Genomic DNA, 139,821 nt, shown 5'->3' with positions numbered 1-139,821 from the left:
GCCACCAAAAGTCCCTGGCTACCAGTTCCGCTGTCTTCTCCTTGCCGAAATGACCCGCGCTGGGTGCGTCGTGCAACTGGTGCAGAACCTTTGCGCGGAGCTCGTCCCCTGGCACGTAGAGGGCACCCTTGCGAGTTAACAGCCCGTCGTGTATCTGGAACTCGTCTCTCGTTGTACCTCTGCGCAGCTCTTCCATCTTGGATTGTGCAAACTGATCCGTCTGCAGCGCGCGTCGCACCGCGTCCAGGTCGACGGCGACTGAAGCGCACGCCCACGCCTGCGGTGCAAAAATGTGCTTGGCTGCTACTGTTGCCACTTCCTCAAGATATTGCGGTTTCCTTGAGAGCGCATCAGCTATGACATTGGAGTCCCCCGGGATGTACTCTATTCGGAAGTCGAAATCCGCGAAGAATTCCGCCCAGCGCATGTGCCTCTGGCTCTGGAGCTTCGCCGTGCGCCAATACTCTAAGTTCTTGTGGTCTGTGCGGACCTGCACGGTGTGCTTGGCTCCTATGAGGAAGTGCCGCCACACTTTGAAAGCGGCGTGAATGGCCAACAACTCCCTCTCCCAGATGGTGTAGTTCTGTTCCGCCTTGCTGAGCTTCCGGGAGTAGAAAGCACAGGGCCTCCAGTGCCCTTGCGGATCTTCCTGCAAAAGGACGGCCCCTACCGCTCTGTCTGATGCGTCCGTCTCGACCCGCATGGGTCTGCCGGGATTCACGTGCAGCAGCTGTTCCTCGGAGGCGAAGAGGCTTTTAAGCTTCTGAAAGGAGCGCTCCGCCTGGTCCGTCTAAGTGAACTTCTTCTTCTTGGAACTGAGAGTGTCCGTGATTGCTGCTGTCTCCTTCGCGAAACCCCTGATGAACTTGCGGTAAAAGTTGGCTAAACCGATGAACCTCTGGACCTCCTTCCGATTGCGCGGGCTCTTCCAGTCCAACACCGCGCGGACCTTGGCGCTGTCCATGGCCAGCCCCCTGTCGGACAGCTTGTAGCCCAGGAAATCCACCTCCGTCGCATCGAACTGGCACTTCTCCAACTTGGCATAGAGTCTGTGTTCCCGTAGTCTCTGCAGGACCTCCTTTACGTCTCTCTCGTGAGCCTCCGGCGATTCTGAGAATATCAGGATGTCGTCGAGGAAACACACTGTCAGAGACTGCCTCCAGGTCCCAGCTCACCGAAGACCAACGCTAGCCAGTAGAACTGTACAAAAGTCTTTATTGAAGCTTAGTTTCCATTTTCAAGCCCTAGCGTGCGTCTCTACGTCTAGACCCTAGACCAGCGAAGCCTCGTCTGAGTCTCCGCCCCCTGTACACCAGCTTAAGACTCTAGCCTTACTCCACCTTCTTCGTTTCTCCTTCCGCCTCTGGGTCCTACTACCCCCCGGGGTGCCTTCCTTCCTGGACGCCTCGGAGGCGGACCCCTCGGACTCCTCCCCCTCTCTTCGGCGGGCTTTGGGACCTGGCTCCCTCTCCGGGCTGCTCATTGCACCACCCTCTTGTACATTTGAACTTGGCGCGCGCGCGCTGCCTCTGACCTTCCTTTTGACCGTTTCCTCGCTCTCTGATGCAGGCGTGGCTAACCCTGACTCATGTCCTTCCGCTGACGGAAAGCTGCCTGCTGCCGATGCCTGGGGCTCCTCCCCCCTACTGCTCTCCGGTGGGGAAGCTGGTCCCGATTTCCAGCTGCTGCTCTCTGAGTCCCCTCTGGCCCCTCCTTCCTGAGGTGTTCCCTCTGGCAACCCCCTAGCTCTGACCACGGGAGCCCCTTTCTGTGAATCCTCTGATTCGCTGGAGAGACTTAGAGACCTCGGACGGCTATCATCGCTGACCTCTCCCTCGGATTCCTCTCCCTCGGTCTCTAATTCCTCCCTTTCCTGTCCCTCTGCTCCTGAACCCCTGACACACACGCACTTCTTGTAGAGGAGTCCCGCTAGCACGTGATGCATAAATGCTTGGAAGCAGTGGGATCCATTTTGGAGACCAAAAGGCATAACTCTGTATTCATACGTGCCCAGAGGCGTGAACATGGCCGTCTTCCACTCATCGCCCTCATGCATGCGTATGAGATTGTACGCTCCGCGCAAATCCAACTTGGTGAAGATCCTCCCCTTCCGCACGGTTGCTAGGAGGTCGTCAATCTTGGGCATGGGAAAGGCCTTGGGCTTTGTCATTGAGTTCACGGCCCTGTAATCCACAATGAGTCTCCGTTGGGGCGTGTCCTTTTTCTTCACAAAAAACACAGGACTGCCCCCCACTGCTTTGGATTCTCGGATGAATCCCTGCTTCAAATTGTGCTCTATGAACTCCCTGAGCTCTTGCCTCTCATCCTCAGACATGGAATACAGCTTTGCAGTCGGCAGCGTCGCTCCTGGTAAGAGATCAATTGCACAATCGTAGGGCCGGTGGGGTGGCAACTGGTCAGCTTCCTTCTCGCAGAAGACCTCCAAGAACTCCTTGTACTTGTGGGGGACCCCCTGCAGCATGCCCAAATGCAACTGCTGCACGTCTTCCTGGTCTTCCTCCTCCTGGCCGGTCTGCATGCAATGTTGTGCGCAGTAGGATGAGCCAAAAGTGAGCTGCCGCTGGTACCACGCTAAGGATGGGCTATGTCTATCCAGCCAACTCATGCCTAACACTATAGGCGTGTCTGACAGGCGGGTGACGTTGAAACTGATGACCTCGCGATGGTTCCCAATCTGCATCACCATGGGAGGTGTCTGTTGCACCACTTGCCCTCCCAGCAACTTCCTGCCATCCACCGTGACGACGTTCAGGGGTAGCGTGGCTGGTAGAAGCTCTATGCGATGCTGCTTGATGAACTGCACCCCCACGAAGTCTGCGTCGCTCCCTGAGTCAATTGTAATGGGAACTTCCAGGGTGAGTCCATTGGGCAGCTGGAGAGTTGCAGTGAGCTGCACCACTGGCTTGGGAGGCAAGGGGTCTGTAGGCTGCAAAAGCGCTGGGGACTGCTTCACTGACCCGCCTGGCTGAGCCCCAGCATTTCTGCTTGCAGCCAGGCATCTTCATTTCCCTGAAACTGCTCTCCTTGGAGCGCTGTTTGTTTTACTGTTGCTGAGGCTGAGGCTGCAATGTGCTGCTGGAGCCTCTGGGGACATTCTTTGGCCATGTGCTGCGGAGAGTCACAGATGTAACACTTCCTGGTCCCTCTAGGAGGCTTCGCCTTGACTGCTCCAGGCGCTGGGGCTCCGGCAGCTGTCTGAGCCTTTGCAACACCAAGTTCCATTGGTTCCTCCCCCTCCCTCAGCAGAGGCGAGGGATGCGTACGTCCCAGGTCTCTGGGAATAAAAGGAGGCGCTCTAGCTGGTGCACGCACTTGGCGCCCCTCCTCATTGTGCCAAGGACGTTCTTCGTGTCGTATTCCAATCGCCAGAGCCCTCTGCACTACGTCTGCTAGGGTTTGAGGTCTGTCACCCCTGGCCAATTCATCTTTTATGGAGCTGTGGAGTCCCTCCCAGAACAAATCTCTCACTGGTTTGGAGTCTTTCTCCCAGCCCAATACAGTCAGCAATGCAAAAAAAACACGAATGGTACTGACGCACAGTGGCTTTGCCTTGTCTGAGTCCGTGCATCTGTTGGCGCGCAATATCAACATCCACGGTGGACTGGAAACAAGCGTCCATCGCTTTAATAAATTCATTAGAATCGCAGCGGGCAGGACCATCTTCACGCCACAAATTGCGCAGCCACGCTCTGGCATCTCCATGCAAATGAGACACAATAAACCCCACTCTCTCCTCCTCATCTTTAAAGTCATTGAGAAGCAAATGCAGTGCATACATGACGTCTGCTCTGAAACTGGGGTAGTGCTTCAGGTTCCCATCGAAGGGGGCTACTAAATTTCCCCCCCGCCTTCCGAGTCCGATTCCCTCTGATCTGGACCCCGGGAACCCCTCCTTGCACGCACGTTCCCACCTGGTTTGCAGGTCGTGACATCTCGCCTCCGCTTCTTCACTCTTCTTCTGGGAGACCACTACCGCAGTGGACAGCTCGGAGACTGCATTCCGCAGTGCATTCAACTGTTCTTCTGCACTCATGGTTGCCACACTTCGTGAGCTTTGCAAAAAAAAAAAATTGCTGTCAGAGCTGGCTCCTGGTCCCAGCTCACAGAGGACCAACGCTACCCGGTAGTAATATCCAAAAGTCTTTATTGAAGTACAGTTTCCATTTCCAAACCGGAGCGCCCCAGCTCTACGTCTTAGAGGCTAGACCGGCGAAGCTCCATCTGAGTCTCCACCCCCGGTACACCAACTTAATACTTTAACCTTACTCCACCTCTTCCGTCTCTCCTTTCTCCTCTGGGTCCTTCTGCCCCCCGGGGTCTCCTCCTTTCTGGACTCTTCTGAGGCTGACCCCCCTGACTCCTCCCCCTCTTTTCGTCGGGCTTTGGGACCTGGCTCCCTATCCGGGCTGCCAACTGCGCCGCCCTCCTGTACATTTGAACTTGGCGCGCGCGCCCAGCCTTCAACCTTCCTCTTGACCGTTTCCTCGCTCCCCGATGGAGGCGTGGCCAATCCTGACTCATGTCCTCCCACCGGCGGTGAGCCGCCTGATCCCGATACCTGGGACTCCTCCCCCCTACTGTGCTCTGGTGGGGAAGCTGGTCCTGATTTCCAACTGCTGCTCTCTGAGTCCCCTCTGGCCCCTTCTTCCTGGGGTGTCCCCCTCGGCACCCCCCTTGCTCTGACCATGGGAGCCTCTTTCTGTGAATCTTCCGATTCGCTGGAAAGACTCAGAGACCTCGGACCGCTGTCATCGCTAACATTTCCTTCGGACTCCTCCCCCTCACTCTCTATTTCCTCCCTTTCCTATGCCTCTGCTCCTGAGCCCCTGACATTTGCGTTCTTTTTTTTTCAGAGGGGACTTACTGTCAGGGCTGCCCGAGGTCCCAGCTCACAAGAGACCAATGCCAAGTCCACTTTATTTACAAAAGTCTTTATTTGAAGTACATTGTTTCTTCCACAGCCGAGGCGCGCAGCCCCACGTCTGTAACCCTTAGACCGTTGAAGTCCCCTCTGAATCAGTCCCGCCTCTACACCAGTTTAAGAGGCTTGTGCTAGTCCACCTCTTCCTGTCCTTCCTTTTCCGCAGGGTCCTTCTGCCCTCTGGGGTTTCGTCCCTCCTGGATTCCTCTGACGCGGAATCCCCAGACAGCTCTTGCCCCCTCCTGCGGGCTTTGGGACCTGGCTCCTCCTCCGGATTCCCTGTTCTTCCGCGCGCCTCCACATTTGAACTTGGCGTGCGTTTGCAACTTCTAACCTTCCTCTTGACAGTTACACTACTCCCCCCACTGCTCTCCTCCCTTTCCGGGAGGATGCCTTGCTCCGACCTTCCCCCTTTCTCTGCTGACGGAGCTGCTTCCCCTGTCACGCTGGAATCTCCACCCCCTTCACTGCGCTCCGGCGGGGAAGCCGGTCCTGACTCCCAGCTCCCACCTTGGGATCCTCTGCTGGCCCCCTGCTCCTGATGGGTCCCCCCTGTTACTCCCCTTGGCCTGACCACAGGCGCCCCCTTCTGGGAATCCTCTGATTCACTTGAAAAACTCATGGAATCCCTCGAGTCATTGTCATCCTCCTCCTCACTGCCCTGGGATTCCCCCCCATCGCTCTCCGTCTCCTCCCTCACCTGTGCCTCTGTCCCTGAACCCCTGACACTAACCCTAACCCTAACCCTAACCCTAATCCTAACCCTAACCCTAACCCTAAAACCCTAACCCTAACCCTAACCCTAACCCTAACCCTAAACCCTAACCCTAACCCTAACCCCTAACCCCTAACCCTAACCCTAACCCTAACCCTAACCCTAACCACGAGGTAGTTGAGCACATGCAGATGCAAGACGCACATCCAGTTGCTACACCGATGGCTACTGACTTCCTGAAGAATCAGCAGGATTCAAAGCAGTTGCCAGACAACAATGACTACAGGTCGGCGATTGGTAAACTTTTGTATCTAGTTACCACATGTAGACCTGACTTAGCTAATGCTGTGGGGATTCTTAGCAGAAAAGTGAATTCTCCCACTGAGCATGATTGGGCAGGTGTAAAGAGGGTGGTGCGATATTTGAAGGGTACCATGAATTGTAAATTAAGGTTACCAGCCGTCAGAGACCCTAAGTTGGTTGGGTATACTGATGCGGATTGGGCTGGGGATAATGCTGATTATAAATCAACAAGTGGTCATGTTTTCATGTTTGGTGATGGACCTTGTCAGGGTTGCTTCAAGATCCTAGCTCACAGAGGATCACGCTAGCCAACGGTCATTAAGTAAAAGTCTTTATTGAGTTACAGTTTCCATTCTCAAGCTGCTGCGTGCAACCCTACGTCTAGTAGCTAGATCGGCGAAGCTCCGTCTGAATCTCCGCCCCTCGTACACCAACTTAATATCCTAGCCCTGCTCCACCTTTTCCGCCTGACTGTTCTTCTCTGGGTCCCTCTGCCCCCCTGGGTCTCTTCCTTCCGGGATTCTTCGGACGCTGACCCCCCGGACTCTCCTGTCTCCTTGCGCCGGGCTTTAGGACCCGGCTCTCTTTCCGGGCTGCCTACTGCGCCTCCTTCCTGTGCATTTGAACTTGGCGCGCGCGCCCAACCTTCCACCTTCCGTCTAACCGTTTCTTCGCTCCCAGATGGAGGTGTGGCCACCCCTGACTCGTGCCCTCCCTCCTGCTGTGAGCTGCCAGCGCTTGCCCCCTGGCTCCTTTCCTCTTCCCTGCTCTCTGGCGGTGACGCTGGACCCGATCTCCAACTGCTCTCCTCTGATTCCCCTCTGGCTCTATCTCCCTGGGGTGCCCCCCTAAACTCCCCCCTTGCCTTGGCCACTGGTGCTCCTTTCTGTGAATCCTCCGACTCACTGGAGAGACTCGGAGATCTCGGGTCGTCGTCATCGCTCATCCTTTCTTCTGCCTCCTCCCCTTCGCTCTCTGTTTCCTCCCTTGCCCTTGCCTCTGCTCCTGAACCCCTGACATCCATCCCCCCCTCGAAGCCCCCCACTCCCCCTTCCCCTCCTTCCGGTGCTGGAGCTGGGTGCTGCTGCGTCAAGGAGACGAATGTCGGGTACCGTTCGGTTCCCGTAGCGGGCCTCCCTCCGAAGTCTTCCGGTTCTTCCTCCCTTCTCTCGTCGACGACGGTCACCTCTGCTTCCATCTCTGTGCCGCCGTGCTCGAAACCTGGATCGTCCCCGAAAATGTCCATGTCCGTCTCTCCCTCGCTTCCTCCAGGCGGCGTTGCTCGGCCTGGACCTTCTTGCCACTTCCTGCGCCACTGTTCCTCTGGTTTGTCGTCCCACCAATACGAGGGTTCTGAGGCAGATCCCGAGGGCGACCCCTCCGGGGAACGGACGTCTCGTATCGGGTCCTCGTCAGAGTCGAACCCCCGGAACGTGCTGCCCGAAAGCGTGGGTGTGAAAAGCCAGTCGTCGAAAAAGTCTGCTGGCATCGGTCTATGTGGGAAGAGGGCATGAAACTCGTCTTTGAGCAGAGGTTCGTCCAAGGCGTAGTCCGGCACCCAACTGTTCGCACTGGCCGGGGTGCCCTCCCTGGCGAGAAGGTATTCTACCCCTTCTTCCCCCCATCTGGAATCCAAAATCTCTGTGACTTCGTTGATGCGCTCCTTCTGTGCCACTCCTGCGTGCCCTGTTCTGTCTCTGGCCGGACTCTGCGCCGTTCCGGGTTCCTGAAACCTGTGCGGTGCCTTGTAGGGCGTGAGCACCGATCTGTGGAATACCGGATGCATTCTGGAACCCTCCGGAAGCGCCAGCCTGAAGGCCACCGGGTTGACCTGCTCTTCGACTTGATAGGGCCCCAGTTGCTTATGCCCTAGTTTCTTCTTGGCCAACGACCTGGCCGGCACTGCGTGGGCTGCTAACCAGACCCAGTCCCCCACGTGTAGCTCTTCGCCAACCCTTCTGCGTTTGTCCGCTTGTACCTTGTATGCGTGCTTGGCCAGCTCCAGGTGGCGCCTCAGCTGATCGTGGACTTCCTGCAGTTCCGACGCGAACGCATCTGCCGTCTGCGGCTCCCCTTCCCCCAGCCTTTCCAGTCCCGGGAAGGTTCTGGGGTGCCTCCCGTTGTTGGCGAAGAACGGTGTGACCCCCGTGGACACGTGCTTCGTGTTGTTGTAAGCGAACTCGGCGAGCGGCAGGTAATCCACCCACGTCGCAGGCTGTTGATTTGCATAGCACCTCAAGTACTGCTGCATGATGGCATTGACCCGTTCTGCTTGCCCGTTGGTTTGCGGGTGTCTCGCCGACGCCAGGTTGATCTTGACGTTCAGGAAGCCCATCAGCCGCTGCCAGAAATTTGAGATGAACTGCCGCCCCCGGTCGGACAGAATAGACCGTGGCAGACCGTGAACCTTGAACACGTGGTCTATGAACAGTTTGGCGGTTTGTTCCGCCGTGGCCACCTTCGCACACGGAATGAAATGTGCCATCTTGGAGAACAAGTCCACCACCACCAGCACTGCCGTCTTGCCCCTCGAGCTGGGCAGATCCGTGACAAAGTCCAGGGCCACCCTCTCCCAAGGTTCGGCCGGAGTTTGCAGCGGTTCCAACAGTCCGGCCGGCGGTCTAAGCACTGGCTTCGCCCTCTGGCAGGTGTCACACCTCGCCACGTAGTCCGCGACCTCCCTTCTCATTCCAGGCCACCAGAAATCCCTGGCTACTAGTTCCACCGTCTTCTCCTTGCCGAAGTGCCCTGCAGTGGGCGCGTCGTGCAGCTGCTGCAGCACCTTGGCGCGAAGTTCGTCTCCCGGCACGTAGATGGCCCCTTTACGGATGAGCAATCCATCTCTTAGCTGGAAACCGTCGGCCGCTGCTTTGCCCCTTTGCACCTCTGAGATCTTTGCTTGCGCGAAGGAGTCCCCTTGCAACGCTCGTCGCACCGCCTCCAGATCCACGGTTGCCGCGGCGCACGCCCACACTGTTGGTGCGAAGATGTGCATGGCGGCCGCTGGCGTTGCTTCCTCCAGATACTGTGGCTTGCGGGAGAGAGCGTCCGCCATGATGTTGGTGTCCCCCGGGACATACTCTATTCGGAAGTCGAAGTTCGCAAAGAACTCAGCCCAACGTATCTGCCTCTGGTTCAGGAACTGTGCCGTGCGCCAGTGCTCTAGGTTCTTGTGGTCCGTGCAAACCTGCACCGTGTGCTTGGCGCCGATCAGAAAGTGCCTCCACGCCTTGAACGCTGCATGAATGGCCAGCAACTCCCTGTCCCATATGGTGTAGTTCTGCTCGGACTTGCTGAGCTTCCTGGAGTAAAACGCTCCCGGTCGCCACACCCCCTGCGGGTCTTTCTGCAGCAGGACCGCCCCCACGGCTCTGTCCGAGGCGTCAGTCTCCACCCTCATCGGCTTGCTGGGGTTGACATGAAGCAGCTGCTCTTCCGACGCGAAGAGACGCTTGAGTGCCTGAAAGGACTGTTCCGCCTGCTCTGTCCAAATGAACTTCTTTTTCTTGGAGCTAAGCGTGTCAGTGATGGCCGCCGTCTGCATAGCGAAGCCCTTGATAAACTTGCGATAGAAGTTCGCAAAGCCGACAAACCGTTGGACCTCCTTCCGGTTGCGCGGGCTCTTCCAATCCAACACCGCTCGAACCTTGGCGCTGTCCATGGCGAGCCCCTTGTCAGACAGCTTGTAGCCCAGAAAATCCACCTCCGTCACGTCAAATTGGCACTTCTCCAGCTTGGCGTAGAGCCTATGGTGCTTCAGCCTGTTCAGTACTTCCTTGACGTGTTTGTCATGCTCCTGTTGCGACTCCGAAAAGATCAGGATGTCATCTAAGAAACAGACGCACGTCTTGTAGAGAAGTCCCGCCAACACGTGATGCATGAATGCTTGAAAAACGTGGGAGCCATTTTGCAATCCAAAAGGCATAACTCTATATTCGTAGGTCCCCAGTGGCGTGAACATGGCTGTTTTCCACTCGTCTCCCTCCCGCATGCGAATGAGGTTGTACGCACCTCGCAGATCCAATTTGGTGAACACTCTGCCCTTCCGCACCTTTGCGAGGAGGTCGTCAATTCGGGGCATGGGGAAGTCCGACGGCTTAGTCACACTGTTCAAGGTCCTGTAATCCACTACGAGCCTCTTTTGGGGCGTATCCCGCTTCTTAACGAAGAACACCGGGCTGCCTCCCACCGCCTTGGACTCTCGGATGAAACCGCGCTCCAAATTATGATCTATGAACTCCTTGAGTTCTTGCAGCTCGTCCTCTGACATGGAATACAGTCTCCCCTTAGGCAGCGCCGCCCCTGGCAGCAGGTCAATCTTGCAGTCATATGGCCTGTGAGGGGGTAGCCTGTCTGCCTCCTTCTCGCAGAAAACTTCCAAAAATTCTGCGTACTTGTGGGGAATCGCTTGCAGCGTGCCTAGCAGTAGCTGTGACTCCTCTTCCTCTCCTTCCTGCCTGGGCACGATGCAGTGTTCAGCACAAAAGGAAGAGCCGAAGGTCAGCTGCCTCTGGTACCAAGCCAGCGTTGGGCTGTGTTTGTCCAGCCAACTCATGCCCAACACAATGGGCGTGTCCGACAATTGAGTGACGTTGAAGCTGATGACTTCTTGGTGATTCCCAAGTCGCATCACCATCGGTGGCGTCTGCTGCACCACTTGCCCTCCTAGCAGCTCCCTGCCATCCACCGTGACCACCTGCAGGGGCAGTGTGGCCGGCAGCAACTGTATAGCATGCTGGTTGACGAAGTCCTGCCCCATAAAGTCCGCATTGCTGCCTGAGTCAATGGTGATTGGCACGTCCATGGTGATGCCATTGGGCAGCTGGAGCGACGCGGTGAGCCTCACCACTGGTTTGGGCGGGAGGGGGTTCACGGGCTGTAAAATCTCTGGGGACTGCATCATTAATACGTCTGGCTGGGCCCCAGTGCCTCTTCCTCCAGCCAGACAGCGTCGTTTCCCTGCTGTGGTTCTCCTTGCTGCGTTGCTGCAGTCGCCATTGCTGAGGCTGCAGTGAGCTTGTGGAGCCTCTGGGGACACTCTTTCGCCATATGCCCTGGCTCCTCACAGACGTAACACTTCCTGTTCCCTCTAGGAGGCTTCGCTTTCACTGCTGCTGGTGCTAGGGCTCTGGTTGCTGACTGAGCCCTGGCACCTCCAACCTCCATCGGTTCAGCTCCTCCCCCTGGCGGAGGCGTGGATTGCGTACGTGCTGCTTCTCTGGGAAAGAAGGAGGAGCCCCTGGCTGGTTCGCGCCCTCCACGCCCTTCGTCCCTGCTCCACGGACGTCCTTCCAGCCGTACCCCCACTGCCAGCGCCCTCTGCACGACCTCCTGGGTGGTCCGGGGTCTCTCCCCCCTCGCAATCTCATCTTTTACAGAGCTGTTTAGTCCCTCCCAGAAAAGGTCTCTTACAGGGGTCGCATCTCTGTCCCATTCTAGGGCACTGGCCAAGGCGAAAAAGCGGGCATGGTACTGCCGTACGCTGGCCCTTCCCTGCTTCAGTCCATGAATCTGTTGCCGAGCAAGATCCACGTCAATGCTTGATAAAAAACACGCATCCATCGCTTTAATAAAGGCATTCGCATTTTGGAGCGCCGGATCGTTATCCCTCCATAAATTGCGCAGCCATGCTCTGGCATCCCCATGCAAATAAGACATGATGAACCCCACTTTCTCTTGCTCATCTCTAAAATCTTTACTCAGCAGTTGCAGTGCACACAGTACGTCTGCTTTAAAATTGGGATACTGTTGCAGGTTCCCATCGAAGTGAGAGACCAGACCGCCTGTGCGTCTCCCCAACCCAATCCCCTCTGGTTTGGGTGTCTGTTGCCCTTGCTTCGTAAGCACTTCCAACCTGACCTGGAGATCCCTGTAGGCGGCAGCTGCGTCCTCCTCTCTCTTCCTGGATGCGAGAGCCTCGGCATTCAGCTGTGACACTGCTTCTCTGAGTTCCGCTATCTGCTGTTCAGCCGTCATGTCGGCTGCCGTTCGTGAGCTCACTAGTAGGCACCTGCTTCTCTCCTCTCCTCGAGGCTGTAGATGCCCACAATACAGGAGACGGAGCTTACTGTCAGGGTTGCTTCAAGATCCTAGCTCACAGAGGATCACGCTAGCCAACGGTCATTAAGTAAAAGTCTTTATTGAGTTACAGTTTCCATTCTCAAGCTGCTGCGTGCAACCCTACGTCTAGTAGCTAGATCGGCGAAGCTCCGTCTGAATCTCCGCCCCTCGTACACCAACTTAATATCCTAGCCCTGCTCCACCTTTTCCGCCTGACTGTTCTTCTCTGGGTCCCTCTGCCCCCCTGGGTCTCTTCCTTCCGGGATTCTTCGGACGCTGACCCCCCGGACTCTCCTGTCTCCTTGCGCCGGGCTTTAGGACCCGGCTCTCTTTCCGGGCTGCCTACTGCGCCTCCTTCCTGTGCATTTGAACTTGGCGCGCGCGCCCAACCTTCCACCTTCCGTCTAACCGTTTCTTCGCTCCCAGATGGAGGTGTGGCCACCCCTGACTCGTGCCCTCCCTCCTGCTGTGAGCTGCCAGCGCTTGCCCCCTGGCTCCTTTCCTCTTCCCTGCTCTCTGGCGGTGACGCTGGACCCGATCTCCAACTGCTCTCCTCTGATTCCCCTCTGGCTCTATCTCCCTGGGGTGCCCCCCTAAACTCCCCCCTTGCCTTGGCCACTGGTGCTCCTTTCTGTGAATCCTCCGACTCACTGGAGAGACTCGGAGATCTCGGGTCGTCGTCATCGCTCATCCTTTCTTCTGCCTCCTCCCCTTCGCTCTCTGTTTCCTCCCTTGCCCTTGCCTCTGCTCCTGAACCCCTGACAGACCTGTTGCATGGGGCAGTTATAAACAGAGCTGTGTAGCATTATCTTCCACAGAATCAGAATACGTTGCAGCAACAGAAGCCTGCAGAGAGATCGCCTGGCTTGATCAACTCATAAAGGACTTTGGGTTGGTGAGAAAAGGGCCTGTCAGCTTGCTAGAGGACAATCAAAGTTGCCTGAAGCTGACGCAGAGTGAGAAGTTCCTGGCCAGAACAAAATACATTGGGGTTAAATACCACTACATATGCCAGATGATCCAGGATGGACTTGTGGAACTATCCTACTGCAGCACCCAAGAGATGACTGCTGACATCCTGACGAAACCCCTACCAAGAGAGAGTTTCCAGAATCTACGTGTCAAGCTGGGACTCTGGGTGGTTGAATAAAGTTGTTTATGTTTTGTATATGTTGTATTGCCTGAGAAGGGGTATGTGGGATGTAAACACAGGAGCAGTCAATGACAACATTCCTAGAGTGTACATGTTTAGAACATGGGGGGATGTCTGTCCAGCAAGCAGGTAAACTTCCTGGGGACGGACTTCCTCCGCATGTGACCAGAGGTGGGTGTGGCCTCACCTGTGCAGGTAATGACAAAAGCACAGGGCAGGCAGACCCTCTCTCTCTCTGCCATTTTCCTTCGATGAGGAAACATCTAAGGATGCTCTCTTGGCTCCCAGCCAAGAGAGGAGATAAGGCCTATCTTGCTATAAGATAGATCCTAAATGTATGTAACCTTTTTAAGCTGTGCCTTCTGGGATCACATTGTGAACAGGACGTGAGTAAACTCTTTTATACTTTTATGAAGACTGTGTCGTGTCTTGTATTTTAAGAGGGAACAAAAAGGGGAAATTACCAGGGTAATTATTATAGAGGTTCTAGCGAACCTGTGCACACGTTGCCATTGCGCACTTAAAGGGGAATGTTTATAAACTCTGCTGATATTTTGGGAACTTGTTAGCACAAGTTGGATAAGGATATAATTAGTCAATATATCCTCTCCTGCACCCCAGAACATTCCCACAGGGGGAAAGAGACAATAAGATGAAGAAAAATGGGAATTATTACCGGATGGAACCCCCCAGAAATCCACTCCCACAGAAACTAACAATTGACAAAGAACTGTGTAAGTACAAACAAGAACAGATTAGAGAACTGGGCCAAAACAAACAAGATGAACTTTAATAGGGAGAAATGTAAAGTATTGCACTTGGGCAAAAAATAATGAGAGGCACAAATACAAGATGGGGGACACCTGGCTTGAGAGCAGTACATGTGAAAAGGATCTAGGAGTCTTGGTTGACCACAAACTTGACATGAGCCAACAGTGTGACGCGGCAGCTAAAAAAGCCAATGCAATTCTGGGCTGCATCAATAGGAGTATAGCATCTAGATCAAGGGAAGTAATAGTGCCACTGTATTCTGCTCTGGTCAGACCTCACCTGTGTCCAGTTCTGGGCACCACAGTTCAAGAAGGACACTGACAAACTGGAATGTGTCCAGAGGAGGGCAACCAAAATGGTCAAAGGCCTGGAAACGATGCCTTATGAGGAACGGCTAAGGGAGCTGGGCATGTTTAGCCTGGAGAAGAGGAGGTTAAGGGGTGATATGATAGCCATGTTCAAATATATAAAAGGATGTCACATAGAGGAGGGAGAAAGGTTGTTTTCTGCTGCTCCAGAGAAGCAGACACGGAGCAATGGATCCAAACTACAAGAAAGAAGATTCCACCTAAACATTAGGAAGAACTGTTGGAGGGGGATTTCCAGCCGGTGGCAGAGGACAGAGTGACTCCAGGAGACGTAGGTGTAAAAACCCAAACTAAAACGAAGACTTTATTACTAAGCAAATAAACACAAACTCTGGTGGATGTTATTCCTGCAGGCAGGCAACAAAACTCAGCTTTTTTCCTTTATAGCAACGGTCACCTGCAGCCAATTAATCCCAGAAACTTCTTAAAGGTATACACACATGTTTCTGTGCCGAATGTCCTCTAACACCCCCTCTCATTCAAACAGAAACAATAGTATTTTAAACAGAACAGAACATATTTACATATCACACACAGCAACTCCCAACTTTGCTACCAGTCATGTATGTTTTTCAAAGGTTAACGCTTTTGTAAATACATCCGCCACATTTTGTGTACTTTCACAATACTTCAGCATTATTTGGTTCTGTTTTACATTTTCAGCTACATTTTGATATTTAATTTCTAAATGCTTTGATTTGTTTCTAAACTGGTCAGATCCAGACAAGGTTATTACGGCTTGATTATCTTCCATAATTTGAACGGGATAATTACACTGTACGTTTATATCCTTGAGGACCTGAACATAAAATTTTATTTCATTACATAATTCCGACAATGCACAGTATTCGGCCTCTGTTGATGATGTGGCCACGATACTTTGTTTTTTGGATTTCCAACCTATCAAAGAATCCCCAAATTGAAATACCATTCCAGAAATTGATTTTTTATCAGGCAGGTTGGCCCAATCACTGTCAACGTAACACTGCAATTTTGTGGAACCTGAAGATGGTAATCTTAAACAATAATCAAGTGTTTGCTTTAGATACCGGAAAATGCGTTTTAAACCTTTCCAGGCATTTTCTGTAGGACAGCTTACTAGTCTGCTTAGTATTCCAACTGCATAACTCAAATCTGGTCTGCTCCACAATGAAATGTATAATAAACTTCCAATTATTGAATGGTACATTTCAGGATTTACAGGTTCTGTGCATTCTCCGTTTTTGAAAAAACCTATTTCCATTGGGGTTTTTACTCCCTTGCAGTTTTGCATATTGTTTCTTTCAAGTAGCTCCATTATTTTGTCTTTTTGACTCAACAAAAAACTTCCATCGTTTGTTCTTTGAATTTCTAAACCGAGATAATTTTTTACTGGACCCAAATCTCTTACTTTAAATACCTTTCTTAGTTGTTCTGCAAATTTTTCCACTTGCTTGTCACTTTTTGTAGAGTAAAGCAAATCATCAACATAACACAAACACAATTCTTGTTTATCACCCTTTCCTTTAGTGTACAAGCAGTTATCAGCTAAGCTTCTTTTAAAACCAAGATTTTTTAAAGCATTATCAAGACACTCGTTCCAATTTCTAGCTGACTGTTTGAGCCCATAAATTGCTTTGTTCAGCCTATATACAGAATTCTGTTCTCCTGCCTCAAAACCTGGCGCTTGATTCATAAAAATTTCTTCTTGCAGATTTGCGTTAAGATAAGCTGTTTCAATATCAAAATGGTTTACCTTAAACCCACGTTGTGCTGCAAGAGCTAGCAATAAGCGTACACTTTCACTCCTTGCAGTAGGAGAAAAGGTTTCATCAAAGCTTTCACCTTTTCTTTGAGTAAAGCCTTGTGCTACCAGTCTGGCTTTGTACTTAACATCACCATCTGCCAAGTGTTTTATTTTATACACCCATCTACAGCCCACTGCCTTTTTTCCTTCTGGCAATGGCTCAATGGTAAAGACATTGTGTTCTGCTAAAGATTTCATTTCTGCTTTCATTGCATTTTTCCACCTTACTATTTCCTGGTGTGGTAACTTTAAAACTTCCTCATAATCACGAGGTTCCTTTTTCACATCAACAGTTTTAGCTTCTTGTATAGTAAACCTTTCTGGAGGTACCCCCTTATTGCTTCTTTGTGACCTTCTAACTTGAACACTCTCCCCCTCTGAACTATCTTCCCCTTCTGATTTATCCTGCTCAGGAGAAATTGGTTCAGCTTTAGGAGATTGTGTACTGGGATCCTTATCCCCCGAATCCTCATCACTGTCACTTTCAGAACTTTCTTTAATTTGTGGCTTTTCTTCCTCAGATTTCACAAATTTATCTGTATCATCAGAAGATAACACAACTTCTGAATTTCCATGTAAACGTATCCAACCATCTTGCTCACAAAACTCTGCATGTCTTGATATTACAACTCTGCCACGCCCTAGTGCAAAACGATACCCCTTTGACCAAGTTTGATAGCCAACAAACCTAAGTTTCTTTGCCTTGGGCTCTCCTTTCCTTCTCTGTCCTTTTGGGATGTGAACCCAAGCCCAGCAACCAAAAGTTTTAACATGGTCCAAAAAGGGTTTTTTTCCATAAAGCAAAAAATGAGGGGTGTTGTTTATGGTAGAATGAAACAATCTGTTCTGTATGTAGTTAGCACACAGAATTCCTTCTCCCCAATACTTCCTGGATAGGCCAGAATCACATAGCATTGAATCTAGCATTGTTTGTAAAGATCTTATCTTGCGTTCTGCAACTGAATTTTCTTCAGGCGAAAAAGGACACGATTTACGGTGACTAATACCACGCTTTTTCAACCAAACTTGGAGGGCTTCAGACATGAACTCGCCTCCACGGTCACTTTGCAACTGGGTAACTTTGTAAGGAAACTGCCTTTCTATATAGTTGACCCAATTCTTAATCAGTTGACCAGTTTCACTTTTGTGTTTTAACAAATATACCCAAGTATACCGGCTATAATCATCCACAAGAACCAAAAAAAACTTTGCTCCTCCTTCAGACTCTGCAAATGGCCCACAAAGGTCTGAATGTACTAAAGCAAATGGCCTCTTGCTAATTCTAGTACTTTCAGGATAAGACCCTCGCTTACTTTTAGACTCCTTGCAGGTATTGCAGTCTAGAAAAACTGAACATTTTTTCATTTTAATTCCCTTGCTTAATTCTGGCATTTTTGCAATACTGCGGAAATTGGCATGCCCCAAACGACGATGCCACAGATGCTGGCACTCATCATGCAAGGCTCTATTACAGGCTTTAACACATGCCCCAGACTCACTTACTAGCTGGTCTTTCAAAACAAACAAACCATTTTGTAGCGATGCTGTAACCACTTTTCCAGCTTTCTCTATTCTACAGCCTGAACCAGAAAAGGTTACTTTAAATCCCTGCTTAACAAGACTTGTAACTGAAAGCAAATTATTTTCTAAACTTGGTACACATAAAACATTGGTAAACTTGGTACTTAAACAGTTGATATTCACACTACCCTTTCCAGCTGACTCATGCACTGTTCCATCAGCTAGTACTACATTTACAGATTTACAAGGCTGCTTTTCTACAAGGGTTTGTGCAGACTTAACAAAAATGTTTGTCGCTGCTGAGTCTAAAATCCAGTCTTGTCCAACGTCGTGACTGGTGCCTCGAACTGCTGCAGAAACATACTGGACTTGACTCTTCCTGTCTCCTCGCTTCCCAGCAAACACAGGCCGCCCTTGTCTTGTATTTTCTCCCACAGACACAGTGCACTGTCGTACTAAATGCTTGGTTGACCCACAACGATAGCATCTTCTAACTGTGAAAGCTGCTTCCTCTCTGTGGTCTACAACCTCTTTAGGTTGCCGCTCCTCATCAGTTGCATATCTTTTACTGGACTGCCTCCCATTTCTGGAGTTACGGTGAGGGGTTGTGGCCTTCCTCTCATGGCGTCTTTCCTCATCATCAAGCAAACGCCCAGTTAAGAAATGCATTGTTAATTGGCTTTCTGGGATTGCTTCCAGAGTCATCACTAAATTGTCCCATGACTCAGGAAGTGAAGACAGCACAATATAAACCTTTCTCTGTTCAGAAAAATGTTCCCCAAGTTCATTTAACTGTGAAAATAAATCACACATTCTTTGAAGGTGTGTTGAAACACATTCACCCTCACTTAGTCTGGCTCGGTACAGAGCTCTCATTAGAGTAATTTTGCTGCCAGCAGTGTCTCTAATATGTATTGCTCTCAGTGCTTGCCAAATCTCACTTGCTGTTTCAAGGTCTCGCACATGAGATAACTGAGACTTCTCTAAACTCAAAATTAAATTGGCATAGGCTTTGTCCTCCAGCCTTTGGTCTGCTTCATCTACTTCTTCATCCTCCTCTTTTACAGGAGGGTTAACAATAACAGTCCAACATTGTTCTTTCTTTAAAAACGCCTGCATCTGTAAACTCCATGACATATAATTGGACTCTCCCAGTTTCTCTACTGGAAAATAGGAAGCTCCCCCTTGAGCTCCAGCTCCAAGTCCAGCCATGGCGCCACCCAGCTTTCAGCTTTCCACTCAGTTCTTACTCACACGTGGCTTGAAAAAATGTTCGGCTCCTGGTCCCAAACAGACACTCCCTGCCGATGCCTTCACACAGCCAGCTGCTTGAGAAACGCTGAGTTGCTTCCGGTCTCTGGGTTCTTTTCACGCTCTGTCTCTGCCCACTCAGGACTGGGGACTGGGCCCATAACCTGTTGGAGGGGGATTTCCAGCCGGTGGCAGAGGACAGAGTGACTCCAGGAGACGTAGGTGTAAAAACCCAAACTAAAACGAAGACTTTATTACTAAGCAAATAAACACAAACTCTGGTGGATGTTATTCCTGCAGGCAGGCAACAAAACTCAGCTTTTTTCCTTTATAGCAACGGTCACCTGCAGCCAATTAATCCCAGAAACTTCTTAAAGGTATACACACATGTTTCTGTGCCGAATGTCCTCTAACAAGAACTTCCTGACAGGAAGAGCTGTTCGACAGTGGAATTTGCTGCCAAGGAGTGTGGTGGAGTCTCCGTCTTTGGAGGTCTTTAAGCAGAGGCTTGACAACCATATGTCAGGAGTGCTCTGATGGTGTTTCCTGCTTGGCAGGGGGTTGGACTCGATGGCCCTTGTGGTCTCTTCCAACTCTATGATTCTATGATTCTATGATTGATCCAAGTAAAGCATGCTGCATCGTAATATAGTCTCAGGTCTGGGAGTCCAAAACCTCCCCGCTCTTTTATGTCGGTTAATAATTTATGTTTGATCTGTGGCTTTTTGCCTTGCCATATAAACTTTGTTAGGTCCTGTCAGGGGCTCAGGAGCAGAGGCACAGGGGAGAGAGGAAATGGAGAGCGAAGGGGAAGAATCCGAGGGCAGCGTAGGGGAGTATGAAAGTGGCCCGAGAGATTCCGTGAGTCTCTCCAGCGATTCAGAAGATTCCCAGAGGGGGGCGCCGATGGCCAGGGCAAGGGGGGTCCCAGGGGGGACGCACCAGAAGCAGGGGGCCAGCGGGGACTCCCAGGGCAGCAGCTGGAGATCGGGACCAGCTTCCCCACCAGAGCGTAGCGGGGGGGAAGAGTCCCATGTGTCAGGGCCAACGTCTGCTCCAGCAGGGAGAGAAGATGAGTCAGAGGTGGCCACGCCTCCATCGCAGAGTGAGGGAACGGAGGGAGAGTCAGGTGCAGCTAGCCTCCCCGAAGGGGGAAGCAGTGACAGGAGCAGTGTAACGGTCAGGAGGAAGGTGGCCGGCTGGGCGCGCGCGCCAAGTTTGAATGTACAGGCGCGCGGCACAGCGGGAAACCCGGATTGGGAACCAGGTCCTAAAGCCCGCCGGAGGGAGGAGGAGGAATCAGGAGATTCAGCGTCTGAAGAGTCTAGGAGAGGCGAGACCCCAGCGGACAGGCGGGCCCAGAGGAGAAGAGAGCAGAGGAAGAGGTGGAGCAAGGCTAGAGTCTTAAACTGGTGTCTGGGGGGGAGGAGATTCAGACGGAGCTTCGGCGGTCTAGAGTTTGAGACGTAGAGCTGCGCGCCACGGATGTGAAAGTGGAACTGAGCTTCAATAAAGACTGTTTTATATAACAACGAACTGGCGTTGGTCCTTTGTGAGCTGGGACCTAGGGCAGCTCTGACAGGTCCATTTTCCATTTTTTAAAACAATCGTCTTTACCTATTATGGGAATCATTTGAAAAAGGAACAGAAGTTTTGGTAAGTGTCAGAGCTGCCTCAGGTCCCAGCTCACAGAGGACCAACGCCAGTTGTTCTTTATATACAAAAGTCTTTATTGAAGTTCATTATTGGTTTAACAGCCGTGGCGCGCAGCTCTACGTCTGAATCCCTAGACCGGCGAAGCTCCGTCTGAATCTCCTCCCCCCATACACCAGTTTAAGACTCTCGCCTTGCTCCACCTTTTCCTCTGTTCCTTTCTCCTCTGGGTCCTCCTGCCCGCTGGGGTCTCGCCCTTCCTGGACTCTTCGGACGCGGATTCCTCTGACTCCTCCCCCTGCTTCTGGTGGGCTTTGGGACCTGGTTCCCAATCCGGATTTTCTGCTGTCCCGTGCGCCTGCACATTTGAACTTGGCGCGCGCGCCCAGCCGCCCACTTTCCTCCTAACGGCTACACTGCTCCTGTCACTGCTTCCCCCTTCGGGGGGCTGGCTGGAACTGACCTCCCCTCCGCTCCTCCACTCTCCGACGGAGGCGTGGTCAGTCCTGACTCACTCTCTCTCCCTGCCGGAGAAGATGCTGGTCCTGATCTGTGGGCTTCTTCCCCCCCGCTATGCTCTGGTGGCCCTGATCTCCAGCTGCCGCTTTGAGCTCCGCTGGCCCCCCTTGCCCTGACCCTGAGCGCCTCCTTCGGGGAATCTTCTGATTCACTGGAGAGGCTCATAGAATCTCCCGGGTCACTGTCATACCCTCCTATGCTTCCCTCAGATCCTTCCTATTCGCTCTCCATCTCCTCTTTCCCCTGTGGCTCTGTCCCTGAGCCCCTGACAGTAAGATATTCATTTTAATAGCCGAAATTCTACCCCAGAGTGTTCATTTCAATCTTGTCCAAGTTTCCATTTCTCTTTTTGTTTCTTCCCAAATTTTTTTATAATTATCTTCAAACAAATTTATATTTTTCATTGTTATTTGTATACCTAAATATTTCACTTTTTTTACAATTTGTAATCCAAATTTTTCTGCCAGTTCCTTTTTCTCTTGATCTCCTATGTTTTTTACCATTAGTTTCGGTTTTTCTTTATTCAAAGCAAAACCTGATACCCTTCCAAAGTTTTCCATTTTTTCTAGAGCCTTTGCTATGCTTTCCTTTGGATTTTCAACCATTAAAACTAAATCATCTGCAAATGCCCTTATTTTGTATATTTTCTCTCCTAGGGATATTCCATTTATTTCTTGATCCAATCTGATTTCTTGATTTAATATTTCCAAAACCAAAATGAATAACAAAGGTGAAAGTGGGCACCCTTGTCTGGTGCCCTTCTGTATTTTAAAATAATCGGTCGTGTCATTATTTATTATTATATTTGCTTCTTGTTGTTCATAAATTGCTTTTAACCCTCTTGTGATTTGGTCTCCCATGTCCATCTGGTCTAATAATATTTTTAGAAATTTCCATGATACTTTGTCAAACGCCTTTTCCACGTCCACAAAAACAAAGGCTACCTTCTTACTTGGTTTCATGTCTAAATACTCGATCATATCTGTCAGAGCTGGCTCCTGGTCCCAGCTCACAGAGGACCAACGCTACCCGGTAGTAATATACAAAAGTCTTTATTGAAGTACAGTTTCCATTTCCAAACCGGAGTGCCCCAGCTCTACGTCTTAGAGGCTAGACCGGCGAAGCTCCATCTGAGTCTCCACCCCCTGTACACCAACTTAATACTTTAACCTTACTCCACCTCTTCCGTCTCTCCTTTCTCCTCTGGGTCCTTCTGCCCCCCGGGGTCTCCTCCTTTCTGGACTCTTCTGACGCTGACCCCCCTGACTCCTCCCCCTCTTTTCGGCGGGCTTTGGGACCTGGCTCCCTATCCGGGCTGCCAACTGCGCCACCCTCCTGTACATTTGAACTTGGCGCTCGCGCCCAGCCTTCAACCTTCCTCTTGACCGTTTCCTCGCTCCCCGATGGAGGCGTGGCCAATCCTGACTCATGTCCTCCCACTGGCAGTGAGCCGCCTGATCCCGATACCTGGGACTCCTCCCCCCTACTGTGCTCTGGTGGGGAAGCTGGTCCTGATTTCCAACTGCTGCTCTCTGAGTCCCCTCTGGACCCTTCCTCCTGGGGTGTCCCCCTCGGCACCCCCCTTGCTCTGACCATGGGAGCCTCTTTCTGTGAATCTTCCGATTCGCTGGAAAGACTCAGAGACCTCGGACCGCTGTCATCGCTAACATTTCCTTCGGATTCCTCCCCCTCGCTCTCTATTTCCTCCCTTTCCTGTGCCTCTGCTCCTGAGCCCCTGACATCCATCCCCCCCTCGAAGCCCCCCTTCCCCCCTCCCCTCCTTCAGGTGTGGGTACAGGGTGCTCCGTCGTTGTGGGGGTGAGTGCCTGATACAGTTCGTCCCCCGTGGCGTGCATCCAGCCGGATAAGTCTGGCTCGTCCTCCGTGCTCTCGCCGACGTCGATCTCCTCCGCTTCCATCTCTTGGCCTCCGTGCTCGAACCCCAGGTCCTCCCCCAACACGTTCATGTCCGTCTCTCCCCCGGTCTCCTCTGGGGACGTTGCCTGCCAAGGACCCCCCAGCCACTTCTTGGGCCACTGCTCCTCTGGTCGATCGTCCCACCAATAAGAGCGGTCTGAGGCAGACCCCGAGGGTGATCCCTCCGGGGAACGTGCGTCTAGTGCCTGTTCCTCGTCCGAGGTGAACCCCTGGAATGTGCTGGCTGAAAGCGTGGGTGTGAAAAGCCAGTCGTCGAAATACTCGGCTGGCATGGGCCTGTGTGGGAAAAGGGCATGAAACTCGTCCTTGAGCAGCGGCTCGTCCAAAGCATAGTCCGGCACCCAACTGTTGGCGCTGGCCGGGGCACCTTCTCTGGCTAGCAGATATTCTACTCCTTCTTCCCCCCATCTCGAGTCTAAAATCTCTGTGACCTCGTTGATGGGTTCCCCCCTTGGCGACCCCCCCCTTGTGGGCATTTCCCTGAGCGGGTCTGGTGCCGTGCCTGGCTCCTGAAATCTGTGAGGTGCTTTGTAGGGCGTGAGCACTGATCTATGGAAAACTGGGTGCATTCTGGATCCCTCCGGAAGTGTCAACCGGAAAGCCACTGGATTAACCTGTGCCTCGACTTGGTAAGGCCCTAGCTGCTTATGTCCGAGCTTCTTCTTCGCTAACGATCTGGCCGGCACTGCCTGGGCTGCTAACCAAACCCAGTCTCCCACCCCTATGTTTTCCCCAACCCTTCTGTGTCTGTCAGCCTGCAGTTTGTATGCGTGCTTTGCTAGTTCTAACTGCCTCCGAAGCTGTTCGTGGACCTCCTGCAACTCTGATGCTAAGGCTTCCGCTGCCTGTGGCTCCCCCTCCCCCACTCTCTCTCTTCCCGGGAAGGTTCTGGGATGCCTCCCATTGTTGGCGAAGAACGGTGTCACCCCCGTGGACACGTGCTTCGTGTTGTTGTAGGCGAACTCGGCGAGCGGCAGGTAGTCCACCCATGTTGCAGGCTGCTGATTTGCGTAGCATCTCAGGTACTGCTGCATGACGCCGTTGACCCGCTCCGCTTGTCCGTTGGTTTGCGGGTGTCTCGCCGACGCTAGGTTGATCTTGACGTTCAGGATGCCCATCAGCTTCTGCCAGAAGTTTGAGATGAACTGTCGCCCCCGGTCGGACAGAATAGACCGTGGTAGACCATGAACTCTGAACACGTGGTCTATGAACAGTTTGGCGGTCTGTTCCGCCGTGGCCACCTTCGCACACGGAATGAAGTGGGCCATTTTGGTGAACATGTCCACCACCACTAGCACTGCTGTCTTGCCCCTCGAGCTGGACAGATCCGTGACAAAGTCCAGGGCCACCCTCTCCCATGGTTCGATCGGTGTCTGCAGTGGTTCCAGCAGTCCCGCCGGCGGATTGTGCACTGACTTGGCCCTTTGGCAGGTGTTGCACCTCGAGACGTAATCCGCGACTTCCCCCCGCATCTTGGGCCACCAAAAATCTCTGGCTACTAACTCTACAGTCTTCTCTTTGCCAAAGTGCCCGGCGGTGGGTGCGTCGTGCAACTGCTGCAGTACCTTCGCGCGGAGGTCGTCTCCCGGTACGTAGAGGGCCCCTTTGCGGATGAGCAATCCGTCGCGTATCTGGAACTCGTCGTCCTTCGCCGTGCCCCTGTGCACCTCCTCCATCTTTGCTTGCGCGAAGGAGTCCTCCTGCAGCGCGCGACGTACAGCATCCAGGTCCACGGTTGCCGAAGCGCACGCCCACGCTTTCGGTGCGAAAATGTGCTTGGCCGCCGCTGGTGCCGCCTCCTCGAGGTATTGCGGCTTCCTGGACAGTGCATCCGCCATGACGTTGTTGTCGCCTGGGATGTACTCTATCCTGAAGTCGAAGTCTGCAAAGAACTCCGCCCAGCGTATGTGCCTCTGGTTCAGGAACCTTGCCGTGCGCCAGTACTCCAGGTTCTTATGGTCTGTGCGGACCTGCACTGTGTGTTTGGCTCCGATAAGGAAGTGCCTCCACGCCTTGAATGCTGCATGAATGGCTAGCAACTCCCTGTCCCAGATGGTGTAGTTCTGCTCCGACTTGCTGAGCTTCCTGGAGTAGAAGGCGCACGGCCTCCAGTCCCCATGCGGGTCTTGCTGCAACAGGACTGCTCCCACGGCCCTGTCTGAAGCGTCTGTTTCAACCCTCATCGGTCTGCTGGGATTTACATGCAGTAGCTGCTCTTCGGACGAGAAGAGACGCTTGAGTTTCTGAAAGGACTGCTCCGCTTGCTCCGTCCAGATGAACTTCTTCTTCTTGGAGCTGAGCGTGTCGGTAATGGCCGCCGTCTGCATAGCGAACCCCTTGATGAACTTGCGATAGAAGTTTGCAAAGCCGACAAACCGCTGGACCTCCTTCCAATTGCGCGGGCTCTTCCAGTCCAACACTGAGCGAACCTTGGCGCTGTCCATGGCGAGCCCCTTGTCTGACAATTTGTAGCCCAGGAAATCCACCTCCGTCATGTCGAACTGGCACTTCTCCAGCTTGGCGTACAGTCTGTGCTCCTGTAGTCTCTGCAGAACTTCCTTGACGTCTCTCTCGTGAGCCTCCTGCGATTCTGAAAATATCAGGATGTCGTCCAGGAAGCAGACGCACTTCTTGTAGAGGAGTCCCGCTAACACGTGATGCATGAAGGCTTGAAAACAGTGGAAGCCATTTTGTAATCCAAAAGGCATAACTTTGTATTCATAGGTGCCCAGGGGCGTGAACATGGCCGTCTTCCACTCGTCGCCCTCCCGTATGCGAATAAGGTTGTACGCCCCTCGCAGATCCAACTTGGTGAACACGCGTCCTTTTCGCACCGTTGCGAGCAGGTCATCGATTTTGGGCATGGGGAAGGCCGTGGGCTTGGTTTTCGAGTTCAAAATCCTATAGTCCACCACAAGCCTTTTTTGGGGCGTGTCTTTTTTCTTCACAAAGAATACGGGACTGCCCCCCACTGCCCTGGACTCCCGGATGAAACCGCGCTTCAAGTTGTGATCTATGAACTCCCTGAGTTCCTGCAGTTCATCTTCAGACATGGAATACAGTTTCCCGGTCGGCAGCGTCGCCCCCGGCAGGAGGTCAATCTTGCAGTCATAGGACCTGTGGGGAGGTAGCTTGTCTGCTTCCTTCTCGCAGAAAACCTCCAAAAACGCTGCGTACTTGATGGGCACTGCTTGCAGCGTGCCTAATTGCAGCTGTGTGTCATCCTCTTCCCCTTCCGGGCTGGGCAGAATGCAGTGTTCTGCACAGTAGGAGGAGCCGAAAGTCAGTTGGCGCTGGTACCAAGCCAATGCTGGGCTGTGCCTGTGCAGCCAACTCATGCCCAATACTACAGGCGTGTCCGACAGTTGGGTGACATTGAAGCTGATGACTTCCCGGTGATTTCCAATTTGCATCACCATTGGCGGCGTTTGCTTCACGACCTGCCCCCCGAGCAATTCCCTGCCATCCACCGTGACAACCTTCAGGGGCAGCGTGGCTGGTAGTAGCGCTATGCTGTGTTGCTTAATGAAATCCAGTCCTATAAAGTCTGCGTTACTACCAGAGTCAATGGTAATTGGCACTTCCATTGTGAGTCCATTGGGTAGCTGGAGCGATGCGGTGAGCTGCACTACTGGTTTGGGCGGGAGGGGGTCTGTGGGCTGCAAAATCTCTGGGGACTGCTTCACTGACTCGCCTGGCTGGGCCCCAGTGCCTCTGCCTCCAGCCAGACTCCGTCGTTTCCCTGCTGTGGTTCTCTCTGCTGAGTTGCTTCTGTTACCGTCGCGGAGGCTGCAGTGTGCTTGTGGAGCCTCTGGGGACACTCTTTCGCCATGTGCTGAGCACTGTCACAGATGTAGCACTTCCTGTTCCCTCTAGGAGGCTTCGCTTTGACTGCTGCCGGTGTTAGGGCTCTGGTTGCTGACTGAGCCCTGGCACCTCCAATCTCCATCGGTTCCTCTCCCCCTCCCTGCGGAGGCGTGGATTGCGCACGCGCTGCATCCCTGGGAAAGAGGGAAGGCGCTCTCGCTGGCGCGCGTCCCCAACGCCCTTTGTCTTTGCTCCATGGACGTTCTTCCAGGCGCACCCCAATCGTCAGCGCCCTCTGAACGACTTCCTGAGTGCTCTGGGGTCTCTCCCCCCTCGCAATTTCGTCTTTTACAGCTCCATTCAACCCTTCCCAGAAAAGGTCTCTGACTGCAGCTGAATCTTTCTCCCATCCCAGGGCATTGATCAATGCAAAAAAAGCGGGAATGATACTGCCTCACAGTGGCCCTCCCTTGTTTCAGCCCATGTATCTCTTTCCTGGCGATATCAATGTCTATATTTGATAAAAAAACACGAATCCATCGCTTTAATGAAGGCATCCGCACTTCGGAGCGCCGGATCCTTATCTCTCCACAGATTGCGCAGCCACGCTTTCGCTTCTCCATGCAAATGAGATAAGATAAACCCCACCTTCTCTTGCTCATCTCTAAAGTCTTTATCCAGCAGTTGCAGCGCAAACAGCACGTCTGCTCGGAAGTTGGGGTACTGCTGTAAATTCCCATCGAAATGAGATACAAGGCTGCCTCCTCTTTTCCCCAGCCCAATTCCCTCTGATTTGGGTCCCGGTTGCCCCTGCTTAGTAAGCACTTCCAACCTGGCTTGGAGATCCTTGCAGGCTGCAGCCGCTTCGTCTTCCCTCTTCCTGGATGCGAGTATCTCGGCGTTGAGTTGTGTCACTGCATTTTGCAGGGCTGCTATTTGCTGTTCGGTAGTCATCTTGTCTGACTTTCGTGAGCTCGCGAAGCACCAATCTTCGCCCCTCGCTGCGCCCACTCACGCTGCGAGGTTTTTGGTGCAAAAAGGAGACGGAGCTTACTGTCAGAGCCGCCTCCAGGTCCCAGCTCACAGAGGACCAACGCTAGCCGGCAGTAATGTACAAAAGTCTTTATTGAAGTACAGTTTCCATTTTCAAGCCGCAGCGCGCAGCTCTACGTCTTAGAAGCTAGACCGGCGAAGCTCCGTCTGAGTCTCCACCCCATGTACACCAACTTAAGACTCTAACCTTACTCCACCTCTTCCGTCTCTCCTTTCTCCTCTGGGTCCTTCTGCCCCCCGTGGTCTCATCCTTTCTGGACTCTTCTGATGCTGACACTGACCCCCCTGACTCTTCTCCCTCCTTTCGGCGGGCTTTAGGACCTGGCTCCCTATCCGGGCTACTCACTGTGCCGCCCTCCTGTGCATTTGAACTTGGCGCGCACGCCCAGCCTTCAACCTTCCTCTTGACCGTTTCCTCGCTCCCCGATGGAGGCGTGGCCAATCCTGACTCATGTCCTCCCGCTGGCGGTGAGCCGCCTGCTCCCGATCCCTGGGACTCCTCCCCCCTACTGCGCTCTGGTGGGGAAGCTGGTCCTGATTTCCAACTGCTGCTCTCTGAGTCCCTTCTTCCTGGGGTGTCCCCCTAGGCACCCCCCTTGCTGGAAGCTGGTCCTGATTTCCAACTGCTGCTCTCTGGCCCCTTCTTCCTGGGGTGTCCCCCTAGGCACCCCCCTTGCTCTGACCATGGGCGCCCCTTTCTGTGAATCTTCCGATTCGCTGGAAAGACTCAGAGACCTCGGGCCGCTGTCATCGCTAACATTTCCTTCGGATTCCTCCCCCTCGCTCTCTATTTCCTCCCTTTCCTGTGCCTCTGCTCCTGAGCCCCTGACAGGGAAGAATTTGCTGAAATAACGAATTAAACTAGAATACAAAAGGGGAGGTGTGAGGACGTTCAAGAATTAAGCAAATGAAAAATTGTAATTGGAGATTTGTATTTTTTCTTTTCCTTTTAATTTTTATTTTTTATTTTTTGGGCTAGGGTTGGGGATTCTTTATGTATTGATGAAAATTTGAATAAATATTACTTTAAAAAAATAAATAAAATAATAATAATAATCATTTTTCATTCATAACATTCCAATTAATCACCTATCAAATCTTGCCACATCATAATACAAATAATAAAGACAATTATACATTCCAAATTAAAATTTTTGAGGGGACTTCCCATGTTCTGGCTGATCGGGAGAAATGTTTTTTTTACTTGTTCCTACTTTTTCCTCTCTTGTTTTTCCCCAATTTCATATTTCCGATCTTAACCCATTGCCTTATCACCCCAGTCACTGGTATCAACTTTCAATTGTGTTTAACAAATCCATATTCTCTATTTGGCCTCTTTTCTCTTACTGATAGAGAACCTACATAAGGAATTCTATACAGGCTCTTAGGTACCCCATAAGGGATAAAGGAGAAGTTTTTTTTCTTATAACAGGTAGGTAGCCGTGTTGGTCTCTTCAGATACCATGTGCATATCAGTGTGCATGCACACGAAAGCTCATACCAATAACAAACTTAGCTGGTTTCTAAGGTGCTACTGGAAGGAATTTTTTTATTTTGTTTCTTATAATAGTTGGCTTTGGCATTTTGGCCTGGAGAGTCAGAAATCACATCACACACCAGGTTCCTGTGGCTCAGGCAGGCCAAGGGGTGATATTCCTGAGGATTAAGCAAGTTTCACCTAGTTCCAGCCACAGTTTACACAAAACATTTGCAATGGGCAAACCACAACCATTAAGGCCGAGGAGAGGAATCCCTTCAGGAACTTCCCTGGATGGCTTTCTGCCTCCGTGGGGTCTTTCGGAGAGCCAAGATGGCTTTTGGATTTCTCTGCTGCACTGCTCTAGACATGTGGTTTCTATACTTATGTATGTGTGTTTGCCTTGTGCAATTATCAATGCGGGTGGCGCTGTGGATTAAACCACAGAGTCTAGGGCTTGCTGATCGGAAGGTCGGCGGTTTGAATCCCTGTGACGGGGTGAGCTCCCGTTGCTCGGTCCCTGCTCCTGCCAACCTAGCAGTTCAAAAGCACGTCAAAGTGCAAGTAGATAAATAGGTACCGCTCCGACGGGAAGGTAAACGCCGTTTCCGTGTGCTGCTCTGGTTCACCAGAAGCGGCTTAGTCATGCTGGCCACATGACCCAGAAGCTGTACGCTGCTTCCCTTGGCCAGTAAAGTGAGATGAGCGCCGTAACCCCAGAGTCAGCTACGACTGGACCTAACGGTCAGGGGTCCCTTTGCCTTTACCTATTCTATATTTGAGACCCTTGAATTTCTACACAGAGGATGAGCACGCTAAACACCAACTTTCTGACTGTTTGAGAGAGAATTACTGAATTTAAGACCGAAGCCTTATTAGGAGTCGGGTCGGGATAAGCCTGGAGAAAAGGAGACTGAGAGGCAGGACGAGAGCCAGTGTCTTCAAACACTTCAAGGACTGCCCCTTGGAAGGTTTTCTGCTGCCCCAGAAGGCAGGACCTGAACCCAGGGCTTCAAGTTACAAAAAGGGCGATTCCGACCCAACATCAGGATCAGGCTTCTGACAGTGATTGCTGTTTGACAGCGGAACGGATGACCTTGGGAGATGAAGGACTCTCCTTCCTTGGAAGCTTTTAAGCAGAGGTTGGACGGCCATCTCTCAGGGATTCTGTCACTGAGATTCCTGCCGTCCAGGGGGTTGGACTAGATGACCCTTGGGGTCCCTTCCAACCCGACAACTCAATGACGTTCATCTTAATGCCCGTGAAGTCTTCCCTCTCCTCCCCAAACCCCCCAAATCTTGTCCTGCCCTCCATATACACACAGATGCACCAACTCTGCGGCACATTTTTGCAAGTAGCAGAACTCAAAATAAATGGCTGGCAACGATCATAAAAGGGGGGGGGGAACCCACTTTATTCTCTTTGGGAAAACAAAAATACAGAGTTGTCTTTATTTTCCACACAGTGGATGGTGTTCCCTCGGGTGTCCCTTCCGCTGGAGCAGCCTGGATCCCTGTGGAAGAGCCTGAAATCTCTTGCGTGGGCACAGGGATCAAGCCCTAGATTTCTCCACTCAGGCAGAACCAACAGCAAAATGCCCCCCTGGCAAACCTCCTTGAGCTGGATGAGCAAAGGCAGGCTCTGTGCGCACCGTCAGAGGGGCTTCCTAGGAGCACGATCTCCCGTGGGTTTCCATCAGTCTCTCTGCACACAAAAAGTCCCTTTTGGCAAGTCCTCCTGGGCCAGCCTCCGGCCTCCCCAGCTAGTTCTCTCCCGCCTCATCATAGACGGGGTTGACGTAAGCGCCACTCTTGGGCTCTTCTGCAAAGTCCTTCTGACTGGTGGGCGGCCACTTTGCGTCCTCCTCCAGCTGCCACTGCAGCTTCCGGTACTGGCTGGAGGAGCGGAAGCGGAAGAGGGCCTTGATCAGAAGCCAGAGGCGGTGGTTCTGCAGGATGCCATCCTACAAATGATAATGATAATGATAATGATAATGATAATGATAATGATAAATAATAATAATTTATTTATACCCCGCCCATCTGGCGGAGTTTCCCCAGCCACACTGGGCAGCTTCCAGTGAAGAACATGGGAGCATGAGAAAGGGGCCCATCCATTCTTAAAAAAACCAGAAGCATTTTTACTTGGTATTATATGCCAAGGTATTAATAGACAAGATGTCAAACTGTTCTTATATGCAACAATAGCGGCAAGAGTATTGTTAGCCCGGAAATGGAAGTAAGAAGAAATTCCGACCAAAGAAGAATGGCAGACGAAATTAATGGACTACGCAGAACTGGACAACATGACAGGAAGGATTTGAAACTTGCCGGACCAGAGATTTACAGAAGATTGGAAGAAGTATATGAATTATTTGAAGAGCAACTGTAATCAACAAATTACGCTAGTAGGACTACAAGAAGTTTTGTAAGGAGAAATATACAAAGTCTTACAAAGTAGAAAAAGATAGAGATATTGGTTATGAGTTTGAAATGTAATAGGGAAAATAAGAAATTCATACTAAGAGATTAGATTGGAAAATTTTCAGGCAGGACTGATGGAAGTCAAAAAAATTGAAGAAGATGTAAAAGTACCGTATTTTTCGCCCTATAGGACGCACTGTCCGATAAGGCGCACCTAGTTTTTTGGGGGGGAAATAAAGGGGGGGAAATTATTATCCCCCCAGGCGCGGGGCTGGGGCGGGGGAAGCCCGAGCTTCCCCCGACCCCAGCCCCCAAACAGGCAGCTCTCTGCAAGCCGTGGGAGCCCAGCGCTGGCTCCCGCTGCTTGCTGAGAGGTCCGCGAAGCCTGGACGTGCTGAGCTCAGTGCGGGCAGGCTTCAGCATGCAGGCAACTCTCCACAAGCAGCAGGAGCCCAGCGCTGGGCTCCCGCTGTTTGCGGAGAGGTGCGCGAAGCCTGGAGAGTGCGCACCGACCCCTCTCGCTCTCCAGGCTTCAGCGAAAGCCTGCATTCGCCCCATAGGACACACACACATTTCCCCTTCATTTTTTGGAGGGGGAAAAGTGTGTCCTATAGGGCGAAAAATACGGTATGTTTAATTAAAATGACATGTTAAAAAACTAATAAAAATGTATATATATAAAAGAGAAAGGGGCCCATCCAGTCTAGCATCCTGTTCTCACCGTGGCTGACCAAATGCCCCTGAGAGAAACCCACAGGCAGGGTCCGAGCGCAAGAGCATCTTTCAAGCCTCCTGGCCTTCCAAAGCAGAGCTGCCTCTGATCCCAAAAGCATCTGGAGGCATCGAGGCTGCAGCGTTTTATGGGGGGAAAGTTGCCACTTTGGGAATTCAGTGGCTAGTTTAATCACTGGGCCAAGATGGTTTAAGGCTATTGCACCGATCCTGGCCCGACTGCACCGGCTGCCACTTAGTTTCCGGGCATCATTCAAAGCGCCGCTTTTGACCTCTAAAGCCTGAAATGGCTCAGGACCACCATATTCCCCACGTGAAGCAACCTGGATCCTAAGATCATCTTCTGAGGCCCGTTGTCGTGTGCCTGCTCCGCAAGAGGGGTGGCCCCATGAGAACAGGGCCTTTTCTGTGGTGGCTCCCCGCTTGTGGAATGCTCTCCCCAGGGAAGTTCACCTGGCACCTCCATTACACGTGTTTAGGCACCAGGCGAAAAGGATCCTCTTCAACCAGGCATTGGGATGAACAACATGCTATGCCCTTTAAAATGTGTTTGGGGTAGGGGGCTTATTGGGGTTATTATTAGGATTAGGATTTTGTGTCTTCATTTTGTATTGGTTATGTTGTAAACCGCCCTATGATTTTCAGATGAAGGGCAGTATATCAATTTAATTAATCATCATCATCATCTGTTGGTGAGCAGGAGGAGGATGCTGAGCCCGAGGGATCGCTTTCCCGACCCTCTTTAACCCCCCAAATCTCCTCCACATCCCCTGAACCACCACCAGCAGGTTCCCACAAGCACTGGGAGGAGGGAGCGCTCTGCTGGAAGGGAAAACTCTGAGCCAGTTCCTGGGGAAATGAAAAGCTGTAGCTCAGAGGCTGAGCGTTGGCCTTGCAAGCAGAAGCTCTCAGGTTCAATCCCCGCTGGGACCGAGAGACCCCTGCCTGAAACTGTGGACAGCTGCTGCCCGTCCGTGTAGACAGCGTTGGGCTAGATGGGCCAGCAGCCAGACTTGGCGCAAGGCAGCTTCCTGAAATCATGCTCGCCTGCTCACCTCCATGAAGAACGAGACGGAGAAGGCCACCAGCAGCATCAGCAGCACATAAACCCTCCAGATGGTTGGGGTGCAGTTGACGGTGACCAGTGGCCAGAGGGTGGTGTCCTCATAGCTCAGGACGGAGTGCTCCGGGGCCGGGGCGTTCCTGGCTGTCCCATTGCCCAGGGACACAGGGTGGTCTGCAGTAGGGCACCCCCTGGAAGGAAGACACACACCCCACCCGGAGTTACTTCCTCTGCCTCATTGTCCTGGTCAGATGCAGGTCACAATGAAGAGGCAGAGGCAGATGCTGGCCAAGTTAAATCTTCATTCAAGGAAATGGCAGGCAACTCAGCCTAGTGGTCTCAGCAACCCTTCCCAGCAGGTCTTGGCCCCATGGAGCAGTTGCCAGGCTGAAGGTCCCTGCCTTCCACCTAAGGCTCCTCCTCTCCTGGATGTTTCCCAAGCCGCCTCAAACTGCGCCTGAGAACCTCTGGTCTCTGTTCTGCTTCCCTCCTTATTCTGGGAGAACAGGGGAAGGGGAGCTTGTGGGAATGTTCAGGGTAGCAAGAGAGGATATATTGTTAATTAATGTCAGGGGTTCAGGAGCAGAGGCACAGGAAAGGGAGGAAATAGAGAGCGAGGGGGAGGAATCCGAAGGAAATGTTAGCGATGACAGCGGTCCGAGGTCTCTGAGTCTTTCCAGCGAATCGGAAGATTCACAGAAAGAGGCTCCCATGGTCAGAGCAAGGGGGGTGCCGAGGGGGACACCCCAGGAAGAAGGGGCCAGAGGGGACTCAGAGAGCAGCAGTTGGAAATCAGGACCAGCTTCCACACCAGAGCACAGTAGGGGGGAGGAGTCCCAGGTATCGGGATCAGGCGGCTCGCCGCCAGTGGGAGGACATGAGTCAGGATTGGCCACGCCTCCATCGGGGAGCGAGGAAACGGTCAAGAGGAAGGTTGAAGGCTGGGCGCGCGCGCCAAGTTCAAATATACAGGAGGGCGGCGCAGTTGGCAGCCCGGATAGGGAGCCAGGTCCCAAAGCCCGCCGAAAAGAGGGGGAGGAGTCAGGGGGGTCAGCGTCAGAAGAGTCCAGAAAGGAGGAGACCCCGGGGGGCAGAAGGACCCAGAGGAGAAAGGAGAGACGGAAGAGGTGGAGTAAGGTTAAAGTATTAAGTTGGTGTACAGGGGGTGGAGATGAGGCATCTGAATATAGACTGTATTTTTAATCAAGGTTTATATTGACTTATATTTTGATCAGGTTCATAAAGTCTAAAATGGGCTTAAATTCACAAATGTTTCATGCCAGGCAGAAGACCAGCTGCTTAGAGAACCTTGGCAATGTTTTCCTCCTAGACAAGGGGCCCCTTGATTTATAGCAGAAAACAATTCTCAAAGTCGTAAAAAGGGAATTACAGGCTAAGAGCAAGGTTACAGACCCTACATAATTAAGAGTTGGTAAATAGTAAAATAATACCAATGTGCCTCCCAGTAAAATGAGCCAGATCTTCTTCCTAAGGTTAAAAAGGCCAAGAGCAATGGAGAAGCATCTAGCTGGCAGAAAGAGAGCATTTTTGGGAAGTCTTTTCTAAAGCTGTTTCTTTCTTAAACTGAGAGAGTTAAAGGGCAATAAATGTTGGGAAGAGCTAATGGGAAAAGCCGCTGGCTGAAGGGGGGGTGTAAACTGAAGAGGCTCCTTTTGAAGCTGTTTTTTACTGAGTTCCTTTTTTACTTTACAAAGGCCTTATTCCTTTTAAAAGGCTACCTATGTTATGTATTAAATATATTGGCTTAAATGTAATTATGCAAAGGATTTAAGAAATGCTAGATTCTTATTTCATATAGTTGTAAGAGTTGTATTTATCCTGAAATTAAGTCAGCCACCAGCCTAGCCCCCCTGCCGGACAGGGGACGCCATCAAGCGCTCCTGATATATGGTTGTCAGGCATTTGTTTGGAAACCTTCAAATGAAGGAGATCTTTCAATGTTGATGTGAACTCAAGATCCTTGACATATGTTTAAGATAAAAATTTAAGATTAACCATTTGTTTTAGAAGGCAATAGGGCAAGGAGGGCAAGAGGTGAGCTGGTAATTAAGATTCCTTGTTGAGACACATGTAAGATATATTACTACTTATTTGTCATTTATAGATGTAACAATATATAGCTCTTTGTGTTCCATATAAGGACAGGAGGATATGGGTGTATCTTTTGTGATTGGATATAGCAGGCAGCCAATAGGAATTTCAACCAGGCTGATTGGACAGAGGCAGCCAAAGGAGGAGCAAGGGAGCTGGGCTGAGGGAATATAAGTGCTGGCCATAATGGCAGGAGGCCAGGCCAGAGCTTGGTAACCATATACCACTGAGCCTCTCATTTATTTGTCTGACAAATAAATTATTATTTTAATTTCTCTATTGCTGCGTTGAATATTTCATTCCAGCTAAGCGTTAACCACAAGCAGGGTGCTACAGAGACTCAGATGGAGCTTCGCCGGTCTAGCCTCTTAAGACGTAGAGCTGGGGCGCTCCGGTTTGGAAATGGAAACTGTACTTCAATAAAGACTTTTGTATATTACTACCGGGTAGCATTGGTCCTCTGTGAGCTGGGACCAGGAGCCAGCTCTGACAGTAAGCTCCATCTCTAGTTTTGCACCGAAAACCTCGCAGCGTGAGTGGACGCAGCGAGGGAAGAAGATTGGTGCTTCGCGAGCTCACAAAAGTCAGGCAAGATGACTACCGAACAGCAAATAGCAGCCCTGCAAAATGCAGTGACACAACTCAACGCGGAGATACTCGCATCCAGGAAGAGGGAAGATGAAGCGGCTGCAGCCTGCAAGGATCTCCAAGCCAGGTTGGAAGTGCTTACTAAGCAGGGACAACAGGGACCCAAATCAGAGGGGATTGGGCTGGGGAAGAGAGGAGGCAGCCTTGTATCTCATTTCGATGGGAATTTACAGCAGTACCCTAACTTCCGAGCAGACGTGCTGTTTGCGCTGCAACTGCTGGATAAAGACTTTAGAGATGAGCAAGAGAAGGTGGGGTTTATCCTATCCCATTTGCATGGAGAAGCTAAAGCGTGGCTGCGCAATCTGTGGAGAGATAAGGATCCGGCGCTCCGAAGTGCGGATGCATTCATTAAAGCGATGGATTCGTGTTTTTTATCAAATATAGACGTTGATATCGCCAGAAAAGACATACATGGGCTGAAACAGGGGAGAGCCAGTGTAAGGCAGTATCATTCCCGCTTTTTTGCCTTAGTCCATGCGCTGGGATGGGAGAAAGATTCCGTTCCAGTCAGAGACCTTTTTTGGGAAGGCTTGAATGCAAATGTGAAAGACGAAATGGCAAGGGGGGAGAGACCACAGACCACTCAGGAGGTGGTACAGAGGGCGCTGTCAATTGGGGTGCGCCTGGAAGAACGTCCATGGAGCAGAGAAGAAGGGCGTTGGGGACGCACGCCAGCGAGAGCACCTCCCCTCTTTCCCAAGGATGCAGCGCGTGCACAATCCACGCCTCCGCAGGGAGGGGGAGAGGAACCAATGGAGATTGGAGGCGCCAGGGCTCAGTCAGCTACCAGAGCCCTAGCACCGGGAGCAGTCAAAGCGAAGCCTCCTAGAGGGAACAGGAAGTGTTACATCTGTGACAATCCGCAGCACATGGCGAAAGAGTGTCCCCAGAGGCTCCACAGGCACACTGCAGCCTCCGCAGCAGTAACAGAAGCAACCCAGCAGAGAGAACCACAGCAGGGAAACGACGGAGTCTGGCTGGAGGAAGAGGCACTGGGGCCCAGCCAGACGAGTCAGTGAAGCAGTCCCCAGAGATTTTGCAGCCCACAGACCCCCTCCCGCCCAAACCAGTGGTGCAGCTCACCGCATCGCTCCAGCTACCCAATGGACTCACTATGGAAGTACCCATTACCATTGACTCTGGCAGTAATGCAGACTTTATAGGACTGGATTTCATTCAACAACACAGCATAGCGCTACTGCCAGCCACGCTGCCCCTGAAGGTTGTCACGGTGGATGGCAGGGAATTGCTAGGGGGGCAGGTGGTGAAGCAAACGCCTCCGATGGTGATGCAAATTGGGAATCACCGAGAAGTCATCAGCTTCAATGTCACCCAACTGTCGGACACGCCTGTAGTATTAGGCATGAGTTGGCTGCACAGGCAAAGCCCTACATTGGCGTGGTACCAGCGCCAACTGACTTTCGGTTCATCCTACTGTGTGGAACATTGCATTCTGCCTAGCACGGAAGGGGAAGAGGATGACCCGCAGCTACAATTAGGCACGCTGCAAGCAGTGCCCATCAAGTACGCAGCGTTTTTGGAGGTTTTCTGCGAGAAGGAGGCGGACAAGCTACCTCCCCACAGACCTTATGACTGCAAGATTGACCTCCTGCCGGGGGCGACGCTGCCGACAGGGAAACTGTATTCCATGTCTGAAGACGAACTGCAGGAACTCAGGGAGTTCATAGATCACAACTTGAAGCGCGGCTTCATCCGGGAATCCAGGGCAGTGGAGGGCAGTCCAGTATTCTTTGTGAAGAAAAAGGACACGCCCCAAAAAAGGCTTGTAGTGGACTATCGAATTTTGAACTCGAAAACAAAGCCCACAGCCTTCCCCATACCCAAGATCGACGACCTGCTCGCGACGGTGAGAAAAGGACGCGTTTTCACCAAGTTGGATCTGCGAGGGGCGTACAACCTGATTCGCATATGGGAAGGCGATGAGTGGAAGACGGCCATGTTCACGCCCCTGGGCACCTATGAATACAGGGTCATGCCCTTTGGATTACAAAAAGGCTCCCACTGTTTTCAAGCCTTCATGCATCACGTGTTAGCGGGACTCCTCTACAAGAAGTGCGTCTGCTTCCTGGACGACATCCTGATATTCTCAGAATCGCAGGAGGCTCACGAGAGAGACGTCAAGGAAGTCCTGCAGAGGCTGCAGGAGCACAGACTGTACGCCAAGCTGGAGAAGTGCCAGTTCGACATGACGGAGGTGGATTTCCTGGGCTACAAATTGTCGGACAAGGGGCTCGCCATGGACAGCGCCAAGGTTCGCTCAGTGTTGGACTGGAAGAGCCCGCGCAATCGGAAGGAGGTCCAGAGGTTTGTTGGCTTTGCTAACTTTTACCGCAAGTTCATCAAGGGGTTCGCGATGCAGACGGCGGCCATTACCGACACGCTCAGCTCCAAGAAGAAGAAGTTCATCTGGACGGAGCAAGCGGAGCAGTCCTTTCAGAAACTCAAGCGTCTCTTCTCGTCAGAAGAGCAGCTACTGCACGTGAATCCCAGCAGACCGATGAGGGTTGAAACGGACGCCTCAGACAGGGCCGTGGGAGCAGTACTGTTGCAGCAAGACCCGCAGGGGGACTGGTGACCGTGCGCCTTCTACTCCAGGAAGCTCAGCAAGTCAGAGCAGAACTACACCATCTGGGACAGGGAGTTGCTAGCCATTCATGCAGCATTCAAGGCGTGGCGGCACTTCCTTATCGGAGCCAAACACACAGTGCAGGTCCGCACAGACCATAAGAACCTGGAGTACTGGCGCACGGCGAGGTTCCTGAACCAGAGGCACATACGCTGGGCGGAGTTCTTTGCAGACTTCGACTTCAGGATAGAGTACATCCCAGGCGACAACAACGTCATGGCGGATGCACTGTCCAGGAAGCCGCAATACCTCGAGGAGGCGGCACCAGCGGCGGCCAAGCACATTTCGCACCGAAAGCGTGGGCGTGCGCTTCGGCAACCGTGGACCTGCATGCTGTAGGTCGCGCGCTGCAGGAAGACCCCTTCGCACAAGCCAAGATGAAGGAGGTGCACAGGGGCACGGCGAAGGATGCCGAGTTCCAGATACGCGACGGATTGCTCATCCGCAAAGGGGCCCTCTACGTACCGGGAGACCACCTCCGCGCGAAGGTACTGCAGCAGTTGCACGACGCACCCACCGCCGGGCACTTTGGCAAAGAGAAGACTGTAGAGTTAGTAGCCAGAGATTTTTGGTGGCCCAAGATGCGGGGGGAAGTCGCGGATTACGTCTCGAGGTGCGACACCTGCCAAAGGGCCAAGTCAGTGCACAAACCGCCAGCGGGACTGCTGGAACCGCTGCAGACACCGATCGAACCGTGGGAGAGGGTGGCCCTGGACTTTGTCACGGATCTGCCCAGCTCGAGGGGCAAGACAGCAGTGCTAGTGGTGGTGGACATGTTCACCAAAATGGCCCACTTCATTCCGTGTGCGAAGGTGGCCACGGCGGAACAGACCGCCAAACTGTTCATAGACCACGTGTTCAGGGTTCATGGTCTACCACGGTCTATTCTGTCCGACCGGGGGCGACAGTTCATCTCAAACTTCTGGCAGAAGCTGATGGGCATCCTGAACGTCAAGATCAACCTAGCGTCGGCGAGACACCCGCAAACCAACGGACAAGCGGAGCGGGTCAACGGCGTCATGCAGCAGTACCTGAGATGCTACGCAAATCAGCAGCCTGCAACATGGGTGGACTACCTGCCGCTCGCCGAGTTCGCCTACAACAACACGAAGCACGTGTCCACGGGGGTGACACCGTTCTTCGCCAACAACGGGAGGCATCCCAGAACCTTCCCGGGAAGAGAGTGGGGGAGGGGGAGCCACAGGCAGCGGAAGCCTTAGCATCAGAGCTGCAGGAGGTCCACGAACAGCTTCGGAGGCAGTTAGAACTAGCAAAGCACGCATACAAACTGCAGGCTGACAGACACAGAAGGGTTGGGGAAAACATAGGGGTGGGAGACTGGGTTTGGTTAGCAGCCCAGGCAGTGCCGGCCAGATCGTTAGCGAAGAAGAAGCTCGGACATAAGCAGCTAGGGCCTTACCAAGTCGAGGCACAGGTTAATCCAGTGGCTTTCCGGTTGACACTTCCGGAGGGATCCAGAATGCACCCAGTTTTCCATAGATCAGTGCTCACGCCCTACAAAGCACCTCACAGATTTCAGGAGCCAGGCACGGCACCAGACCCGCTCAGGGAAACGCCCACAAGGGGGGGTCGCCAAGGGGGGAACCCATCAACGAGGTCACAGAGATTTTAGACTCGAGATGGGGGGAAGAAGGAGTCGAATATCTGCTAGCCAGAGAAGGTACCCCGGCCAGCGCCAACAGTTGGGTGCCGGACTATGCTTTGGACGAGCCGCTGCTCAAGGACGAGTTTCATGCCCTTTTCCCACACAGGCCCATGCCAGCCGAGTATTTCGACGACTGGCTTTTCACACCCACACTTTCAGCCAGCACATTCCAGGGGTTCACCTCGGACGAGGAACAGGCACTAGGCACACGTTCCCCGGAGGGATCACCCTCGGGGTCTGCCTCAGACCGCTCTTATTGGTGGGACGATCGACCAGAGGAGCAGTGGCGCAAGAAGTGGCTGGGGGGTCCTTGGCAGGCAACGTCCCCAGAGGAGATCGGGGGAGAGACGGACATGGACGTGTTGGGGGAGGACCTGGGGTTCGAGCACGGAGGCCAAGAGATGGAAGCGGAGGAGATCGACGTCGGCGAGAGCACGGAGGACGAGCCGGACTTATCCGGCTGGATGCACGCCACGGGGGACGAACTGTATCCGGCACTCACCCCCACAACAACGGAGCACCCAGTACCCACACCTGAAGGAGGGGAGGGGGAAGGGTGGGCTTCAAGGGGGGATGGATGTTAGGGGTTCAGGAGCAGAGGCACAGGAAAGGGAGGAAATAGAGAGCGAGGGGGAGGAATCCGAAGGAAATGTTAGCGATGACAGCGGTCCGAGGTCTCTGAGTCTTTCCAGTGAATCGGAAGATTCACAGAAAGAGGCTCCCATGGTCAGAGCAAGGGGGTGCCGAGGGGGACACCCCAGGAAGAAGGGGCCAGAGGGGACTCAGAGAGCAGCAGTTGGGAATCAGGACCAGCTTCCCCACCAGAGTGCAGTAGGGGGGAGGAGTCCCAGGGATCGGGAGCAGGCGGCTCACCGCCAGCGGGAGGACATGAGTCAGGATTGGCCACGCCTCCATCGGGGAGCGAGGAAACGGTCAAGAGGAAGGTTGAAGGCTGGGCGCGAGCGCCAAGTTCAAATGTACAGGAAGGCGGCGCAGTTGGCAGCCCGGATAGGGAGCCAGGTCCCAAAGCCCGCCGAAAAGAGGGGGAGGAGTCAGGGGGGTCAGCGTCAGAAGAGTCCAGAAAGGAGGAGACCCCGGGGGGCAGAAGGACCCAGAGGAGAAAGGAGAGACGGAAGAGGTGGAGTAAGGTTAAAGTATTAAGTTGGTGTACAGGGGGTGGAGACTCAGATGGAGCTTCGCCGGTCTAGCCTCTAAGACGTAAAGCTGGGGCGCTCCGGTTTGGAAATGGAAACTGTACTTCAATAAAGACTTTTGTTTATTACTACCGGGTAGCGTTGGTCCTCTGTGAGCTGGGACCAGGAGCCAGCTCTGACAATTAATATCCTTCCTAACTTGTGCTAGCAAGATCCTTTACTTAGCAGAGTTTACATTCCCCTTCTTACACGCATAGCAGATAGCTGGTTGCAGGCTCGTGTGAGCCTCTCACTATTATACAATGTTAGGGTACATTCGGCACAGAAACATGTGTGTATACCTTTAAGAAGTTTCTGGGATTAATTGGCTGCAGCTGGCCATTGCTATATAGGAAAAAAGCTGAGTTTTGTAGCCTCCCTGCAGGAATAACACCCACCAGAGTTTGTGTTTATTATTTTGTAATAAAGTCTTCGTTTTAGTTTGGGTTTTTACACCTATGTGTCCTGGAGTCACTCTGTCCTCTGCCACTATCTGGAAATCTCCCCCTCCAACAGGTTATGGGGCCAGTCCCCAGTCCTGAGTGGGCAGAGACAGAGCATGAAAAGAACCCAGAGACTGGAAGCGACTCAGCGTTTCTCAAACGGCTGGCTATGTGAAGGCGTCGGCAGGGAGTGTCTGTTTGAGACCAGGAGCCGAACATTTCTTCAAGCCATGTGTGAGTAAGGACTGAGTGGAAAGCTGAAAGCTGGGTGGAGCCATGGCTGGACTTGGAGCTGGAGCTCAAGGGGGAGCTTCATATTTTCCAGTAGAGAAACTGGGAGAGTCCAATTATATGTCATGGAGTTTACAGATGCAGGCGTTTTTAAAGAAAGAACAATGATGGACTGTTATTGTTAACCCTCCTGTAAAAGAGGAGGATGAAGAAGTAGATGAAGCAGACCAAAGGCTGGAGGACAAAGCCTATGCCAATTTAATTTTGAGTTTAGAGAAATCTGAGTTATCTCATGTGCGAGACCTTGAAACAGCAAGTGAGATTTGGCAAGCACTGAGAACGATACACATTACAGACACTGCTGGCAGCAAAATTACTCTAATGAGAGCTCTGTACCGAGCCAGACTAAGTGAGGGTGAATGTGTTTCAACACACCTTCAAAGAATGCGTGATTTATTTTCACAGTTAAATAATAATGTCAGGGGCTCAGGAGCAGAGGCACAAGGGAGAGAGGAAATGGAGAGCGAAGGGGAAGAATCTGAGGGCAGCGTAGGGGAGTATGACAGTGACCCGAGAGATTCCATGAGCTTCTCCAGCGAATCAGAAGATTCCCAGAAGGAGGCGCCAATGGTCAGGGCAAGGGGGGTCCCAGGGGGGACGCACCAGAAACAAGGGGCCAGCGGGGACTCCCAAAGCAGCAGTGGGAGATCAGGACCAGCTTCCCCACCAGAGCGTAGTGAGGGGGAAGAGTCCCATGTGTCAGGGCCAGCGTCTCCTCCAGCAGGGAGAGAAGATGAGTCAGGGCTGACCACACCTCTATTGGAGAGTGGGGGAACGGAGGGGAGGTCAGGTCCAGCTAGCCTCCCCGAAGGGGGAAGCAGTGACAGGAGCAGTGTAACGGTCAGGAGGAAGGTTGCCGGCTGGGCGCGCGCACCAAGTTCGAATGTACAGGCGCGCGGGACAGCAGAAAACCCGGATTGGGAACCAGGTCCCAAAGCCCGCCGGAGGCAGGGGGAAGACTCAGGGGACTCAGCGTCAGAAGAGTCTAGGAAGGGCAAGACCCCAGCGGACAGGCGGAACCAGAGGAGGAAAGAGCAAAGGAAGAGGTGGAGCAAGGCTAGAGTCTTAAACTGGTGTCTGGGGGGAGGAGATTCAGACGGAGCTTCAGCGGTCTAGAGTTTGAGACGTAGAGCTGCGCGCTGCGGCTGTGAAAGCGAAACTGAACTTCAATAAAGACTTTTGTATATAACAACGAACTGGCGTTGGTCCTTTGTGAGCTGGGACCTCGGGCAGCTCTGACAAATAAAAATAATAATAATTTATTATTTATACCCCGCCCATCTGGCTGGGCCTCCCCAGCCACTCTGGGCGGCTTCCATAAAAACCAAAAATACAGTAAAATATCACACGTTAAAAACTTCCCTGAACAGGGCTGCCTTAAGATGTCTTCTGAATGTCAGGTAGTTGTTTATCGCTTTGACATCTGCTGGAAGGGCGTTCCACAGGGCGGGCGCCACCACCGAGAAGGCCCTCTGCCTGGTTCCCTGTAGCTTTGCTTCTCGCAATGAGGGAACCGCCAGAAGGCCCTCGGCGCTGGACCTCAGTGTCCGGGCAGAATGATGGGGGTGGAGACGCTCCTTCAGGTATACTGGACCGAGGCCGTTTGGGCCTTTAAAGGTCAGCACCAACACTTTGAATTGTGCTCGGAAACGTACTGGGAGCCAATGTAGGTCTTTCAAGACCGGTGTTATATGGTCTCGGTGGCCGCCCCCAGTCACCAGTCTAGCTGCCGCATTCTGGATTAGTTGTAGTTTCCGAGTCACCTTCAAAGGTAGCCCCACGTAGAGTGCATTGCTTTAGTCCAAGCGGGAGATAACCAGAGCATGCACCACTCTGGCGAGACAGTTCGCAGGCAGATAGGGTCTCAGCCTACGTACCAGATGGAGCTGGTAAACAGCTGCCCTGGACACAGATTTGACCTGTGCCTCCATGGACAGCTGTGAGTCCAAAATGACTCCCAGGCTGTGCACCTGGTCCTTCAGGGGCACAGTTACCCCATTCAGGACCAGGGAATCCTCCACACCTGCCCGCCTCCTGTCCCCCCAAAACAGTACTTCTGTCTTGTCAGGATTCAACCTCAATCTGTTAGCCGCCATCCATCCTCCAACCGCCTCCAGACACTCGCACAGGACCTTCACCGCCCTCACTGGTTCTGATTTAAAAGAGAGATAGAGCTGGGTATCATCCGCATACTGATGAACACCCAGCCCAAACCTCCTGATGATCTCTCCCAGCCGCTGCATGTAAATGTTGAAAAGCATAGGGGAGAGAACAGAACCCTGAGGCACCCCACAAGTGAGAGCCCAGGGGTCTGAACACTCATCCCCCCCCCCACTTTCTGAACACGGCCCAGGAGGAAGGAGCGGAACCACTGTAGGACAGTGCCTCCAGCTCCCAGCCCCTGAAGACGGTCCAGAAGGATGTTATGGTCGATGGTATGAAACGCCACTGAGAGATCCAGCAGAACTAGGAAACAGCTCTCACCTTTGTCCCTAGCCCGCCGGAGATCATCAACCAGTGCGACCAAGGCAGTTTCAGTCCCATGATGAGGCCTGAATCCCGACTGGAAGGGATCCAAATGGTCCGCTTCTTCCAGGCGTGCCTGGAGTTGTTCGGCAACCGCTCGCTCAATCACCTTGCCCAAGAATGGAAGATTTGAGACTGGGCGATAGTTGGCCATTGTGGCCGCATCTAAAGATGGTTTTTTAAGAAGCGGTTTAATAACTGCCTCTTTCAGCGGGTCTGGGAAGGCTCCCTCATGGAGGGAAGCATTCACCACCCCACGAAGCCCATCGCCCAGTCCTTCCCGGCTAGCTTTTATAAGCCAGGATGGGCAAGGATCCAGGAGACAGGTGGTTGGTTTCACTCATCCAAGCAGCCTGTCCACATCCTCAGAGGTAACAGATTGGAATTGATCCCACACAACTTGACTAGACAGGACTCTAGCACTCTCCCGCCCTGGCCCTGCTCCCACGGTGGAGTCTACTTCTTCCCGAATCTGAGCGATTTTATCTGCAAAAAACTTTGCAAAATCATTGCAGGAGAACATGTGGCCCGTACTGGGCCCCGATGTTGCAGGTGGTTCCGCTAAATTGTGAACCACCTGAAAAAGTCTCCTGCTGCTGTTTTCTGCAGATGCTATAGAGGCGGTGAAGAAATTCTTCGCCGTCGCTATCGCCACTTGGTAGGCTCGACGTTGAGCTCTAACCTGTGTCCGGTCAGATTCGGAATGAGTTATCTGCCACCGGCGCTCTAGCCGTCTCAACGATTGTTTCATTGCCCTCAGATCCGTGGAAAACCACGGGGCTCTCCGGGCTCCATGCAATCGGAGAGGGCGCTTCGGAGCCAAACAGTCAATAGCCCTGGTTAACTCCACATTCCAGCGGGCCACCAGGGAATTGGCTGAAAGGCCATCAACATGGGATAGAGCATCCCCTACTACTCTCTGGAAACCATTTGGATCCATTAAGTGGCAGGGGCAGACCATCCGAATCGGTCCCACCTCCCTGCAGAGGGGATGGGTCGCAGAGAAGTCCAGTTGCACCAGGAAGTGATCTGACCATGGCACTTCTTTCATTTCGCTTTTACTTAGTGTCAGATCACCAACATCCATAGAGGTAAACACCAGGTCCAAGGCATGTCCGTGGCTATGGGTTGGGCCAGATTTATTCAGGGACAGCCCCATGGAGGCCATGCTTTCCACGAAGTCCCGAGCGGCCCCTTGTAAGGTCGTGTCAGCATGGATGTTAAAATCCCCTAGGACCACCAAGCTAGGTGTCTCCAGGAGAACATCCGCTACGACCTGAAGCAGCTCGGGCAGGGAATCCTTGGTGCAGCGGGGAGGTCGGTACACCAAAAGGAATCCTGTACTGCCCCTATTGCCCAACTTCCAGAACATGCACTCGGAAAACTGGGTCTTCCCAATAGGACGCCTGGTGCAAACTAATGACTTCCTAAAAATCACTGCAACCCCCCCCCTCCCCGCCCACATGACCTGGGTTGCTGTGCGTAAGAGAAACCTGGTGGACAAGCAGCGGCAAGGACAGGCCCATCTGCTTCATCCAACCAAGTCTCTGTTACACATGCCAGGTCAAGTCCTCCATCCATGATCAAGTCATGGATGGCAGTGGTCTTATGAATCATTGACCTGGCATTGCACAGCAGCACCTTCAGGTCATGTGGGTATCCCTTGCTGATTCTAGTATCCATCCGGTCAGTACCAGACCCGGAGGAAGGGATAGTCCTCAGACAACGACTAAACCTGCCTCCTCTGTAATGACATGGTCTGGTCTTAGCGTAACTCCTCCTCCTACCTGTGATCACTGAGATCGGTTGCCCCAGTGCATCCCCCCCTGTGGAACATGCCCCAGCCATTTTGTGGGCTGGGGCCCACTCCCTGGCAGCCCTGACCCCTCCCCCTAAGAACAAAATAAGACCTTAAACAAACAAACAAAACCAATAAAACAATACAAACAAAAAATGTAAAAATTACAAAAACATCAAAATAAAAAATAATTCCCCAAGCCCAACCAAACATCCATCCCACCCCCACATACAGTCCATCTTTCTCTTTAGCGGTAAGAAACAGTTCTCCATCTTTGTAGATCTTGCATCTATTAGCATCATAGTACAGTTTTAGCCCTTTCTTTGCAATCTGCGAAGCACTCAGCAGACTAAATCTCAGTTCTGGAACTGAGGTAAACATCACTTATAGTCAAGTTCAGACTCTCAAGATACACAGTTCCAATTCCGGTCGCTTCCAGTTCTTGACCGTTGGCTTGTTTCACAGTGAAGCTTTGCTTCTTCAACGTCGAAAACAGTTGTCTGTGTGGGCAGAGATGCTTCGTTGCCCCCGTATCGATTATGAATGCGTTCCCAACATCTGGCGTGGTTCCTTTCGCCATCATAGCCTTTGCAGGTTTCACCTCGCACTTGGTACGGCTTTTGCTTGACGCCTCAGGCTTCGTAGAGCTGTTCTTGGCTCCTTTTGACTGTCGCGGCTTTCTACAGTTCCGTTGTAGATGCCCAGTCTGTCCACAATTGTAGCATCTGACGGCGCTCAATGCTACAGCATGCTCTCCAGTAGCATCAGCAGTGGGAAGATTTGAACTCTGTTCTTGCCTCCCCCTGTCCTTCACTTCCAGTGCAGCAAGTCTGTCGTGTTCGTTGAGGACCACCGCACACACTCTCTCCGAAGTCAGGTCTTGAGCCGGTAGCGAACCAAGCTGACTGGCAACGGATTTGTAAGTCCGGTTCAGGCTGTTTATCATCATGAAGCAAAACACTTCCTCCTGTAGACGGAAATTGCGTTCCACCATCTGTTGACGCAAAAACTTCATTTCTGTCAGGTGCGCTTGAACATCTCCATCAGGCGCTAATCTCAGATTGGTCAACTTCTCAAAATACAGCAACGCTGAAGAACCGGCATCTCTCTGATGCTTTGTACGCAGCGTATCCCAAACCTCTCGCGCATGTTCTAAATGCTGAATATGCACCGATTGATCATCTGAGACGCACAGAATTATAGCAGTCCTAGCCTTCACATTCTGTGTTTCCCAAGCACGCGTTGGTGCTGCAGGGATGGGGTTCTCAATCACCCCAAACAGTCTCTGATTCTGCAACAGGACCTTCATCTTTACAGACCAAGATGAATAATTGTCATTGGTCAGGAGGGGTGGAGAAGGCAAGCCTCCCCCCTTCTTAGCATCCATTTTGAGTCCTTGCATTGACTCTAAAACACAAGCCTCTAAAATCCAATAGCTGGCTTGTTTACACTCTTGACACCTGGCAGCTCTGACACTGGCTGTGTTGGAAAGTCCCTTCCAGCAGTTCGTGAGGACCTAGTCATAACAAAACTTTGTTTTCGCCTCTCTGAGGCATAGACTGACTGCCCAGCCCTCTCGATCAACTTTCCAGTCCTCCTTCACTGAAGGACGTTGCTTTAGCAACAGCGCATATCTTTCCTCGGACAGGAAACCACAAGAATGCTTGGAATGCGGGCCTCTTCTAAGGTGGAGCTGCTTTTCCCACACACGCTCTCCGTGAAGCAGAGAATGAATCAATCTGCATTCACTCTTTTAAGCCCTTAAAATCTCATACCTTGGGCATCGTGGCTTTGCTGTCAGCTTCTTCTTGTCAGCTTCTGGCTGCAGAGAATCAGCCTCTCACAACAGGCTTCCATGGAGCAATGGAGGACAATTCACCAGCCTCTCATCCAGATGTCCGATGAATCGCAACCATCCTCTGCTACCACTGTTGGAATTCTGCCTGGGTCAAAGGAATGTGCCATAGCGTAGGCACCGGCAGATATTCCTGTCGACCTCCCCGCGTCTCCACTCTCTGATAAGCAGGCGAGGTCCCGGCGATTCTTCTCAGATGTTTGAGAGGAACACACCGTTCTTCCTCTCTCCCCTTTGGTGTCCCCAGGGAGGGGAAAGAAGCAGACAGAAAACTATTTACATCCTTTATTTTCTGCCTCTCATATCAGTACAGAGAAACATGTCTGCACTTGGCAACAGTAAGAAGAAACTCCTCCCAAGTACATCCAGTACTGGTCATATGACACACACACTGAGCTAACATCCGGTGCTCAGTACAGAATGGACTGCCCCTTTGTTCCCATGGCAACAGTCACAAACATCCTGTCTGGCTTTCCAGCCACAATCAGCAGACTGAACTGCTGGAGCCTTTGCTTGCTGCAGCATTGGTGCTTTAGAATAACAGTTCTGACCCCTGCACAGTCAGACATCCGGAACTTCTCAAGCAACTGCTCAATCTTGCCTTTCTGACTGAGCAAGAAACTCCCATTCTCTGACCTGTCTATCCTAACGCCTAGATAAACCTGAATGGGACCAAGGTTTTTGAGCTTAAACTTCTTACCAAGCTCTTTGGCAAAACCTTGCACCTGTCTACCTGTCTGTGCCACGTACAGAATATCATCTACGAACACCAGAATCGCTTCCTGTGTCTCTCCTGACCCCTTCAGGAACAGGCAACTGTCTGCAAGACTCTTCTGGAAACCCAAACCTTCCAGAGCTTCATTCAGGCACATGTTCCAATTTCTGGCTGACTGTTTCAAACCATAAATTGACTTGTGCAGCTTCCACACAACACCTGGCTCATTGCCCTCAAACCCTGGAGGAGGTAGCATGTACAGATCCTCCTTCAGATCCGAGTTCAAATAAGCCACATCCACATCAAAGTGGTGCACTTGGTGCCCTCTTTGAGCAGCTACTGCTAAAAGCACGCGCAGTCTCACTCCAGGAAGTAGGAACATACACTTCGGTGTAATGCAGCCCCCTTCTCTGCGTGAACCCTCTGGCTACAAGCCTCGCCTTATACTGTGGTTCTCCAGACGCTGTGGGCTTAATCCTGTAAACCCAACGACAGCTCACGGCCTGCTTGCCCTCTGGCAGCTTCGTGGTGGAGAACACACCTAAGGACCTCATTGAGTTCAACTCCTTTCCCATTGCCTCTTGCCACTTCCTGGCTTCTGCTTCAGGCAACTGTTGAACCTCCTCAAAACTCTCTGGTTCGCACTGCGCTAAACCAACCCACACACTGGTGACCTCAAACCTCTCAGGTGGTACCCCCTTTGTGGTGCGTGTGGAACGTCTGAGCACTGTCTCAGGTGCTCCCTCTGACCCACTGGGGCCAGCAAGTGTGTCCTTGTTATCAGAAGACTCCCCCTCTGACTTACTGCGTCTTCTGGCCTTCTGCACTTGACTAACGGGAGATGAAGGCTCACTTTTGGGCTCTCTTTTAACAGCCTGTGGAGATGCCCCTCCCTGTTCTTGACCCTGGTCAGAGACCTGGTCCTCATCAACAGGTTCAGCTTCTAACTCTCCCTCCTCAGCAGAATCAGACAGACACTCTGAGAGAACGTCAGGATTTGCATGGATCCTTGACCAACCACTCTGCTCACAGAACTCAGCACTTCTGCTGACTAGAATCCTGGACTGATCGCCTTCTGGATAGGCAAACCTCCACCCTTTTGTCCCAGGCTCGTACCCGCAAAAGATCATTTTCCGGGACCTCGGGTCACCTTTCTTGCATTGAGCCTTTGGCACAAGCACCCAAGCTTCTCAACCAAACACACGGAAGAAATGCACCTTTGGCTTCTTCCGGTGCAGCAGAAAATAGGGCGTGTCTCCTACAACAGAGCTATAGGACCTGTTCAACGTGAAGCTGGCAGCTTTCCAAGCTTCAGCCCAAAAGCTCTGAGGCAAACCAGAGTCAAACAGTAGAGCGTCAGCTGCCTCAGCTAGCGTTCTGTTCCTACGTTCTGCTACGCCATTCTCCTGAGGAGAAAAAGCAACCGTCAACCTGTGACTTATCCCCTTCTGGCGGAAGAAACTCTGCAGAGCAGACCTGGTGAACTCTCCGCCTCAGTCGCTCTGAAAGCTCTGCACCTTGGTGGGAAACTGTAGTTCCACCGCCGCAACCCAGTCTTTGATCAGTTGTGCCACCTCGCTTTTCTGTTTCAGCGAGAAGATCCAGCCGTTCCTCGAAAAATCATCTGTCAGCGTGAGCGCATACCTGGTTCCGCCCAGACTCGGCACTGGCATGGGTCCACAAAGGTCTGTATGCACAAGCTCAAAAGGCCTTGTGGTTACCCTCTCTGATCTGGGATAACTGCACCTTTTTATCTTTGCTCTTTTGCATGCCCTACAATCCAAAAATTTATCACATGCTTTCATCTTGCAACCCTCAGTGCCACAGCCTTTAATGAGAAGAAAAACATCATAAATCAGCCAGGCGAGAGAGCGGACATTCTTTCGTCTCTCAGCCAAAAACGAAAGGAAACTCACACACAAAGAAAGATTCCCGTATGTGAACCAAACCATGCCTCAGAATGTGAGACGTCACACAGAACTGTTTAACCCTGTAAGTTCTGATTCTCCTCACAAAGACGCCATGAGAGGAAGGCCACAACCCATCACCATAACTCCAGAAATGGGAGGCAGTCCAGTAAAAGATATGCAACTGATGAGGAGCGGCAACCTAAAGAGGTTGTTGACCACAGAGAGGAAGCAGCTTTCACAGTCAGAAGATGCTATCGTTGTGGGTCAACTAAGCATTTAGTACGTCAGTGTGTCTGTGGGAGAAAACACAAGAAAAGGGCGGCCTGCATTTTCTGGGAAGCGAGGAGACAGGAAGAGTCGAGTCCAGTATGTTTCTGCAGCAGTTCGAGGCACCAGTCACGACGTTGGACAAGACTGGATTTTAGACTCAGCAGCGACAAACATTTTTGTTAAGTCTGCACAAACCCTTGTAAATCTGTAAATGTAGTACTAGCTGATGGAACAGTGCATGAGTCAGCTGGAAAGGGTAGTGTGAATATCAACTGTTTAAGTACCAAGTTTACCAATGTTTTATGTGTACCAAGTTTAGAAAATAATTTGTTTTCAGTTACAAGTATTGTTAAACAGGGATTTAAAGTAACCTTCTCTGGTTCAGGCTGCAAAATAGAGAAAGCTGGAAAAGTGGTTACAGCGTCACTAAAAAATGGTTTGTTTGTTTTGAAAGACCAGCTAGTAAGTGAGTCTGGGGCATGTGTTAAAGCCTGTAATAGAGCCTTGCATGATGAGTGCCAGCATCTGTGGCATCGTCGTTTGGGGCATGCCAATTTCTGCAGTATTGCAAAAATGCCAGAATTAAGTAAGGAAATTAAAATGAAAAAATGCTCAGTTTTTCTGGACTGCAATACCTGCAAGGAGTCTAAAAGTAAGTGGGGGTCCTATCCTGAAAGTACTAGAATTAGCAAGAGGCCATTTGCTTTAGTACACTCAGACCTTTGTGGGCCATTTGCAGAGTCTGAAGGAGGAGCAAAGTTTTTTTTTTGTTCTTGTGGATGATTATAGCCGGTATACTTGGGTATACTAGTTAAAACACAAAAGTGAAACTGGTCATCTGATTAAGAATTGGGTCAACTATATAGAAAGGCAGTTTCCCTACAAAGTTACCCAATTGCAGAGTGACCGTGGAGGCGAGTTCATGTCTGAAGCCCTCCAGGTCTGGTTAAAAAATGCGTGGTATTAGTCACCGTAAATCGTGTCCTTTTTCGCCTGAAGAAAATTCAGTTGCAGAACGCAAGATAAGGTCTTTACAAACAATGCTAGATTCTATGCTATGTGATTCTAGCTTATCTAGGAAGTATTGGGGAAAGGAATTCTGTGTGCTAACTACATACAGAACAGGTTGTTTCATTCTACCATAAATAATACCCCTCATTTTTTGCTTTATGGGGGGGGAAAACCCTTTTTAGACCATGTTAAAACTTTTGGTTGTTGGGCTTGGGTTCACATCCCAAAAGGACAGAGAAGGAAAGGAGAACCCAAGGCAAGGAAACTTAGGCTTGTTGGCTATCAAACTTGGTCAAAGGGGTATCGTTTTGCACTAGGGCATGGCAGAGTTGTGATATCAAGACATGCAGAGTTTTGTGAGCAAGATGGTTGGGCCCGTTTACATGGAAATTCAGAAGTTGTTTTATCTTCTGATGATACAGATAAATTTGTGAAATCTGAGGAAGAAAAGCCACAAATTAAAGAAAGTTCTAAAAGAGGCAGTGATGAGGATTCAAGGGATGAGGGTCCCAGTACACAATCTCCTAAAGCTGAACCAATTTCTCCTGAGCAGGATGAATCAGAAGGGGAAGATAGTTCAGAGGGGGAGAGTGTTCAAGTTAGAAGATCACAAAGAAGCAATAAGGGGGTACCTCCAGAAAGGTTTACTATACAAGAAGTTAAAACTGTTGCTGTGAAGAAAGAACCTTGTGATTATGAGGAGGTTTTAAAGTTACCACACCAGGAAATAGTAAGGTGGAAAAATGCAATGAAAGCAGAAATGAAATTTTTGGCAGAACACAATGTGTTCACCATTGAGCCATTGCCAGAAGGAAAAAAGGCAGTGGGCTGTAGATGGGTGTATAAAATAAAACACTTGGCAGATGGTGGTGTTAAGTACAAAGCTAAGCTGGTAGCATGAGGCTTTACTCAAATAAAAGGTGAAAGCTTTGATGAAACCTTTTCTCCTACTGCAAGGAAAGTGTGCGCTTATTGCTAGCTCTTGCAGCACAACGTGGGTTAAAGGTAAACCATTTTGATATTGAGACAGCTTATCTTAACGCAAATCTGCAAGAAGAAATTTTTATGAATCAAGTGCCAGGTTTTGAGACAGGCGAACAGAATTCTGTATATAGGCTGAACAAAGCAATTTATGGGCTCAAACAGGGGCCACCAGGTGGCGCGTTGGAAGATGGCCGACAATAACATCTCTCTGACCCATACGAGGTACTAAGGGGCTGATATGGGAAGTATGCAGCCTTCCTATTCTCCCCCAGGATGTGGAGGAGAACTGTCCTGCCAGCAGTGTTCACAATGCACCCCCTGAAACGAGTGATGGGGGTGCCGAACACTTGGCAAAAGGCCCTTGGTGAAGTCAGATCTTCCTGACGCCGATTCCAATTAGCGCGTGCTGGTTGCTGCAGCTTGGAATTATAATTGGAAACATACGTTTGGAAACGAAGCTGAAAGCACATACATCAAGTAAAGCTCGACTGATAAGGCTGCTGATTAATGGATCTCTGCGACCAGGAGTGACGGATGGATAAGTAAATCTTCTGATGAATCACCATAAGGAGACTGTATGTTTGGAATGAAGGGGGGGTGGAGGAAAAAACTCTTTTTTTTCTGCATGATGTGACATTAATAACCCTTCACCCCAGATAGAAACAAGATCGTTGCGGTTCTATGAATCACAGGCAGGATTTTAAGAACTATGTGGGACGGAGTATAGCAGGAAAGAAGACTGGAGAACGGTGAGAAAAGAAGAAAATTTTCATGACGCATTTAAAAAATTGCGTCTCGCCATGACAGGTTTGCCGAGGAAGAAGGACTGGGGGAGGAGAATCAGGATTGTTTGAAAGAGAAGGAATGCTGGAATGTAAGTTTGACCTGACAGAACCCCCAGACTCATTTGATTTATTTGGTAAGCCTGAGAAAAATAAAGGACAGACTGGAGATTAATTTTGTTTATGGAAGTGTTGTACAGAGGCTGTCCCGGATCGATATGATTTTTGGAAAAGTACAAAATCCACATAAAATGCCAGCTGTTAACCTGCTTGTGAAAATCATCAGAGATCGCAAAGGAAGGAGGGACTTCCAGTTTGGGATCGCAAGCAGCAGGGAGCGCGGAAAAGTCGCTGTGAGCTTTTCCGAACTTCACGGGGGTTTGGGGGCGACGCAAAGGCACTGCGACCCCCGAAAAGCTCAAGGCGGGAGTCCTTGAGGGATAAGCTACCAAGCAGCATCGGCGGAGTCCCGAAGTTTTTTCGGGTTTTTTTTTTTTTTTAAAGGGCTCGAAGACGACGGGACTGAGAAACGCGAATGGTAAGCTCTGCGGACCTCGTGAAGTGATGCCTCTAGCTCCTACTGATTAAAGCGACAAATCTCCGTAACTCCAGAGCCGAATCCCCTATGTTTGAGGATTATAAGAGCATAACAATTAAACTAAATAACTCCAACGGGGATTCGGGAGGTAAAAGAAGTTAAATAAGGAACCCGACCTGTCTCTCAGAGCAAAATGGCGCAGGACATTCAGTCGCAAGAGCGAGAGAGGAAATGAGCAATTACCTGCTGTAGAGAAGAGAAAAGAGAAAGACCTCGGTAATTGTTTTTTTCTCTTTTGAAAACGAGGCAAAGGAAAACTGAATAACAGAAGGGATTTTATTGACTTTTAGAGACTTTGTACCCTCTTTTGGGGAGGAAAAGACTTTGGCAACAAAGAAGGAAACAAAGTAGGAAACGGAACGGAGGGAATACGAAAGTAACTTCCTAGAAGCTAAAAGTAACAATAATGGAGTATTAAGGGGAAGAGAATAAAGAGGAAGAAACCTCATAATACAATACAGAAGCCCTCAATTGAGCTGTAACTATCAACTATTCAGCTCCTTTCCCCTGTCTTTTTTTTTTTTTTTTTTTTTGAATGAAGGCTGAAAAAGACACCTCTACAGAGTGCTTCATACTGAGAGAAGCTTCAATAATTATTAGACTGGAATGAAGTCATAATCCTACTCTAAGGGAAGCTTCTAGAGTACTAACCACTCCCTTCTCTTCTCTTGAATTAAGGAATGGAGAATTAAATTAAGATATGGACTGAATTTAGAAGGACACCCTGAGAAGTAACAAAGGACTTTCCGGATCAAACTGGACAGAACTGTCTAATTAATGCAGTAAGATAAGTGATGCTGTTTTGGACTCGAGCTGAGCTTGATGTATGGGTACCCCCAACAAAATTTAAAATTTGGCTGTATAATTTGGAATCAATGTGATGTGATTGGCCTGTTAAAAAAATTTATGGGCTCAAACAGTCAGCTAGAAATTGGAACGAGTGTCTTGATAATGCTTTAAAAAATCTTGGCTTTAAAAGAAGCTTAGCTGATAACTGCTTGTACACTAAAGGAAAGGGTATAAACAAGAATTATGTCTTTCTTATGTTGATGATTTGCTTTACTCTACAAAAGGTGACAAGCAAGTGGAAAAGTTTGCAGAACAACTAAGAAAGGAATTTAAAGTAAGAGATTTGGGTCCAGTAAAAAATTATCTCGGTCTAGAAATTCAAAGAACAAACGATGGAAGTTTTTTGTTGAGTCAAAAAGACAAAATAATGGAGTTACTTGAAAGAAACAATATGCAAAACTGCAAGGGAGTAAAAACCCCAATGGAAATAGGTTTTTTCAAGGATGAAGGAGAATGCACAGAACCTGTAAGTCCTGAAATGTACCATTCAATAGTTGGAAGTTTACTATACATTTCATTGTGGAGTAGACCAGATTTGAGTTATGCAATTGGAATACTGAGCAGACTAGTAAGCTGTCCCACAGAAAATGCCTGGAAAGGTTTAAAACGTATTTTCCGGTTGTCAGGGGCTCAGGAGCAGAGGCACAGGAAAGGGAGGAAACAGAGAGCGAGGGGGAGGAATCCGAAGGAAATGTTAGCGATGACAGCGGCCCAAGGTCTCTGAGTCTTTCCAGCGAATCGGAAGATTCACAGAAAGAGGCTCCCATGGTCAGGGCAAGGGGGGTGCCGAGGGGGACACCCCAGGAAGAAGGGGCCAGAGGGGACTCAGAGAGCAGCAGTTGGAAATCAGGACCAGCTTCCCCACCAGAGCGCAGTAGGGGGGAGGAGTCCCAGGGATCGGGAGCAGGCGGCTCACCGCCAGCGGGAGGACATGAGTCAGGATTGGCCACGCCTCCATCGGGGAGCGAGGAAACGGTCAAGAGGAAGGTTGAAGGCTGGGCGCGAGCGCCAAGTTCAAATGTACAGGAAGGCGGCGCAGTTGGCAGCCCGGATAGAGAGCCAGGTCCCAAAGCCCGCCAAAAAGAGGGGGAGGAGTCAGGGGGGTCAGCGTCAGCGTCAGAAGAGTCCAGAAAGGAGGAGACCCCGGGGGGCAGAAGGACCCAGAGGAGAAAGGAGAAACGGAAGAGGTGGAGTAAGGTTAGAGTCTTGAGTTGGTGTACAGGGGGTGGAGACTCAGATGGAGCTTCGCCGGTCTAGCCTCTAAGACGTAGAGCTGGGGCGCTCCGGTTTGAAAATGGAAACTGTACTTCAATAAAGACTTTTGTATACTACTACCGGCTAGCGTTGGTCCTCTGTGAGCTGGGACCAGGAGCCAGCTCTGACAGTAAGCTCCATCTCAAGTTTTGCACCGAAAACCTCGCAGCGTGAGTGGACGCAGCGAGGGGAGAAGATTGGTGCTTCGCGAGCTCACAAAAGTCAGGCAAGATGACTACAGAACAGCAAATAGCAGCCCTGCATAATGCAGTGACACAACTCAACGCGGAAATACTCGCATCCAGGAAGAGGGAAGATGAAGCGGCTGCAGCCTGCAAGGATCTCCAAGCCAGGTTGGAAGTGCTTACTAAGCAGGGACAACCGGGACCCAAATCAGAGGGGATTGGGCTGGGGAAGAGAGGAGGCAGCCTTGTATCTCATTTCGATGGGAATTTACAGCAGTACCCTAACTTCCGAGCAGACGTGCTGTTTGCGCTGCAACTGCTGGATAAAGACTTTAGAGATGAGCAAGAGAAGGTGGGGTTTATCCTATCCCATTTGCATGGAGAAGCTAAAGCGTGGCTGCGCAATCTGTGGAGAGATAAGGATCCGGCGCTCCGAAGTGCGGATGCATTCATTAAAGCGATGGATTCGTGTTTTTTATCAAATATAGACGTTGATATCGCCAGAAAAGACATACATGGGCTGAAACAGGGGAGAGCCAGTGTAAGGCAGTATCATTCCCGCTTTTTTGCCTTAGTCCATGCGCTGGGTTGGGAGACAGATTCTGCTCCAGTCAGAGACCTTTTTTGGGAAGGCTTGAATGCAAATGTTAAAGATGAAATTGCAAGGGGGGAGAGACCAAAGAGCACTCAGGAAATTGTCCAGCGGGCGCTGACAATTGGGGTGCGTCTGGAAGAACGTCCATGGAGCAAAGATGAAGGGCGTTGGGGACGCACGCCAGCGAGAGCACCTCCCCTCTTTCCCAGGGATGCAGCACGTGCGCAATCCACACCTCCACAGGGAGGGGGAGAGGAACCGATGGAGATTGGAGGCGCCAGGGCTCAGTCAGCAACCAGAGCCCTAACACCGGGAGCAGTCAAAGCGAAGCCTCCTAGAGGGAACAGGAAGTGTTACATCTGTGACAATCCGCAGCACATGGCGAAAGAGTGTCCCCAGAGGCTCCACAGGCACACTGCAGCCTCCGCAACAGTAACAGAAGCAACTCAGCAGAGAGAACCACAGCAGGGAAACGACGGAGTCTGGTTGGAGGAAGAGGTACTGGGGCCCAGCCAGACGAGTCAGTGAAGCAGTCCCCAGAAATTTTGCAGCCCACAGACCCTCTCCCGCCCAAACCAGTGGTGCAGCTCACCGCATCGCTCCAGCTACCCAATGGACTCACTATGGAAGTACCCATTACCATTGACTCTGGCAGTAATGCAGACTTTATAGGACTGGATTTCATTCAACAACACAGCATAGCGCTACTGCCAGCCACGCTGCCCCTGAAGGTTGTCACGGTGGATGGCAGGGAATTGCTAGGGGGGCAGGTGGTGAAGCAAACGCCTCCGATGGTGATGCAAATTGGGAATCACCGAGAAGTCATCAGCTTCAATGTCACCCAACTGTCGGACACGCCTGTAGTATTAGGCATGAGTTGGCTGCACAGGCACAGCCCTACATTGGCGTGGTACCAGCGCCAACTGACTTTCGGTTCATCCTACTGTGCGGAACATTGCATTCTGCCTAGCACGGAAGGGGAAGAGGATGACCCGCAGCTACAATTAGGCACGCTGCAAGCAGTGCCCATCAAGTACGCAGCGTTTTTAGAGGTTTTCTGCGAGAAGGAGGCGGACAAGCTACCTCCCCACAGACCTTATGACTGCAAGATTGACCTCCTGCCGGGGGCGACGCTGCCGACCGGGAAACTGTATTCCATGTCTGAAGACGAACTGCAGGAACTCAGGGAGTTCATAGATCACAACTTGAAGCGCGGCTTCATCCGGGAGTCCAGGGCAGTGGGGGGCAGTCCAGTATTCTTTGTGAAGAAAAAGGACACGCCCCAAAAAAGGCTTGTAGTGGACTATCGCATTTTGAACTCGAAGACAAAGCCCACAGCCTTCCCCATGCCCAAGATCGACGACCTGCTCGCGACGGTGAGAAAAGAAAGCGTTTTCACCAAGTTGGATCTGCGAGGGGCGTACAACCTGATTCGCATACGGGAAGGCGATGAGTGGAAGACGGCCATGTTCACGCCCCTGGGCACCTATGAATACAGGGTCATGCCCTTTGGATTACAAAATGGCTCCCACTGTTTTCAAGCCTTCATGCATCACGTGTTAGCGGGACTCCTCTACAAGAAGTGCGTCTGCTTCCTGGACGACATCCTGATATTCTCAGAATCGCAGGAGGCTCACGAGAGAGACGTCAAGGAAGTTCTGCAGAGACTGCAGGAGCACAGACTGTACGCCAAGCTGGAGAAGTGCCAGTTCGACATGACGGAGGTGGATTTCCTGGGCTACAAATTGTCGGACAAGGGGCTCGCCATGGACAGCGCCAAGGTTCGCTCAGTGTTGGACTGGAAGAGCCCGCGCAATCGGAAGGAGGTCCAGAGGTTTGTTGGCTTTGCTAACATTTACCGCAAGTTCATCAAGGGGTTCGCGATGCAGACGGCGGCCATTACCGACACGCTCAGCTCCAAGAAGAAGTTCATCTGGACGGAGCAAGCGGAGCAGTCCTTTCAGAAACTCAAGCGTCTCTTCTCGTCAGAAGAGCAGCTACTGCACGTGAATCCCAGCAGACCGATGAGGGTTGAAACAGACGCCTCAGACATGGCCGTGGGAGCAGTACTGTTGCAGCAAGACCCGCAGGGGGACTGGAGACCGTGCGCCTTCTACTCCAGGAAGCTCAGCAAGTCAGAGCAGAACTACACCATCTGGGACAGGGAGTTGCTAGCCATTCATGCAGCATTCAAGGCGTGGCGGCACTTCCTTATCGGAGCCAAACACACAGTGCAGGTCCGCACAGACCATAAGAACCTGGAGTACTGGCGCACGGCGAGGTTCCTGAACCAGAGGCACATACGCTGGGCGGAGTTCTTTGCAGACTTCGACTTCAGGATAGAGTACATCCCAGGCGACAACAACGTCATGGCGGATGCACTGTCCAGGAAGCCGCAATACCTCGAGGAGGCGGCACCAGCGGCGGCCAAGCACATTTTCGCACCGGAAGCGTGGGCGTGCGCTTCGGCAACCGTGGACCTGGATGCTGTACGTCGCGCGCTGCAGGAAGACCCCTTCGCACAAGACAAGATGAAGGAGGTGCACAGGGGCACGGCGAAGGACGACGAGTTCCAGATACGCGACGGATTGCTCATCCGCAAAGGGGCCCTCTACGTACCGGGAGACCACCTCCGCGCGAAGGTACTGCAGCAGTTGCACGACGCACCCACCGCCGGGCACTTTGGCAAGGAGAAGACTGTAGAGTTAGTAGCCAGAGATTTTTGGTGGCCCAAGATGCGGGGGGAAGTCGCGGATTACGTCTCGAGGTGCGACACCTGCCAAAGGGCCAAGTCAGTGCACAAACCGCCGGCGGGACTGCTGGAACCGCTGCAGACACCGATCGAACCGTGGGAGAGGGTGGCCCTGGACTTTGTCACGGATCTGCCCAGCTCGAGGGGCAAGACAGCAGTGCTAGTGGTGGTCGATATGTTCACCAAAATGGCCCACTTCATTCCGTGTGCGAAGGTGGCCACGGCGGAACAGACCGCCAAACTGTTCATAGACCACGTGTTCAGGGTTCATGGTCTACCACGGTCTATTCTGTCCGACCGGGGGCGACAGTTCATCTCGAACTTCTGGCAGAAGCTGATGGGCATCCTGAACGTCAAGATCAACCTAGCGTCGGCGAGACACCCGCAAACCAACGGACAAGCGGAGCGGGTCAACGGCGTCATGCAGCAGTACCTGAGATGCTACGCAAATCAGCAGCCTGCAACATGGGTGGACTACCTGCCGCTCGCCGAGTTCGCCTACAACAACACGAAGCACGTGTCCACGGGGGTGACACCGTTCTTCGCCAACAACGGGAGGCATCCCAGAACCTTCCTGGGAAGAGAGAGAGTGGGGGAGGGGGAGCCACAGGCAGCGGAAGCCTTAGCATCAGAGCTGCAGGAGGTCCACGAACAGCTTCGGAGGCAGTTAGAACTAGCAAAGCACGCATACAAACTGCAGGCTGACAGACACAGAAGGGTTGGGGAAAACATAGGGGTGGGAGACTGGGTTTGGTTAGCAGCCCAGGCAGTGCCGGCCAGATCGTTAGCGAAGAAGAAGCTCGGACATAAGCAGCTAGGGCCTTACCAAGTCGAGGCACAGGTTAATCCAGTGGCTTTCCGGTTGACACTTCCGGAGGGATCCAGAATGCACCCAGTTTTCCATAGATCAGTGCTCACGCCCTACAAAGCACCTCACAGATTTCAGGAGCCAGGCACAGCACCAGACCCGCTCAGGGAAACGCCCACAAGGGGGGGGTCACCAAGGGGGGAACCCATCAACGAGGTCACAGAGATTTTAGACTCGAGATGGGGGGAAGAAGGAGTAGAATATCTGCTAGCCAGAGAAGGTACCCCGGCCAGCGCCAACAGTTGGGTGCCGGACTATGCTTTGGACGAGCCGCTGCTCAAGGACGAGTTTCATGCCCTTTTCCCACACAGGCCCATGCCAGCCGAGTATTTCGACGACTGGCTTTTCACACCCACACTTTCAGCCAGCACATTCCAGGGGTTCACCTCGGACGAGGAACAGGCACTAGACACACGTTCCCCGGAGGGATCACCCTCGGGGTTTGCCTCAGACCGCTCTTATTGGTGGGACGATCGACCAGAGGAGCAGTGGCGCAAGAAGTGGCTGGGGGGTCCTTGGCAGGCAACGTCCCCAGAGGAGACCGGGGGAGAGACGGACATGGACGTGTTGGGGGAGGACCTGGGGTTCGAGCATGGAGGCAAAGAGATGGAAGCGGAGGAGATCGACGTCGGCGAGAGCACAGAGGACGAGCCGGACTTATCCGGCTGGATGCACGCCACGGGGGACGAACTGTATCCGGCACTCACCCCCACAACGACGGAGCACCCTGTACCCACACCGGAAGGAGGGGAGGGGGAAAGGGGGGGCTTCGAGGGGGGGATGGATGTCAGGGGCTCAGGAGCAGAGGCACAGGAAAGGGAGGAAACAGAGAGCGAGGGGGAGGAATCCGAAGGAAATGTTAGCGATGACAGTGGCCCGAGGTCTCTGAGTCTTTCCAGCGAATCGGAAGATTCACAGAAAGAGGCTCCCGTGGTCAGGGCAAGGGGGGTGCCGAGGGGGACACCCCAGGAAGAAGGGGCCAGAGGGGACTCAGAGAGCAGCAGTTGGAAATCAGGACCAGCTTCCCCACCAGAGCGCAGTAGGGGGGAGGAGTCCCAGGGATCGGGAGCAGGCGGCTCACCGCCAGCGGGAGGACATGAGTCAGGATTGGCCACGCCTCCATCGGGGAGCGAGGAAACGGTCAAGAGGAAGGTTGAAGGCTGGGCGCGAGCGCCAAGTTCAAATGTACAGGAAGGCGGCGCAGTTGGCAGCCCGGATAGAGAGCCAGGTCCCAAAGCCCGCCAAAAAGAGGGGGAGGAGTCAGGGGGGTCAGCGTCAGAGGAGTCCAGAAAGGAGGAGACCCCGGGGGGCAGAAGGACCCAGAGGAGAAAGGAGAAACGGAAGAGGTGGAGTAAGGTTAGAGTCTTGAGTTGGTGTACAGGGGGTGGAGACTCAGATGGAGCTTCGCCGGTCTAGCCTCTAAGACGTAGAGCTGGGGCGCTCCGGTTTGAAAATGGAAACTGTACTTCAATAAAGACTTTTGTATACTACTACCGGCTAGCGTTGGTCCTCTGTGAGCTGGGACCAGGAGCCAGCTCTGACACCGGTATTTAAAGCAAACACTTGATTATTGTTTAAGAATACCATCTTCAGGGTCTACAAAATTGCAGTGTTACGTTGACAGCGATTGGGCCAACCTGCCTGATAGAAAATCAATTTCTGGAATGGTTTTTCAGTTTGGGGATTCCTTGATAGGTTGGAAGTCCAAAAGGCAAGGTATCGTGGCCACATCTTCAACAGAGGCTGAATACTGTGCTTTATCAGAGTTGTGTAATGAAATAAAAAATTATGTTCAGATCCTCAAGGATTTAGATATACTATGTGATTATCCAGTTCAAATATGGGAAGACAATCAACGGTATTTAGGTATACCCTCCCTATGAAACCAGAGGCCTTCCTTCTGGGCATTGTCGACCAGAAAGTGTTAAAGAAGGATAGAACTTTGTTTATGTATGCAACTACAGCAGCAAGAATTCTTATCGCAAAGTATTGGAAGACACAAGATTTGCCCACGCTGGCGCTGGAGGAGTGGCAGACGCAACTGATTGACTACATGGAACTGGCTGAAATGACTGGCAGAATCCGAGATTTGGGAGAGGAAACAATGGAAGAGGACTGGAAAAAATTTAAGGACTATTTGCAAAAACATTATAAATTGTATGAATGTTAAGAATGTGCATGATTTGGAAATTATAGCTTCAGCAAACTGATTTAGTGAATTGGAAATTAAGTTATAAGAAAGACAAGGTGGAGATTTGAAACAACTTTATTATGTTTATTTTAAGGTATAAGTAATGGAGAAATAGTATTTTGAATCTAGAAACATAATATTTGAAAGATACAGTAAGGTATGAAACAAGGTAACAAATTGCTGATGTTTTTATTGTAAAGAACGCTGGACTCGGAAGATGTCGGGAAGTCCAGTTGGTTTTGCAAAAATTATTTGAAAAGTTGATTTTTTTTATTTTTTCTTTCTGTTTATTTCTTTTTTCTTTCTTTATGTTAACAAAATTGACTTGGTATGTGAAAATCCAATAAAAATTTATATATATATATATAAAAAACAAATATGGGAAGACAATCAAGCTGTAATAACTTTGGCTGGGTCTGAGCAGTTTAGAAACAAATCCAAACATTTAGAAATTAAATTTCAAAATGTGGCTGAGAATGTGAAGCGAAACCTGATAACGCTGAAGTATTGTGAGAGTATGCAAAATGTGGCTGATGTATTTACAAAAGCACTAACTTTTGAAAAACATGCACAACTGGTGACAAAATTAGGAATTGTTGTGTGTGATGTGTAAATATGTCTGTTTATGTTTAAAGTACTGTTTCTGTTTCTGTTTGAATGAGAGGGGGTGTTAGGGGACATTCGGCACAGAAACATGTGTGTATACCTTTAAGAAGTTTCTGGGATTAATTGGCTGCAGCTGGCTGTTGCTATAAAGGAAAAAAGCTGAGTTTTGTAGCCTGCCTGCAGGAATAACACCCACCAGAGTTTGTGTTTATTATTTTGTAATAAAGTCTTCGTTTTAGTTTGGGTTTTTACACCTATGTCTCCTGGAGTCACTCTGTCCTCTGCCACCAGCTGGAAATCTCCCCCTCCAACATACAATTCAGTCTGTCTCAGATTGAATTGTACGTTCCTGGTAACTTCCCTTGAATCCCTCTTAAAAGTATAAAGATGCCACAGTCTTATTCAAAGATGATGAAAGACGTTTACTCACATCAGTTCACAGTTGGATTCCTGAAGGCAGACTTATTTACAAATATGTACATGTGGATCTACCCCATATGGGGGAATAATCCCAGTGCTTCTGCTAGCTGAGAGCTAGCAGAGCAGTCCTAGCTAGAAGCTGGTCAAACAAAGATGGGAATCGAAAGGACAGAGGTGATTTGTCCTTTTGTTACCTGGACAGGTTTGGTGAAGCCCACCTTTAGTCACATGCAAAGCAAGGATGCTCCAGCCAGGAGGAACAGGAAGTTTCAACTGGCTGGACCAAACATTCCCCTGCATGTCTTCTCTAGCACTAGAATGAACATTGTACTTGACTGCCTCTCATGGATCACATATCACAGCCTCTCTGGATTCTGCAGCAGACTCTTGAACCCACTCCTCTGCTCCAGCCTCAGAGTCTGAACTGTCCCCTGTCACAGGTTCTTCCTGCTCACTAAACCCTGTTGCCCCTTCAGCACCCAGCACCACCTCCCAATTCTTTCTTTTAAGGAGATACTTTGCAGCTCAAAAGGATGAGGCATCTAAGCTCCCCACAAACAGATCAGAAGGAAGGCTCCACCGAGAGAGGATCTCGTATGACTTCCCCTTGAGCAAATTGGGGGTATTCTCCATGAGCAGAGGAAGCCTGGGTGAGCTTCAAATTTGCCCCCACCCTCCCACTGCTGCCTCTGGGAATAAGGGGAGCCTCTATTCTTAGACACCAGCAAGAGGGAAATGGCACCCCCTGGCCACCCACCCCAGCCCACCTCTAAGCCTCTCCCTGGGAGGTGCGCTCTTTGGATGGGGGCCTCACCTGTGGCTGCGCAGGACAGAGTACCAGGGCTGCTGCTTCACATACAGGAAGGCGAAGACCTGGACGGTGAGGGTGAAGAGGACGTTGAGGATGATGGAGAGCAGGAGCGGTGGGGAGAGGAGCCGCCTGAGGGGTCGGTTGGGGGCCAGCTTGGGGTAGGCGTGGGTCAGGCTCACTGTGGGGAGGAAGAGATGGCATGGGGAAAGCGAAGAGTTTAGAAAGGTTGCCCTTCCCTTTATTGGCCGAGGGAGCCGGCGTACAGCTTCCGGGTCATGTGGCCAGCATGACTAAGCCGCTTCTGGTCGAACCAGAGCAGCGCACGGAAACGCCGTTTACCTTCCCACCGGAGTGGGACCTATTTATCTACTTGCACTTTGACATGCTTTCGAGCAACAGGAGCTCACCCCGTCGCAGGAATTTGAACCGCCAACCTTGTGATCGGCAAGCCCAAGAGGCTCAGTGGTTTAACCCACAGCGCCACCCGTGTCCCTTGCTCATTCAGGTTGGGGTAAGTCAAATTCAGGCTCCCTTCAGCTCAAGAGGGAATTGGCGTGTTTCACATCTGACTGTGCACCTTCCTTGTAGCAGCTGCCCCAAACCCAAACCCCATAACACAGTGATCTGCTTACTTGTTAGGCACACGACTAGGGTGATCTTGAAGGAGGTACTGGATATTCCCAAAGATCTGTATTTGCTAAAAGTGGGGCAGAGAGAGAGAGAGAGAGAGAGAATGAGTTCACGGAGGGCTCTCAGTCCTGCCGCTTGTGGACAGATTGTTACCCAGATTGTTACTTCGGATTGTTACGGAATTAACTCAGACCGAGTGGGAGAGTCTACGGGGCTTTGCAACGGCACCCAAAGATGTCTTGCTGGGACTGGATTCACACACGGGTCCACGCTCCATTGCGGCAAAATCACTTCCCTGCCTTACAGGATCCCAGGCAACAAACCCGTTTCTCCTTTAGGTGGAGGCTTTTTATAAAGACGAGAACCACTGTGGATCAAGGATCTGGCTGTGACCTGGGGAGAGACCAGGGTTCCAAATCCCTCACTCAGAAATGCAGCTCGCTGTGGGTGAGGAGGAGAAGATAGAAACCACCTTGAGCTCCTTGGAGGGAATGTAATTAATAGTATTAGTATATTAATTAATTACAGTAATAAAAATAAGGAAAGAAAGGACTCTCTTCAACTGAAGCCACTGTCTACCTCCAAGTTAGAACTACAGTTTAGGGGCACATGCTGTCAGTCACCCACCATTTGGCCTTTGGCTGAATTTACTGTTAGAATTCCCCTTCATGGATCACTGCCTTGCCGTGGCGAAGGGGCTTGAATAACTCAGAGAAGCTATGAACTATGCCAAGCAGGGCACCCAAGATGGACAGGTCATAGTGGAGAGTTTGGACCAAACGTGATCCAAAGAAGGGCAGTGCCAAACAATGCTCCAACTACCGCACAACTGCACTCATTTCACACGCTAGCAAGGTTATGCTTAAAATTCTACAAGGAAGACTCAAGCAGTATGTGAACCGAGAACTCCCAGAACTGCAAGCTGGATTTAGAAGAGGCAGAGGAACCAGAGACCAAATTGCAAACATGCGCTGGATTATGGAGAAAGCTAGAGAGTTCCAGAAAGACATCTACTTCTGCTTCATTGACTATGCAAAAGCCTTTGACTGTGTCGACCACAGCAAACTATGGCAAGTTCTTAAAGAAATGGGAGTGCCTGATCACCTCATCTGTCTCCTGAGAAATCTCTATGTGGGACAAGAAGCTACAGTTAGAACTGGATATGGAACAACCGATTGGTTCAAAATTGGGAAAGGAGTACGACAAGGCTGTATATTGTCTCCCGGCTTATTTAACTTATATGCAAAATTCATCATGCGAAAGGCTGGGCTGAATGAATCCCTGGCCATCCCAGGTCATCGAGGCTTTGACATCAAGAAGGGGCAGCGGCAGCAGCGCATGTTGTTGAGGCTTTGACAGGCAGAGGAGGCAGAGGTAGCAGCGCAGGTCGTTGAGGCTTTGACAGCCAGAAGGGGCTGCGGCAGCAAAGCAGGTCGTCGAGGCTTTGACAGCCAGAAGGGGCTGCGGCAGCAGAGCAGGTTGTTGAGGCTTTGACAGCCAGAAGGGGCAGCGGCAGCAGCGCAGGTTGTTGAGGCTTTGACAGGCAGAGGAGGCAGCGGCAGCAGCACAGGTCATCGAGGCTTTGACAGCCAGAAGCGACTGCGGCAGCAGAGCTGGTCATCAAGGCTTTGACAGCCAGAAGAGGCAGTGGCAGCAGCATAGCTCATCGAGGCTTTGACAAACAGAAGGGGCAGTGACAGCAGCACAGGTCATCGAGGCTTTGAGAGCCAGAAGAGGCAGTGGCAGCAGCATAGCTCATCGAGGCTTTGACAAACAGAAGGGGCAGTGACAGCAGCACAGGTCATCGAGGATTTGACAGCCAGAAGAGGCAGTGGCAGCAGCGCAGGTCGTCGAGGCTTTGACAGCCAGAAGGGGCTGCGGCAGCAAAGCAGGTCGTCGAGGCTTTGACAGCCAGAAGAGGCAGTGGAAGCAGCACAGGTCATCGAGGCTTTGACAGCCAGAAGAGGCAGTGGCAGCAGCACAGGTCGTTGAGGCTTTGACAGCCTGAAGAGGCAGGGGCAGCAGCGCAGGTCGTTGAGGCTTTGACAGCCAGAAGAGGCAGTGGAAGCAGCACAGGTCATCGAGGCTTTGACAGCCAGAAGAGTCAGCGGCAGCAGCACAGGTCGTTGACGCTTTGACAGCCAGAAGAGGCAGCAGCAGCAGCACAGGTTGTTGAGGCTTTGACAGCCAGAAGAGGCAGCGGCAGCAGCATAGCTCATCGAAGCTTTGACAGCCAGAAGAGGCAGTTACAGCAGCACAGGTGGTCGAGGCTTTGACATCCAGAAGGGGCAGCGGCAGCAGCAGCAGCACATGTTGTTGAGGCTTTGACAGGCAGAGGAGGCAGAGGTAGCAGCGCAGGTCGTTGAGGCTTTGACAGCCAGAAGAGGCAGCGGCAGCAGCACAGGTCATCGAGGCTTTGACAGCCAGAAGAGGCAGTGGCAGCAGCACAGGTCATCGAGGCTTTGACAGCCAGAAGAGGCAGCGGCAGCAGCACAGGTCATCGAGGCTTTGACAGCCAGAAGAGGCAGTGGCAGCAGCACAGGTCATCGAGGCTTTGACAGCCAGAAGAGGCAGTGGCAGCAGCACAGGTCATCGAGGCTTTGACAGCCAGAAGGGGCAGCGGCAGCAGCGCAGGTTGTTGAGGCTTTGACAGGCAGAGGAGGCAGCGGCAGCAGCACAGGTCATCGAGGCTTTGACAGCCAGAAGCGACTGCGGCAGCAGAGCTGGTCATCAAGGCTTTGACAGCCAGAAGAGGCAGTGGCAGCAGCATAGCTCATCGAGGCTTTGACAAACAGAAGGGGCAGTGGCAGCAGCACAGGTCATCGAGGCTTTGACAGCCAGAAGAGGCAGTGGCAGCAGCACAGGTCGTCGAGGCTTTGACATCCAGAAGGGGCAGCGGCAGCAGCACATGTTATTGAGGCTTTGACAGGCAGAGGAGGCAGAGGTAGCAGCGCAGGTCGTCGAGGCTTTGACAGCCAGAAGGGGCTGCGGCAGCAAAGCAGGTCGTTGAGGCTTTGACAGCCTGAAGAGGCAGTGGAAGCAGCACAGGTCATCGAGGCTTTGACAGCCAGAAGAGGCATTGGCAGCAGCACAGGTCGTTGAGGCTTTGACAGCCTGAAGAGGCAGGGGCAGCAGCGCAGGTCGTTGAGGCTTTGACAGCCAGAAGGGGCTGCGGCAGCAGCACAGGTCATCGAGGCTTTGACAGCCAGAAGAGGCAGCAGCAGCAGCACAGGTTGTTGAGGCTTTGACAGCCAGAAGAGGCAGTGGTAGCAGGACCGGTTGTTGACGCTTTGGCAGCCAGAAGAGGCAGTGGCAGCAGCATAGCTCATCGAGGCTTTGATAAACAGAAGGGGCAGTGACAGCAGCACAGGTCATCGAGGCTTTGACAGCCAGAAGAGGCAGTGGCAGCAGCACAGATCGTCGAGGCTTTGACATCCAGAAGGGGCAGCGGCAGCAGCAGCAGCGCATGTTGTTGAGGCTTTGACAGGCAGAGGAGGCAGAGGGAGCAGCGCAGGTCGTTGAGGCTTTGACAGCCAGCAGAGGCAGCGGCAGCAGCAGCACAGGTCATCGAGGCTTTGACATCCAGAAGGGGCAGCGGCAGCAGCACATGTTGTTGAGGCTTTGACAGGCAGAGGAGGCAGTGGAAGCAGCACAGGTCATCGAGGCTTTGACAGCCAGAAGAGGCAGTGGCAGCAGCACAGGTCATTGAGGCTTTGACAGCCTGAAGGGGCTGCGGCAGCAGCACAGGTCATCGAGGCTTTGACAGCCAGAAGGGGCTGCGGCAGCAGAGTAGGTTGTTGAGGCTTTGACAGCCAGAAGGGGCAGCGGCAGCAGCACAGGTCATCGAGGCTTTGACAGCCAGAAGAGGCAGTGGCAGCAGCACAGGTCATTGAGGCTTTGACAGCCTGAAGGGGCTGCGGCAGCAGCATAGCTCATCGAGGCTTTGATAAACAGAAGGGGCAGTGACAGCAGCACAGGTCATCGAGGCTTTGACAGCCAGAAGAGGCAGTGGCAGCAGCACAGATCGTCGAGGCTTTGACATCCAGAAGGGGCAGCGGCAGCAGCAGCAGCGCATGTTGTTGAGGCTTTGACAGGCAGAGGAGGCAGAGGGAGCAGCGCAGGTCGTTGAGGCTTTGACAGCCAGCAGAGGCAGCGGCAGCAGCAGCACAGGTCATCGAGGCTTTGACAGCCAGAAGAGGCAGTGGCAGCAGCACAGGTCGTCGAGGCTTTGACATCCAGGAGGGGCAGCGGCAGCAGCACATGTTGTTGAGGCTTTGACAGGCAGAGGAGGCAGTGGAAGCAGCACAGGTCATCGAGGCTTTGACAGCCAGAAGAGGCAGTGGCAGCAGCACAGGTCATTGAGGCTTTGACAGCCTGAAGGGGCTGCGGCAGCAGCACAGGTCATCGAGGCTTTGACAGCCAGAAGGGGCTGCGGCAGCAGAGTAGGTTGTTGAGGCTTTGACAGCCAGAAGGGGCAGCGGCAGCAGCACAGGTCATCGAGGCTTTGACAGCCAGAAGCGACTGCGGCATCAGAGCTGTTCATCAAGGCTTGGACAGCCAGAAGAGGCAGTGGCAGCAGCATAGCTCATCGAGGCTTTGACAAACAGAAGGGGCAGTGACAGCAGCACAGGTCATCGAGGCTTTGACAGCCAGAAGAGGCAGTGGCAGCAGCACAGGTCGTCGAGGCTTTGTCATCCAGAAGGGGCAGCGGCGGCAGCACATGTTGTTGAGGCTTTGACAGGCAGAGGAGGCAGAGGTAGCAGCGCAGGTCGTCGAGGCTTTGACAGCCAGAAGAGGCAGTGGCAGCAGCACAGGTCGTTGAGGCTTTGACAGCCTGAAGAGGCAAGGGCAGCAGCGCAGGTCGTTGAGGCTTTGACAGCCAGAAGGGGCTGCGGCAGCAGCACAGGTCATCGAGGCTTTGACAGCCAGAAGAGGCAGCAGCAGCAGCACAGGTTGTTGAGGCTTTGACAGCCAGAAGAGGCAGTGGTAGCAGCACCGGTTGTTGACGCTTTGGCAGCCAGAAGAGGCAGTGGCAGCAGCATAGCTCATCGAGGCTTTGACAAACAGAAGGGGCAGTGACAGCAGCACAGGTCATCGAGGCTTTGACAGCCAGAAGAGGCAGTGGCAGCAGCACAGGTCGTCGAGGCTTTGTCATCCAGAAGGGGCAGCGGCGGCAGCACATGTTGTTGAGGCTTTGACAGGCAGAGGAGGCAGAGGTAGCAGCGCAGGTCGTCGAGGCTTTGACAGCCAGAAGAGGCAGTGGCAGCAGCACAGGTCGTTGAGGCTTTGACAGCCTGAAGAGGCAGGGGCAGCAGCGCAGGTCGTTGAGGCTTTGACAGCCAGAAGGGGCTGCGGCAGCAGCACAGGTCATCGAGGCTTTGACAGCCAGAAGAGGCAGCAGCAGCAGCACAGGTTGTTGAGTCTTTGACAGCCAGAAGAGGCAGTGGTAGCAGCACCGGTTGTTGACGCTTTGGCAGCCAGAAGAGGCAGTGGCAGCAGCATAGCTCATCGAGGCTTTGATAAACAGAAGGGGCAGTGACAGCAGCACAGGTCATCGAGGCCTTTGAACGCCAGAAGGGGCAGCGGCAGCAGCAGCAGCGCATGTTGTCGAGGCTTTGACAGCCAGAAGAGGCAGTGGCAGCAGCACAGGTCGTTGAGGCTTTGACAGCCAGAAGGGGCAGTGGCAGCAGAGCAGGTCATCGAGGCTTTGTCAGCCAGAAGGGGCAGCGGCAGCAGCACAGGTCGTTGAGGCTTTGAGAGCTAGAGAGGCAGCGGCAGCAGCGCAGATCGTTGAGGCTTTGACAGCCAGAAGAGGCAGTGGCAGCAGCACAGGTCATTGAGGCTTTGACAGCCAGAAGAGGCAGTGGCAGCAGCACAGGTCATTGAGGCTTTGACAGCCAGAAGAGGCAGTGGCAGCAGCGCAGGTCATTGAGACTTTGACAGCCAGAAGGGGCTGCTGCAGCAGCAGAGGTCATAAAGGCTTTGACAGCCAGAAGGGGCAGTGGTAGCAGAGCAGGTCTTCGAGGCTTTGACAGTGAGAAGGGGCTGCAGCAGCAGCAGAGGTCATCGAGGCTTTGACAGCCAGAAGAGGCAGTGGAAGGAGCACAGGTCATCGAGGCTTTGAGAGCTAGAGAGGCAGCGGCAGCAGCGCAGATCGTTGAAGCTTTGACAACCAGAAGAGGCAGTGGCAGCAGCACAGGTCGTTGAGGCTTTGACAGCCAGAAGGGGCAGTGGCAGCAGAGCAGGTCGTCGAGGCTTTGACAGTGAGAAGGGGCTGCAGCAGCAGCGGAAGTCATCGAGGCTTTGACAGCCAGAAGAGGCAGTGGAAGCAGCACAGGTTGTTGAGTCTTTGACAGCCAGAAGGGGCTGCAGCAGCAGAGCAGGTCGTCGAGGCTTTGACAGCCAGAAGGGGCTGCGGCAGCAGCGCAGGTCATTGAGGCTTTGACAGCCAGAAGGGGCAGTGGTAGCAAAGCAGGTCATCGAGGCTTTGACAGTGAGAAGGGTCTGCGGCAGCAGCGCAGGTCATCGATGCTTTGACAGCCAGAAGAGGCAGTGGAAGCAGCACAGGTCATTGAGGCTTTGACAGCCAGAAGGGGCAGCGGCAGCAGCACAGGTCATCGAGGCTTTGACAGCCAGAAGCGACTGCGGCAGCAGAGCTGGTCATCAAGGGTTTGACAGCCAGAAGAGGCAGTGGCAGCAGCATAACTCATCGAGGCTTTGACAAACAGAAGGGGCAGTGACAGCAGCACAGGTCATCGAGGCTTTGAGAGCCAGAAGAGGCAGTGGCAGCAGCGCAGGTCGTCTAGGCTTTGACAGCCAGAAGGGGCAGTGGCAGCAAAGCAGGTCGTCGAGGCTTTGACAGCCAGAAGAGGCAGTGGAAGCAGCACAGGTCATCGAGGCTTTGACAGCCAGAAGAGGCAGTAGCAGCAGCGCAGGTCGTTGAGGCTTTGACAGCCAGAAGGGCCTGCGGCAGCAGCACAGGTCATCGAGGCTTTGACAGCCAGAAGGGGCTGCGGCAGCAGGGCAGGTCGTCGAGGCTTTGACAGCCACAAGGGGCAGCGGCAGCAGCACAGGTCATCGAGGCTTTGACAGCCAGAAGCGACTGCGGCAGCAGAGCTGGTCATTAAGGCTTTGACAGCCAGAAGAGGCAGTGGCAGCAGCATAGCTCATCGAGGCTTTGACAAACAGAAGGGGCAGTGACAGCAGCACAGGTCATCGAGGCTTTGACAGCCAGAAGAGGCAGTGGCAGCAGCACAGGTCATCGAGGCTTTGACAGCCAGAAGGGGCAGCGGCAGCAGCGCAGGTTGTTGAGGCTTTGACAGGCAATGGAGGCAGCGGCAGCAGCACAGGTCATCGAGGCTTTGACAGCCAGAAGCGACTGCGGCAGCAGAGCTGGTCATCTAGGCTTTGACAGCCAGAAGAGGCAGTGGCAGCAGCATAGCTCATCGAGGCTTTGACAAACAGAAGGGGCAGTGGCAGCAGCACAGGTCATCGAGGCTTTGACAGCCAGAAGAGGCAGTGGCAGCAGCACAGGTCGTCGAGGCTTTGACATCCAGAAGGGGCAGCGGCAGCAGCACATGTTATTGAGGCTTTGACAGGCAGAGGAGGCAGAGGTAGCAGCGCAGGTCGTCGAGGCTTTGACAGCCAGAAGGGGCTGCGGCAGCAAAGCAGGTCGTTGAGGCTTTGACAGCCTGAAGAGGCAGTGGAAGCAGCACAGGTCATCGAGGCTTTGACAGCCAGAAGAGGCATTGGCAGCAGCACAGGTCGTTGAGGCTTTGACAGCCTGAAGAGGCAGGGGTAGCAGCGCAGGTCGTTGAGGCTTTGACAGCCAGAAGGGGCTGCGGCAGCAGCACAGGTCATCGAGGCTTTGACAGCCAGAAGAGGCAGCAGCAGCAGCACAGGTTGTTGAGGCTTTGACAGCCAGAAGAGGCAGTGGTAGCAGCACCGGTTGTTGACGCTTTGGCAGCCAGAAGAGGCAGTGGCAGCAGCATAGCTCATCGAGGCTTTGATAAACAGAAGGGGCAGTGACAGCAGCACAGGTCATCGAGGCCTTTGAACGCCAGAAGGGGCAGCGGCAGCAGCAGCAGCGCATGTTGTCGAGGCTTTGACAGCCAGAAGAGGCAGTGGCAGCAGCACAGGTCGTTGAGGCTTTGACAGCCAGAAGGGGCAGTGGCAGCAGAGCAGGTCATCGAGGCTTTGTCAGCCAGAAGGGGCAGCGGCAGCAGCACAGGTCGTTGAGGCTTTGAGAGCTAGAGAGGCAGCGGCAGCAGCGCAGATCGTTGAGGCTTTGACAGCCAGAAGAGGCAGTGGCAGCAGCACAGGTCATTGAGGCTTTGACAGCCAGAAGAGGCAGTGGCAGCAGCACAGGTCATTGAGGCTTTGACAGCCAGAAGAGGCAGTGGCAGCAGCGCAGGTCATTGAGACTTTGACAGCCAGAAGGGGCTGCTGCAGCAGCAGAGGTCATAAAGGCTTTGACAGCCAGAAGGGGCAGTGGTAGCAGAGCAGGTCTTCGAGGCTTTGACAGTGAGAAGGGGCTGCAGCAGCAGCAGAGGTCATCGAGGCTTTGACAGCCAGAAGAGCCAGTGGAAGGAGCACAGGTCATCGAGGCTTTGAGAGCTAGAGAGGCAGCGGCAGCAGCGCAGATCGTTGAAGCTTTGACAACCAGAAGAGGCAGTGGCAGCAGCACAGGTCGTTGAGGCTTTGACAGCCAGAAGAGGCAGTGGCAGCAGCACAGGTCATTGAGGCTTTGACAGCCAGAAGAGGCAGTGGCAGCAGCACAGGTCATTGAGGCTTTGACAGCCAGAAGAGGCAGTGGAAGCAGCACAGGTTGTTGAGTCTTTGACAGCCAGAAGGGGCTGCAGCAGCAGAGCAGGTCGTCGAGGCTTTGACAGCCAGAAGGGGCTGCGGCAGCAGCGCAGGTCATTGAGGCTTTGACAGCCAGAAGGGGCAGTGGTAGCAAAGCAGGTCATCGAGGCTTTGACAGTGAGAAGGGTCTGCGGCAGCAGCGCAGGTCATCGATGCTTTGACAGCCAGAAGAGGCAGTGGAAGCAGCACAGGTCATTGAGGCTTTGACAGCCAGAAGGGGCAGCGGCAGCAGCACAGGTCATCGAGGCTTTGACAGCCAGAAGCGACTGCGGCAGCAGAGCTGGTCATCAAGGGTTTGACAGCCAGAAGAGGCAGTGGCAGCAGCATAACTCATCGAGGCTTTGACAAACAGAAGGGGCAGTGACAGCAGCACAGGTCATCGAGGCTTTGAGAGCCAGAAGAGGCAGTGGCAGCAGCGCAGGTCGTCAAGGCTTTGACAGCCAGAAGGGGCAGTGGCAGCAAAGCAGGTCGTCGAGGCTTTGACAGCCAGAAGAGGCAGTGGAAGCAGCACAGGTCATCGAGGCTTTGACAGCCAGAAGAGGCAGTAGCAGCAGCGCAGGTCGTTGAGGCTTTGACAGCCAGAAGGGCCTGCGGCAGCAGCACAGGTCATCGAGGCTTTGACAGCCAGAAGGGGCTGCGGCAGCAGAGCAGGTCGTCGAGGCTTTGACAGCCACAAGGGGCAGCGGCAGCAGCACAGGTCATCGAGGCTTTGACAGCCAGAAGCGACTGCGGCAGCAGAGCTGGTCATTAAGGCTTTGACAGCCAGAAGAGGCAGTGGCAGCAGCATAGCTCATCGAGGCTTTGACAAACAGAAGGGGCAGTGACAGCAGCACAGGTCATCGAGGCTTTGACAGCCAGAAGAGGCAGTGGCAGCAGCACAGGTCATCGAGGCTTTGACAGCCAGAAGGGGCAGCGGCAGCAGCGCAGGTTGTTGAGGCTTTGACAGGCAATGGAGGCAGCGGCAGCAGCACAGGTCATCGAGGCTTTGACAGCCAGAAGCGACTGCGGCAGCAGAGCTGGTCATCTAGGCTTTGACAGCCAGAAGAGGCAGTGGCAGCAGCATAGCTCATCGAGGCTTTGACAAACAGAAGGGGCAGTGGCAGCAGCACAGGTCATTGAGGCTTTGACAGCCAGAAGAGGCAGTGGCAGCAGCACAGGTCGTCGAGGCTTTGACATCCAGAAGGGGCAGCGGCAGCAGCACATGTTATTGAGGCTTTGACAGGCAGAGGAGGCAGAGGTAGCAGCGCAGGTCGTCGAGGCTTTGACAGCCAGAAGGGGCTGCGGCAGCAAAGCAGGTCGTTGAGGCTTTGACAGCCTGAAGAGGCAGTGGAAGCAGCACAGGTCATCGAGGCTTTGACAGCCAGAAGAGGCATTGGCAGCAGCACAGGTCGTTGAGGCTTTGACAGCCTGAAGAGGCAGGGGTAGCAGCGCAGGTCGTTGAGGCTTTGACAGCCAGAAGGGGCTGCGGCAGCAGCACAGGTCATCGAGGCTTTGACAGCCAGAAGAGGCAGCAGCAGCAGCACAGGTTGTTGAGGCTTTGACAGCCAGAAGAGGCAGTGGTAGCAGCACCGGTTGTTGACGCTTTGGCAGCCTGAAGAGGCAGTGGCAGCAGCATAGCTCATCGAGGCTTTGATAAACAGAAGGGGCAGTGACAGCAGCACAGGTCATCGAGGCTTTGACAGCCAGAAGAGGCAGTGGCAGCAGCACAGATCGTCGAGGCTTTGACATCCAGAAGGGGCAGCGGCAGCAGCAGCAGCGCATGTTGTTGAGGCTTTGACAGGCAGAGGAGGCAGAGGGAGCAGCGCAGGTCGTTGAGGCTTTGACAGCCAGCAGAGGCAGCGGCAGCAGCAGCACAGGTCATCGAGGCTTTGACAGCCAGAAGAGGCAGTGGCAGCAGCACAGGTCGTCGAGGCTTTGACATCCAGAAGGGGCAGCTGCAGAAGCACATGTTGTTGAGGCTTTGACAGGCAGAGGAGGCAGTGGAAGCAGCACAGGTCATCGAGGCTTTGACAGCCAGAAGAGGCAGTGGCAGCAGCACAGGTCGTTGAGGCTTTGACAGCCTGAAGAGGCAGGGGCAGCAGCGCAGGTCATTGAGGCTTTGACAGCCAGAAGGGGCAGCGGCAGCAGCACAGGTCATCGAGGCTTTGACAGCCAGAAGCGACTGCGGCAGCAGAGCTGGTCATCAAGGCTTGGACAGCCAGAAGAGGCAGTGGCAGCAGCATAGCTCATCGAGGCTTTGACAAACAGAAGGGGCAGTGACAGCAGCACAGGTCATCGAGGCTTTGACAGCCAGAAGAGGCAGTGGCAGCAGCACAGGTCGTCGAGGCTTTGTCATCCAGAAGGGGCAGCGGCAGCAGTACATGTTGTTGAGGCTTTGACAGGCAGAGGAGGCAGAGGTAGCAGCGCAGGTCGTCGAGGCTTTGACAGCCAGAAGAGGCAGTGGCAGCAGCACAGGTCGTTGAGGCTTTGACAGCCAGAAGGGGCTGCTGCAGCAGCACAGGTCATCGAGGCTTTGACAAACAGAAGAGGCAGTGACAGCATCACAGGTCATCGAGGCTTTGACAGCCAGAAGAGGCAGTGGCAGCAGCACAGATCGTCGAGGCTTTGACATCCAGAAGAGGCAGTGGTAGCAGCACCGGTCGTCGAGGCTTTGACAGCGAGAAGGGGCTGCGGCAGCAAAGCAGGTCGTCGAGGCTTTGACAGCCAGAAGAGGCAGTGGCAGCAGCACAGGTCGTTGAGGCTTTGACAGCCTGAAGAGGCAGTGGTAGCAGCACCGGTCGTTGACGCTTTAGCAGCCAGAAGAGGCAGTGGCAGCAGCATAGCTCATCGAGGCTTTGACAAACAGAAGAGGCAGTGACAGCAGCACAGGTCATCGAGGCTTTGACAGCCAGAAGAGGCAGTGGCAGCAGCAGTAGCGCATGTTGTTGAGGCTTTGACAGGCAGAGAAGGCAGAGGTAGCAGCGCAGGTCGTTGAGGCTTTGACAGCCAGAAGAGGCAGCGGCAGCAGCAGCACAGGTCATCGAGGCTTTGACAGCCAGAAGGGGCTGCGGCAGCAAAGCAGGTCGTCGAGGCTTTGACAGCCAGAAGAGGCAGTGGAAGCAGCACAGGTCATCGAGGCTTTGACAGCCAGAAGGGGCTGCGGCAGCAAAGCAGGTCGTTGAGGCTTTGACAGCCAGAAGGGGTTGCGGCAGCAGAGCAGGTAGTCGAGGCTTTGACAGCCAGAAGGGGTTGCGGCAGCAGCGCAGGTCGTTGAGACTTTGACAGCCAGAAGGGGCTGCTGCAGCAGCACAGGTCATCGAGGCTTTGACAGCCAGAAGAGGCAGTGGCAGCAGCACAGGTCATCGAGGCTTTGACATCCAGAAGGGGCAGCGGCAGCAGCGCATGTTGTTGAGGCTTTGACAGGCAGAGGAGGCAGAGGTAGCAGCGCAGGTCGTTGAGGCTTTGACAGCCAGAAAGGGCTGCGCCAGCAAAGCAGGTCGTCGAGGCTTTGACAGCCAGAAGGGGCTGCGGCAGCAGAGCAGGTTGTTGAGGCTTTGACAGCCAGAAGGGGCAGCGGCAGCAGCGCAGGTTGTTGAGGCTTTGACAGGCAGAGAAGGCAGCGGCAGCAGCACAGGTCATCGAGGCTTTGACAAACAGAAGGGGCAGTGACAGCAGCAGAGGTCATCGAGGCTTTGACAGCCAGAAGAGGCAGTGGCAGCAGCACAGGTCATCAAGGCTTTGACAGCCAGAAGAGGCAGTGGCAGCAGCGCAGGTTGTCGAGGCTTTGACAGCCAGAAGGGGCTGCGGCAGCAAAGCAGGTCGTCGAGGCTTTGATAGCCAGAAGAGGCAGTGGAAGCAGCCCAGGTCATCGAGGCTATGACAGCCAGAAGAGGCAGTGGTAGCAGCACCGGTCGTTGACGCTTTCGCAGCCAGAAGAGGCAGTGGCAGCAGCATAGCTCATCAAGGCTTTGACAAACAGAAGGGGCAGTGACAGCAGCACAGGTCATCGAGGCTTTGACAGCCAGAAGAGGCAGTGGCAGCAGCACAGGTCGTCGAGGCTTTGACATCCAGAAAGGGCAGCGGCAGCAGCAGCAGCGCATGTTGTTGAGGCTTTGACAGGCAGAGGAGGCAGAGGTAGCAGCGCAGGTCGTTGAGGCTTTGACAGCCAGAAGAGGCAGCGGCAGCAGCAGCACAGGTCATCGAGGCTTTGACAGCCAGAAGGGGCTGCGGCAGCAAAGCAGGTCGTCGAGGCTTTGACAGCCAGAAGAGGCAGTGGCAGCAGCACAGGTCGTCGAGGCTTTGACATCCAGAAAGGGCAGCGGCAGCAGCAGCAGCGCATGTTGTTGAGGCTTTGACAGCCAGAAGAGGCAGCGGCAGCAGCAGCACAGGTCATCGAGGCTTTGACAGCCAGAAGGGGCTGCGGCAGCAAAGCAGGTCGTCGAGGCTTTGACAGCCAGAAGAGGCAGTGGAAGCAGCACAGGTCATCGAGGCTTTGACAGCCAGAAGAGGCAGTGGCAGCAGCACAGGTCATCGAGGCTTTGACATCCGGAAGGGGCAGCGGCAGCAGCGCATGTTGTTGAGGCTTTGACAGGGAGAGGAGGCAGAGGTAGCAGCGCAGGTCGTTGAGGCTTTGACAGCCAGAAGGGGCTGCGGCAGCAGAGCAGGTTGTTGAGGCTTTGACATCCAGAAGGGGCAGCGGCAGCAGAGCAGGTCATCGAGGCTTTGACAGCCAGAAGCGACTGCGGCAGCAGAGCTGGTCATCAAGGCTTTGACAGCCAGAAGAGGCAGTGGCAGCAGCATAGCTCATCGAGGCTTTGACAAACAGAAGGGGCAGTGACAGCAGCACAGGTCATCGAGGCTTTGACAGCCAGAAGAGGCAGTGGCAGCAGCACAGGTCATCAAGGCTTTGACAGCCAGAAGAGGCAGTGGCAGCAGCACAGGTCGTTGAGGCTTTGACAGCCAGAAGGGGCTGCTGCAGCAGCACAGGTCATCGAGGCTTTGACAAACAGAAGAGGCAGTGACAGCATCACAGGTCATCGAGGCTTTGACAGCCAGAAGAGGCAGTGGCAGCAGCACAGATCGTCGAGGCTTTGACATCCAGAAGAGGCAGTGGTAGCAGCACCGGTCGTCGAGGCTTTGACAGCCAGAAGGGGCTGCGGCAGCAAAGCAGGTCGTCGAGGCTTTGACAGCCAGAAGAGGCAGTGGCAGCAGCACAGGTCGTCGAGGCTTTGACAGCCTGAAGAGGCAGTGGTAGCAGCACAGGTCGTTGAGGCTTTGACAGCCAGAAGAGGCAGTGGCAGCAGCACAGGTCGTCGAGGCTTTGACAGCCAGAAGAGGCAGTGGCAGCAGCACAGGTCGTTGAGGCTTTGACAGCCTGAAGAGGCAGTGGTAGCAGCACCGGTCGTTGACGCTTTAGCAGCCAGAAGAGGCAGTGGCAGCAGCATAGCTCATCGAGGCTTTGACAAACAGAAGAGGCAGTGACAGCAGCACAGGTCATCGAGGCTTTGACAGCCAGAAGAGTCAGTGGCAGCAGCAGTAGCGCATGTTGTTGAGGCTTTGACAGGCAGAGAAGGCAGAGGTAGCAGCGCAGGTCGTTGAGGCTTTGACAGCCAGAAGAGGCAGCGGCAGCAGCAGCACAGGTCATCGAGGCTTTGACAGCCAGAAGGGGCTGCGGCAGCAAAGCAGGTCGTCGAGGCTTTGACAGCCAGAAGAGGCAGTGGAAGCAGGACAGGTCATCGAGGCTTTGACAGCCAGAAGGGGCTGCGGCAGCAAAGCAGGTCGTCGAGGCTTTGACAGCCAGAAGGGGTTGCGGCAGCAGAGCAGGTAGTCGAGGCTTTGACAGCCAGAAGAGGCAGGGGCAGCAGCGCAGGTCGTTGAGACTTTGACAGCCAGAAGGGGCTGCTGCAGCAGCACAGGTCATCGAGGCTTTGACAGCCAGAAGAGGCAGTGGCAGCAGCACAGGTCATCGAGGCTTTGACATCCAGAAGGGGCAGCGGCAGCAGCGCATGTTGTTGAGGCTTTGACAGGCAGAGGAGGCAGAGGTAGCAGCGCAGGTCGTTGAGGCTTTGACAGCCAGAAGGGGCTGCGCCAGCAAAGCAGGTCGTCGAGGCTTTGACAGCCAGAAGGGGCTGCGGCAGCAGAGCAGGTTGTTGAGGCTTTGACAGCCAGAAGGGGCAGCGGCAGCAGCGCAGGTTGTTGAGGCTTTGACAGGCAGAGAAGGCAGCGGCAGCAGCACAGGTCATCGAGGCTTTGACAAACAGAAGGGGCAGTGACAGCAGCAGAGGTCATCGAGGCTTTGACAGCCAGAAGAGGCAGTGGCAGCAGCACAGGTCATCAAGGCTTTGACAGCCAGAAGAGGCAGTGGCAGCAGCGCAGGTTGTCGAGGCTTTGACAGCCAGAAGGGGCTGCGGCAGCAAAGCAGGTCGTCGAGGCTTTGATAGCCAGAAGAGGCAGTGGAAGCAGCCCAGGTCATCGAGGCTTTGACAGCCAGAAGAGGCAGTGGTAGCAGCACAGGTCGTTGAGGCTTTGACAGCCTGAAGAGGCAGGGGCAGCAGCGCAGGTCGTTGAGGCTTTGACACCCAGAAGGGGCTGCGGCAGCAGCACAGGTCATCGAGGCTTTGACAGCCAGAAGAGGCAGCAGCAGCAGCACAGGTTGTTGAGGCTTTGACAGCCAGAAGAGGCAGTGGTAGCAGCACCGGTCGTTGACGCTTTCGCAGATAGAAGAGGCAGTGGCAGCAGCATAGCTCATCAAGGCTTTGACAAACAGAAGGGGCAGTGACAGCAGCACAGGTCATCGAGGCTTTGACAGCCAGAAGAGGCAGTGGCAGCAGCACAGGTCGTCGAGGCTTTGACATCCAGAAAGGGCAGCGGCAGCAGCAGCAGCGCATGTTGTTGAGGCTTTGACAGGCAGAGGAGGCAGAGGTAGCAGCACAGGTCATCGAGGCTTTGACAGCCAGAAGAGGCAGCGGCAGCAGCAGCACAGGTCATCGAGGCTTTGACAGCCAGAAGGGGCTGCGGCAGCAAAGCAGGTCGTCGAGGCTTTGACAGCCAGAAGAGGCAGTGGCAGCAGCACAGGTCGTCGAGGCTTTGACATCCAGAAAGGGCTGCGGCAGCAAAGCAGGTCGTCGAGGCTTTGACAGCCAGAAGAGGCAGTGGAAGCAGCACAGGTCATCGAGGCTTTGACAGCCAGAAGAGGCAGTGGCAGCAGCACAGGTCATCGAGGCTTTGACATCCAGAAGGGGCAGCGGCAGCAGCGCATGTTGTTGAGGCTTTGACAGGGAGAGGAGGCAGAGGTAGCAGCGCAGGTCGTTGAGGCTTTGACAGCCAGAAGGGGCTGCGGCAGCAAAGCAGGTCGTCGAGGCTTTGACAGCCAGAAGAGGCTGCGGCAGCAGAGCAGGTTGTTGAGGCTTTGACAGCCAGAAGGGGCAGCGGCAGCAGAGCAGGTCATCGAGGCTTTGACAGCCAGAAGCGACTGCGGCAGCAGAGCTGGTCATCAAGGCTTTGACAGCCAGAAGAGGCAGTGGCAGCAGCATAGCTCATCGAGGCTTTGACAAACAGAAGGGGCAGTGACAGCAGCACAGGTCATCGAGGCTTTGAGAGCCAGAAGAGGCAGTGGCAGCAGCATAGGTCGTCGAGGCTTTGATAGCCAGAAGGGGCAGAGGCAGCAGCACATGTTGTTGAGGCTTTGACAGGCAGAGGAGGCAGAGGTAGCAGCGCAGGTCGTCGAGGCTTTGACAGCCAGAAGAGGCAGTGGCAGCAGCACAGGTCGTTGAGGCTTTGACAGCCAGAAGGGGCTGCTGCAGCAGCACAGGTCATCGAGGCTTTGACAGCCAAAAGAGGCAGTGGCAGCAGCACAGATCGTCGAGGCTTTGACATCCAGAAGAGGCAGTGGTAGCAGCACCGGTCGTCGAGGCTTTGACAGCCAGAAGGGGCTGCGGCAGCAAAGCAGGTCGTCGAGGCTTTGACAGCCAGAAGAGGCAGTGGCAGCAGCACAGGTCGTCGAGGCTTTGACAGCCTGAAGAGGCAGTGGTAGCAGCACCGGTCGTTGACGCTTTAGCAGCCAGAAGAGGCAGTGGCAGCAGCATAGCTCATCGAGGCTTTGACAAACAGAAGAGGCAGTGACAGCAGCACAGGTCATCGAGGCTTTGACAGCCAGAAGAGGCAGTGGCAGCAGCAGTAGCGCATGTTGTTGAGGCTTTGACAGGCAGAGAAGGCAGAGGTAGCAGCGCAGGTCGTTGAGGCTTTGACAGCCAGAAGAGGCAGCGGCAGCAGCAGCACAGGTCATCGAGGCTTTGACAGTCAGAAGGGGCTGCGGCAGCAAAGCAGGTCGTCGAGGCTTTGACAGCAAGAAGAGGCAGTGGAAGCAGCACAGGTCATCGAGGCTTTGACAGCCAGAAGGGGCTGCGGCAGCAAAGCAGGTCGTCGAGGCTTTGACAGCCAGAAGGGGTTGCGGCAGCAGAGCAGGTAGTCGAGGCTTTGACAGCCAGAAGAGGCAGGGGCAGCAGCGCAGGTCGTTGAGACTTTGACAGCCAGAAGGGGCTGCTGCAGCAGCACAGGTCATCGAGGCTTTGACAGCCAGAAGAGGCAGTGGCAGCAGCACAGGTCATCGAGGCTTTGACATCCAGAAGGGGCAGCGGCAGCAGCGCATGTTGTTGAGGCTTTGACAGGCAGAGGAGGCAGAGGTAGCAGCGCAGGTCGTTGAGGCTTTGACAGCCAGAAGGGGCTGCGCCAGCAAAGCAGGTCGTCGAGGCTTTGACAGCCAGAAGGGGCTGCGGCAGCAGAGCAGGTTGTTGAGGCTTTGACAGCCAGAAGGGGCTGCGGCAGCAGAGCAGGTTGTTGAGGCTTTGACAGCCAGAAGGGGCAGCGGCAGCAGCGCAGGTTGTTGAGGCTTTGACAGGCAGAGAAGGCAGCGGCAGCAGCACAGGTCATCGAGGCTTTGACAAACAGAAGGGGCAGTGACAGCAGCAGAGGTCATCGAGGCTTTGACAGCCAGAAGAGGCAGTGGCAGCAGCACAGGTCATCAAGGCTTTGACAGCCAGAAGAGGCAGTGGCAGCAGCGCAGGTTGTCGAGGCTTTGACAGCCAGAAGGGGCTGCGGCAGCAAAGCAGGTCGTCGAGGCTTTGATAGCCAGAAGAGGCAGTGGAAGCAGCCCAGGTCATCGAGGCTTTGACAGCCAGAAGAGGCAGTGGTAGCAGCACAGGTCGTTGAGGCTTTGACAGCCTGAAGAGGCAGGGGCAGCAGCGCAGGTCGTTGAGGCTTTGACACCCAGAAGGGGCTGCGGCAGCAGCACAGGTCATCGAGGCTTTGACAGCCAGAAGAGGCAGCAGCAGCAGCACAGGTTGTTGAGGCTTTGACAGCCAGAAGAGGCAGTGGTAGCAGCACCGGTCGTTGACGCTTTCGCAGATAGAAGAGGCAGTGGCAGCAGCATAGCTCATCAAGGCTTTGACAAACAGAAGGGGCAGTGACAGCAGCACAGGTCATCGAGGCTTTGACAGCCAGAAGAGGCAGTGGCAGCAGCACAGGTCGTCGAGGCTTTGACATCCAGAAAGGGCAGCGGCAGCAGCAGCAGCGCATGTTGTTGAGGCTTTGACAGGCAGAGGAGGCAGAGGTAGCAGCGCAGGTCGTTGAGGCTTTGACAGCCAGAAGAGGCAGCGGCAGCAGTAGCACAGGTCATCGAGGCTTTGACAGCCAGAAGGGGCTGCGGCAGCAAAGCAGGTCGTCGAGGCTTTGACAGCCAGAAGAGGCAGTGGCAGCAGCACAGGTCGTCGAGGCTTTGACATCCAGAAAGGGCAGCGGCAGCAGCAGCAGCGCATGTTGTTGAGGCTTTGACAGCCAGAAGAGGCAGCGGCAGCAGCAGCACAGGTCATCGAGGCTTTGACAGCCAGAAGGGGCTGCGGCAGCAAAGCAGGTCGTCGAGGCTTTGACAGCCAGAAGAGGCAGTGGAAGCAGCACAGGTCATCGAGGCTTTGACAGCCAGAAGAGGCAGTGGCAGCAGCACAGGTCATCGAGGCTTTGACATCCAGAAGGGGCAGCGGCAGCAGCGCATGTTGTTGAGGCTTTGACAGGGAGAGGAGGCAGAGGTAGCAGCGCAGGTCGTTGAGGCTTTGACAGCCAGAAGGGGCTGCGGCAGCAAAGCAGGTCGTCGAGGCTTTGACAGCCAGAAGAGGCTGCGGCAGCAGAGCAGGTTGTTGAGGCTTTGACAGCCAGAAGGGGCAGCGGCAGCAGAGCAGGTCATCGAGGCTTTGACAGCCAGAAGCGACTGCGGCAGCAGAGCTGGTCATCAAGGCTTTGACAGCCAGAAGAGGCAGTGGCAGCAGCATAGCTCATCGAGGCTTTGACAAACAGAAGGGGCAGTGACAGCAGCACAGGTCATCGAGGCTTTGAGAGCCAGAAGAGGCAGTGGCAGCAGCATAGGTCGTCGAGGCTTTGATAGCCAGAAGGGGCAGAGGCAGCAGCACATGTTGTTGAGGCTTTGACAGGCAGAGGAGGCAGAGGTAGCAGCGCAGGTCGTCGAGGCTGACAGCCAGAAGGGGCAGTGGCAGCAAAGCAGGTCGTCGAGGCTTTGACAGCCAGAAGGGGCTGCTGCAGCAGCACAGGTCATCGAGACTTTGACAGCCAGAAGAGGCAGTAGCAGCAGCGCAGGTCGTTGAGGCTTTGACAGCCAGAAGGGCCTGCGGCAGCAGCACAGGTCATCGAGGCTTTGACAGCCAGAAGGGGCGGCGGCAGCAGAGCAGGTCGTCGAGGCTTTGACAGCCACAAGGGGCAGCGGCAGCAGCACAGGTCATCGAGGCTTTGACAGCCAGAAGCGACTGCGGCAGCAGAGCTGGTCATCAAGGCTTTGACAGCCAGAAGACGCAGTGGCAGCAGCATAGCTCATCGAGGCTTTGACAAACAGAAGGGGCAGTGACGGCAGCACAGGTCATCGAGGCTTTGACAGCCAGAAGAGGCAGTGGCAGCAGCACAGGTCGTCGAGGCTTTGACATCCAGAAGGGGCAGCGGCGGCAGCACAGGTCGTTGAGGCTTTGACAGCCTGAACAGGCAGGGGCAGCAGCGCAGGTCGTTGAGGCTTTGACAGCCAGAAGGGGCTGCGGCAGCAGCACAGGTCATCGAGGCTTTGACAGCCAGAAGAGTCAGCGGCAGCAGCACAGGTCGTTGACGCTTTGACAGCCAGAAGAGGCAGCAGCAGCAGCACAGGTTGTTGAGGCTTTGACAGCCAGAAGAGGCAGTGGTAGCAGCACCGGTCGTTGACGCTTTGGCAGCCAGAAGAGGCAGTGACAGCAGCACAGGTCATCGAGGCTTTGACAGCCAGAAGAAGCAGTGGCAGCAGCACAGATCGTCGAGGCTTTGACATCCAGAAGGGGCAGCGGCGGCAGCAGCAGCGCATGTTGTTGAGGCTTTGACAGGCAGAGGAGGCAGAGGTAGCAGCGCAGGTCATCGAGGTTTTGACAGCCAGAAGAGGCAGTGGAAGCAGCACAGGTCAACGAGGCTTTGACAGCCAGAAGGGGCTGCGGCAGCAAAGCAGGTCGTCGAGGCTTTGACAGCCAGAAGAGGCAGTGGAAGCAGCACAGGTCATCGAGGCTTTGACAGCCAGAAGAGGCAGTGGCAGCAGGACAGGTCGTTGAGGCTTTGACATCCTGAAGAGGCAGGGGCAGCAGCGCAGGTCATTGAGACTTTGACAGCCAGAAGGGGCTGCTGCAGCAGCACAGGTCGTTGGCGCTTTGACAGCCAGAAGAGGCAGCGGCAGCAGCACAGGTCATCGAGGCTTTGACAGCAAGAAGAGGCAGCGGCAGCAGCACAGGTCGTTGGCGCTTTGACAGCCAGAAGAGGCAGCGGCAGCAGCGCAGGTTGTTGAGGCTTTGACAGCCAGAAGAGGCAGTGGCAGCAGCCCAGGTCGTCAAGGCTTTGACATCCAGAAGGGGCAGCGGCGGCAGCGCATGTTGTTGAGGCTTTGACAGGCAGAGGAGGCAGAGGTAGCAGCACAGGTCATCGAGGCTTTGAACGCCAGAAGGGGCTGCAGCAGCAGCGGAGGTCATCGAGGCTTTGAAAGCCAGAAGAGGCAGTGGAAGCAGCACAGGTCATCGAGGCTTTGAGAGCTAGAGAGGCAGCGGCAGCAGCGCAGATCGTTGAGGCTTTGACAGCCAGAAGAGGCAGTGGCAGCAGCACAAGTCGTTGAGGCTTTGACAGCCAGAAGGGGCAGTGGCAGCAGAGCAGGTCATCGAGGCTTTGTCAGCCAGAAGGGGCAGCGGCAGCAGCACAGGTCGTTGAGGCTTTGAGAGCTAGAGAGGCAGCGGCAGCAGCGCAGATCGTTGAGGCTTTCACAGCCAGAAGAGGCAGTGGCAGCAGCACAGGTCATTGAGGCTTTGACAGCCAGAAGAGGCAGTGGCAGCAGCACAGGTCATTGAGGCTTTGACAGCCAGAAGAGGCAGTGGCAGCAGCGCAGGTCATTGAGACTTTGATAGCCAGAAGGGGCTGCTGCAGCAGCACAGGTCATAAAGGCTTTGACAGCCAGAAGGGGCAGTGGTAGCAGAGCAGGTCGTCGAGGCTTTGACAGTGAGAAGGGGCTGCAGCAGCAGCGGAAGTCATCGAGGCTTTGACAGCCAGAAGAGGCAGTGGAAGGAGCACAGGTCATCGAGGCTTTGAGAGCTAGAGAGGCAGCTGCAGCAGCGCAGATCGTTGAAGCTTTGACAGCCAGAAGAGGCACTGGCAGCAGCACAGGTCGTTGAGGCTTTGACAGCCAGAAGGGGCAGTGGCAGCAGAGCAGGTCGTCGAGGCTTTGACAGCCAGAAGGGGCTGCGGCAGCAGCGCAGGTCATTGAGGCTTTGACAGCCAGAAGAGGCAGTGGAAGCAGCACAGGTCATCGAGGCTTTGACAGCCAGAAGAGGCAGTGGAAGCAGCACAGGTCGTTGAGGCTTTGACAGCCAGAAGGGGCTGCAGCAGCAGAGCAGGTCGTCGAGGCTTTGACAGCCAGAAGGGGCTGCGGCAGCAGCGCAGGTCATTGAGGCTTTGACAGCCAGAAGGGGCAGTGGTAGCAAAGCAGGTCATCGAGGCTTTGACAGTGAGAAGGGTCTGCGGCAGCAGCGCAGGTCATCGATGCTTTGACAGCCAGAAGAGGCAGTGGAAGCAGCACAGGTCATTGAGGCTTTGACAGCCAGAAGGGGCAGCGGCAGCAGCACAGGTCATCGAGGCTTTGACAGCCAGAAGCGACTGCGGCAGCAGAGCTGGTCATCAAGGGTTTGACAGCCAGAAGAGGCAGTGGCAGCAGCATAGCTCATCGAGGCTTTGACAAACAGAAGGGGCAGTGACAGCAGCACAGGTCATTGAGGCTTTGAGAGCCAGAAGAGGCAGTGGCAGCAGCATAGGTCGTCGAGGCTTTGACAGCCAGAAGGGGCAGAGGCAGCAGCACATGTTGTTGAGGCTTTGACAGGCAGAGGAGGCAGAGGTACCAGCGCAGGTCGTTGAGGCTTTGACAGCCAGAAGGGGCAGTGGCAGCAAAGCAGGTCGTCGAGGCTTTGACAGTCAGAAGAGGCAGTGGAAGCAGCACAGGTCATCGAGGCTTTGACAGCCAGAAGAGGCAGTAGCAGCAGCGCAGGTCGTTGAGGCTTTGACAGCCAGAAGGGCCTGCGGCAGCAGCACAGGTCATCGAGGCTTTGACAGCCAGAAGGGGCTGCGGCAGCAGAGCAGGTCGTCGAGGCTTTGACAGCCACAAGGGGCAGCGGCAGCAGCACAGGTCATCGAGGCTTTGACAGCCAGAAGCGACTGCGGCAGCAGAGCTGGTCATCAAGGCTTTGACAGCCAGAAGGGGCTGCGGCAGCAGAGCAGGTCGTCGAGGCTTTGACAGCCAGAAGGGGCTGCAGCAGCAGAGCAGGTCGTCGAGGCTTTGACAGCCAGAAGGGGCTGCGGTAGCAGCGCAGGTCATTGAGGCTTTGACAGCCAGAAGGGGCAGTGGTAGCAAAGCAGGTCATCGAGGCTTTGACAGCCACTAGAGGCAGTGGAAGCAGCACAGGTCATTGAGGCTTTGACAGCCAGAAGAGGCAGTGGCAGCAGCTCAGGTCGTTGAGGCTTTGACAGCCAGACGGGGCAGTGGCAGCAGCGCAGGTCATTGAGACTTTGACAGCGAGAAGGGGCTGCTGCAGCAGCACAGGTCTTCGACGCTTTGACAGCCAGAAGAGGCAGCTGCAGCAGTACAGGTCATTGACGCTTTGACAGCCAGAAGAGGCAGCGGCAGCAGCGCAGGTTTTTGATGCTTTGACAGCCAGAAGAGGCAGCGGCAGCAGCGCATGTTGTTGAGGCTTTGACAGTCAGAAGAGGCAGTGGAAGCAGCACAGGTCGTTGAGGCTTTGAGAGCTAGAGAGGCAGCGGCAGCATCGCAGATCGTTGAGGCTTTGACAGCCAGAAGAGGCAGTGGCAGCAGCACAGGTCGTTGCGGCTTTGACAGCCAGAAGGGGCAGTGGCAGCAGAGCAGGTCATCGAGGCTTTGACAGCCAGAAGGGGCAGCGGCAGCAGCACAGATCGTTGAGGCTTTGACAGTCAGAAGTGGCAGTGGCAGCATAGCAGGTCCTGGAGGGTTTGACAGGCAGAAGAGGCAGGGGCAGCAGAGCAGGTCATCAAGGCTTTGACATCCAGAAGAGGCAGTGGCAGCATAGCAGGTCGTGGAGGCTTTGACAGCCAGAAGGGGCTGCGGCAGCAGCGCAGGTCGTCGAGGCTTTGACAGCCAGAAGGGGCTGCGGCAGCAGCGCAGGTCATCGAGGCTTTGACAGCTAGAAGAGGCTGCGGCAGCAGCGCAGCTCGTTGAGGCTTTGACAGCCAGAGGAGGCAGTGGCAGCATAGCAGGTCGTGGAGGCTTTGACAGCCAGAAGGGGCAGCGGCAGCAGCACAAGTCGTTGAGGTTTTGACAGCCAGAAGCGGCAGTGGCAGCAGAGCAGGTCATCGAGGCTTTGACAGCCAGAAGGGGCAGCGGCAGCAGCACAGGTCGTTGAGGCTTTGAGAGCCAGAGAGGCAGCGGCAGCAGCGCATATCGTTGAGGCTTTGACAGGCAGAAGAGGCAGGGGCAGCAGCGCAGGTCATCGAGGCTTTGACAGCCAGAAGGGGCTGCAGCAGCAGAGCAGGTCGTTGAGGCTTTGACAGTGAGAAGGGGCTGCGGCAGCAGCGCAGGTCATTGATGCTTTGACAGCCAGAAGAGGCAGTGGAAGCAGCACAGGTCGTAGAGGATTTCACAGCCAGAAGAGGCTGCGGCAGCAGCGCAGGTCGTTCAGGCTTTGACAGCCAGGTGAGGCAGTGGCAGCGGTGCAGGTCGTGAAGGCTTTGACAGCCAGAAGATGCAGTGGCAGCAGAGCAGGTCATCGAGGCTTTGTCAGCCAGAAGGGGCAGCGGCAGCAGCACAGGTCGTTGAGGCTTTGAGAGCTAGAGAGGCAGCGGCAGCAGCGCAGATCGTTGAGGCTTTGACAGCCAGAAGAGGCAGTGGCAGCAGCACAGGTCATTGAGGCTTTGACAGCCAGAAGAGGCAGTGGCAGCAGCACAGGTCATTGAGGCTTTGACAGCCAGAAGAGGCAGTGGCAGCAGCGCAGGTCATTGAGACTTTGACAGCCAGAAGGGGCTGCTGCAGCAGCACAGGTCATAAAGGCTTTGACAGCCAGAAGGGGCAGTGGTAGCAGAGCAGGTCGTCGAGGCTTTGACAGTGAGAAGGGGCTGCAGCAGCAGCGGAGGTCATCGAGGCTTTGACAGCCAGAAGAGGCAGTGGAATGAGCACAGGTCATCGAGGCTTTGAGAGCTAGAGAGGCAGCGGCAGCAGCGCAGATCGTTGAAGCTTTGACAGCCAGAAGAGGCAGTGGCAGCAGCACAGGTCGTTGAGGCTTTGACAGCCAGAAGGGGCAGTGGCAGCAGAGCAGGTCGTCGAGGCTTTGACAGTGAGAAGGGGCTGCAGCAGCAGCGGAAGTCATCGAGGCTTTGACAGCCAGAAGAGGCAGTGGAAGCAGCACAGGTCATCGAGGCTTTGACAGCCAGAAGAGGCAGTGGAAGCAGCACAGGTCGTTGAGGCTTTGACAGCCAGAAGGGGCTGCAGCAGCAGAGCAGGTCGTCGAGGCTTTGACAGCCAGAAGGGGCTGCGGTAGCAGCGCAGGTCATTGAGGCTTTGACAGCCAGAAGGGGCAGTGGTAGCAAAGCAGGTCATCGAGGCTTTGACAGTGAGAAGGGTCTGCGGCAGCAGCGCAGGTCATCGATGCTTTGACAGCCAGAAGAGGCAGTGGAAGCAGCACAGGTCATTGAGGCTTTGACAGCCAGAAGAGGCAGTGGCAGCAGCACAGGTCGTTGAGGCTTTGACAGCCAGACGGGGCAGTGGCAGCAGCGCAGGTCTTTGAGACTTTGACAGCGAGAAGGGGCTGCTGCAGCAGCACAGGTCTTCGAGGCTTTGTCAGCCAGAAGAGGCAGCGGCAGCAGTACAGGTCATTGACGCTTTGACAGCCAGAAGAGGCAGCGGCAGCAGCGCAGGTTGTTGACGCTTTGACAGCCAGAAGAGGCAGCGGCAGCAGCGCATGTTGTTGAGGCTTTGAGAGCTAGAGAGGCAGCGGCAGCATCGCAGATCGTTGAGGCTTTGACAGCCAGAAGAGGCAGAGGTAGCAGCATAGGTCGTTGAGGCATTGACAGCCAGAAAGGGCAGTGGCAGCAGAGCAGGTCATCGAGGCTTTGACAGCCAGAGGGGGCAGCGGCAGCAGCACAGGTTGTTGAGGCTTTGACAGTCAGAAGTGGCAGTGGCAGCATAGCAGGTCGTGGAGGCTTTGACAGCCAGAAGAGGCAGGGGCAGCAGAGCAGGTCATCAAGGCTTTGACATCCAGAAGAGGCAGTGGCAGCATAGCAGGTCGTGGAGGTTTTGACAGTCAGAAGCGGCAGTGGCAGCAGAGCAGGTCGTCGAGGCTTTGACAGTGAGAAGGGGCTGCGGCAGCAGCGCAGGTCATTGATGCTTTGACAGCCAGAAGAGGCAGTGGAAGCAGCACAGGTCGTTGAGGATTTGACAGCCAGAAGAGGCTGCGGCAGCAGCGCAGGTCGTTTAGGCTTTGACAGCCAGGTGAGGCAGTGGCAGCGGTGCAGGTCGTGAAGGCTTTGACAGCCAGAAGATGAAGTGGCAGCAGATCGTCGAGGCTTTGACAGCCAGAATGGGCTGCGGCAGCAGAGCAGATCGTCGAGGCTTTGACAGCCAGAATGGGCAGTGGCAGCATAGGACGTCGTGGAGGCTTTGACAGCCAGAAGTGGCAGTGGCAGCAGCACAGGTCGTTGAGGCTTTGACAGCCAGAAGGGGCAGTGGCAGCAGAGCAGGTCATCGAGGCTTTGACAGCCAGAATGGGCTGCGGCAGCAGAGCAGATCGTCGAGGCTTTGACAGCTAGAATGGGCTGCGGCAGCAGAGCAGATCGTCGAGGCTTTGACAGCCAGAATGGGCTGCGGCAGAAGCGCAGGTCATCGAGGCTTTGACAGCCAGAAGGGGCTGCAGCAGCAGAGCAGGTCGTTGAGGCTTTGACAGCCAGAAGGGGCTGCAGCAGCAGAGCAGGTCGTCGAGGCTTTGACAGCCAGAATGGGCTGCGGCAGCAGCGCAGGTCATCGAGGCTTTGACAGCCAGAAGGGGCTGTGGTAGCAAAGCATGTTGTCGAGGCTTTGACAGTGAGAAGGGGCTGCGGCAGCAGCGCAGGTCATCGATGCTTTGACAGCCAGAAGAGGCAGTGGAATCAGCACAGGTCGTTGAGGCTTTGACAGCCAGGTGAGGCAGTGGCAGCATAGCAGATCGTTGAGGCTTTGACAACCAGAAGAAGCAGTGGCAGCAGCACAGGTCGTTGAGGCTTTGAGAGCCAGAGAGGCAGCGGCAGCAGCGCATATCGTTGAGGCTTTGACAGGCAAAAGAGGCAGGGGCAGCAGCGCAGGTCATCGAGGCTTTGACAGCCAGAAGGGGCTGCAGCAGCAAAGCAGGTCGTCGAGGCTTTGACAGTGGGAAGGGGCTGCGGCAGCAGCGCAGGTCATTGATGCTTTGACAGCCAGAAGAGGCAGTGGAAGCAGCACAGGTCGTTGAGGATTTGACAGCCAGAAGAGGCTGCGGCAGCAGCGCAGGTCGTTCAGGCTTTGACAGCCAGGTGAGGCAGTGGCAGCGGTGCAGGTCGTGAAGGCTTTGACAGCCAGACGATGAAGTGGCAGCAGAGCAGATCGTCGAGGCTTTGACAGCCAGAATGGGCTGCGGCAGCAGAGCAGATCGTCGAGGCTTTGACAGCCAGAATGGGCAGTGGCAGCATAGGACGTCGTGGAGGCTTTGACAGCCAGAAGTGGCAGTGGCAGCAGCACAGGTCGTTGAGGCTTTGACAGCCAGAAGGGGCAGCGGCAGCAGCACAAGTCGTTGAGGTTTTGACAGCCAGAAGCGGCAGTGGCAGCAGAGCAGGTCATCGAGGCTTTGACAGCCAGAAGGGGCAGCGGCAGCAGCGCAGGTCGTTCAGGCTTTGACAGCCAGGTGAGGCAGTGGCAGCGGTGCAGGTCGTGAAGGCTTTGACAGCCAGAAGATGCAGTGGCAGCAGAGCAGGTCATCGAGGCTTTGTCAGCCAGAAGGGGCAGCGGCAGCAGCACAGGTCGTTGAGGCTTTGAGAGCTAGAGAGGCAGCGGCAGCAGCGCAGATCGTTGAGGCTTTGACAGCCAGAAGAGGCAGTGGCAGCAGCACAGGTCATTGAGGCTTTGACAGCCAGAAGAGGCAGTGGCAGCAGCACAGGTCATTGAGGCTTTGACAGCCAGAAGAGGCAGTGGCAGCAGCGCAGGTCATTGAGACTTTGACAGCCAGAAGGGGCTGCTGCAGCAGCACAGGTCATAAAGGCTTTGACAGCCAGAAGGGGCAGTGGTAGCAGAGCAGGTCGTCGAGGCTTTGACAGTGAGAAGGGGCTGCAGCAGCAGCGGAGGTCATCGAGGCTTTGACAGCCAGAAGAGGCAGTGGAATGAGCACAGGTCATCGAGGCTTTGAGAGCTAGAGAGGCAGCGGCAGCAGCGCAGATCGTTGAAGCTTTGACAGCCAGAAGAGGCAGTGGCAGCAGCACAGGTCGTTGAGGCTTTGACAGCCAGAAGGGGCAGTGGCAGCAGAGCAGGTCGTCGAGGCTTTGACAGTGAGAAGGGGCTGCAGCAGCAGCGGAAGTCATCGAGGCTTTGACAGCCAGAAGAGGCAGTGGAAGCAGCACAGGTCATCGAGGCTTTGACAGCCAGAAGAGGCAGTGGAAGCAGCACAGGTCGTTGAGGCTTTGACAGCCAGAAGGGGCTGCAGCAGCAGAGCAGGTCGTCGAGGCTTTGACAGCCAGAAGGGGCTGCGGTAGCAGCGCAGGTCATTGAGGCTTTGACAGCCAGAAGGGGCAGTGGTAGCAAAGCAGGTCATCAAGGCTTTGACAGTGAGAAGGGTCTGCGGCAGCAGCGCAGGTCATCGATGCTTTGACAGCCAGAAGAGGCAGTGGAAGCAGCACAGGTCATTGAGGCTTTGACAGCCAGAAGAGGCAGTGGCAGCAGCACAGGTCGTTGAGGCTTTGACAGCCAGACGGGGCAGTGGCAGCAGCGCAGGTCATTGAGACTTTGACAGCGAGAAGGGGCTGCTGCAGCAGCACAGGTCTTCGAGGCTTTGTCAGCCAGAAGAGGCAGCGGCAGCAGTACAGGTCATTGACGCTTTGACAGCCAGAAGAGGCAGCGGCAGCAGCGCAGGTTGTTGACGCTTTGACAGCCAGAAGAGGCAGCGGCAGCAGCGCATGTTGTTGAGGCTTTGACAGGCAGAAGAGGCAGTGGAAGCAGCACAGGTCGTTGAGGCTTTGAGAGCTAGAGAGGCAGCGGCAGCATCGCAGATCGTTGAGGCTTTGACAGCCAGAAGAGGCAGAGGTAGCAGCATAGGTCGTTGAGGCATTGACAGCCAGAAAGGGCAGTGGCAGCAGAGCAGGTCATCGAGGCTTTGACAGCCAGAGGGGGCAGCGGCAGCAGCACAGGTTGTTGAGGCTTTGACAGTCAGAAGTGGCAGTGGCAGCATAGCAGGTCGTGGAGGCTTTGACAGCCAGAAGAGGCAGGGGCAGCAGAGCAGGTCATCAAGGCTTTGACATCCAGAAGAGGCAGTGGCAGCATAGCAGGTCGTGGAGGTTTTGACAGTCAGAAGCGGCAGTGGCAGCAGAGCAGGTCATCGAGGCTTTGACAGCCAGAAGGGGCAGCGGCAGCAGCACAGTTCGTTGAGGCTTTGAGAGCCAGAGAGGCAGCGGCAGCAGTGCAGATCGTTGAGGCTTTGACAACCAGAAGAAGCAGTGGCAGCAGCACAGGTCGTTGAGGCTTTGACAGCCAGAAGGGGCAGTGGCAGCAGAGCAGGTCATCGAGGCTTTGACAGCCAGAAGGGGCTGCAGCAGCAGAGCAGGTCGTCGAGGCTTTGACAGTGAGAAGGGGCTGCGGCAGCAGCGCAGGTCATTGATGCTTTGACAGCCAGAAGAGGCAGTGGAAGCAGCACAGGTCGTTGAGGATTTGACAGCCAGAAGAGGCTGCGGCAGCAGCGCAGGTCGTTCAGGCTTTGACAGCCAGGTGAGGCAGTGGCAGCGGTGCAGGTCGTGAAGGCTTTGACAGCCAGAAGATGAAGTGGCAGCAGATCGTCGAGGCTTTGACAGCCAGAATGGGCTGCGGCAGCAGAGCAGATCGTCGAGGCTTTGACAGCCAGAATGGGCAGTGGCAGCATAGGACGTCGTGGAGGCTTTGACAGCCAGAAGTGGCAGTGGCAGCAGCACAGGTCGTTGAGGCTTTGACAGCCAGAAGGGGCAGTGGCAGCAGAGCAGGTCATCGAGGCTTTGACAGCCAGAAGGGGCTGCAGCAGCAGAGCAGGTCGTCGAGGCTTTGACAGTGAGAAGGGGCTGCAGCAGCAGCGGAGGTCATCGAGGCTTTGACAGCCAGAAGAGGCAGTGGAATGAGCACAGGTCATCGAGGCTTTGAGAGCTAGAGAGGCAGCGGCAGCAGCGCAGATCGTTGAAGCTTTGACAGCCAGAAGAGGCAGTGGCAGCAGCACAGGTCGTTGAGGCTTTGACAGCCAGAAGGGGCAGTGGCAGCAGAGCAGGTCGTCGAGGCTTTGACAGTGAGAAGGGGCTGCAGCAGCAGCGGAAGTCATCGAGGCTTTGACAGCCAGAAGAGGCAGTGGAAGCAGCACAGGTCATCGAGGCTTTGACAGCCAGAAGAGGCAGTGGAAGCAGCACAGGTCGTTGAGGCTTTGACAGCCAGAAGGGGCTGCAGCAGCAGAGCAGGTCGTCGAGGCTTTGACAGCCAGAAGGGGCTGCGGTAGCAGCGCAGGTCATTGAGGCTTTGACAGCCAGAAGGGGCAGTGGTAGCAAAGCAGGTCATCGAGGCTTTGACAGTGAGAAGGGTCTGCGGCAGCAGCGCAGGTCATCGATGCTTTGACAGCCAGAAGAGGCAGTGGAAGCAGCACAGGTCATTGAGGCTTTGACAGCCAGAAGAGGCAGTGGCAGCAGCACAGGTCATTGAGGCTTTGACAGCCAGACGGGGCAGTGGCAGCAGCGCAGGTCATTGAGACTTTGACAGCGAGAAGGGGCTGCTGCAGCAGCACAGGTCTTCGAGGCTTTGTCAGCCAGAAGAGGCAGCGGCAGCAGTACAGGTCATTGACGCTTTGACAGCCAGAAGAGGCAGCGGCAGCAGCGCAGGTTGTTGACGCTTTGACAGCCAGAAGAGGCAGCGGCAGCAGCGCAGGTTGTTGAGGCTTTGACAGGCAGAAGAGGCAGTGGAAGCAGCACAGCTCGTTGAGGCTTTGAGAGCTAGAGAGGCAGCGGCAGCATCGCAGATCGTTGAGGCTTTGACAGCCAGAAGAGGCAGAGGTAGCAGCATAGGTCGTTGAGGCATTGACAGCCAGAAAGGGCAGTGGCAGCAGAGCAGGTCATCGAGGCTTTGACAGCCAGAGGGGGCAGCGGCAGCAGCACAGGTTGTTGAGGCTTTGACAGTCAGAAGTGGCAGTGGCAGCATAGCAGGTCGTGGAGGCTTTGACAGCCAGAAGAGGCAGGGGCAGCAGAGCAGGTCATCAAGGCTTTGACATCCAGAAGAGGCAGTGGCAGCATAGCAGGTCGTGGAGGTTTTGACAGTCAGAAGCGGCAGTGGCAGCAGAGCAGGTCATCGAGGCTTTGACAGCCAGAAGGGGCAGCGGCAGCAGCACAGTTCGTTGAGGCTTTGAGAGCCAGAGAGGCAGCGGCAGCAGCGCAGATCGTTGAGGCTTTGACAACCAGAAGAAGCAGTGGCAGCAGCACAGGTCGTTGAGGCTTTGACAGCCAGAAGGGGCAGTGGCAGCAGAGCAGGTCATCGAGGCTTTGACAGCCAGAAGGGGCTGCAGCAGCAGAGCAGGTCGTCGAGGCTTTGACAGTGAGAAGGGGCTGCGGCAGCAGCGCAGGTCATTGATGCTTTGACAGCCAGAAGAGGCAGTGGAAGCAGCACAGGTCGTTGAGGATTTGACAGCCAGAAGAGGCTGCGGCAGCAGCGCAGGTCGTTCAGGCTTTGACAGCCAGGTGAGGCAGTGGCAGCGGTGCAGGTCGTGAAGGCTTTGACAGCCAGAAGATGAAGTGGCAGCAGATCGTCGAGGCTTTGACAGCCAGAATGGGCTGCGGCAGCAGAGCAGATCGTCGAGGCTTTGACAGCCAGAATGGGCAGTGGCAGCATAGGACGTCGTGGAGGCTTTGACAGCCAGAAGTGGCAGTGGCAGCAGCACAGGTCGTTGAGGCTTTGACAGCCAGAAGGGGCAGTGGCAGCAGAGCAGGTCATCGAGGCTTTGACAGCCAGAATGGGCTGCGGCAGCAGAGCAGATCGTCGAGGCTTTGACAGCTAGAATGGGCTGCGGCAGCAGAGCAGATCGTCGAGGCTTTGACAGCCAGAATGGGCTGCGGCAGAAGCGCAGGTCATCGAGGCTTTGACAGCCAGAAGGGGCTGCAGCAGCAGAGCAGGTCGTTGAGGCTTTGACAGCCAGAAGGGGCTGCAGCAGCAGAGCAGGTCGTCGAGGCTTTGACAGCCAGAATGGGCTGCGGCAGCAGCGCAGGTCATCGAGGCTTTGACAGCCAGAAGGGGCTGTGGTAGCAAAGCATGTTGTCGAGGCTTTGACAGTGAGAAGGGGCTGCGGCAGCAGCGCAGGTCATCGATGCTTTGACAGCCAGAAGAGGCAGTGGAATCAGCACAGGTCGTTGAGGCTTTGACAGCCAGGTGAGGCAGTGGCAGCATAGCAGATCGTTGAGGCTTTGACAACCAGAAGAAGCAGTGGCAGCAGCACAGGTCGTTGAGGCTTTGAGAGCCAGAGAGGCAGCGGCAGCAGCGCATATCGTTGAGGCTTTGACAGGCAAAAGAGGCAGGGGCAGCAGCGCAGGTCATCGAGGCTTTGACAGCCAGAAGGGGCTGCAGCAGCAAAGCAGGTCGTCGAGGCTTTGACAGTGGGAAGGGGCTGCGGCAGCAGCGCAGGTCATTGATGCTTTGACAGCCAGAAGAGGCAGTGGAAGCAGCACAGGTCGTTGAGGATTTGACAGCCAGAAGAGGCTGCGGCAGCAGCGCAGGTCGTTCAGGCTTTGACAGCCAGGTGAGGCAGTGGCAGCGGTGCAGGTCGTGAAGGCTTTGACAGCCAGACGATGAAGTGGCAGCAGAGCAGATCGTCGAGGCTTTGACAGCCAGAATGGGCTGCGGCAGCAGAGCAGATCGTCGAGGCTTTGACAGCCAGAATGGGCAGTGGCAGCATAGGACGTCGTGGAGGCTTTGACAGCCAGAAGTGGCAGTGGCAGCAGCACAGGTCGTTGAGGCTTTGACAGCCAGAAGGGGCAGCGGCAGCAGCACAAGTCGTTGAGGTTTTGACAGCCAGAAGCGGCAGTGGCAGCAGAGCAGGTCATCGAGGCTTTGACAGCCAGAAGGGGCAGCGGCAGCAGCGCAGGTCGTTCAGGCTTTGACAGCCAGGTGAGGCAGTGGCAGCGGTGCAGGTCGTGAAGGCTTTGACAGCCAGAAGATGCAGTGGCAGCAGAGCAGGTCATCGAGGCTTTGTCAGCCAGAAGGGGCAGCGGCAGCAGCACAGGTCGTTGAGGCTTTGAGAGCTAGAGAGGCAGCGGCAGCAGCGCAGATCGTTGAGGCTTTGACAGCCAGAAGAGGCAGTGGCAGCAGCACAGGTCATTGAGGCTTTGACAGCCAGAAGAGGCAGTGGCAGCAGCACAGGTCATTGAGGCTTTGACAGCCAGAAGAGGCAGTGGCAGCAGCGCAGGTCATTGAGACTTTGACAGCCAGAAGGGGCTGCTGCAGCAGCACAGGTCATAAAGGCTTTGACAGCCAGAAGGGGCAGTGGTAGCAGAGCAGGTCATCGAGGCTTTGACAGTGAGAAGGGGCTGCAGCAGCAGCGGAGGTCATCGAGGCTTTGACAGCCAGAAGAGGCAGTGGAATGAGCACAGGTCATCGAGGCTTTGAGAGCTAGAGAGGCAGCGGCAGCAGCGCAGATCGTTGAAGCTTTGACAGCCAGAAGAGGCAGTGGCAGCAGCACAGGTCGTTGAGGCTTTGACAGCCAGAAGGGGCAGTGGCAGCAGAGCAGGTCGTCGAGGCTTTGACAGTGAGAAGGGGCTGCAGCAGCAGCGGAAGTCATCGAGGCTTTGACAGCCAGAAGAGGCAGTGGAAGCAGCACAGGTCATCGAGGCTTTGACAGCCAGAAGAGGCAGTGGAAGCAGCACAGGTCGTTGAGGCTTTGACAGCCAGAAGGGGCTGCAGCAGCAGAGCAGGTCGTCGAGGCTTTGACAGCCAGAAGGGGCTGCGGTAGCAGCGCAGGTCATTGAGGCTTTGACAGCCAGAAGGGGCAGTGGTAGCAAAGCAGGTCATCAAGGCTTTGACAGTGAGAAGGGTCTGCGGCAGCAGCGCAGGTCATCGATGCTTTGACAGCCAGAAGAGGCAGTGGAAGCAGCACAGGTCATTGAGGCTTTGACAGCCAGAAGAGGCAGTGGCAGCAGCACAGGTCGTTGAGGCTTTGACAGCCACACGGGGCAGTGGCAGCAGCGCAGGTCATTGAGACTTTGACAGCGAGAAGGGGCTGCTGCAGCAGCACAGGTCTTCGAGGCTTTGTCAGCCAGAAGAGGCAGCGGCAGCAGTACAGGTCATTGACGCTTTGACAGCCAGAAGAGGCAGCGGCAGCAGCGCAGGTTGTTGACGCTTTGACAGCCAGAAGAGGCAGCGGCAGCAGCGCATGTTGTTGAGGCTTTGACAGGCAGAAGAGGCAGTGGAAGCAGCACAGGTCGTTGAGGCTTTGAGAGCTAGAGAGGCAGCGGCAGCATCGCAGATCGTTGAGGCTTTGACAGCCAGAAGAGGCAGAGGTAGCAGCATAGGTCGTTGAGGCATTGACAGCCAGAAAGGGCAGTGGCAGCAGAGCAGGTCATCGAGGCTTTGACAGCCAGAGGGGGCAGCGGCAGCAGCACAGGTTGTTGAGGCTTTGACAGTCAGAAGTGGCAGTGGCAGCATAGCAGGTCGTGGAGGCTTTGACAGCCAGAAGAGGCAGGGGCAGCAGAGCAGGTCATCAAGGCTTTGACATCCAGAAGAGGCAGTGGCAGCATAGCAGGTCGTGGAGGTTTTGACAGTCAGAAGCGGCAGTGGCAGCAGAGCAGGTCATCGAGGCTTTGACAGCCAGAAGGGGCAGCGGCAGCAGCACAGTTCGTTGAGGCTTTGAGAGCCAGAGAGGCAGCGGCAGCAGCGCAGATCGTTGAGGCTTTGACAACCAGAAGAAGCAGTGGCAGCAGCACAGGTCGTTGAGGCTTTGACAGCCAGAAGGGGCAGTGGCAGCAGAGCAGGTCATCGAGGCTTTGACAGCCAGAAGGGGCTGCAGCAGCAGAGCAGGTCGTCGAGGCTTTGACAGTGAGAAGGGGCTGCGGCAGCAGCGCAGGTCATTGATGCTTTGACAGCCAGAAGAGGCAGTGGAAGCAGCACAGGTCGTTGAGGATTTGACAGCCAGAAGAGGCTGCGGCAGCAGCGCAGGTCGTTCAGGCTTTGACAGCCAGGTGAGGCAGTGGCAGCGGTGCAGGTCGTGAAGGCTTTGACAGCCAGAAGATGAAGTGGCAGCAGATCGTCGAGGCTTTGACAGCCAGAATGGGCTGCGGCAGCAGAGCAGATCGTCGAGGCTTTGACAGCCAGAATGGGCAGTGGCAGCATAGGACGTCGTGGAGGCTTTGACAGCCAGAAGTGGCAGTGGCAGCAGCACAGGTCGTTGAGGCTTTGACAGCCAGAAGGGGCAGTGGCAGCAGAGCAGGTCATCGAGGCTTTGACAGCCAGAATGGGCTGCGGCAGCAGAGCAGATCGTCGAGGCTTTGACAGCTAGAATGGGCTGCGGCAGCAGAGCAGATCGTCGAGGCTTTGACAGCCAGAATGGGCTGCGGCAGAAGCGCAGGTCATCGAGGCTTTGACAGCCAGAAGGGGCTGCAGCAGCAGAGCAGGTCGTTGAGGCTTTGACAGCCAGAAGGGGCTGCAGCAGCAGAGCAGGTCGTCGAGGCTTTGACAGCCAGAATGGGCTGCGGCAGCAGCGCAGGTCATCGAGGCTTTGACAGCCAGAAGGGGCTGTGGTAGCAAAGCATGTTGTCGAGGCTTTGACAGTGAGAAGGGGCTGCGGCAGCAGCGCAGGTCATCGATGCTTTGACAGCCAGAAGAGGCAGTGGAATCAGCACAGGTCGTTGAGGCTTTGACAGCCAGGTGAGGCAGTGGCAGCATAGCAGATCGTTGAGGCTTTGACAACCAGAAGAAGCAGTGGCAGCAGCACAGGTCGTTGAGGCTTTGAGAGCCAGAGAGGCAGCGGCAGCAGCGCATATCGTTGAGGCTTTGACAGGCAAAAGAGGCAGGGGCAGCAGCGCAGGTCATCGAGGCTTTGACAGCCAGAAGGGGCTGCAGCAGCAAAGCAGGTCGTCGAGGCTTTGACAGTGGGAAGGGGCTGCGGCAGCAGCGCAGGTCATTGATGCTTTGACAGCCAGAAGAGGCAGTGGAAGCAGCACAGGTCGTTGAGGATTTGACAGCCAGAAGAGGCTGCGGCAGCAGCGCAGGTCGTTCAGGCTTTGACAGCCAGGTGAGGCAGTGGCAGCGGTGCAGGTCGTGAAGGCTTTGACAGCCAGACGATGAAGTGGCAGCAGAGCAGATCGTCGAGGCTTTGACAGCCAGAATGGGCTGCGGCAGCAGAGCAGATCGTCGAGGCTTTGACAGCCAGAATGGGCAGTGGCAGCATAGGACGTCGTGGAGGCTTTGACAGCCAGAAGTGGCAGTGGCAGCAGCACAGGTCGTTGAGGCTTTGACAGCCAGAAGGGGCAGCGGCAGCAGCACAAGTCGTTGAGGTTTTGACAGCCAGAAGCGGCAGTGGCAGCAGAGCAGGTCATCGAGGCTTTGACAGCCAGAAGAGGCAGCGGCAGCAGCGCAGGTCGTTCAGGCTTTGACAGCCAGGTGAGGCAGTGGCAGCGGTGCAGGTCGTGAAGGCTTTGACAGCCAGAAGATGCAGTGGCAGCAGAGCAGGTCATCGAGGCTTTGTCAGCCAGAAGGGGCAGCGGCAGCAGCACAGGTCGTTGAGGCTTTGAGAGCTAGAGAGGCAGCGGCAGCAGCGCAGATCGTTGAGGCTTTGACAGCCAGAAGAGGCAGTGGCAGCAGCACAGGTCATTGAGGCTTTGACAGCCAGAAGAGGCAGTGGCAGCAGCACAGGTCATTGAGGCTTTGACAGCCAGAAGAGGCAGTGGCAGCAGCGCAGGTCATTGAGACTTTGACAGCCAGAAGGGGCTGCTGCAGCAGCACAGGTCATAAAGGCTTTGACAGCCAGAAGGGGCAGTGGTAGCAGAGCAGGTCGTCGAGGCTTTGACAGTGAGAAGGGGCTGCAGCAGCAGCGGAGGTCATCGAGGCTTTGACAGCCAGAAGAGGCAGTGGAATGAGCACAGGTCATCGAGGCTTTGAGAGCTAGAGAGGCAGCGGCAGCAGCGCAGATCGTTGAAGCTTTGACAGCCAGAAGAGGCAGTGGCAGCAGCACAGGTCGTTGAGGCTTTGACAGCCAGAAGGGGCAGTGGCAGCAGAGCAGGTCGTCGAGGCTTTGACAGTGAGAAGGGGCTGCAGCAGCAGCGGAAGTCATCGAGGCTTTGACAGCCAGAAGAGGCAGTGGAAGCAGCACAGGTCATCGAGGCTTTGACAGCCAGAAGAGGCAGTGGAAGCAGCACAGGTCGTTGAGGCTTTGACAGCCAGAAGGGGCTGCAGCAGCAGAGCAGGTCGTCGAGGCTTTGACAGCCAGAAGGGGCTGCGGTAGCAGCGCAGGTCATTGAGGCTTTGACAGCCAGAAGGGGCAGTGGTAGCAAAGCAGGTCATCAAGGCTTTGACAGTGAGAAGGGTCTGCGGCAGCAGCGCAGGTCATCGATGCTTTGACAGCCAGAAGAGGCAGTGGAAGCAGCACAGGTCATTGAGGCTTTGACAGCCAGAAGAGGCAGTGGCAGCAGCACAGGTCGTTGAGGCTTTGACAGCCAGACGGGGCAGTGGCAGCAGCGCAGGTCATTGAGACTTTGACAGCGAGAAGGGGCTGCTGCAGCAGCACAGGTCTTCGAGGCTTTGTCAGCCAGAAGAGGCAGCGGCAGCAGTACAGGTCATTGACGCTTTGACAGCCAGAAGAGGCAGCGGCAGCAGCGCAGGTTGTTGACGCTTTGACAGCCAGAAGAGGCAGCGGCAGCAGCGCATGTTGTTGAGGCTTTGACAGGCAGAAGAGGCAGTGGAAGCAGCACAGGTCGTTGAGGCTTTGAGAGCTAGAGAGGCAGCGGCAGCATCGCAGATCGTTGAGGCTTTGACAGCCAGAAGAGGCAGAGGTAGCAGCATAGGTCGTTGAGGCATTGACAGCCAGAAAGGGCAGTGGCAGCAGAGCAGGTCATCGAGGCTTTGACAGCCAGAGGGGGCAGCGGCAGCAGCACAGGTTGTTGAGGCTTTGACAGTCAGAAGTGGCAGTGGCAGCATAGCAGGTCGTGGAGGCTTTGACAGCCAGAAGAGGCAGGGGCAGCAGAGCAGGTCATCAAGGCTTTGACATCCAGAAGAGGCAGTGGCAGCATAGCAGGTCGTGGAGGTTTTGACAGTCAGAAGCGGCAGTGGCAGCAGAGCAGGTCATCGAGGCTTTGACAGCCAGAAGGGGCAGCGGCAGCAGCACAGTTCGTTGAGGCTTTGAGAGCCAGAGAGGCAGCGGCAGCAGTGCAGATCGTTGAGGCTTTGACAACCAGAAGAAGCAGTGGCAGCAGCACAGGTCGTTGAGGCTTTGACAGCCAGAAGGGGCAGTGGCAGCAGAGCAGGTCATCGAGGCTTTGACAGCCAGAAGGGGCTGCAGCAGCAGAGCAGGTCGTCGAGGCTTTGACAGTGAGAAGGGGCTGCGGCAGCAGCGCAGGTCATTGATGCTTTGACAGCCAGAAGAGGCAGTGGAAGCAGCACAGGTCGTTGAGGATTTGACAGCCAGAAGAGGCTGCGGCAGCAGCGCAGGTCGTTGAGGCTTTGACAGCCAGGTGAGGCAGTGGCAGCGGTGCAGGTCGTGAAGGCTTTGACAGCCAGAAGATGAAGTGGCAGCAGATCGTCGAGGCTTTGACAGCCAGAATGGGCTGCGGCAGCAGAGCAGATCGTCGAGGCTTTGACAGCCAGAATGGGCAGTGGCAGCATAGGACGTCGTGGAGGCTTTGACAGCCAGAAGTGGCAGTGGCAGCAGCACAGGTCGTTGAGGCTTTGACAGCCAGAAGGGGCAGTGGCAGCAGAGCAGGTCATCGAGGCTTTGACAGCCAGAAGGGGCTGCAGCAGCAGAGCAGGTCGTCGAGGCTTTGACAGTGAGAAGGGGCTGCAGCAGCAGCGGAGGTCATCGAGGCTTTGACAGCCAGAAGAGGCAGTGGAATGAGCACAGGTCATCGAGGCTTTGAGAGCTAGAGAGGCAGCGGCAGCAGCGCAGATCGTTGAAGCTTTGACAGCCAGAAGAGGCAGTGGCAGCAGCACAGGTCGTTGAGGCTTTGACAGCCAGAAGGGGCAGTGGCAGCAGAGCAGGTCGTCGAGGCTTTGACAGTGAGAAGGGGCTGCAGCAGCAGCGGAAGTCATCGAGGCTTTGACAGCCAGAAGAGGCAGTGGAAGCAGCACAGGTCATCGAGGCTTTGACAGCCAGAAGAGGCAGTGGAAGCAGCACAGGTCGTTGAGGCTTTGACAGCCAGAAGGGGCTGCAGCAGCAGAGCAGGTCGTCGAGGCTTTGACAGCCAGAAGGGGCTGCGGTAGCAGCGCAGGTCATTGAGGCTTTGACAGCCAGAAGGGGCAGTGGTAGCAAAGCAGGTCATCGAGGCTTTGACAGTGAGAAGGGTCTGCGGCAGCAGCGCAGGTCATCGATGCTTTGACAGCCAGAAGAGGCAGTGGAAGCAGCACAGGTCATTGAGGCTTTGACAGCCAGAAGGGGCAGCGGCAGCAGCACAGGTCATTGAGGCTTTGACAGCCAGAAGAGGCAGTGGCAGCAGCACAGGTCGTTGAGGCTTTGACAGCCAGACGGGGCAGTAGCAGCAGCGCAGGTCATTGAGACTTTGACAGCGAGAAGGGGCTGCTGCAGCAGCACAGGTCTTCGAGGCTTTGTCAGCCAGAAGAGGCAGCGGCAGCAGTACAGGTCATTGACGCTTTGACAGCCAGAAGAGGCAGCGGCAGCAGCGCAGGTTGTTGACGCTTTGACAGCCAGAAGAGGCAGCGGCAGCAGCGCATGTTGTTGAGGCTTTGACAGGCAGAAGAGGCAGTGGAAGCAGCACAGGTCGTTGAGGCTTTGAGAGCTAGAGAGGCAGCGGCAGCATCGCAGATCGTTGAGGCTTTGACAGCCAGAAGAGGCAGAGGTAGCAGCATAGGTCGTTGAGGCATTGACAGCCAGAAAGGGCAGTGGCAGCAGAGCAGGTCATCGAGGCTTTGACAGCCAGAGGGGGCAGCGGCAGCAGCACAGGTTGTTGAGGCTTTGACAGTCAGAAGTGGCAGTGGCAGCATAGCAGGTCGTGGAGGCTTTGACAGCCAGAAGAGGCAGGGGCAGCAGAGCAGGTCATCAAGGCTTTGACATCCAGAAGAGGCAGTGGCAGCATAGCAGGTCGTGGAGGTTTTGACAGTCAGAAGCGGCAGTGGCAGCAGAGCAGGTCATCGAGGCTTTGACAGCCAGAAGGGGCAGCGGCAGCAGCACAGTTCGTTGAGGCTTTGAGAGCCAGAGAGGCAGCGGCAGCAGTGCAGATCGTTGAGGCTTTGACAACCAGAAGAAGCAGTGGCAGCAGCACAGGTCGTTGAGGCTTTGACAGCCAGAAGGGGCAGTGGCAGCAGAGCAGGTCATCGAGGCTTTGACAGCCAGAAGGGGCTGCAGCAGCAGAGCAGGTCGTCGAGGCTTTGACAGTGAGAAGGGGCTGCGGCAGCAGCGCAGGTCATTGATGCTTTGACAGCCAGAAGAGGCAGTGGAAGCAGCACAGGTCGTTGAGGATTTGACAGCCAGAAGAGGCTGCGGCAGCAGCGCAGGTCGTTCAGGCTTTGACAGCCAGGTGAGGCAGTGGCAGCGGTGCAGGTCGTGAAGGCTTTGACAGCCAGAAGATGAAGTGGCAGCAGATCGTCGAGGCTTTGACAGCCAGAATGGGCTGCGGCAGCAGAGCAGATCGTCGAGGCTTTGACAGCCAGAATGGGCAGTGGCAGCATAGGACGTCGTGAAGGCTTTGACAGCCAGAAGTGGCAGTGGCAGCAGCACAGGTCGTTGAGGCTTTGACAGCCAGAAGGGGCAGTGGCAGCAGAGCAGGTCATCGAGGCTTTGACAGCCAGAATGGGCTGCGGCAGCAGAGCAGATCGTCGAGGCTTTGACAGGTAGAATGGGCTGCGGCAGCAGAGCAGATCGTCGAGGCTTTGACAGCCAGAATGGGCTGCGGCAGAAGCGCAGGTCATCGAGGCTTTGACAGCCAGAAGGGGCTGCAGCAGCAGAGCAGGTCGTTGAGGCTTTGACAGCCAGAAGGGGCTGCAGCAGCAGAGCAGGTCGTCGAGGCTTTGACAGCCAGAATGGGCTGCGGCAGCAGCGCAGGTCATCGAGGCTTTGACAGCCAGAAGGGGCTGTGGTAGCAAAGCATGTTGTCAAGGCTTTGACAGTGAGAAGGGGCTGCGGCAGCAGCGCAGGTCATCGATGCTTTGACAGCCAGAAGAGGCAGTGGAATCAGCACAGGTCGTTGAGGCTTTGACAGCCAGGTGAGGCAGTGGCAGCATAGCAGATCGTTGAGGCTTTGACAACCAGAAGAAGCAGTGGCAGCAGCACAGGTCGTTGAGGCTTTGAGAGCCAGAGAGGCAGCGGCAGCAGCGCATATCGTTGAGGCTTTGACAGGCAGAAGAGGCAGGGGCAGCAGCGCAGGTCATCGAGGCTTTGACAGCCAGAAGGGGCTGCAGCAGCAAAGCAGGTCGTCGAGGCTTTGACAGTGAGAAGGGGCTGCGGCAGCAGCGCAGGTCATTGATGCTTTGACAGCCAGAAGAGGCAGTGGAAGCAGCACAGGTCGTTGAGGATTTGACAGCCAGAAGAGGCTGCAGCAGCAGTGCAGGTCGTTCAGGCTTTGACAGCCAGGTGAGGCAGTGGCAGCGGTGCAGGTCGTGAAGGCTTTGACAGCCAGACGATGAAGTGGCAGCAGAGCAGATCGTCGAGGCTTTGACAGCCAGAATGGGCTGCGGCAGCAGAGCAGATCGTCGAGGCTTTGACAGCCAGAATGGGCAGTGGCAGCATAGGACGTCGTGGAGGCTTTGACAGCCAGAAGTGGCAGTGGCAGCAGCACAGGTCGTTGAGGCTTTGACAGCCAGAAGGGGCTGTGGTAGCAAAGCATGTTGTCGAGGCTTTGACAGTGAGAAGGGGCTGCGGCAGCAGCGCAGGTCATCGATGCTTTGACAGCCAGAAGAGGCAGTGGAATCAGCACAGGTAGTTGAGGCTTTGACAGCCAGGTGAGGCAGTGGCAGCATAGCAGGTCGTGAAGGCTTTGACAGCCAGAAGGGGCAGTGGCAGCATAGGAGGTTGTGGAGGCTTTGACAGCCAGAAGGGGCAGTGGCAGCAGCACAGGTCGTTGAGGCTTTGACAGCCAGATGGGGCAGTGGCAGCAGAGCAGGTCATCGAGGCTTTGACAGCCAGACGGGGCAGCGGCAGCAGCACAGGTCGTGGAGGCTTTGAGAGCCAGAGAGGCAGCGGCAGCAGAGCAGATCGTTGAGGCTTTGACAGCCAGAAGAGGCTGCGGCAGCAGCGCAGGTCGTCGAGGCTTTGACAGCCAGAAGAGGCAGGGGCAGCAGCGCAAGTCATCGAGGCTTTCACAGCCAGAAGGGGCTGCAGCAGCAGAGCAGGTCGTCGAGGCTTTGACAGCCAGAAGGGGCTGCGGCAGCAGCGCAGGTCATCGATGCTTTGACAGCCAGAAGAGGCAGTGGAAGCAGCACAGGTCGTTGAGGCTTTGACAGCCAGAAGAGGCTGCGGCAGCAGCGCAGGTCGCTGAGGCTTTGACAGCCACGTGAGGCAGTGGCAGCATAGCAGGTCGTGGAGGCTTTGACAGCCAGAAGGGGCAGCGGCGGCAGCGCAGGTCATCGAGGCTTTGACAGCCAGAAGGGGCAGTGGCAGAATAGCAGGTCGTGGACGCTTTGACAGCCAGAAGGGGCAGTGGCAGCATAGCAGGTCGTGGAGGATTTAACAGCCAGAAGAGACAGCGGCAGCAGCGCAATTCGTCGAGGCTTTAACGGCTAGAAGGGGCTGCTGCAGCAGAACAGGTCGTTGAGCCTTTGACGGCCAGAGAGGCAGCGGCTGCAGAGCAGGTAATTGAGGCTTTGACAGGCAGACTGGGCTGCGGCAGCAGCGCAGGTCGTTGAGGCTTTTGCAGCCAGAAGAGGCAGTGGAAGCAGCACAGGTCGTTGAGGCTTTGACAGCCAGAAGAGGCTGCGGCAGCAGCGCAGGTCGTTGAGGCTTTGACAGCCACGTGAGGCAGTGGCAGCATAGCAGGTCGTGGAGGCTTTGACAGCCAGAAGGGGCAGCGGCTGCAGAGCAGGTAATTGAGGCTTTGACAGGCAGACTGGGCTGCGGCAGCAGCGCAGGTCATTGAGGCTTTTGCAGCCAGAAGAGGCAGTGGCAGCAGAGCATGTTGTCGATGCTTTGACAGCCAGAAGACGCAGTGGAATCAGCACAGGTCGTTGAGCCTTTGACGGCCAGAGAGGCAGCGGCTGCAGAGCAGGTCGTTGAGGCTTTGACAGGCAGACTGGGCTGCGGCAGCAGCGCAGGTCGTTGAGGCTTTTGCAGCCAGAAGAGGCAGTGGAAGCAGCACAGGTCGTTGAGGCTTTGACAGCCAGAAGAGGCTGCGGCAGCAGAGCAGGTCGTTGAGGCTTTGACAGCCACGTGAGGCAGTGGCAGCATAGCAGGTCGTGGAGGCTTTGACAGCCAGAAGGGGCAGCGGCGGCAGCGCAGGTCATCGAGGCTTTGACAGCCAGAAGGGGCAGTGGCAGAATAGCAGGTCGTGGACGCTTTGACAGCCAGAAGGGGCAGTGGCAGCATAGCAGGTCGTGGAGGATTTAACAGCCAGAAGAGACAGCGGCAGCAGCGCAATTCGTCGAGGCTTTAACGGCCAGAAGGGGCTGCTGCAGCAGCACAGGTCGTTGAGCCTTTGACGGCCAGAGAGGCAGCGACTGCAGAGCAGGTAATTGAGGCTTTGACAGGCAGACTGGGCTGCGGCAGCAGCGCAGGTCATTGAGGCTTTTGCAGCCAGAAGAGGCAGTGGCAGCAGAGCATGTTGTCGATGCTTTGACAGCCAGAAGAGGCAGTGGAATCAGCACAGGTCGTTGAGGCTTTGACAGCCAGGTGAGGCAGTGGCAGCAGAGCAGGTCATCGAGGCTTTGAGAGCCAGAAGGGGCAGTGGCAGCAGCACAGTTCGTTGAGGCTTTGAGAGCCAGAGAGGCAGCGGCAGCAGCGCAGATCGTTGAGGCTTTGACAACCAGAAGAAGCAGTGGCAGCAGCACAGGTCGTTGAGGCTTTGACAGCCAGAAGGGGCAGTGGCAGCAGAGCAGGTCATCGAGGCTTTGACAGCCAGAAGGGGCAGCGGCAGCAGCACAGGTCGTTGAGGCTTTGAGAGCCAGAGAGGCAGCGGCAGCAGCGCATATCGTTGAGGCTTTGACAGGCAGAAGAGGCAGGGGCAGCAGCGCAGGTCATCGAGGCTTTGACAGCCAGAAGGGGCTGCAGCAGCAGAGCAGGTCGTCGAGGCTTTGACAGTGAGAAGGGGCTGCGGCAGCAGCGCAGGTCATTGATGCTTTGACAGCCAGAAGAGGCAGTGGAAGCAGCACAGGTCGTTGAGGATTTGACAGCCAGAAGAGGCTGCGGCAGCAGCGCAGGTCGTTCAGGCTTTGACAGCCAGGTGAGGCAGTGGCAGCGGTGCAGGTCGTGAAGGCTTTGACAGCCAGAAGATGAAGTGGCAGCAGATCGTCGAGGCTTTGACAGCCAGAATGGGCTGCGGCAGCAGAGCAGATCGTCGAGGCTTTGACAGCCAGAATGGGCAGTGGCAGCATAGGACGTCGTGGAGGCTTTGACAGCCAGAAGTGGCAGTGGCAGCAGCACAGGTCGTTGAGGCTTTGACAGCCAGAAGGGGCAGTGGCAGCAGAGCAGGTCATCGAGGCTTTGACAGCCAGAATGGGCTGCGGCAGCAGAGCAGATCGTCGAGGCTTTGACAGCCAGAATGGGCTGCGGCAGCAGAGCAGATCGTCGAGGCTTTGACAGCCAGAATGGGCTGCGGCAGCAGCGCAGGTCATCGAGGCTTTGACAGCCAGAAGGGGCTGCAGCAGCAGAGCAGGTCGTTGAGGCTTTGACAGCCAGAAGGGGCTGCAGCAGCAGAGCAGGTCGTCGAGGCTTTGACAGCCAGAAGGGGCTGCGGCAGCAGCGCAGGTCATCGAGGCTTTGACAGCCAGAAGGGGCTGTGGTAGCAAAGCATGTTGTCGAGGCTTTGACAGTGAGAAGGGGCTGCGGCAGCAGCGCAGGTCATCGATGCTTTGACAGCCAGAAGAGGCAGTGGAATCAGCACAGGTCGTTGAGGCTTTGACAGCCAGGTGAGGCAGTGGCAGCATAGCAGATCGTTGAGGCTTTGACAACCAGAAGAAGCAGTGGCAGCAGCACAGGTCGTTGAGGCTTTGACAGCCAGAAGGGGCAGTGGCAGCAGAGCAGTCATCGAGGCTTTGACAGCCAGAAGGGGCAGCGGCAGCAGCACAGGTCGTTGAGGCTTTGAGAGCCAGAGAGGCAGCGGCAGCAGCGCATATCGTTGAGGCTTTGACAGGCAGAAGAGGCAGGGGCAGCAGCGCAGGTCATCGAGGCTTTGACAGCCAGAAGGGGCTGCAGCAGCAGAGCAGGTCGTCGAGGCTTTGACAGTGAGAAGGGGCTGCGGCAGCAGCGCAGGTCATTGATGCTTTGACAGCCAGAAGAGGCAGTGGAAGCAGCACAGGTCGTTGAGGATTTGACAGCCAGAAGAGGCTGCGGCAGCAGCGCAGGTCGTTCAGGCTTTGACAGCCAGGTGAGGCAGTGGCAGCGGTGCAGGTCGTGAAGGCTTTGACAGCCAGACGATGAAGTGGCAGCAGAGCAGATCGTCGAGGCTTTGACAGCCAGAATGGGCTGCGGCAGCAGAGCAGATCGTCGAGGCTTTGACAGCCAGAATGGGCAGTGGCAGCATAGGACGTCGTGGAGGCTTTGACAGCCAGAAGTGGCAGTGGCAGCAGCACAGGTCGTTGAGGCTTTGACAGCCAGAAGGGCCTGCAGCAGCAGAGCAGGTCGTCGAGGCTTTGACAGCCAGAATGGGCTGCGGCAGCAGCGCAGGTCATCGAGGCTTTGACAGCCAGGAGGGGCTGTGGTAGCAAAGCATGTTGTCGAGGCTTTGACAGTGAGAAGGGGCTGCGGCAGCAGCGCAGGTCATCGATGCTTTGACAGCCAGAAGAGGCAGTGGAATCAGCACAGGTAGTTGAGGCTTTGACAGCCAGGTGAGGCAGTGGCAGCATAGCAGGTCGTGAAGGCTTTGACAGCCAGAAGGGGCAGTGGCAGCATAGGAGGTTGTGGAGGCTTTGACAGCCAGAAGGGGCAGTGGCAGCAGCACAGGTCGTTGAGGCTTTGACAGCCAGAAGGGGCAGTGGCAGCAGAGCAGGTCATCGAGGCTTTGACAGCCAGACGGGGCAGCGGCAGCAGCACAGGTCGTGGAGGCTTTGAGAGCCAGAGAGGCAGCGGCAGCAGAGCAGATCGTTGAGGCTTTGACAGCCAGAAGAGGCTGCGGCAGCAGCGCAGGTCGTCGAGGCTTTGACAGTCAGAAGAGGCAGGGGCAGCAGCGCAAGTCATCGAGGCTTTCACAGCCAGAAGGGGCTGCAGCAGCAGAGCAGGTCGTCGAGGCTTTGACAGCCAGAAGGGGCTCTGGCAGCAGCGCAGGTCATCGATGCTTTGACAGCCAGAAGAGGCAGTGGAAGCAGCACAGGTCGTTGAGGCTTTGACAGCCAGAAGAGGCTGCGGCAGCAGCGCAGGTCGTTGAGGCTTTGACAGCCACGTGAGGCAGTGGCAGCATAGCAGGTCGTGGAGGCTTTGACAGCCAGAAGGGGCAGCGGCGGCAGCGCAGGTCATCGAGGCTTTGACAGCCAGAAGGGGCAGTGGCAGAATAGCAGGTCGTTGAGGCTTTGACAGCCAGAAGAGGCAGTGGAAGCAGCACAGGTCGTTGAGGCTTTGACAGCCAGAAGAGGCTGCGGCAGCAGCGCAGGTCGTCGAGGCTTTGACAGTCAGAAGAGGCAGGGGCAGCAGCGCAAGTCATCGAGGCTTTCACAGCCAGAAGGGGCTGCAGCAGCAGAGCAGGTCGTCGAGGCTTTGACAGCCAGAAGGGGCTGCGGCAGCAGCGCAGGTCATCGATGCTTTGACAGCCAGAAGAGGCAGTGGAAGCAGCACAGGTCGTTGAGGCTTTGACAGCCAGAAGAGGCTGCGGCAGCAGCGCAGGTCGTTGAGGCTTTGACAGCCACGTGAGGCAGTGGCAGCATAGCAGGTCGTGGAGGCTTTGACAGCCAGAAGGGGCAGCGGCGGCAGCGCAGGTCATCGAGGCTTTGACAGCCAGAAGGGGCAGTGGCAGAATAGCAGGTCGTGGACGCTTTGACAGCCAGAAGGGGCAGTGGCAGCATAGCAGGTCGTGGAGGATTTAACAGCCAGAAGAGACAGCGGCAGCAGCGCAATTCGTCGAGGCTTTAACGGCTAGAAGGGGCTGCTGCAGCAGCACAGGTCGTTGAGCCTTTGACGGCCAGAGAGGCAGCGGCTGCAGAGCAGGTAATTGAGGCTTTGACAGGCAGACTGGGCTGCGGCAGCAGCGCAGGTCGTTGAGGCTTTTGCAGCCAGAAGAGGCAGTGGAAGCAGCACAGGTCGTTGAGGCTTTGACAGCCAGAAGAGGCTGCGGCAGCAGCACAGGTCGTTGAGGCTTTGACAGCCAGGTGAGGCAGTGGCAGCATAGCAGGTCGTGGAGGCTTTGACAGCCAGAAGGGGCAGCGGCGGCAGCGCAGGTCATCGAGGCTTTGACAGCCAGAAGGGGCAGTGGCAGAATAGCAGGTCGTGGACGCTTTGACAGCCAGAAGGGGCAGTGGCAGCATAGCAGGTCGTGGAGGATTTAACAGCCAGAAGAGACAGCGGCAGCAGCGCAATTCGTCGAGGCTTTAACGGCCAGAAGGGGCTGCTGCAGCAGCACAGGCCGTTGAGCCTTTGACGGCCAGAGAGGCAGCGGCTGCAGAGCAGGTAATTGAGGCTTTGACAGGCAGACTGGGCTGCGGCAGCAGCGCAGGTCATTGAGGCTTTTGCAGCCAGAAGAGGCAGTGGCAGCAGAGCATGTTGTCGATGCTTTGACAGCCAGAAGAGGCAGTGGAATCAGCACAGGTCGTTGAGGCTTTGACAGCCAGGTGAGGCAGTGGCAGCATAGCAGGTCGTGAAGGCTTTGACAGCCAGAAGGGGCAGTGGCAGCAGAGCAGGTCATCGAGGCTTTGACAGCCAGACGGGGCAGCGGCAGCAGCACAGGTCGTGGAGGCTTTGAGAGCCAGAGAGGCATCGGCAGCAGAGCAGACCGTTGAGGCTTTGACAGCCAGAAGGGGCTGCGGTAGCAGCGCAGGTCGTCGAGGCTTTGACAGCCAGAAGGGGCTGCGGCAGCAGCGCAGGTCATCGATGCTTTGACAGCCAGAAGAGGCAGTGGAAGCAGCACAGGTCGTTGAGGCTTTGACAGCCAGAAGAGGCTGCGGCAGCAGTGCAGGTCGTTGAGGCTTTGACAGCCACGTGAGGCAGTGGCAGCATAGCAGGTCGTGGAGGCTTTGACAGCCAGAAGGGGCAGCGGTGGCAGCGCAGGTCATCGAGGCTTTGACAGCCAGAAGGGGCAGTGGCAGCATAGCAGGTCGTGGAGGATTTAACAGCCAGAAGAGACAGCGGCAGCAGCGCAATTCGTCGAGGCTTTAACGGCCAGAAGGGGCTGCTGCAGCAGCACAGGTCGTTGAGCCTTTGACGGCCAGAGAGGCAGCGGCAGCAGAGCAGGTAATTGAGGCTTTGACAGGCAGACTGGGCTGCGGCAGCAGCGCAGGTCGTTGCCGCTTTGACAGCCAGAAGAGGCAGGGGCAGCAGAGCAGGTAATTGAGGCTTTGTCAGGCAGACTGGGCTGCGGCAGCAGCGCAGGTCGTTGAGGCTTTTGCAGCCAGAAGAGGCAGTGGCAGCAGAGCAGGTTGTCGAGGCTTTGACAGGCAGAAGGGGCTGCGGCAGCAGAGCACGTAATTGAGGCTTTGACAGGCAGACGGGGCTGCGGCAGCAGCGCAGGTCGCTGAGGCTTTGGCAGCCAGAAGAGGCAGTGGCAGCAGCGCAGGTCGTTGAGGCTTTTACAGCTAGAAGAGGCAGTTGCAGCAGCACAGGTGGTCTAACTGGCAGAACAGCGGCAGCAGCACAGGCGGTCTCACTGGCAGAACAGCGGCAGCAGCACAGGCGGTCTCACTGGCAGAACAGCGGCAGCAGCACAGGCGGTCTCACTGGCAGAACACCGCCTGTGCTGCTGCCGCTGTTCTGCCAGTGAGACCGCCTGTGCTGCTGCCGCTGTTCTGCTAGTGAGACCGCCTCTGCTGCTGCCGCTGTTCTGCCTGTGTGACCGCCTGTGCTGCTGCCGCTGTTCTGCCAGTGAGACCGCCTGTGCTGCTGCCGCTGTTCTGCTAGTGAGACCGCAGAACAGCGGCAGCAGCACAGGCGGTCTCACTGGCAGAACAGCGGCAGCAGCAGAGGCGGTCTCACTGGCAGAACAGCGGCAGCAGCACAGGCGGTCTCACTGGCAGAACAGCGGCAGCAGCACAGGCGGTCTCACTGGCAGAACAGCGGCAGCAGCAGAGGCGGTCTCACTGGCAGAACAGCGGCAGCAGCAGAGGCGGTCTCACTGGCAGAAAAGCGGCAGCAGCACAGGCGGTCTCACTGGCAGAACAGCGGCAGCAGCACAGGCGGTCTCACTGGCAGAACAGCGGCAGCAGCAGAGGCGGTCTCACTGGCAGAACAGCGGCAGCAGCAGAGGCGGTCTCACTGGCAGAACAGCGGCAGCAGCACAGGCGGTCTCACTGGTAGAACAGCGGCAGCAGCAGAGGCGGTCTCACTGGCAGAACAGCGGCAGCAGCAGAGGCGGTCTCACTGGCAGAACAGCGGCAGCAGCAGAGGCGGTCTCACTGGCAGAACAGCGGCAGCAGCACAGGCGGTCTCACTGGCAGAACAGCGGCAGCAGCACAGGCGGTCTCACTGGCAGAACAGCGGCAGCAGCACAGGCGGTCTCACTGGCAGAACAGCGGCAGCAGCACAGGCGGTCTCACTGGCAGAACAGCGGCAGCAGCAGAGGCGGTCTCACTGGGTGAACAGCGGCAGCAGCAGAGGCGGTCTCACTGGCAGAACAGCGGCAGCAGCAGAGGCGGTCTCACTGGCAGAACAACGGCAGCAGCAGAGGCGGTCTCACTGGCAGAACAACGGCAGCAGCACAGGCGGTCTCACTGGCAGAACAGCGGCAGCAGCACAGGCGGTCTCACGGGCAGAACAGCGGCAGCAGCACAGGCGGTCTCACTGGCAGGACAGCGGCAGCAGCACAGGCGGTCTCACTGGCAGAACAGCGGCAGCAGCACAGGCGGTCTCACTGGCAGAACAGCGGCAGCAGCACAGGCGGTCTCACTGGCAGAACAGCGGCAGCAGCACAGGCGGTCTCACTGGCAGAACAGCGGCAGCAGCAGAGGCGGTCTCACTGGCAGAACAGCGGCAGCAGCACAGGCGGTCTCACTGGCAGAACAGCGGCAGCAGCAGAGGCGGTCTCACTGGCAGAACAGCGGCAGCAGCGGAGGCGGTCTCACTGGCAGAACAGCGGCAGCAGCACAGGCGGTCTCACTGGCAGAACAGCGGCAGCAGCAGAGGCGGTCTCACTGGGTGAACAGCGGCAGCAGCAGAGGCGGTCTCACTGGCAGAACAGCGGCAGCAGCAGAGGCGGTCTCACTGGCAGAACAGCGGCAGCAGCAGAGGCGGTCTCACTGGCAGAACAGCGGCAGCAGCAGAGGCGGTCTCACTGGCAGAACAGCGGCAGCAGCACAGGCGGTCTCACTGGCAGAACAGCGGCAGCAGCACAGGCGGTCTCACTGGCAGAACAGCGGCAGCAGCACAGGCGGTCTCACTGGCAGAACAGCGGCAGCAGCAGAGGCGGTCTCACTGGGTGAACAGCGGCAGCAGCAGAGGCGGTCTCACTGGCAGAACAGCGGCAGCAGCAGAGGCGGTCTCACTGGCAGAACAGCGGCAGCAGCAGAGGCGGTCTCACTGGCAGAACAGCGGCAGCAGCAGAGGCGGTCTCACTGGCAGAACAGCGGCAGCAGCACAGGCGGTCTCACTGGCAGAACAGCGGCAGCAGCAGAGGCGGTCTCACTGGCAGAACAGCGGCAGCAGCACAGGCGGTCTCAGTGGCAGAACAGCGGCAGCAGCACAGGCGGTCTCACTGGCAGAACAGCGGCAGCAGCACAGGCGGTCTCACTGGCAGAACAGCGGCAGCAGCACAGGCGGTCTCACTGGCAGAACAGCGGCAGCAGCACAGGCGGTCTCACTGGCAGAACAGCGGCAGCAGCACAGGCGGTCTCACTGGCAGAACAGCGGCAGCAGCACAGGCGGTCTCACTGGCAGAACAGCGGCAGCAGCAGAGGCGGTCTCACTGGGTGAACAGCGGCAGCAGCAGAGGCGGTCTCACTGGCAGAACAGCGGCAGCAGCAGAGGCGGTCTCACTGGCAGAACAGCGGCAGCAGCAGAGGCGGTCTCACTGGCAGAACAGCGGCAGCAGCAGAGGCGGTCTCACTGGCAGAACAGCGGCAGCAGCACAGGCGGTCTCACTGGCAGAACAGCGGCAGCAGCAGAGGCGGTCTCACTGGCAGAACAGCGACAGCAGCACAGGCGGTCTCACTGGCAGAACAGCGGCAGCAGCACAGGCGGTCTCACTGGCAGAACAGCGGCAGCAGCACAGGCGGTCTCACTGGCAGAACAGCGGCAGCAGCACAGGCGGTCTCACTGGCAGAACAGCGGCAGCAGCACAGGCGGTCTCACTGGCAGAACAGCGGCAGCAGCACAGGCGGTCTCACTGGCAGAACAGCGGCAGCAGCAGAGGCGGTCTCACTGGCAGAACAGCGGCAGCAGCGGAGGCGGTCTCACTGGCAGAACAGCGGCAGCAGCACAGGCGGTCTCACTGGCAGAACAGCGGCGGCAGCAGCAGAGGCGGTCTCACTGGCAGAACAGCGGCAGCAGCAGAGGCGGTCTCACTGGCAGAACAGCGGCAGCAGCAGAGGCGGTCTCACTGGCAGAACAGCGGCAGCAGCAGAGGCGGTCTCACTGGCAGAACAGCGGCAGCAGCACAGGCGGTCTCACTGGCAGAACAGCGGCAGCAGCACAGGCGGTCTCACTGGCAGAACAGCGGCAGCAGCAGAGGCGGTCTCACTGGCAGAACAGCGGCAGCAGCAGAGGCGGTCTCACTGGGTGAACAGCGGCAGCAGCACAGGCGGTCTCACTGGCAGAACAGCGGCAGCAGCAGAGGCGGTCTCACTGGCAGAACAGCGGCAGCAGCAGAGGCGGTCTCACTGGCAGAACAGCGGCAGCAGCACAGGCGGTCTCAATGGCAGAACAGCGGCAGCAGCACAGGCGGTCTCACTGGCAGAACAGCGGCAGCAGCAGAGGCGGTCTCACTGGCAGAACAGCGGCAGCAGCAGAGGCGGTCTCACTGGCAGAACAGCGGCAGCAGCACAGGCGGTCTCACTGTCAGAACAGCGGCAGCAGCACAGGCGGTCTCACTGGCAGAACAGCGGCAGCAGCACAGGCGGTCTCACTGGCAGAACAGCGGCAGCAGCAGAGGCGGTCTCACTGGCAGAACAACGGCAGCAGCACAGGCGGTCTCACTGGCAGAACAGCGGCAGCAGCACAGGCGGTCTCACTGGCAGAACAGCGGCAGCAGCACAGGCGGTCTCACTGGCAGAACAGCGGCAGCAGCAGAGGCGGTCTCACTGGCAGAACAGCGGCAGCAGCACAGGCGGTCCCACTGGCAGAACAGCGGCAGCAACACAGGCGGTCTCACTGGCAGAACAGCGGCAGCAGCAGAGGCGGTCTCACTGGCAGAACAGCGGCAGCAGCAGAGGCGGTCTCACTGGCAGAACAGCGGCAGCAGCACAGGCGGTCTCACTGGCAGAACAGCGGCAGCAGCAGAGGCGGTCTCACTGGGTGAACAGCGGCAGCAGCAGAGGCGGTCTCACTGGGTGAACAGCGGCAGCAGCAGAGGCGGTCTCACTGGCAGAACAGCGGCAGCAGCAGAGGCGGTCTCACTGGCAGAACAGCGGCAGCAGCAGAGGCGGTCTCACTGGCAGAACAGCGGCAGCAGCAGAGGCGGTCTCACTGGCAGAACAGCGGCAGCAGCACAGGCGGTCTCACTGGCAGAACAGCTGCAGCAGCAGAGGCGGTCTCACTGGCAGAACAGCGGCAGCAGCACAGGCGGTCTCAGTGGCAGAACATCGGCAGCAGCACAGGCGGTCTCACTGGCAGAACAGCGGCAGCAGCACAGGCGGTCTCACTGGCAGAACAGCGGCAGCAGCACAGGCGGTCTCACTGGCAGAACAGCGGCAGCAGCACAGGCGGTCTCACTGGCAGAACAGCGGCAGCAGCACAGGCGGTCTCACTGGCAGAACAGCGGCAGCAGCACAGGCGGTCTCACTGGCAGAACAGCGGCAGCAGCAGAGGCGGTCTCACTGGGTGAACAGCGGCAGCAGCAGAGGCGGTCTCACTGGCAGAACAGCGGCAGCAGCAGAGGCGGTCTCACTGGCAGAACAGCGGCAGCAGCAGAGGCGGTCTCACTGGCAGAACAGCGGCAGCAGCAGAGGCGGTCTCACTGGCAGAACAGCGGCAGCAGCACAGGCGGTCTCACTGGCAGAACAGCGGCAGCAGCAGAGGCGGTCTCACTGGCAGAACAGCGGCAGCAGCACAGGCGGTCTCACTGGCAGAACAGCGGCAGCAGCAGAGGCGGTCTCACGGGCAGAACAGCGGCAGCAGCAGAGGCGGTCTCACGGGCAGAACAGCGGCAGCAGCACAGGCGGTCTCACTGGCAGAACAGCGGCAGCAGCACAGGCGGTCTCACTGGCAGAACAGCGGCAGCAGCACAGGCGGTCTCACTGGCAGAACAGCGGCAGCAGCAGAGGCGGTCTCACTGGGTGAACAGCGGCAGCAGCAGAGGCGGTCTCACTGGCAGAACAGCGGCAGCAGCAGAGGCGGTCTCACTGGCAGAACAGCGGCAGCAGCAGAGGCGGTCTCACTGGCAGAACAGCGGCAGCAGCAGAGGCGGTCTCACTGGCAGAACAGCGGCAGCAGCACAGGCGGTCTCACTGGCAGAACAGCGGCAGCAGCACAGGCGGTCTCACTGGCAGAACAGCGGCAGCAGCACAGGCGGTCTCACTGGCAGAACAGCGGCAGCAGCAGAGGCGGTCTCACTGGGTGAACAGCGGCAGCAGCAGAGGCGGTCTCACTGGCAGAACAGCGGCAGCAGCAGAGGCGGTCTCACTGGCAGAACAGCGGCAGCAGCAGAGGCGGTCTCACTGGCAGAACAGCGGCAGCAGCAGAGGCGGTCTCACTGGCAGAACAGCGGCAGCAGCACAGGCGGTCTCACTGGCAGAACAGCGGCAGCAGCAGAGGCGGTCTCACTGGCAGAACAGCGGCAGCAGCACAGGCGGTCTCAGTGGCAGAACAGCGGCAGCAGCACAGGCGGTCTCACTGGCAGAACAGCGGCAGCAGCACAGGCGGTCTCACTGGCAGAACAGCGGCAGCAGCACAGGCGGTCTCACTGGCAGAACAGCGGCAGCAGCACAGGCGGTCTCACTGGCAGAACAGCGGCAGCAGCACAGGCGGTCTCACTGGCAGAACAGCGGCAGCAGCACAGGCGGTCTCACTGGCAGAACAGCGGCAGCAGCAGAGGCGGTCTCACTGGCAGAACAGCGGCAGCAGCAGAGGCGGTCTCACTGGCAGAACAGCGGCAGCAGCAGAGGCGGTCTCACGGGCAGAACAGCGGCAGCAGCACAGGCGGTCTCACTGGCAGAACAGCGGCAGCAGCAGAGGCGGTCTCACGGGCAGAACAGCGGCAGCAGCAGAGGCGGTCTCACTGGCAGAACAGCGGCAGCAGCACAGGCGGTCTCACTGGCAGAACAGCGGCAGCAGCACAGGCGGTCTCACTGGCAGAACAGCGGCAGCAGCACAGGCGGTCTCACTGGCAGAACAGCGGCAGCAGCACAGGCGGTCTCACTGGCAGAACAGCGGAAGCAGCAGAGGCGGTCTCACTGGCAGAACAGCGGCAGCAGAAGAGGCGGTCTCACTGGCAGAACAGCGGCAGCAGCACAGGCGGTCTCACTGGCAGAACAGCGGAAGCAGCAGAGGCGGTCTCACTGGCAGAACAGCGGCAGCAGAAGAGGCGGTCTCACTGGCAGAACAGCGGCAGCAGCAGAGGCGGTCTCACTGGCAGAACAGCGGCAGCAGCAGAGGCGGTCTCACTGGCAGAACAGCGGCAGCAGCAGAGGCGGTCTCACTGGCAGAACAGCGGCAGCAGCACAGGCGGTCTCACTGGCAGAACAGCGGCAGCAGCAGAGGCGGTCTCACTGGCAGAACAGCGGCAGCAGCACAGGCGGTCTCAGTGGCAGAACAGCGGCAGCAGCACAGGCGGTCTCACTGGCAGAACAGCGGCAGCAGCACAGGCGGTCTCACTGGCAGAACAGCGGCAGCAGCACAGGCGGTCTCACTGGCAGAACAGCGGCAGCAGCACAGGCGGTCTCACTGGCAGAACAGCGGCAGCAGCACAGGCGGTCTCACTGGCAGAACAGCGGCAGCAGCAGAGGCGGTCTCACTGGCAGAACAGCGGCAGCAGCACAGGCGGTCTCACTGGCAGAACAGCGGCAGCAGCACAGGCGGTCTCACTGGCAGAACAGCGGCAGCAGCAGAGGCGGTCTCACTGGCAGAACAGCGGCAGCAGCAGAGGCGGTCTCACTGGCAGAACAGCGGCAGCAGCAGAGGCGGTCTCACTGGCAGAACAGCGGCAGCAGCAGAGGCGGTCTCACTGGCAGAACAGCGGCAGCAGCACAGGCGGTCTCACTGGCAGAACAGCGGCAGCAGCACAGGCGGTCTCACTGGCAGAACAGCGGCAGCAGCACAGGCGGTCTCACTGGCAGAACAGCGGCAGCAGCACAGGCGGTCTCACTGGCAGAACAGCGGCAGCAGCAGAGGCGGTCTCACTGGGTGAACAGCGGCAGCAGCAGAGGCGGTCTCACTGGTAGAACAGCGGCAGCAGCAGAGGCGGTCTCACTGGCAGAACAGCGGCAGCAGCAGAGGCGGTCTCACTGGCAGAACAGCGGCAGCAGCACAGGCGGTCTCACTGGCAGAACAGCGGCAGCAGCAGAGGCGGTCTCACTGGCAGAACAGCGGCAGCAGCACAGGCGGTCTCACTGGCAGAACAGCGGCAGCAGCAGAGGCGGTCTCACGGGCAGAACAGCGGCAGCAGCACAGGCGGTCTCACTGGCAGAACAGCGGCAGCAGCAGAGGCGGTCTCACGGGCAGAACAGCGGCAGCAGCAGAGGCGGTCTCACTGGCAGAACAGCGGCAGCAGCACAGGCGGTCTCACTGGCAGAACAGCGGCAGCAGCACAGGCGGTCTCACTGGCAGAACAGCGGCAGCAGCACAGGCGGTCTCACTGGCAGAACAGCGGCAGCAGCACAGGCGGTCTCACTGGCAGAACAGCGGAAGCAGCAGAGGCGGTCTCACTGGCAGAACAGCGGCAGCAGAAGAGGCGGTCTCACTGGCAGAACAGCGGCAGCAGCAGAGGCGGTCTCACTGGCAGAACAGCGGCAGCAGCACAGGCGGTCTCACTGGCAGAACAGCGGCAGCAGCAGAGGCGGTCTCAATGGCAGAACAGCGGCAGCAGCACAGGCGGTCTCACTGGCAGAACAGCGGCAGCAGAAGAGGCGGTCTCACTGGGTGAACAGCGGCAGCAGCAGAGGCGGTCTCACTGGTAGAACAGCGGCAGCAGCAGAGGCGGTCTCACTGGCAGAACAGCGGCAGCAGCAGAGGCGGTCTCACTGGCAGAACAGCGGCAGCAGCACAGGCGGTCTCACTGGCAGAACAGCGGCAGCAGCAGAGGCGGTCTCACTGGCAGAACAGCGGCAGCAGCAGAGGCGGTCTCACTGGCAGAACAGCGGCAGCAGCAGAGGCGGTCTCACGGGCAGAACAGCGGCAGCAGCACAGGCGGTCTCACTGGCAGAACAGCGGCAGCAGCAGAGGCGGTCTCACTGGCAGAACAGCGGCAGCAGCAGAGGCGGTCTCACTGGCAGAACAGCGGCAGCAGCACAGGCGGTCTCACTGGCAGAACAGCGGCAGTAGCACAGGCGGTCTCACTGGCAGAACAGCGGCAGCAGCACAGGCGGTCTCACTGGCAGAACAGCGGCAGCAGCACAGGCGGTCTCACTGGCAGAACAGCGGAAGCAGCAGAGGCGGTCTCACTGGCAGAACAGCGGCAGCAGAAGAGGCGGTCTCACTGGCAGAACAGCGGCAGCAGCACAGGCGGTCTCACTGGCAGAACAGCGGCAGCAGCACAGGCGGTCTCACTGGCAGAACAGCGGCAGCAGCACAGGCGGTCTCACTGGCAGAACAGCGGCAGCAGCAGAGGCGGTCTCACTGGCAGAACAACGGCAGCAGCAGAGGCGATCTCACTGGCAGAACAGCGGCAGCAGCACAGGCGGTCTCACTGGCAGAACAGCGGCAGCAGCACAGGCGGTCTCACTGGCAGAACAGCGGCAGCAGCACAGGCGGTCTCACTGGCAGAACAGCGGCAGCAGCAGAGGCGGTCTCACTGGCAGAACAGCGGCAGCAGCAGAGGCGGTCTCACTGGCAGAACAACGGAAGCAGCACAGGCGGTCTCACTGGCAGAACAGCGGCAGCAGCACAGGCGGTCTCACTGGCAGAACAGCGGCAGCAGCACAGGCGGTCTCACTGGCAGAACAGCGGCAGCAGCAGAGGCGGTCTCACTGGCAGAACAGCGGCAGCAGCAGAGGCGGTCTCACTGGCAGAACAGCGGCAGCAGCAGAGGCGGTCTCACTGGCAGAACAGCGGCAGCAGAAGAGGCGGTCTCACTGGCAGAACAGCGGCAGCAGCAGAGGCGGTCTCACTGGCAGAACAGCGGCAGCAGCAGAGGCGGTCTCACTGGCAGAACAGCGGCAGCAGCAGAGGCGGTCTCACTGGCAGAACAGCAGCAGCAGCACAGGCGGTCTCACTGGGTGAACAGCGGCAGCAGCAGAGGCGGTCTCACTGGCAGAACAGCGGCAGCAGCAGAGGCGGTCTCACTGCCAGAACAGCGGCAGCAGCAGAGGCGGTCTCACTGGCAGAACAGCGGCAGCAGCACAGGCGGTCTCACTGGCAGAACAGCGGCAGCAGCAGAGGCGGTCTCACTGGCAGAACAGCGGCAGCAGCAGAGGCGGTCTCACTGGCAGAACAGCGGCAGCAGCAGAGGCGGTCTCACGGGCAGAACAGCGGCAGCAGCACAGGCGGTCTCACTGGCAGAACAGCGGCAGCAGCAGAGGCGGTCTCACGGGCAGAACAGCGGCAGCAGCAGAGGCGGTCTCACTGGCAGAACAGCGGCAGCAGCACAGGCGGTCTCACTGGCAGAACAGCGGCAGCAGCACAGGCGGTCTCACTGGCAGAACAGCGGCAGCAGCACAGGCGGTCTCACTGGCAGAACAGCGGCAGCAGCACAGGCGGTCTCACTGGCAGAACAGCGGAAGCAGCAGAGGCGGTCTCACTGGCAGAACAGCGGCAGCAGAAGAGGCGGTCTCACTGGCAGAACAGCGGCAGCAGCACAGGCGGTCTCACTGGCAGAACAGCGGAAGCAGCAGAGGCGGTCTCACTGGCAGAACAGCGGCAGCAGAAGAGGCGGTCTCACTGGCAGAACAGCGGCAGCAGCACAGGCGGTCTCACTGGCAGAACAGCGGCAGCAGCACAGGCGGTCTCACTGGCAGAACAGCGGCAGCAGCACAGGCGGTCTCACTGGCAGAACAGCGGCAGCAGCAGAGGCGGTCTCACTGGCAGAACAACGGCAGCAGCAGAGGCGGTCTCACTGGCAGAACAGCGGCAGCAGCACAGGCGGTCTCACTGGCAGAACAGCGGCAGCAGCACAGGCGGTCTCACTGGCAGAACAGCGGCAGCAGCACAGGCGGTCTCACTGGCAGAACAGCGGCAGCAGCAGAGGCGGTCTCACTGGCAGAACAGCGGCAGCAGCACAGGCGGTCTCACTGGCAGAACAGCGGCAGCAACACAGGCGGTCTCACTGGCAGAACAGCGGCAGCAGCAGAGGCGGTCTCACTGGCAGAACAGCGGCAGCAGCAGAGGCGGTCTCACTGGCAGAACAGCGGCAGCAGCAGAGGCGGTCTCACTGGCAGAACAGCGGCAGCAGCAGAGGCGGTCTCACTGGCAGAACAGCGGCAGCAGCAGAGGCGGTCTCACTGGCAGAACAGCGGCAGCAGCACAGGCGGTCTCACTGGCAGAACAGCGGCAGCAGCAGAGGCGGTCTCACTGGCAGAACAGCGGCAGCAGCACAGGCGGTCTCAGTGGCAGAACAGCGGCAGCAGCACAGGCGGTCTCACTGGGTGAACAGCGGCAGCAGCACAGGCGGTCTCACTGGCAGAACAGCGGCAGCAGCACAGGCGGTCTCACTGGCAGAACAGCGGCAGCAGCACAGGCGGTCTCACTGGCAGAACAGCGGCAGCAGCACAGGCGGTCTCACTGGCAGAACAGCGGCAGCAGCAGAGGCGGTCTCACTGGCAGAACAACGGCAGCAGCAGAGGCGGTCTCACTGGCAGAACAGCGGCAGCAGCACAGGCGGTCTCACTGGCAGAACAGCGGCAGCAGCACAGGCGGTCTCACTGGCAGAACAGCGGCAGCAGCACAGGCGGTCTCACTGGCAGAACAGCGGCAGCAGCAGAGGCGGTCTCACTGGCAGAACAGCGGCAGCAGCACAGGCGGTCTCACTGGCAGAACAGCGGCAGCAACACAGGCGGTCTCACTGGCAGAACAGCGGCAGCAGCAGAGGCGGTCTCACTGGCAGAACAGCGGCAGCAGCAGAGGCGGTCTCACTGGCAGAACAGCGGCAGCAGCACAGGCGGTCTCACTGGCAGAACAGCGGCAGCAGCAGAGGCGGTCTCACTGGCAGAACAGCGGCAGCAGCAGAGGCGGTCTCACTGGCAGAACAGCGGCAGCAGCACAGGCGGTCTCACTGGCAGAACAGCGGCAGCAGCAGAGGCGGTCTCACTGGCAGAACAGCGGCAGCAGCACAGGCGGTCTCAGTGGCAGAACAGCGGCAGCAGCACAGGCGGTCTCACTGGGTGAACAGCGGCAGCAGCACAGGCGGTCTCACTGGCAGAACAGCGGCAGCAGCACAGGCGGTCTCACTGGCAGAACAGCGGCAGCAGCACAGGCGGTCTCACTGGCAGAACAGCGGCAGCAGCACAGGCGGTCTCACTGGCAGAACAGCGGCAGCAGCAGAGGCGGTCTCACTGGCAGAACAGCGGCAGCAGCAGAGGCGGTCTCACTGGGTGAACAGCGGCAGCAGCAGAGGCGGTCTCACTGGTAGAACAGCGGCAGCAGCAGAGGCGGTCTCACTGGCAGAACAGCGGCAGCAGCAGAGGCGGTCTCACTGGCAGAACAGCGGCAGCAGCACAGGCGGTCTCACTGGCAGAACAGCGGCAGCAGCAGAGGCGGTCTCACTGGCAGAACAGCGGCAGCAGCAGAGGCGGTCTCACTGGCAGAACAGCGGCAGCAGCAGAGGCGGTCTCACGGGCAGAACAGCGGCAGCAGCACAGGCGGTCTCACTGGCAGAACAGCGGCAGCAGCAGAGGCGGTCTCACGGGCAGAACAGCGGCAGCAGCAGAGGCGGTCTCACTGGCAGAACAGCGGCAGCAGCACAGGCGGTCTCACTGGCAGAACAGCGGCAGCAGCACAGGCGGTCTCACTGGCAGAACAGCGGCAGCAGCACAGGCGGTCTCACTGGCAGAACAGCGGCAGCAGCACAGGCGGTCTCACTGGCAGAACAGCGGAAGCAGCAGAGGCGGTCTCACTGGCAGAACAGCGGCAGCAGAAGAGGCGGTCTCACTGGCAGAACAGCGGCAGCAGCACAGGCGGTCTCACTGGCAGAACAGCGGCAGCAGCACAGGCGGTCTCACTGGCAGAACAGCGGCAGCAGAAGAGGCGGTCTCACTGGCAGAACAGCGGTAGCAGCAGAGGCGGTCTCACTGGCAGAACAGCGGCAGCAGCAGAGGCGGTCTCACTGGCAGAACAGCGGCAGCAGCACAGGCGGTCTCACTGGCAGAACAGCGGCAGCAGCACAGGCGGTCTCACTGGCAGAACAGCGGCAGCAGCACAGGCGGTCTCACTGGCAGAACAGCGGCAGCAGAAGAGGCGGTCTCACTGGGTGAACAGCGGCAGCAGCAGAGGCGGTCTCACTGGTAGAACAGCGGCAGCAGCAGAGGCGGTCTCACTGGCAGAACAGCGGCAGCAGCAGAGGCGGTCTCACTGGCAGAACAGCGGCAGCAGCACAGGCGGTCTCACTGGCAGAACAGCGGCAGCAGCAGAGGCGGTCTCACTGGCAGAACAGCGGCAGCAGCAGAGGCGGTCTCACTGGCAGAACAGCGGCAGCAGCAGAGGCGGTCTCACGGGCAGAACAGCGGCAGCAGCACAGGCGGTCTCACTGGCAGAACAGCGGCAGCAGCAGAGGCGGTCTCACTGGCAGAACAGCGGCAGCAGCAGAGGCGGTCTCACTGGCAGAACAGCGGCAGCAGCAGAGGCGGTCTCACTGGCAGAACAGCGGCAGCAGCAGAGGCGGTCTCACTGGCAGAACAGCGGCAGCAGCACAGGCGGTCTCACTGGCAGAACAGCGGCAGCAGCACAGGCGGTCTCACTGTCAGAACACCGGCAGCAGCAGAGGCGGTCTCACTGGCAGAACAGCGGCAGCAGCACAGGCGGTCTCACTGGCAGAACAGCGGCAGCAGCAGAGGCGGTCTCTCTGGCAGAACAGCGGCAGCAGCAGAGGCAGTCTCACTGGCAGAACAGCGGCAGCAGCACATGCGGTCTCACTGGCAGAACAGCGGCAGCAGCAGAGGCGGTCTCACTGGCAGAACAGCGGCAGCAGCAGAGGCGGTCTCACTGGCAGAACAACGGCAGCAGCAGAGGCGGTCTCACTGGCAGAACAGCGGCAGCAGCACAGGCGGTCTCACTGGCAGAACAGCGGCAGCAGCACAGGCGGTCTCACTGGCAGAACAGCGGCAGCAGCACAGGCGGTCTCACTGGCAGAACAGCGGCAGCAGCAGAGGCGGTCTCACTGGCAGAACAGCGGCAGCAGCAGAGGCGGTCTCACTGGCAGAACAGCGGCAGCAGCAGAGGCGGTCTCACTGGCAGAACAACGGAAGCAGCACAGGCGGTCTCACTGGCAGAACAGCGGCAGCAGCAGAGGCGGTCTCACTGGCAGAACAGCGGCAGCAGCACAGGCGGTCTCACTGGCAGAACAGCGGCAGCAGCACAGGCGGTCTCACTGGCAGAACAGCGGCAGCAGCAGAGGCGGTCTCACTGGCAGAACAGCGGCAGCAGCACAGGCGGTCTCACTGGCAGAACAGCGGCAGCAGCACAGGCGGTCTCACTGGCAGAACAGCGGCAGCAGCACAGGCGGTCTCACTGGCAGAACAGCGGCAGCAGCACAGGCGGTCTCACTGGCAGAACAGCGGCAGCAGCACAGGCGGTCTCACTGGCAGAACAGCGGCAGCAGCAGAGGCGGTCTCACTGGCAGAACAGCGGCAGCAGCACAGGCGGTCTCACTGGCAGAACAGCGGCAGCAGCACAGGCGGTCTCACTGGCAGAACAGCGGCAGCAGCACAGGCGGTCTCACTGGCAGAGCCTAAGTGACACCAGATAAAGTCGAGCAACATTTATGGACTCAAGCCTGATATTCACCTGAGAAGGTGTTGCCTTTTTTTGACCCCCAGGCTTGTTGTTACCCATGGAACGTATAGAGCTGCCGCCCCCCCCTTATCAGACAACAAATATCACGTATTTCATAAGCATATAATGTCATGGTTTTACAGTTGGACTGTGAGCTCAGTTTCTAAAAAGCACCTCTTGAACGGGTTATTTTGGGATTGATTCAGGTTGGCCCCCAAAGCAGCTCACTTCAGTTCAATGGTCTCCAGCAAGAAGCACCCAGCCACGCATGACCCCTCCTGTCCCTTCTCATCCCAATCTGGCCACAGCAGAAGCTAGGCTGCTGCTTCCATTTGGAACTATGGAGTTCTCCGCTGGTTTCTGGTGGGCCTGGACCCTGCATTCCAACCTCTAGGGCTGGGCATGGCCCTCCCAATCTAATTCGCCTCTGCTCTCACAGTCAGGTACATTTTGGTGGGAAAGGGAAGGAAGGAGTATGAGCTGGTTGGAATCATGCTGAACCAAACACATCCTAAGCTGGGTCTGAACTGCAGGAGGGTTTGGTCTTTGCTCATAAAGAGCATGAGATGAGGCTTGAAACTGGAGAAATCTCTTCCGTTCAAAGACTTAGTGGCCTCAATAAATAAATGAAAACAGCTTATTTGGATGAGCAAAAGATTATTATTATTATTATTATTATTATTATTATTATTATTATTAGTCTCTCCACCCCGATACATAGCGGAACAAAGAGGAAAAAAGATATATAATAAACCAGCAGACACACAAAAATCAATCTTTAAAGCAGGCAAAAATAAATACATATGAACTTATATCAGCTTTAAGGTGTTTCCAATAGTACATATAAAAATGTAATTTTAAGAAAAATCTTAGCCTTCCAAAGGTGAAGACTTGTCCATCCATTAACGGAATACCTGTATGATTGCTGCCTGCAGTAACTTGCGCACTAGATCACGGAAGTGTCCGTATCGGAGTCAGACATCCCCTAAGTTGGAGCAAAGCCACTGTAAGTGCATCTTTTATTATGTATGCATTCATCTTCTATCAAAAAAACATTGTCCATATATATTAGACATGATAGCAGTGAATGCAGCTGAAGTTGTACAATTAAATAAAAAATGTGTAAATGCTAAAGAACATTTGACAGTTAAATTGCGAGGAATAAAGAAACCATAAGAAACATTAGAAATAATTGCTTTTTATATCGGTCCTCGAGGTTTTGCTGAACATGATTAGAAGGGACCAGCTGGTTAAAGGGGTACAGGTCGGAGTTAAACATTACAAACTGAGAGCATTCGCAGATGACTTGGTACTTACATTACAAGAGCCAGACACTAGTACTAAAAGAGTCTTAGAATTAATTCAAGAGTTTGGTCAAGTCGCAGGATTTAAACTGAATAAATTAAAGACTAAGGTATTAGAGAAAAATTTAACAGTTACTGAAAGGGAGAGGTTCCAGAATGAAACAGGTTTAACTGTGGTTAAGAAAGTGAAATACTTGGGGATTAACATGACAGCTAAAAATGTGAATTTATTTAAAGACAATTATGAGAAATGCTGGACGGAAGTAAAAAAGGATCTAGAAATATGGTCAAATTTGAAGCTTTCACTGTTGGGCCATATTGCTGTGATCAAAATGAATGTATTGCCTAGAATGTTGTTTTTGTTTCAAACATTGCAAATCGTGGACAAGATGGATTGTTTCAAGAAGTGGCAGAAAGATATCTCGAAATTTGTCTGGCAGGGAAAGAAACCCAGAATAAAACTTAAGATTTTAACTGATGCAAAAGAAAGAGGGGGATTTGCCCTGCCGGACTTTAAACTTTACTATGAATCAGCAGCTTTCTGCTGGTTGAAAGACTGGCTGCTTCTTGAGAACACAGACATTTTGGATTTAGAAGGTTTTAACAATATTTTTGGGTGGCATGCATATTTATGGTATGACAAGGTTAAAGCTCACAAAGCTTTTAAAAATCATATTGTCAGGAAAGCATTATATAATGTCTGGATTAGATATAAAGACCTGTTGGAAAATAAAACCCCAAGGTGGTTGTCGCCAATGGAAGCTAAGGCTGTGAAAAAACTCAATATGGATGCCAAAAGGCCCGAAATATTGGGAAATTTTGGAACAAGAGGGGGATAAATTTAAATTGCAGAGTTTTGAGAAATTAAAAGACAAAGTGAGAGACTGGCTCCATTATTACCAAATAACGGAGGTTTTTAAGTTGGACAGGAAAATTGGCTTCCAGGTGGAAAAATCAAGATTAGAAACAGAACTGATAGAACCCCATACTAAGAACTTGTCAGGAATGTATAACTTGCTGTTGAAATGGAATACACAAGATGAAACAGTGAAATCAGCTATGATAAAGTGGGCACAGGATATTGGTCATAACATTATGTTTGCTGACTGGGAATAGTTGTGGAACACCGGTATGAAATTTATGGCATGTAATGCCTTAAAGGAAAATATTATGAAAATGATTTATAGGTGGTACATGACCCCAGTCAAGCTTGCAAAAAATTACCACTTGCCTGATAATAAATGTTGGAAATGTAAAGAAACTAAAGGTACTTTTTTCACCTTTGGTGGACGTGCCCAAGGATTAAGGCTTTCTGGGAAATGATATCTGAAGAAGTGTGCATGCACACGAAAGCTCATACCAAGAACTAACTTAGTTGGTCTTTAAGGTGCTACTGGAAGGAATTTTTGTTTTGGGAAATGATATATAATGAAATGAAAAAGGTATTTAAATATACCTTCCTTAAGAAACCAGAGGCCTTTCTCCTGGGCATTGTTGGCCAATTGGTGCCAAAGAAAGATAGAACATTCTTTATGTATGCTACAACAGCAGCAAGAATACTCATCGCAAAGTATTGGAAGACACAAGATCTACCCACCTTGGAAGAATGGCAGATGAAGGTGATTGACTATATGGGACTAGCAGAAATGACTGGCAGAATCCGGGACCAGGGGAAAGAGACGGCGGAAGAAGATTGGAAGAAATTTAAGAACTATCTTAAGAAACATTGTAAAATTAATGAGTGCTAGAATGATGTGGTTTTAGAAATTAAATGGAGTACAGCTGTAAAGATTAAGTTAAAAGAAAAGAAAGGTCGACAATTAGATAAAATTAAGGGTGAGGATTTGCTGAACTAAATATTTGAAATAGGAATGCAGAAAGGGGAGGTATGAGGAGGTCGGTGAAGTAAGTTTTAAGAAAATAAGGTTTTGAAATTATACTTGTTCTTTTTTTGTGTTTGTGTGTATTGTTTTGTTTGATATAATTTGTAAAATCTTAATAGATATTTATATATATATATAAAAGAGACATTAGAACAGGCATTCCCTGTTTCCAGTTCCTACCTCAAAGTAAAAGGCCATGCCGATGGCCCTCTTTTTATCGTTTGGACAGCACATATATTCACGTGCCAAACGGGAAATCCTCTTGTACTCTTCGGGCGAGGAGGTGAATAAGGTCCTGAAACAGAAGAGTAAGAGCAAAGGATTCACAAGCCTGAAGCTGGCAGGAAGAACCGCTCAGCGTTCCTGCACAACAACAACCACCACCAGGTTACTTGAACGCTGAGCAGAGCCTCCCACCTGCATTCGCTCCATAAGACGCACACACATTTCCCCTTACTTTTTAGGAGGGGAAAATTGCGTCTTATAGAGTGAACAATATGGTACATTTTCTGAAATAAATAAGACGTTTATCCCCATTTCCCCAGAAAGCAGGCCTTGCTCTTCATGCCTCACCTGCCAGTCCTTTTCACCTTCTTACCTTGCCAGAAGACGAATGCCTTTGAAAAAGCTTTCTGGACTTGAGAGCATATCCCAGCAGCTTTGCAACCCCAAAGCCTCAGAATCATCAAGGTATTCAAGACGCCCAATCAGTTGTTTCAGGGCCTGCACAGCGATCCTGAGTCAAGTGAAGGAATTAAGAAGATTATATTTTTAAAATTTGTATACTGCCCTTCACCTGTAGATCTCCGAGCAGTTCACAACATAAAAATGCAAGTTAAAAAGCACAAAATACAGAATAAAAACAAGAACCAAAGCAAACCAATAACTCCTCTCCCTCCAACAAACACAGTTGAAAGTTTGCAGGGCAGAAGTTGAAGAAGGAGCAAAAAAGGTTTTCTTGTGTGTGTGGGTTTCTTTGTGGCTGATTAGCTGTTTTCCCTGTGTAAAGGTCAGAGGGGGCAGGGTTTCTGTTGAGGAAGGTGATTAGCTGTGGGAGGAGCTTATCAGAGTTTGCAGGGCAGCAGTTGAAGAAGGAGCAAAAAAGGTTTTCTTGTGTGTGGGGGTTTCTTTGTGGCTGATTAGCTGTTCTCCCTGTGCAAAGGTCAGAGGGGGCAGGGTTTCTGTTGAGGAAGGTGATTAGCTGTGGGAGGAGCTTACCAGAGGTAGCAGGGCAGCAGTTGAAGAAGGAGCAAAAAGGGTTTTCTTGTGTGTGTGTGTTTCTTTGTGGCTGATTAGCTGTTCTTCCTGTGCAAAGGTCAGAGGGGGCAGGGTTTCTGTTGAGGAAGGTGATTAGCTGTGGGAGGAGCTTACCAGAGGTAGCAGGGCAGCAGTTTGATCCATCTTTTAGATTTAGGAGAGACCTAAATTGGGGGAGACCTAGGTTTTTTTGTGGAGGGAGTTATTTGTCCTGTCTTCACGCTTTTTATGATGGAGGACCGCTGTAGCCACCCCAACGACGTTCTCAAGATGGAGGGGGAGGGAACAGCTGCAGTCGCCTGCGGTTCCTGCGCAATGTTTGCCATCTTGCCAAAGGTTGCAGGCAGCTTTACCTGCAGCAATTGCATGTTGATTGCCCTCTTAAAAGACAAAGTCCAGCAACTGGAGGAACGTGTAGCTACGCTCCAAAGAATTAGAGATCTGGAGCTCTTCTTGGAAGCAACAGAGCACACCGTCTCCACCAAGGAGGAGACAGGGGACTCCCCTGAGAAGGAGGCTAGTTCATCAACACAGGAGCCAGATATATGGAGAAACGTGACTCAAAGAAGTAGGAGGCCCAGGGTTCATTCTGATTGTTTAGAAATACGCAATCGCTTTGAGGTCCTCTCCCCTAGCATGGAAGACGAAGAGCACACTCCATTTGAGGATCTCTCCCTCATTAAAGTCGATCAGGTATATGAAGACGACCAGCAAAGTCAGTCCTCAGGGAATGTGCAGGCGACCTTGGAACGGATAGCTCACGGAAGAACCCCGACCAGACCTAAGAGGAGGCGTGTAGTGGTGATAGGGGATTCCCTACTGAGGGGAACAGAAGCAGTGATCTGTGGGCCTGACAAGATGTCTCGGGAAGTGTGCTGTCTCCCAGGGGCTAAGATCCAAGATGTAACTGAACGACTGCAAGGAATCATAAAACCCACTGACAAATACCCCTTCCTCTTGGTTCATGTGGGAACCAATGACACTGCAAGCAATAGCCTCCAGAAGATCAAAAGAGACTACGAGGCTCTGGGCAGGAAATTGAAGCAATTAAATGCACAAATTGTCATCTCATCTGTCCTCCCAGTTGAACGACGCGGCCCAGGGAGAGAGGGAAAAATAGTGGAAGTGAACAGCTGGCTTCGCAAATGGTGTAAACAGGAACGGTTTGGATTCTTAGATCACGGACTGCAGTTTCTTGAAGATGGACTTCTGGCAAGCGATGGGCTGCACCTCACAACGGTTGGGAGAAATGTTTTTGCCAAAAATCTCAGAAACCTCATCAGGAGGGCTTTAAACTGACTAATGTGGGGGAGGGAGACAGTGCTCCTGAAGGTAGGAGTCTATCAATTGATGAAGATGATCATCCAAATGTCATAGACCAAATGGAGCAAACAGCACGCAGACCTAGTGGTGGGAGGGAAAAATCCTTAAATAAGAGACATGGGGGAATGATTAATGGACTTCAATGTCTGTACACTAATGCGCAAAGCATGGGAAATAAACAAGATGAGCTTGAGCTCTTGGTACAGCAAACTAAATATGACATAATAGGCATCACTGAAACCTGGTGGGATAAGTCCCACGATTGGAATGTAATAATGGGGGGGATACAATCTATTTTGGAGAAACAGACCAGACAAGAAAGGAGGAGGAGTGGCGTTATATGTCAGGGATGTGTATACCTGTGAAGAGATCCAAGATTTAGAACCTCAAAGCCAAAGTGAGAGCATTTGGGTCAAAATTAAGGGAGAGAAGAATAACAGAGACCTCATTGTGGGAGTTTACTATAGATCCCCAAGCCAAATGGAGGACATAGATGATGCCTTCCTGGAACAGATGGCCAAGCATGCAAAAGGAAGGGAGATAGTAGTAATGGGGGACTTCAATTACCCGGATATTTGTTGGATGTCAAACTCAGCCAAGAGCATAAGGTCAAACAGATTCCTCACTGGCCTTGCAGACAACTTCATTGTCCAGAAAGTAGGAGAAGCAACAAGAGGAACAGCCATTTTAGATCTGGTCCTAACCAATGTTGATGACCTGGTTAGTGGGGTAGAAGTGGAAGGATCATTAGGCGCGAGTGATCATTCTCTTCTGAAGTTTACTATACAACGGAAAGGAGCAGCCAAGCATACTAGGACTCAATTTCTTGACTTTAAGAAAGCCGACTTCATAAAACTTAGGGAAGTGCTGGGTGAGATCCCATGGACAGTAATACTAAAAGGAAAGGGAGTTCATGATGGCTGGGAGTTTGTTAAGAGGGAGATAGTAAAAGCACAACGTCAGGCAATACCAATGAGACGGAAACATGGAAGGTGCTTAAAGAAGCCAGGGTGGCTATCTAAAGAACTTTTAACAGAGTTAAGATTAAAAAAGGATGTGTACAAAAAATGGAAAAGGGGGGAAACCACCAAAGAGGAATTCAAACAAATAGCCAGCACGTGTAGACACAAAGTCAGAAAAGCTAAAGTACAGAATGAACTCAGGCTTGCTAGAGAGGTTAAAAGCAACAAAAAAGGCTTTTATGGGTATGTTCGTAGCAAAAGGAAGAACAAAGAAACAGTGGGGTCACTCAGAGGAGAAGATGGTGAAATGCAAACAGGGGACACAGAAAGGGCTGAACTCCTCAATGCCTTCTTTGCCTCAGTCTTCTCCGATAAAGAAAACAATGCCCGACCTGAAGAATTTGGAGCAAATGATTCAGCAAAGGAAACACAGCCCAGAATAACTAAGGAGATAGTACAAGAATACTTGGCTAGTTTAGATGTATTCAAGTCTCCAGGGCCAGATGAACTGCATCCAAGAGTATTAAAAGAACTGGCAGATGTGATCTCAGAACCACTGGCAGTCATCTTTGAGAATTCCTGGAGAACAGGCGAAGTCCCGGCAGACTGGAGGAGGGCAAATGTTGTCCCTATTTTCAAAAAGGGGAAAAGAGAGGACCCAAATAATTACCGCCCAGTCAGTCTGACATCAATACCAGGGAAGATTCTGGAGCAGATCATTAAGCAAATAGTCTGTGAGCACCTAGAAAGGAATGCTGTGATCACCAATAGTCAGCATGGATTTCTGAAAAATAAGTCATGTCAGACTAACCTGATCTCGTTTTTTGACAGAATTACAAGCCTGGTAGATGAAGGGAACTCAGTGGATATAGCCTACCTTGATTTCAGTAAGGCATTTGACAAGGTGCCCCATGATATTCTTGTAAAGAAGCTGGTAAAATGTGGTCTTGACTATGCTACCACTCAGTGGATTTGTAACTGGCTGACTGACCGAACCCAAAGGGTGCTCATCAATGGTTCCTCTTCATCCTGGAGAAGAGTGACTAGTGGGGTGCCACAGGGTTCTGTCTTGGGCCCGGTCTTATTCAACATCTTTATCAACGACTTGGATGATGGACTCAAGGGCATCCTGATCAAATTTGCAGATGACACCAAACTGGGAGGGGTGGCTAACACCCCAGAGGACAGGATCACACTTCAAAACGACCTTGACAGATTAGAGAACTGGGCCAAAACAAACAAGATGAATTTTAACAGGGAGAAATGTAAAGTATTGCACTTGGGCAAAAAAAATGAGAGGCACAAATACAAGATGGGTGACACCTAGCTTGAGAGCAGTACATGTGAAAAGGATCTAGGGGTCTTGGTTGACCACAAACTTGACATGAGCCAACAGTGTGACGCGGCAGCTAAAACAGCCAATGCAATTCTGGGCTGCATCAATAGGAGTATAGCATCTAGATCAAGGGAAGTAATAGTGCCACTGTATTCTGCTCTGGTCAGACCTCACCTGGAGTATTGTGTCCAGTTCTGGGCACCACAATTCAAGAAGGACACTGACAAACTGGAACGTGTCCAGAGGAGGGCAACCAAAATGGTCAAAGGCCTGGAAACGATGCCTTATGAGGAACGGCTAAGGGAGCTGGGCATGTTTAGCCTGGAGAAGAGGAGGTTAAGGGGTGATATGATAGCCATGTTCAAATATATAAAAGGATGTCACATAGAGGAGGGAGAAAGGTTGTTTTCTGCTGCTCCAGAGAAGCGGACACGGAGCAATGGAGCCAAACTACAAGAAAGAAGATTCCACCTAAACATTAGGAAGAACTTCCTGACAGTAAGAGCTGTTTGACAGTGGAATTTGCTGCCCAGGAGTGTGGTGGAGTCTCCTACTTTGGAGGTCTTTAAGCAGAGGCTTGACAACCATATGTCAGGAATGCTCTGATGGTGTTTCCTGCTTGGCAGGGGGTTGGACTCGATGGCCCTTGTGGTCTCTTCCAACTCTATGATTCTATGATTCTATGATTCTATGATTCTATGAAAGGGCATAGGAGGTTAATCAGCCAATGGCCTGATTGAAGAGTACCATTTTTGCCTGGCATCTAAAGGCACCAGGCAAGCCCCTCTGGGGAGAGCAACCCACTAATGGGGAGCCACCACAGAAAAGCCCCCTTCTTGTGTGGAGGAGGCACACGTGAAGAGGGGCTTCCGATGATGAGCACAAGGTCTGGGTATGTTCATCTGGGGAGTTTTAGGTCCTTGACATCTTGCAGTCCAACCCCAACCATCACCCCCTGCAGCCTCTCCCATGTTTCCAGCACAAGCGGCAACCTTTTGGCTGTGATGGAGACTTAGGGTTTCATGACACGTGAGTCCCACCACACCCAAATCAGCCCATCGTGCGGGAGAGCCTCCAGCATCCTCTCCCATCCTAGTGTCCTTCAGATGTTTTGGGCTACAACTCCCATCTTCAGCCCAGTTATGCTGGCTGGGGCTGGTGGCAGTTGTGGTCCAAAGCGACTGAAGAGCACAGGGGTTGGGGAAGCCTGGGTCTCCTAGCTATCTAACCTAAGCAGAACCTCCATGTCCAAATGAAGCCTATCTCTTGGGGGAGGGCTGAGCCATCACCGCTATGGGTCAGAGAGAGAAGGGAGGGCCCCCCCCCAAATACATTAGCAGGTCCCTCACGTCAGCGGATCCGGGATGAGACTTGTCGCCCTCGAACCTCTTCTTCTCGCCTCATGGACAAAACAGATGTGAGTGCTGAGTGCAAACAGCAGGTGGTGGAACTTGCTCTTCAGGATACCTGCAGCCTCAGGGAAGGACAGGATATTACACAGAGCGTTGGTAGCCTGGAGGGACAAGGAGAGGAGAACGGCATTCAGCAGAGGTCATCGTCAGATCAAGATCTCAGACTCAGACGCGACTCAGAGCCTCGGTCCATCTCCCTCAGTGTTGTCTACACTGACTAGCAGTGGCTGTCCAGGGTTTCAGGCGAGGGACTCCCCGACATGGAGATGCTGGGGCCCTTCTGCATACAAAGCAGGTGCTCACAGGATGGACCACTTATTAAGATGCACCCCCCTCCCAGCAAGAAGCCCCCAGCCCCATCCAGCTCCCATTCAAAACAATCCAGGAGAGAGAAACTGACCGCCATTGGCATTTGAGAAGTGCTGCGTCGCCTGGAAGTGACTTCCGCTTTGGGGTCTTCATCCTGCAGCCTTTTCAGTAGGGGTCTCAGCAGCTTGCCGCTGGTATACAGATTGGCAACCAACGCCTTCCAGATCTCTGCGGCACTTCTGCAATTTTTCAAAACAGAATTTTTCATTTTTCCTTTTCTTAAAAAAAGTCAGGCCTTTGATATTTTATTTATATTGCACATACATTAGCAAAGAAAGAAACCACAACTTGGAGCACAATTTTTTGCAAGTACGAAATTCAATATAAATAAATATAAATTAAGAAACCCCTTAAATCTAGCCCTCCCCATTTTCACATCACAAAAACTTACTCATCACACTCCATCGAGCAGTCCAACAGGCTGTCTACAACCGGCTGCAGGCGCTTGGTGGCTAGGCTGACAATAGCCGAAAGCGTCTGTTCCTTAGTGTGGGTGTCGAGGATCTGGGGGAGATGGTAGTAAATCTCCTTCACAACCATAGGCAGCTGGAAGAAGATAAAAGAAGACCAAAATGAGAAAGTGTGGTGAACCTGTTTCTATTTTGCTTAATGTATGTAGGGTTTGGTGTCAGCGTTACTCGTGCCGGTTCTCTGCTGTTCACTTGTGTTTTTTTATAATAATTTTTATTGATTTACAACACAGATATACAATTTTATCCAATTTTTAACAAATAAATTCTCTCTTTTTGGACTTCCTTCAGCTTCTCTGACAATCATCCATCATTACCTCTTAATTACGCATTCCTTCTCCTTAGTATTGTCTTTAGTCTTCCCTCCCACTTCTATTATTTTTTATAACAATACATCTCAAATTTCACAGTGCTTCTTGAAATACAGTGGTGCCTCGCAAGACGAAATTAATCCGTTCCGCGAGTCTCTTCGTCTTGCGGTTTTTTTGTCTTGCGAAGCACGGCTATTAGCGGCTTAGCGGCTATTAGCGGCTTAGCGGCTTTAAGAAAAAGGAAACAAACTTGCAAGAACTCGCAAGACGTTTCGTCTTGCAAAGCAAGCCCATAGGGAAATTCGTCTTGCGGAACGACTCAAAAAACGGAAAACTCTTTCATCTAGCGAGTTTTTCGTCTTGCGAGGCATTCGTCTTGCGGGGCATCACTGTATCACTAACGTTGTTTGCACATCACATGTATTTTTCAGATATTCTACAAATTTTCCCCAGTCTTCGATGAACTTTTGGTCCTTAAGATATCTAATTTCCCCAGTTAGCTTGTCCAATTCTGCATGGTCTGTCAGTTTCAGTCTCCAATCTTCAATCGTCAGCATTTCCTCTTGTTTCCATTTCTGGGCCAGTAAAATCCTTGCAGCTGTAACTGCATATTGGAAGAGTTTACAGTCAGAGAATCATAGAATCATAGAATCCTAGAGTTGGAAGAGACCACAAGGGCCATCGGGTCCAACCCCCTGCCAAGCAGGAA

At 54.8% G+C, this 139,821-nt stretch overlaps 1 protein-coding gene and 1 long non-coding RNA gene across 3 annotated transcripts; both read right to left on the bottom strand.

The window, feature by feature from the left end:
• Positions 1 to 30,756: 30,756 nt before the first annotated feature.
• Positions 30,757 to 66,932, bottom strand: LOC144324889 (putative cation-transporting ATPase 13A5). Of its 2 annotated transcripts, XR_013393798.1 has the most exons (3): positions 66,152 to 66,932; positions 65,523 to 65,697; positions 30,757 to 31,281 (listed from the first exon to the last, which is right to left on the bottom strand). XR_013393798.1 is itself a non-coding variant. In XM_077932414.1 (2 exons), exons 1-2 carry the CDS (start codon positions 33,565 to 33,567, stop codon positions 31,081 to 31,083), a joined length of 240 nt encoding a protein of 79 aa, XP_077788540.1. In that variant the 5' UTR covers positions 33,568 to 33,964; the 3' UTR covers positions 30,757 to 31,080. The 2 variants fall into 2 exon arrangements, 1 of the variants encoding a protein (XP_077788540.1); XM_077932414.1 differs by lacking the exons at positions 65,523 to 65,697; positions 66,152 to 66,932 and adding an exon at positions 33,529 to 33,964.
• Positions 66,933 to 129,395: 62,463 nt separating this feature from the next.
• LOC144328522 (uncharacterized) lies at positions 129,396 to 132,793 on the bottom strand. The gene is made up of 3 exons (XR_013393788.1): positions 132,271 to 132,793; positions 131,853 to 131,967; positions 129,396 to 129,470 (listed from the first exon to the last, which is right to left on the bottom strand). It is a non-coding gene; the product is annotated as an uncharacterized LOC144328522 (long non-coding RNA).
• Positions 132,794 to 139,821: the final 7,028 nt, after the last annotated feature.

Source organism: Podarcis muralis, chromosome 1, assembly GCF_964188315.1.
Source record: "Podarcis muralis chromosome 1, rPodMur119.hap1.1, whole genome shotgun sequence".
Taxonomy (NCBI): Eukaryota; Metazoa; Chordata; class Lepidosauria; order Squamata; family Lacertidae; genus Podarcis; species Podarcis muralis.
The sequence above is the reverse complement of the archived record's forward strand: the minus strand, read 5'-3'. Positions and strand labels throughout refer to the sequence as shown.

Bases quoted from the DNA above. Each gene is read 5' to 3' on its own strand.
- LOC144324889 (XM_077932414.1), bottom strand. From the start codon at position 33,567: ATGCTGCTGGTGGCCTTCTCCGTCTCGTTCTTCATGGAG. The intron at 31,282-33,528 runs GTGAGCAGGCGA...TATCATTTGTAG, and splicing joins CCGTCTCGTTCTTCATGGAG to GATGGCATCCTGCAGAACCA.